Source organism: Clytia hemisphaerica, unplaced genomic scaffold (assembly GCF_902728285.1).
Source record: "Clytia hemisphaerica strain Z4C2 unplaced genomic scaffold, Clytia hemisphaerica genome assembly, whole genome shotgun sequence".
Classification (NCBI taxonomy): Eukaryota; Metazoa; Cnidaria; class Hydrozoa; order Leptothecata; family Clytiidae; genus Clytia; species Clytia hemisphaerica.
Genome location: NW_027103948.1, coordinates 177493 through 311111, shown reverse-complemented (window position 1 = coordinate 311111; position 133619 = coordinate 177493). Strand labels below are relative to the sequence as shown.

Here is a 133619-nt window from a genome sequence, read left to right as displayed (position 1 = left end):
AATTTAGAGGTTGTTCGTAATACGCGATTTGGCTTACCCGTAACACTTGTGGGACACAATAAGTCTGGTGTCAGTCCAGTGTTGCATACAGGGAATTTTGGACGCCGGACATTTATGAAACAAAAAATTAGAAACACCGAACGCACCGGACTGGTCATGTCCGGTGTTTTGATTGTCCGGTGGAAAAAATATCCTTCTCCGACACCGGACATTCGACTTCCTTAAGTCCGGTGTAGAGATTGTCTGGTGGTGAAAAAAATTCTCATTTTACACCGGACTTTCGCGTGTCTGGTGTTCGTTAAGTCCAGTGCGTCGGCAGAGGGTCCTCACGTTCTTATTTTCACTGTTTTTCGAGTATTTTTGTCCATCAATTCAATTCAATTCAATTCAATTCAATTCATTTTCCTAAGTAGCAACTCCAGAAGATTTTTCAAGTTTTAATTTTTTTTTCAAAATCTATCCTATCTTGTAGAGCTTTGAAAAAGAAAGAAAATGAGGGGTCATAGGCCTCCAGAGGATTAGTGGTTGTAAAGATATTCAAATTTTAGTGTCAAAAATTTGACTAAAAATGTCAAAAAAAAGGTTAGGAAAATAGCTTGGAAAAATTGTGTCCTGCCAAGCGATTTCCATAACACCCGATTTAAACCGGTTATCGAAAAACCGATCTTTGCACCGGTTCACACCGGTTCGCACCGGTGCCGATCGTTCGTGCAACCGGTTCAAACCGATCTAAACCGGTTTCCAAAAAACTAAAATCTCAGTCAATCAGAACCGGTTGCTACCGGTTTGGAAGAGAAGAACACCGGTTTTGCAATAGATTTCGGCTGCCGGCAGTTCCAAAATAATAAACTGCGCATGCGTTTATTAAAAAAAAAGTAAACAAAGCCCCTCCATACAAATCTATCTTTTGAAGAAACTCCCTTATTTGCTTGCCTTTTTGCTGAAGAGAAAATCTCTTCGTTAATTCATGATATTCATGATGTAATCTTATGTAATCTTTTCGTTGATTGACACTCCGAATCAAAACATTTGGCCGCCATTATTGGTGGCAAAACAAATGCGTTCCCCAATGTTTTCCAAGCAAGGACCCCCGGAAAAAATAAGAAAAGATTAATACAGAAGTCCAAATACTCCAAATCAAAGAAAAAACGCTTTTGTTGAAGTTCTTTAATTATCTGCAATAGATTTCCAAAAGATATTTAATTCTATTATATTACGTCACAAGATATTAAGCTTTCTTTTTCGTAAACCCCCGGTTTCAATACAAAATAGCTTAGCGGGACAATTTTTTTGCCACCAATAATGGCGGCAAAGTTGTTACGTCACATCTATTGTTTAGGCTCAAAGATTACATCATGAATATCATGAATTGTTGCTGAGTAATTTTTCTTTCTCTCTGATTATTACGTCATAACAAATGTTCGGTTCATTGCACTTATTATCTTTAGTAACGAGTAACGAGTGAGAAGCACATGCGAAAAAATTCCTTTTACATTTTACAAGTCTAGACATTTATCTTCTCTTTTGAATTTCAAAGAGAGAGGAATGTAGTTGTTTAATAAAGCGTTTTGATAAACAACTTTTGCATATTTAATTAATATTGTTCAATGTGCACTCACCACTCACTCTCCCCTGTATCACTATCGATCTTTTTAAAGACACCCCCTTCTCACAGACCCGGTGGGATTTTTTCAGCCAGTGGGGGTAAAAATAACGGACTAAAACTTGATGGGGATTAATAATCCCATACTCTTTATTGCTGGGGATTTCAATTCTTTTGTTTTCAAGTCAGAAGATTCAGTGGGGATGGGCCAAAATAAGTTTTAACCAAAATTAGAAAATCTTTGATTCGCCGAAATTTAAAAAAATTCCTGTTTGACCAAAATTAGTTCTCGCCGAAATTAAAAAATCTTAGATTCGTCCGTTCGTCAAAATTAGTGCTCACCAAAAAAGGTTCCCTTAAGTTATTATTTTGGGAGGAACTACTTTTGAAGAAGCTTCTTCATCTTAAATTCAACGATTGTAAATTGTAAAAAATCTTGTTCAAAATTTTATAATCTTCAAGATAGACCATCAGACCCACCTCCCTAAATTTAGGATTGGGTGACAGCAACCAAACACCGGCCATTTCTCAGGATTTAAGTCAGTAACTTGAAACAATTTACAGTTCTTGCTAATGATTAAATCTTAAATTTATTTTGTCGGCTCCGTAAACCGGGTTGACACGGTTCCAAAACCGGTAGAGATCGCTTTTCAAACCGTTTTGCACCGGTTTGTACCGGTTTGTATGTAAAAATCAACAAGCTCGAGATACTCAATTTTAGAAACTTTGACCCAGATTGCTCAACCGTTTTAAACCGGTTTAAGTCGGGAAAAACCGATCTCAACCGGTGTGTTGCGAGTCAAAACCGGTGTGTGTTTTTGCTGTATGGAAATCGCTTGGCAGGACACAAATTCGAAAAATGTGTCAAAAAAGAAAAAAAAGAAATTTTCCAGTCATGCTTCTTAAATTTTGCATATCTCTTTTTCTAGTGTAGCTAGAGACCTCAAATTTGGAGGAAGAATTCTTTGATGGTGTTATAATATTATCATATAAAAATATTTGTAAACTATTTAGTATATTTATCAAAATAACGAAAGATATATCTTTTTTTGAAAAAAGAAGACATTGCATTGTTTTATTTTTGTTTTGAAGGAAAATAGCTTGGAAAGGTTGAAATGAGTCAAAAAAGGGTAGGTGGTGGTTTTCACTGAGTTCCTCTGGGCTGGAGGGAGGAACAAAAACTTATGAGTAAAGAATAAGTTTTTCTGAAGGAGAAACCCCAAATGAAAAGAAAATCCATTTCGGCAGAAATAAAAACTTTTTTTTGGGACATTCCCATGCTAAAGAAGCAAAAAAGTTAAAAAAACTACATGAAAATGAAAGAACTAGAATTAGCGATTGTGATTTTTGAATTCCTCACCCTTTTTCTGATAAACATACGAAGTTTCAGCCACCAAATACATTTTCCTCCGTTTCCAGACACATTTGTTCTTTGAAAGTTGCAAATTTTTTTTCTCCCGTCGGCAAACAATTTTCAAAATGTTGCAAAACGTTCTGCATTTTACCAATTTGCTGTCTAGCCCGCGTCCACAGTGTTACCGTGAGAGGTCCTAAAGCCGACAGCCCAGCCTAATTCCGACCCCCCAAATAACTGTTATGAAAAAAAATTCTATGTTTACAAACATTCCCTCTCCAAGTTGAACGATAAACTATTGCTAGAACTCTCGAAACAAAACATCTAACAAGATAGCTGTAATGTTAAGATGTCAATTAATGTAATTAAAAAGTGCGAGTTGTAAAAATAATTACCTTTTAATTTATTCTAGATCAGTTGCTCATGTTAAAACGATAACAGTTTTGTAATAAAAGTGACTTGTGCGGGAAAAATACGAAACAACTTGGACTGGTTTCCATCAAGAAACAAACAGATTAAATTGTAAAAATGGCGCGAAGTTGAGAAAAGGGCGGATGCGGTAGCACTAATTTGAATAACAAACATCGAATCAATGAGGCGGCAACTATCAACGCCCTCTTTACCACCTATAAGTCCGGATGTTTATTTACGGAAGGCCCGCAATCGAACAGCTCTTCATTTAAGTGTACTCTTTGACGACATATATTATCTTTACTAGAATAGGAGCAAGGTGTCATGTAATACATAATAATTGTAATATACGTCGTCTATTTGTATTCTTATCATGTAATATATAATATAATGTAATATACGTCGTCTATATGTATCCTTACACAAAGTCCCAACTCCGCAATCAAGCCAAGTGCCAGTGTAAAGTAATGGAAACCAGGCTTGATTACGTAACTTTTCAAAATGAGCACGCTCGTACACAGACCTCTTATATTTTCGTGTGCTTTGGAAAATCAAAACATCTCGTTACTTTTTATGATGCTGTTACTACTGTTGTCATTTATGACGTTGTGCATATTGCAATAAAAAAATATGTTTTGTTATAAGAAGCAATTATTGTTATTTGGTTCAATTGGTTCAATGTATCAAATCTCTCAGTTTAGTTGACACTTTGGTATCTTCGTTGCGTCACAGCGAAAGGTTTGTTTTTATTTTAGTTTGTATCTTTGAAAGACCCCATCGGCTTTAGGCAGGACCCTCGAACACGCCCGGATTTCTCCGGGCGCGTCCGGGCGGATAAAATTAATAGATTTTCAAAAACCTAAAAAAGGCAATTTGCAGATTTGAAATATTTTGATGCTTTCATATATTGTATATAATAATAAAACTGCATTTTAGGTAAAATTCAACATGTTTTTAGTCATTCATAAGCAAATCCTTGCATTTGCACGGGTACAGAGTTCCAAATAATAATAACAATAAGTGTATTTACACCGGGTTTTCGCACTACTTTCGATTTCGACCCGATATGTAAATGCAACATAGCGGACCCTGTGCATTTGCACGGGGTGGAAAATCAGAAAATTTAAGATTTTGCAATGGTTTTACAATCAATTAACACCATTCTTTTTGTTTAGAATCAATATTAAGAAGATGAATCAAATTCAATAAGATGTACCCAGGTAATCATTTTTTATTGTCTTTGTATGTATTTTGCAAGGTATTTTGATTTGGAAAAAAAATCGTTCTATTTGCTGTGATGTAACAGCCGTAAGGTTGGGCGAAGGAATTTGTCCGCTCGGCCATACTTTATTTTCGGATGCTGAACATACAAAACTTAGAATACGGGCATCGTGAGATAGCGGTGTTTCAGAATCCTATTCTTGACACTCGGTGCTTATTTCTAGTTCTCCGGTGGTCTACAATCAGTGCCATAACATATTGGCACTTTTGGCTAATTTACCATTTTTTTTAAATTGAAGTTCGAGCGAGAATGTCAATTTCGGGCCTTCAACTTGATTTCAACGATTATTTCGATCTGGGAGGGATTTATTGGTTTCTAGGCTATATTTCAAGCCCTACTGGACCATTTTTGAACTTTTGGATGCTCAGATCCTAAGGTCCGAAGTCTTAAGTCTAGCATTAAAACTCAGAGTTAAAACTCTACCCTTCGAACCTACTTTAGAGCACTTGCAAATTGATTGTGGTTTCAAAACACCCCGGTGGATTTCCTTTTTGTGCCAAGTATTTTGTCACCGATTGTAGATTGGATGAATCACAACAATTCTTCTCTTGCTATTTCTTCTTTTTCTTTTTCATTTCAGTTTTCATTTTTTATGGGAATACAATTGCGATCATATCCAGGCGAGATTTTCTACATTTTCCACCGTCGTAATATCGTAATGATACACATTCATTATCACTGGCGAGGGCGAGAATCTGGAAGCCCTCTGGAGATTCGGTGGAGCCTCCCACCCCACAGGAAAATTTAGCAAAAAAATCGTCGTCGGTGGAAAAAATAATCTAAAATTTTAACCCACTTGAAAAGAACCAAATGACTTTACCCTCAGTATGGTGGAAAAATTGCACTGCAAAGCCATTCCCACTGTAAACTTCGAGCTGGAATATAGAGTTTCTATCTCAATCGGGACACTACGATTAGATAGAAATTTCCATCTACACTGAAGGAAAAAGCTCCACCGGGGTGGCATTGACAGTAGTATTTGTGCTTGAGAGAATGAAAACAACTCTTTAGGCTGGGCTGTCGGCTTTTAGGACCTCTCACGGTATATACCGCTGGAAAGCTAAGATCACGGGCTTTTATTTAGTAAAAACCGGAACGCTTTAGCATACATAGAAAAGAAGTTCCAAGGGTTCAAAGTTCACGGAAAAATGAAACATTTGGTTTGACGTCAACGAAAGTTGCATGACTTTTCTGGAGTCGCCATCCTAAGAAACCAGGTTTTTTAAGTCCGCAAAGCCTTGAAATGTTCTTAACTTGTTTTTAATATTGAAGCCTTATGTCCTTATATAGTTTGTATAAAAAAGTGTAGATCGAAAGTATAAACATATCGCGCCTGCCGCCTGGTCTGGTGGGCTGGTCTGGTGTACTGTGGTGGTGGCTGGGCTATCTATGCTATTACAGTGTAGACCTAAAGCTCTAAAACAGCATCTAATAACATGAAAACCAGAATATGATTCTTCAATGGGAATCAAAACTATAAAGTGCACTTACAAACATCAATTTGTCAGATCTAACAAAATTAATAACCGCACTGTCATCATTGACAATAAAACAAACGATTTTCTGTCAAGAGCCTTGTAAACATTCCAACAACTTCCATCGAAATGATCTATCAAAGCTCAGTCTACCATTTTTAGCGCGGTCCGATGATTGAGCAGAGCGCCCGAGCTCCCACGCGGCGCGCACCGCAGGGATGAAAAACTTCAATCTGTCAATCATTTTCTCAAGCGAAGAGTACGCGAAGCGATTCTAGCTTTACGATAGTGCCGCGGATCATCAATGGATAATATTCAATTATCATTATCCCTTTATTTTCATTCCTAGAACTTTTGCAAAAAAAAGGAAAAATAGAAAAGTTGTATTTTTTACTGCTCTATTCACATACTGAATTTGAAAGATCTTCTATGTGGCGTTTTTTTGCAAACTTCAAAAAACTGATTTTTGTCCCGCCTTTGCAGGACTTTGGCTTAAGTGCTTGAGTGCAGCATAGGGTACAAAGTCCAAACATGCGTTTCCCGTAATTTTTGTGTGAAGAGTTAGGTCTATACTGTATTATGGCTGCGCTGGAAATTATTTAGACTGTCAAAATTCAGACATTAGAGGGGGTTAACATAACATTCCTGGTAAGTGAAATCTTGTTGGAACCAAATATAGACAATAGATTTATATATACCTGTTTAGTAAGAGAGAGAACTTCTGGAAACCCTAGCTGGTTGTTGATTTTTTATTTGTAAGACAGAAATGGAAATCTCCAGCTAAAATCGAAAGTGAATAAGTCTACCATTATGAATGAGTTATGTATGTAATTTCTAGAATGGATTTTGCACGCTGCGTGAACAATCTATTATTTGTTCTGCAAATTAATCTAAACTAACATAAAATTCAACTCTTTTTTCTCGCTTGACGGTCTTGTGATTCAAAGTCATTCTTAGTACGTTTTTAATGAAAAACTTAGTGAAGTACGTATGCTAGAGACACGATGTAGAGGGTCGAGGTCAGCAGTCAGGTCCACTACCCAGGTCCAAAAACCAAAGATGACCGACAGGATGACAGACGACGATCTTTCTCTGGTATAACTAGCTTTTTTATTTTCCTGGGATGGAAATGCTTTTCTTCTAAAAGGTATGGGAAATCTTTTGTTTACGTTATACCGTATAAGTTGGTCTAATGTCGACATCCCTCTTCTAATTTTGGAATCGCTAATGGAAAGTTTTTTTTCTTTGCTCAGTAACAGTGATATCAGGTGATATCAGTATCAGAGAGGATCAGGTATGTAAACTTATGACAGTATGAAGTTAATTCGCCGCCATAATTCAACACTTAAAGTTTATAGCAACTCCAGAAGATTTTTCAAATTTTAAATTTTTTTTCAAAATACCCTGCCCAGTTGGCGAAGGACCCTGTCGACGCACCGGACTTAACGAACACCGGACACGCGAAAGTCCGGTGTAAAATGAAATTTTTTTTTACCACTGGACAATTTCTACACCGGACTTAAGGAAGTCGGATGTCCAGTGTCGGAGAAGGATATTTTATCCCACCGGACGACAATCAAAACACCGGACATGACCAGTCCGGTGCATCCGGTGTTTCTTAATTTTTTGTTTCATAAATGTCCGGCGTCCAAAATTCCCTGTATGCAACACCGGACTGACACCGGACTTATTGCATCCGGTGTAGCGAAAGGATACTTCTTGCCACCGGACAAATACACCGGACAGTCCGGTGCGTCGGCAGGGTCCTGTTGGCGACCGAAATTTTTGGATTCAAATTTTTCACTTACTTTTAACTTTTTTGAAAATCCTTTTCAACCAACGGTTAGACAACTTTCAACATGTTCTTCGTGTTTGTTTTGATTTTTTATTTGAGGCGATCTTCTTCAGTTAGTCACACTAGCGTCCCGCCAAAATGCGTATCAAAGATTAATGCTGCGAAAGCGCTATATCGTTTACTTGACTCTCAAGCAAAAAAATGCGCCGCAAAACTTCTAAAGGGATTCGTGAAAAAATAACCCGGCGCTTTTTAATGAAATTAACATTTTCAAAAACTTTGAGAAATTGCCTAAAATTTGAGCCATAGATGAAAGAATTTGAGCCAAGCCAACCTTGAAAACTAATTTGAAGATCAACTTCCCAAGAAAAAGATCTACGGGGGAGGCGGAACCCACCTAGATCCGCGCACCGCCGGATAGGCTATCTCCCGGAAATTTTGCCGGACCTCAAACAATGACCCATTTACATGTGCTTACATGTGTTTATACTTTAACGTATAAACAAGGCCTTAAAAATCAAAGCGCTGTCTCGGGAATAGAATGACAAATTTTGGTTGGTTGATTTTGGCTGTTGCACGTTTTATTTTGTTTCCAACTTTCAAGTTTTAATTAATATTGTCCTGCGAACTTGATTTAGGTAACTCTCATCCTTGTTGTTGAAATGTATCCTATAGATGACTGATGCTGTTTTTTCTGAAAGCTAAATTTCCTAGTGTGACTAACTGTTCTTAGAATAAAAAACTTTCAAAGCCAGCGGTACTAGTGCCCAGTTCCCGACCGACGTACCAGTCTGCGACCGATCGTTAAAAAGAGAAAATCAGTGCTCTACTTGCAGGTAAGGTCATATTAATTGATCAGGATGATAAAAAAACTCATAAGCTTTCCCGTATTAAATTTATTTACACTCGTTCTTTTGTTTTAAAATAGCTCACTTACATTTCCCTTCGGCATGTTTTTTCAGAATTTTTCTTCAAGTCGCCATTTTTTTCTAAAGTTTGTTTTTGTTTTGTTTTGAAAGTGGCGGTCTATGGAGAGTCTTCATTTGATAAAAACGCGGGAATTTTTTATGCCTGTTTTTTTCTCTTCGCGTCTGGAATGTTTTGGTCGCAATGTAGAGTCGTCTTTTTCATTTTTTGAGTTTGGTCAGTCGCAGACTGGACGTCAAATTTCGAAACTGATTGCATCAACTTTTTTATCAATATTTCACACGAAGGAAACTGTATCGAGCTGATTTTTACAGAAATGCTTTCTAACATGCTCATTGTTTTGGACAAGTTTTTTCTGGCGTGGGAGTTGAAGCGTTTTTTCTTATGAAGCTTTTTTGTCCACAGGTAGCCATTTTTTATTTTTTTTGAAAAATCCGGCTTTTTCGTGTGCTTAACCGTGCAAAGTTGAATCTTTCGGATTCTACTTGTTTTTTTTCTAAAACTTTTTTTACACAGTACGGGAAATAGGTCAAGGCAGATAACTACCAAAAGAAATTCTCCAGAGGTTTGTTTTTGTATGACTTTTCTGGGTTCAAAGACATTCGGTCGCCAACTAGACCGGTCGCCAACTGGGCAGGGGACTCTAGAGCTTTGAAATAGAAAGAAAATGAGGGGTCATAACATAGGCCTGCCTCCAGAGGATAAGGGGTTGTAAAGATATTCAAATTTTAGTGTCAAAAATTTGACTAAAAATGTCAAAAAAAAGTTTACTGTAGGAAAATAGCTTGGAAAAATTCGAAAAATGTGTCAAAAAAGAAAAAAAAGAAATTTTCCAGTCATGCTTCTTCAATTTTGCATATCTCTTTTTCTAGTGTAGCTAGAGACCTGAAATTTGGAGGGAGAATTCTTTGATGGTGTTAGAATATTATTATATAAAAATATTTGTAAAACATTTAAAGTCTGTCCGGATATAATTGGCAGTGGAAACAAGAATGCCTGTAATTTTTGATATAGTCCGATATAGTTGATATAGTTTTTTTTGCTTGTTTAGGGGTCACTCACATATCGATGTTTCCTGCAACTAACGTCATTGTGACGCGAGGGGGTGGGGGGGTCAGAGCCTATGACGCTAAGAAAACCTGTATTTTGTATTCCATCCTTCGCTACACCTGCCATCTTAATTCAAACACATAAAATATAACAGAGATGATATCCAATACCCTTCCGTTACATATGTAGGAATATGTAATTATCTCCCTAATCATAAAAACAGAGATACCGCAATAAAAAATAGATAGGCCGTATTTTGATATACAAGGGCTGCGCTGACAAAACGACGAGCCGTTTGTCTGGGGACAAAGAAATGTGAAAGTCATAAGTCAAAACCACTTGTTTTAAAACCGTGCGAAACGAAGCACATAAATCAATGTGGCTGGAGAATATCAATATCTGTAATAGAGAAGAAAAATACACCGTTTAGGAGTGTTGACTGCGCACGCGTCAATCCAATTTTCCATTGTTTTGATTTTAGCGACCACGGAAAATTCACTCTCCTCCGTAAAAAAATGGTAGGTAAACATCTGGTTCTCATAAGGAAACATAGCAGAAAAACGGTAGGTAAAGAACTCCTTTTAATCATAACTTCTTTTCCACTTGATGAATTTTTGTGAAATTTTCAGGAGAGACTTATAAAATTATCATTGATATCATGTTCAAATATCTAAATCATTCTCTTTAAAGGAGAGAAAAAAATTCACAATGTTTATTAAAATTAAATTCCTCTAACCTTTCACAGTACTAAAGTGCGCATTTTTACCTACCATTTTTACCGGCCTCTGCAATGGAGTACCGTGAAGATAGCGAGACTCCTAAACGGTGTATTACTTTCATCGATTTTTGGTATATTTATGTACATGACGCTAACAAAGGGGGGTGGGGGGGGGTTCTTCAGATAGCGTCACAATGACGTTAGTTGCAGGAAAAATCGATATGTGAGTAACCCCTTAACAGAATCAAAAGCGCTATATTTGAATGTATTTTTGGTTCAAAAATTAGCGATTTTTAGCGGTTAAATTTGCGATGATTATATACCGCTTGAGTAATCGATAAATAATCGATAAGTAATCGATGGATTAGATATCGATTAACCGATGTAATCGATACTCAAGATTTTTTCAAAGCTCGATTATTTATCGATCAATTTTGTCATAGATTGTTTATCGATTATAGATCGATTATACTTCGATTAAATTAAGTATCGATTAAAAATCGATCGGCTATCGATCACAGCTTTTGATTGATTACATATCGATCAAAAATTGATTAATCATCGATCAAATAGTTAATCGATTAACTATCGATTCATGATCAATTATTTATCAGATTTTAGGGAGTGGTACTTTAATTGGATTAACTTTCGCCTTCACGAGATTAAATTTCTCGAATTCTCGAATTTTCGCCATTTTCGCGAAATTAAAAGCAACATTTTTTGCTGATCTCGATTGGGATGTACTTTTGAATTGAATCCAATCCCCTGGTAGCATAGGGCCTAGAAATTTTCTTTACTTCATTAAATACCTTATCTTGGCCCTTTTTACGCCGGACCTTATTAGCGTTATTATTGGGCTCGTTGGTGGAATAAGATCCGGCGTAAAATGGGCCGGTAATGTAGTCAATAGTCGGTCACGATCGATATATAATCGATAACGATACGTGATCGAAGATAAGTAAGTAATTGATAAGTAATCGATGATTGTTAACAATCGATACATGATTGATAAGTAATCGATAGGTTGTATGTAGTCGATATGTGATCGATAAGTAATCGATTGCTTGGAAATAATCGATCGCTGATCGATACTCAAGATTTTTTGAAGGTCTGATTACCTATCGATTCTATTGGTTAATCGATATCTAATCCATCGATTAATTATCGATTATTTATCGATTACTCAAGATTATCGATTATATCGATTAACTACGCCTGGGTTATAAGATTAAAGGATAACCCCTATTCATGACGTAATGTTTTCTACGGAAACACCCCGGTTTTGATCTGCACCCTTCTCTTGTAAAAATTTGCCACTACTGTCAAAAACCGGGCTACTTCCGTAGAAAACAATACAATTCCGGCTTTTTCGGGTGTTTCCGTATAAAAAATGAATATAGATATTATTTTTTTTATCTCCTTAATGTCGATATCTAATACATCCTCAAATACAATTTTTGTCTAGACTGTTTACTCCTACCCTTAGCCTTTGAACCTTAAACAATGCGACGAGTCAACTTGAGTTGCGACGAGCCAAGTTGAAAATTGCAACGAGTCAACTTGAAATGCGACGAGTCAACTTGAATGCGACGAGTTAACTTGAGATGCGACGAGTCGACTTGAAGCGCGACGAGTCGACTTGAAGTGTCAAATTATAGCGGTGAATTAACTTCATATAAACTTGCATCAGTGGAGGCAAACATGCATAGCCCTCAAATTAATGACGATGGATGGCGGGAATTTGATGCGAGAGTTAGATTTTCAACAAAGTGCTGTAAAAAATCATTGAATAAAAGAAGAACTTTAAATCTTTAATATTTTCATTTTAAAGAATTGGTGCAAAAAAAATGAAACATGGAAAAGTTTCATTTTTTATTGGTTTTAATTGAAATAGGGGATTTGGAAAACTTCCTATGTTTGGTTTTTTGCACAATTCCCTGTAACTATAGGCAAGCACCCGGTTGCTAAGATGTTGGCTTGAAATCGAAAGTGAAACCACTGAAAACGAAAGTAAAATCGGCCCGTACTCAAAATCCCGTAATCTTGATATACGAGTTCAAGTCTATACTGCCTGGCTGGTTAGAGTAAGCCAGACCCGATCAATCGAACTTGTCGAACCAATCGAACAGTCGGACTAATCGAACTCCATCGAACGATTAAAGTTCGATTAAAAAAATTAATCGAACCTAATCGAACACTCACAATTTTTGAAGCAATAGCAGTAAAAACTTCGATTAGTTCGATGATATTAAATCATAGTGTGCAAGGGGGTTCCAGGTCCCACCTGAAAATCAGGTCCCACCTTATCCTAAAATTCCCACCTTCAGCCCAGACTCCCAGATCCCAGCTAAAAATAAAAAAAATATACTAATTCGAGGAACAAAACAAAATTTCTTTACCTTAATATGAAGATGCAATATATTGTTCGTCAATATACGATTATGATTGTTAAAAATAAGAGCAAGAATATTTCTTGCGTATTGTTCACATTATGTAAGTCTAGTTTTTATCATTATTTTACTGTGGTAATTATTCGTATATGTATAGTACCATTTCTTACATTTTGGTGCTTCTCAAAATACCTTATTACACTTATATAACTACTCATCATATTAATGCGAATTGCTTACCTCGCGTTAATTACAAATGTTTAAACAAAATTCGAGCCGTGGTTATTTTCGAAAACCCTGCCTTTTGCGTTAATAAATTCTCGCACTCATTTTAACCGCGTACTTTTACTTGACTAGTTATATAAGTGTAATAAGGTAAGCAAAAGTAAAAAAAAATCATTCTTAAAGATATTTATTCACACATCAAATGACCTGTAATAATAAAAAGAAAAGTTTAGCATGGTAAAAAATTATTTATGAAAATATATCATAGAATCTGAAAATAAGAAATTTTACTTTAACTTTTTCCAAAACACCCAAAGTCCCACCTAAAGAAATTAACTCCCACCTTAACTTGTTTCTCCCACCTAAAACCTGGAAAACCCCAAATCCCACCTGAAAATTTTCGACCCAAATCAACAAAACCCCCCCCACTATTCTGGGGGGGGGGTGCACACTATGTAAATCCTCATATCTTCCCTCGCTTGCAAAAACTTTATCCTACCACGCGATTGCCATTTCGACAGTTCCCGGACTTAACAGCTTAACGTTTATTGTACCCGGATATTTGTCTATCAGGAATACAGAAGTCGTAGCCCCTCTGTTGCGATTTCGCGCGCGATCGAGTTGCGGAATACTTCACCCCAACAAACCGCCTCTGGCGCTAAAAGGATACAGGAAAAGTGTGTAATCTGTTATCGGAATTAATTTCCCGATTTACATTCCGAATTTGGCTTTGAAAAGAAGCTAATACACGGTGGCAGAGCAGCACAAACTTGTTGAACAAAATTGGTTTATCGAACTGATCGAACCGAAACCAATTGATCGAACTTAATGGAACACTCACAATCTTTTAAAAATCTTAGAGTTTGATTAAATTTTTTAATCAAACTTTAATCGTTCGATGGAGTTCGATTAGTTCGATTGTTCGATTGGCTAGACAAGATCCGCGGCACTATCGTAAAGCTAGAATTGCTCCGCATCCTCTTCGCTTGAGAAAATGATTGACATATTAAAGTTTTTTTCCCGCGCAGGAGCTCGCGGGCGTTCTGCGATCGCTCTCGGCTCAATCCTCAGACCGCACTAATAATGGTAGACTAAACAGTGATAGATCATTTTGATGGAAGTTGTTGGAATGTTTACAAGGCTCTTGACAGAAAATCGTTTGTTTTATTGTCAATGATGACAGTGACATTATTAATTTTGTTAGATCTGACATATTGATGTTTGTAAGTGCACTTTATAGTTTTGATTCCCATTGAAGAATCATATTCTGGTTTTCATGTTATTAGATGCTGTTTTAGAGCCTTAGAGCTAGCCTGTTGAAGTAATTGATATTAATTGAAGCAATCGATAATAATCGAAGTAAGCGAAAACGACCACTTATCGATTAACATTCTAATTTCAAGTATCAAAATTTCAGAAAAATGCGAGTATTCGATCACTTTCTTAACAACCCTTCGAAGACTCGATAACCGTTTGATTACTTTGATTGTTATTTGATTACTTTCAATAACTTTGATAACCAATTACTATCATATATCTTTAAGAAATACCAAAAACATTGACCTAAAACCAAAGCACAAAAAGAAACGCCATCCATAAGAATGACCCCTTATTTCCCCGCCACTTGTGTGCCTCGCCCTAGGTTTCCTCAAGTAACTCATATCGCGCATTCTGATTGGTCATTACCTAACTCAAGATAATTCACGCAGAAGATGCTATTTATGGTCAATTTTGACCAAAGTGTGGCGAAAAGTGGAACTTGCGCATGAAATATCTCGAGTTAGGTAAGGAAATCAGCTATAACCGTTTAAAAGTCTTCTATATAGTTTTTCGAGAGCTTTCAAATGGTATACATGATATTGTCTGGAAATAAGTTTGAAATATTCAAAAAATTTCGCCCTTAGGATTTTGCCTGGGGAAAATAGAAATGTCCCAAAAAAGGGATGTTCCACCAGTGGGATTTTAGGGGAATTTTTCCTGAGGTATAAGCATCCTATAGAGAAGGTCTGGAGAAAGTTTCAGCTAGATCTTATTTTTTTCCTACAAACAGCCTGTATTTTTGTAACACGACCACACTAAATTTTGAGCTGTGAACCTGTGTGAACCTGTGTGAACCGCAAAATTAAATTTTGCAAAAATTTCTTCCCGCCAAAATTACTTCCCTGATAGGTACTCTGAGTGTTGAACCATAGTTGTGCCAAGTTTCAAAATTCTGAATGTGGGACAAGATGCGAGCAAATCGTTGCATCAAAATAAAAAAGCTTTAAGTTAATTTTTTGGAAAACTGAGTTAGAACCATATACCGATGCTTTACACCCCATAGATTTTTTGGTTTAAATCCATCAAAAACCAACCTAATTTTAAGCTTTTAGAAAAATATGAAATTTATTTCAGGGTAAAAAAGCCTTTAAGTCACATCAGTTTAGAACAAAAAAGCCTTTAAGTCACATCAGTTTAGAACAAAAAAGCCTTAAGTCCAGCGTAGAAACAATTTTGGATTTAAGGTTTTTTTAACTCAAAAATATTTCAAATGTTAATATTATATTTAATGGTTGTTAATGATTTTTCAGAATTTAGGGAAAATAATTTAAAGTCGATTTTCTCAAAACAACAAAGATGGACTTTTTTTATTTAGATGTGACAAAATGGAGTGCAAAGATAAGCTGGAATTTCCAATGAGGGAAACGCTCAGGGAGTTCTCTCAGGGGTTAAAGTTTTAGCCTTATTTTGGCTAAAAAATTATCCCAAGGCCCCAAAGCAAAAATCAAAATTTTCAAAAAATTGAAAAAATGCCCCAAAACATTCACCCAAGGAACAAGTGTGCTAAACTTCTGCCAAATCTGACCATTTTTGAAGTCTCCAGAGGGGTGCTCAAAAGTATTTCGGACAGACAGACAGACAGACATTCTCAGATTCTAGCTCAACTGAAGTCAGAATAGCCTGGAAGGAGTGCCACAAAGCAATCAGAAGAATAGACCAGAATAGATTGCAGATTTCGATTTATATTTAAGCCTTTACAGGGATTACTTGTATTACTTACTTGGAATACTTGGAAGTAGTTTGACGTTTATTCGCTCATCTCGTCGAGACTAGTGCCATGTGTAAAATACTGTTTGTCTCAGCTCTCCTCAAGTTTGTGTAGCCTGAAACAAGTATTGCTTTAAAGGGAAAGAGAAAAGAGGTAAGATTAGCCTAGTTTCTAATTCTGATATAGGAGTATTAGTTTATACTGTTAGGGGCGGGGACATGATAGCCATAACACATTTTAATCTCAATTTTTAGTAAGCTTCAGCTTCTCTCTCTCTCTATTTTCCAACAATAAGAGTATCTAAAAGTTGTTAAAAATGTAATTCTAAACCCAAATGCCTAGGTTTCACCAAATTTTGCCAATTCTTTATTCATGTAGACCCTAGTATTAAGTGATTAACATTTCAAAAGTTAAAAAAATACTTCAGATTATCATATAATTGACCTGAATTGACTTGAAAATTGAAACTATCCAATGACTATTATTGACAATTTTATTTTGGCTAAATAGGAGCATGACACTTCAAGAGTCACAATCAGTAAAAAGGACCATGGTCCTTTTACCCCACTCCATTGATGAGCTAATTCGGGCCAAAAAGGACCAATTTGTCCTGATTTGTCTTTTTCCATTAAAAATACAAACTTTACACCTGACATGGCATACTGGATTATTTAGGGGGAGAAAAAGGAACTACACTCTTACTCACTTTTACTTTGGACATGCCGTAACTCACTTGAGCAATGAACAATTCTATTAGTTCAAAGAAGTAGCTCTCATTTTCACTTTCATTATCAATAACCTCCTCGAACCATAGGTTGTAAAAATCCATGATATAGGTAACATCAAGCCAATCCATATGTTAGTGTTCCAATTACATTAAAAATCCAGTGTTAGTGTTCCAATTTTGACACAAGAAATGCATGTTTAGAAGCCAATGGCAACACTCAGATTTAATCAATTCCAAAATTTGTTCAAAATGGTCCTTTTTTACCTCAGTTTACCCCAACTACTGCCAACTGACTATATAACTTTGAAGTGTTGACTAAAGATGATTTGAAAATTTTGGCTTTACCACCCATCTTCTTAGGGAAACAACATTTTGTAGAGAAATCTGATGGTGTTATACCAGGTGTGCCACAAATAAGTTACCCTCTTTGATTTGATATTGTAGGCAGTAGCAGAAAGATTTTTCAAAGATTGTTTCGGAATCATTCAGAGGAAAGTCTAACTTAAAATTTGGTGTATTACTTTTTAATTCTACTTGGTAGAATAATTGGTTCAAAAGTTATGTTCAAAAACCTAAAATTTCAATTTTAAAAAATGTCAAAAAAGTCTAAAATAAAATTGTGGCACACCCGGTATAATGATTTTTGGAGGAAATAGTACAGTAGTAGGGATAAAATATCGTTACAGAACTTTTCAGTCAAATGCCTTTTTAAAGTTGACAAATATTAAAACAGCTTTTACCAAGAAGATTTTTGAAAGCTAGAAGCCAGTTCTCCAAATGTTTTTCACTTGAAGTTTAATTTAAGTTGAATACTGTAGATGGTTTAGAAGTTTTCCACCAAGATCTCTCACAAGTTTCCAAGCATCTTTGAGGAAATTCTATGAAAAGTGCTCAGACAGTGATTTTAAGCGATCTCTAAGGCTGGGCTTAAAAAATTGTTGGTTTGCTGTCACCCGACCCTAGATTTTGGAGGTGGGTCGGTCGGTTAGAATTTTTTTTTTGGCGATTTATGAAATTTTCGTCCATGGAAGGGTTAACAGTTTGTTTACATTTAGGTAATTTTGAATAAAAAACAGAAGTGCTAGCAGGGAATTTAAGATTCTTATGCTTGAGACAAACAAGATACAAGTTTTGATTTTTTATTGTTTGAAGTTTTTGAAGTAAAAAAAATCTTCTTTAAAATGGCATTAAAATTTTTTGGGTCGGCAGGTTTCGAGGTAGGGTCGGTCGGGTGACGGCAAACCATTAATTTTTTAAGTCCAGCCTAATGGATGTGAACTTCTAGCTTCTACCTTAAGGGGAAAAATTTTGGCGAATTTGGTAAATTGCCTAAAAATTTTGCCAAATTCACCAAAATTTCTTTCTGCCAAATTTAAATTCATAGGTCATTTGCCAAAATAAATTCTTGCCAAATTTAATTTTAATTTTCAAATTTAATTATCTCTAATTGCAAGTCCCATATTATGGCAATGATATTTTCTTGAGTTGGTAAATTTATTTCATTGGTTTCCTTTAGCTTACTATCAATTTTCCAATTGGGTCTACAAGTGACTTGAAAATAATGAACCAGTGCTGTCAGCCATTGTGAAAAGGAGCACTTAGCCCAAAGAAAATTGTAACAGGGGACCTAAATCATTGGTGCCACTTGATTTCATTGAAGACATTTTGTTTCATATTGGGAGCACTTATTAAAAACTTTTTTTAAATCAATAGTCAACCTTATTCGAAAAAGTTTAAATGGCCTAATGCTTTTGTTCAATAAAAACCGTTTTGTGATTGAGAACTGGCTCGAATGAAATAAGAGATGAAAACACATGACATTTACTTTGTTATTATACTTCTCTTATGGAAAATGGACTTTGATTTTTACAAAAATGTCTTGAGTTTATTCATAACAATTCATTTGATTATAGCTGTCTGTCGTATGGGTGATTACAACAGTTTTTCTCTTGGTAACACTTCCTTTTAACATCTATCATTTTCCTCTCTCTCCAGTTGCAATCTATCTACCTCATTTTAAAAGAGGTAGAGAAAGTAATTATTTGCTCAGTTAAGTAATTTTCTTGTTTCTATTATTTACTTTATTAAGTAATTAATGTTTTCATTTTGCTCTGTTTTGTTTTATGTGCCGTGATATCTGATGTATGTTTTTGCTGACTTCCTCAAGTATCTACTATTGGGTTATATGATATCTTACAAATAAAAACCATTGCCTTAGAACACCATAGAGAGGCTTGTTTTGGTTATTTTTGTTGTTTAACAGACAACTTGTTGATTTATCTGTTTCACACATGAAAAGATTTTATAAGACATCAGGATCATGAAATTCCATCTCTTATATCTATGTAACAGAAAAAAAGACATGACCGTGCTTACAGACTCGCAACTAAAAAGACTTAAAGATCATAAATATTGCTCAGAAGGCAAATCGGCATTGGAGGTTTTCTTCCAACCTTTTTGGAACTATGTTGTCAGTAAAATGCCACTGTGGGTGGCCCCAAATTTGATCACCATCTCTGGACTAATTATCAATGTTTTAACCAGTGCTTTGATATTGTTGTATTCACCAAAGGCAGATTCTGATGAGGTGGGTATTATTCACATTTTTTGCATATATAAATTTTGTGACATTTTCCTTGTGTGTTTTCATTATCCATTTTCCTATAAACTTTGTGCTAGGTTTGCAAAACACTCCCCTGTCAACCATCTGTTTTGTTTGAACAAATCTGTTTGCAATCAACAATCATTTCTTTTCTAGGTTCCTGGTTTGGTCTTTATCCTCTGTGCTATTGGTCTTTTCCTGTACCAGACCCTAGATGCAATCGATGGCAAACAAGCTAGAAGAACCAACACTTCAACTCCAATGGGTGAACTCTTTGATCACGGATGTGATGCAGTATCAACCCTATTCTTATCAACCTCAATAGCATGTGCATTGTCTTTAGGAACATATCCTAGATACTTGTTCTTCTTTTTCATCAATAATGTGGCTATTTTTTATCTGGCACATTGGCAGACGTACTGTTTTGGAAAGCTGATGTTTGGTTTGTAAGGATCCTCTTTAGTCTTTTAAATAGGAAAAGATACAAGATGAGAAGTTAATCAAGTCTTTAAATAACCCATCCCCTGCAGCAATAACTTTGGTTTCGGCTCTACCTTATTATCCTCTAATGCATTTACACATCTCTCAAAAATCTTCATCTGTTTGTTTTGTGTGTTTGCCTCTATCAATATTTTCCCATCCAACATAATCAAGCATATCACATACCTACTGTTAACTTCGAATTGAATTCTCCACCACAAGACAACAATTCAAACTGGAATCCTTGGATAATACCTCTTTTACTCATTCCATAGGATTGATGTTACAGAAGCGCAAGTCCAAGCAATGGCTATCTATGTTTTTGCTGGTATTTACGGACCACAGTTCTTCAGACAAGAAGTAAGAAATGCGTGATTTAAGACTAAGTTAGATTTTATTGGTGCAGAGCTAGAACCATTCCATCTGAAATTAGAAGAGTCCTTTAATTCAAACTTGCTATCCTTTAAAATGGTCTAAATGGCCCAAATCAATATTTGTATTTGTAGTGTTAAAAATACTTCCGTCTCAGATGGACTTTCGTCTCAGCATCTCACTTTCTTTCTTTGCAGGTTTCCTCTCCCTTTAATGAATTCTTTAAAATTATTTTTCACTATTTCTTAAACTCTGAAGACTCAATCCCAGCCAACCAATTGCAAATGCCAATTTTGTTACATTATGGAACCGCCACTTTTTTAAACCAGCAACAGTTTTTTATTGACCCACCAACATGGAGAAACTAAATTTCTAAAAATCCCAATAAAACATAATGTAATCACAAGTTAGTGGAAATGCCCTGTTGTTGGCTATATGCCCAAGGTTCTCACAATATCAAGCTATTAAAAGACTTAAAACATAAAACTGATGCTGAATAGACCTTTTCATAAATTACGTTACGAACATCACTTGCCTCGTTTTGAAATTATTGCCATAGTGATTAACTCACAGCGGATTTTATTAAAACGACTTTCTATTCATAAAAAAACTATTTAATAATGTTTCAAAGGACATGATCACCATGGTATTTGTTTAGATATGAGGCAAGTGATGTTCGTCACGTAATTTATGAAAAGGTCTATTCTTTTCATTGTTTTCTAAGTATACTTTCAATGTTTCAGGTGATGGTCCTACAGTTTCGAATGCCACTCGCAAAGCTTTTAGTATACGTCTGTGCATTCACTGCTGTCATATATACACTCACAGCGTTCCGAAAAATATTCAAAGGAGGTGCCGGTAAAAATGGTACCACAGTTGCGGTATGAACGTTTTTGTTTTGATAAATCTTCAATGCTCTGATAGCTGATTCATTTTTAGGTTTGATTATACGTAGTAATTTTTTAGCTGCAATTCTTATTATTAACGCAAGGTTTCAAATTTTGTTTTCATATTTCATATTTATAGACAACAAGTGTGTTGACACCAGTAGTACCTATTGGCATCGTCATCGCATGCGCATTCTATGTCTACAAACATAGCACAGACAACCTGTTTCATACATCACCAGTACTCATCATGATGATGTTTGGGTTTTCTACAGCTAAAATTACTTGCAATCTTGTGGTAAGTCTTTGGCTTGACTAATCAAGTATGAATGAGTACGACAATCTAAAGGCGAAAGGCAAATCTTTCAAAAATTACTATGGCTCAAGCATTAACGCAATACTTTGCGTTAAATAATTTAAGTAGTTATGTAAGTGTGATGAAGTACACCATTTTGAAAAAGTGAAATTATATCAATCCTCTGTAATGATATTTGCCAAATGGCCGTACTGCGGTGAAAGGTATTTAGCTATGGCAAAACCATCTGTTAATAAGTACTAGCATCCTTTCTTATCACCATCTTTAAATACACCTTTTCGACCGTTGCCACCAATTGACGCGCGGGCATTTTTTGTCCGATTTATCCCACTAAAACCGTCCCAGTCCTTTTCTCGCACCTATTGACAATAGAAAAATGTGTCAAAAAAGGATTGGATCGAGTTTAGTGGGATAAAGCGGACAAGAAAATGCCCGCGCGGCAATTGGCGGCTAAGGTCGAAAAGGTGTATTCCTTACATATCAACCAACTTTGCTAAATGCAGTGGAGTCTAACTTAAATATGCGCTTTGTTTGAGTTTTAAGGAAATGTCAAGTTTTTGAGTAAATTTTATGAGGTTTTGTCAACTGAAGGGATCAGAAAACGTTCGATTTAAGGAGACATTCGAGCTGTAAAGCTTCGAATAATGGAGACTTCATGGCTCCGCCCCCCCCCCACTTATTTGGGGGGGGGGTGTAAATCTCAAATTGGCTTAAAAGTGGGTGGGAGCTGTCTCATTTTTTAAACTCAGGGGGGACCTAAAAAAAGTGGGAGGAGCTGAAGGGCTACACTAAAGTTCTGGGGAGCTAATTAGGAAACTGTAAAATACCCCCTCACTATTGTTTTGGTTAATAAGTTAAGGATTTTTCTATTGAATTTATTATCTCTTACATTCTATCAAAATGTAGGCTAAAATGGCAGATTTCTACCCTTAAAATTCAAAATTTCTTCTCTTCCTCAGTTGGTTGACATCCCATGTTGATACGTAAAAAAACTAGTAATAATACTACCAGAAATGACAGTAGCTTTTTTTGCTGGGACCTGAACCTTGAAAGCAATTTTTGCAGGGACTTGAACCTTTATATTTCAACTGGGACCTGAACCTTACTGAAAAGTGGGGGGAGCTAAATCATAGGAAGGACCTAAATTTGTTTGGGGGACCTAGAACCCCATTCGGAGCCATGGACTTCACTGTATTTACAATTGTGTAGATATTGATATATTATGTAGACTTGTGAGAATTTTGATTAACATACTCATTCTTTTCGATTTCAGATCGCTTCAATGTCAAAATCACCATTAGATATGCTCGACTCTACAATGTTGGGGCCAATATCTTGGCTTGCTTCAATTATTTCAGTGTACAAAGTCTACTTTCTTATGTGGCACTTGATTCAGTAATCACAGAATACGTTTTTCTATTAGCTCTTTTTGTAAGTAATTACTTCTTCCTTTCTTCAATTTAATGGTCTGAAAACCGTCTTAAGGGCATCCTCCTTTACCTCCTGTCATCATTATCGGATGTTTATTCTTTGGGTGATATTTTTGCAGTTACAGTCCACTCTCTCTCTAATTCGAACCTCCATTATTCGAATATTTCTGTAATTCGAACTAAAATATTGGTCCTCTTCAGATGGGGGATGGTATAAGTTACTCTTCGTAATTCAAATCTTTCTCTAGTTCGAAGAAAACTTTTGGGCCCTTGAAGATCAAATCAGCGAGAGTCAATTATATACTTTTTGAAATATTTTCAAGCTTTTTGTAAACGTCATGCTGTGTTTATTATGTATTCATCAAAAAATATTTATAAGGTCTCCAAAAATTAAAGCCAGTCATACAATACATGCATAAACTCTTGTTATTATGTTAGAAAATTTACTTTAACTTCTTCTTCTACAGGTATACAGTGTTTTGAACTTTGTGGTGTTCAGTGTGCAAGTGTGCCAAGAAATCAGTGAAAATTTTGGTATTGCCGTTTTTACTATTCCTTATGAAAAGGAAAAAGATGATTAAGATATATAAATTATAATGATTATGAAAACATAATTCGAGATGAAAATAATTCGTAGCAAAAGCAATTTTTTTAATAGCTTTCCTTTAGTTTTTATACATATTTTACATAGCTTATTATCATTATATTGTTATTAATTATTATTATTGTTAATCGACGGGTTTAGATGAGTAGAATTATAGTGAATTTTTATTTAATCATAAATTGAGTATAGCTTTAAGAATTTTTCATTCTGTTTGATATTTTTTAAAGGCGTTTTCCCACTACATTTTGAAATGTTTTTTTTTAAGTTTTCTAAAACATGTCAAAATGCAATCTGCTATACCATATGTAGCCCGGATCTTTTAGTAATTGTAAATAACTCTTGGTCTATACATAATGCTTCAATCTAGGAGTCCAGTGGTAAATTTGAAAAAATATTGGATTAGCAGACAAAAGCATGCATCGTTATCACTAGTTTTTGTAGTACTTATTTTTCGTTTCTTTTGTATTTTATGGCATGCAAATAATTGTGTACAATCTTTATTGTGCCTTTTTACTCTTTTATCATTTCAAAAATTTTGTTCTGTTACTATAACATCATCATTATGAATTTCCTGAGGCTGCAGCAGCAGGCTAAGTGTTCTTAAATGGATGAATTCTATACAGGATAAGGTCAAAGTAGTAAAAAATGGATTAAAGCATACCTCAATTATTTCTTAAAATAAAGAATTAGGACAACTTTAGCCTTTTAATTGGAAAAATGAAAAAAAATTGAGCCTAAATAAAATTATTCTGGTTCTGAAAAAGAGTATCAGTTTATTAAACTCTTATAGATTCAACTCTTATAGGCTTTAGAACATTATAAAAGCGATAAAATTGTCAAACATAATTTTTGATTTGATTATATGCTTATACATATCTTTGGTGATCCTTTTGTTCTATCAATCTCATATTATATTGAACTTTGATACTTTATGATTTTTTATTTTATTACATGTATAGTCTATTAGTTAGTTTCTATTATATTACCTGGAGATATCAATAAGAATCAGACAGCTTGGATTTGAAGTCCTCTATCATCATTCACTGTAATTTTGTCTTTAAATTTCAACGAAGAAACAATTAGATAATTTGAGTAGTTATGTAAGTGTGATGAGGTACACCATTTTGAAAAATATTACATCAATCCTCTTTAATGCTGTTTGCCAAATGATCATACTGTGGGAAAGGTATTCAGCTATGGCAAAATTATCTATTAAGTACTTGGACCCTTTTTATCACCATTTTTAACTTCCTATAATACCAACCCACATTGCTAAATACAGTGGAGCCTAACTCGAATATGCACTGCACACAATATAAGCATCTTTCTGATCTTTTTGTAAAAAATCAAGAAAGAAACCAAGATGTTGTAATACATTATAATAATCAATTGCCGTTTCAGTCTGTAAGAAAAACAACCTGGTCCAAAAAAAGTACTTTCACAAACTGTTTGTTTACCTTTTTTTTTTCATTGCTCCCGAAGGGAGCCTATGTTGCTTCACGAGGCTGGGGATCGAGCTGGCGAAAAATTGTTCAAGAAAAAACGGGACGATGTAACCTAGTGACCGCATCAACTAAAAGATTGCTGTGTGATGAGCTTTTAAGCTAGCTCGACCGCGCGAACAGATATTTTGCGTTTTTGGCGCTTCAAAGTCATGGCTTGGAATACAACAACACCGCGTGAACAGAAATTTAGCGTCTTTAGCGCTCCAAAGTCATAGCTTGGAATACAACAAAAAGCAACGAAGCAACTTGGTACTTGGGACCAGGTGGTTTTAGAAAGTAGAAGGTATAATCCCATAGACTGTTCTGCAACTTTGATAGTAAGTATAATACTATTTTATCAAAAGTAATGTTTCAGATAGGAAAAGTAATGTTTCAGATAGGTTCTTTTTGCTTTGTATCCTTCTTGTATAATCAGGCATCATCAGTTACTTTATACTGTTACTTTTGGGTAATTATTATCAGAAATTGGAAAAAACTTTGCATATCACCATTAACGAACCTTCTGTTTATCTCCAGGCGATGTCAATTGAATTCAATTGATCCAAATTTTCGTAATTGAACTATCAAATTTTATCAAACAGAATCAAACTATATATAGGTGTTTGGTTACTGAACCTGATCGAAGACGACCCTGTCGAACGAAAGAAATATTTCTATCCCCAGACAAACAAATTGCGCTACCAGATAAGTGAACCACGCGGCTGGATAAGTGAACGTGTTGTCACGAGTTAACGCACGACGGTCGACCAAGTTTGCATGAAAGCGGGCAGAATAGGGATGATGAAATTGACGCCCATGTGTGATTGCCCAATTGTTTAAGTACGTCTCGCAGACCACGCGTTCAGTCCGGGGTAAGTCTCAAAAAGTAATGTTAAAATCCTCGGACACGCAACAAGAAAATCCCTGGAGTCCGGGGAATCGACAGGGTCGTTCGAACATAATTCAACTTTACCAGAATCTTTTAGTTTCGTGACTGTTCGATTTGGTTGCGGTAATCTAACACAGTCAGGCACATCCTGGCAAATGAACGGGGTATTTTTCACTTGCGACCATTGGCAAATGAACGGGGTCGAAAACGAAAGTGATGTAATAGCGCCGAATACCCAGTTTAATTGAACCAGGTTGGAAATATTTTGCTTCATTTCAAAGAACTGCATAGATGAAATTTTTTTTCCATGGGTCAATTTTGTCTTCGAAGATTGAAGAAACTTTTAACGAAAAAATAAAGTTCCCAGTTTTCTTCCTTTTTTCCCTTTTTCAGTTTGAAGTTCATTTTTATTCATTTTCACGCTTTTAGCCTGAGACGTCCTATCTCATTTACACTGGGTGACGAATACCCCATGCAAATGCTCACCCCGTTCATTTGCCAGGATGTGCCTGACTGTAACACCTATCGTTTGATAATGTTAGATTAGATTGGTACCCGTGAAAAAGGGTAATTTGCATCATTTGAGGGAAACTTTACATTGCCTCCAAACTGTAAAATGTAAATTAAATGTTTTTGACTTTTGAATTTTTACAATTTTATTACCAGAAAGCTCTACTATTTGGATGCGATACCAGTTTCCCTCCAGTGATTACCCTTTTTCACGGTAATCAAACAGTCTGATCTGATTGAGATCACCTGGATATTTATTACAAATTATCTATTGACAGTTTCTTCTTCTCTATTCCTATTTCAGCTTTATGGTTTTGCCTTCCAGCCTTCGTTCATTCACCATGACAAATACCATATTAACCATTAAAGTAGTTTTACACGTTGGATGTACCGTCAATCGCTGCTTCAAATACGCTGAGTTTGCACAAAGATAGCAGTTGTTCAACCAATCATCAAACTTCATTTTAACATAACATTTTAAAAATGACAAGAGTTTTGACTTCAAAATGTTGAACAAGAATTAGAATGAATTGTCTTCATTTTTAATGGAGCTGTGCAATGTTTGTGCAATGGGACACCAAAACAGCAACCATTTTAGCCGAACCTCCACAGAATCATCTTTTTTGTACTGTCCAAGAAACATGGATCTGTTTGTTGTTGAAGATGATGTGACGATAGAGAGAAAAAGCTGACCAGAAGGCAGTATGTCCCATGTTATCTCAAGTAATCCCATTTTAGAGCAGTTGACGGTACACAAACTTGACATTAACACTCCTTTTGTTGGAGAAATTCCTGAAGGATATTTCATGTTATGTTCCTGTTGTTTGGTTGTATTTTGAATCATTTTGGTTTTGGAATGCTTCTGTATCCACTGTATTCTTTACAAAACAATATTACATTACGATATAGACAACAACTTAGCTGAAAATTATATCATTGTCAAAATATAGTCTTGGAAATTATAAATTAATGTTTTGATATGTTTGTTATTTTTATTTTTGTTATTGTTGTTTCAAAGAAAATGCTTTTGAGAAGAAAGTCATTCAAATATTTCCTGAAGATTATTCCAAGAAATAAAACATGAAAAGCTTTGTAATTCAAGCTTCATCAGGTATCTATTAAAGGGGGCATGTTTAGTGCAAGCTATGGCTGAGAAAAATTGAATACTTTGCAATATCACTGTATTTCTGACAAAAATAAACACGGCATTTCGCCTTTTCTGAATTTCAATCAATCACTGTCAAATGCCTGTCATCGGGAGCATCATAGCGAAAGCTACTTGCTAGTTTTAGATATATAAAAGAAAAACTACTAAATAGAAAGGAAAAAAGAGAATGTCTTCAAATAAACGATATATGTTTTTACCACCAGAAGTTGGGAACAAAGATATTTCACCCATTGAATTGTGGGATGGATTTGATTTTGATTCTGTTGATCATGGTTTTGACAAATCTGATCAATATTATCTACTTCTCTCAAGACGATCAAAGTCAAAATAATTGTGTGCTTCAATTCATTTATTGAATTCATTGAAGGATAACTTAATAGAGATGAAGTTTCCAGATAAATTATTTTGACAAACGTAGTTCAAATTGTGCATGCTATCGAAAGATTTTTCTTGATCAATGACAAATGGTATTATAGTCTTTAATGATCTATTGAATACGAAGAACGATCATAATATCATTATGGGGGAGAATCGAAAACCTGATCTCTCTTTGGAATATCTTGACGTAGAAAATTATGAAGAAGGCAAATTTGATTATCAGTACCGTGATGAAGGCGTTACAACGTCGATGGTCCACACTTTTAATCTATTGTCAGACCCAATTGAGAATGAAAGTCTTTCGAAATTTAGAATCGATTTGTTTGGAAAGTTTGGCATTCAAAAAAATGCCTTTATAATAATGATGGATTTTATTTCAAAATTTCAAGAGTCATTGTTCGATTATCTTGGAATTGACAAATAATGTGCAGCATATCCTTATTTTTTAATGTTTTCAGGTCTTAAAAAGAATGTTTATTATTAAGTGATCATTATAGCACCTTCGATTTAGCTTTGTTTTTGATTGTCTAGCCAATGAAAAAATTAACTCCGGCGAATTCTAGATTCTAGGCCGGCGAATTCTTCCCAGTGTATTGATTAGCGTGGATTAAGTACTAGAGACGGCGAACCGATTTTTTAGACCGACGAATTGTAGTTTTTCTCGTGCCTTGGACCGACGAAATCCACCGTTCCCCAGGCCTAAAGACTGCACTATATTTGAACTATTTTCATATGTGAGTAAAACACCAGTATATGATAATTCATAAACTACAGATTCTTTAGACATAATACAAATACTGCGCTCGCAGAGTGGAAATCGGGCAGAAATCGTTTGATTTCTAAACATAACGTTGAAATATTACAATAATAATTATCGAAACTGCTTCTTTCTTTTCAGTAAAAATAAAAAAAAAAGTATCAACAATGGCACAATGTAATTTCTTACCATCAGAATTTACTAGAGACCAAAATATTCAACCCTTTGCATTATGGGATCAATTTGATTCAGATTCAGTCGAGCAAGGGTTTGAGGAAAGCGGCCAATACTATCTTATCTATCAAGATGATTATAAACAAAGATGTTTTCTTCAATTTGTATATTTTGATCGAGACTTAATGACATTAAAGAGTAATCTTATAAAAATGAAGTTTCCAAATATTCAAGATCGGAATTTTTCTAGGACATTCTCATTTGACAAGCATGGAGCTCAAGTTGTGCATGCTATCATAAAATATTCCAAAGATTCGGAAGGTCATCAACAGTTGAAATGTATTGATTTGTATTATTTTTGTTTTCATGATTTATTGGAAACGAAGAATGATCATGATATTTTTATTGAGGAGGATCGAAAACCTGACCTCTCTTTGGAATATCCTGACACAGAAAGTTATGAAGAAGTCAAATTTGATTATGAATCTCGCGATAGAGGAATGACTACTTTATTAGTTCACTCTTTCAATCGATTCCCAGATTCGATCGATCATGAGGATACACCAAAAAGACAAAAAATTTGTTCCGAATGTAGAGTTGATTTGGTACAATCATCAAAAGGAAAGATTTGGCATTCAAAAAAAATTTCTCTTGACTTGAGTCGTTCTAATACTAATTTATTTTTAACAAGAGATAAGATTTACGCGTACGGAGATGTCGAGGATATGGTTTTCAAGGCCTACGAGTTTGATTTGAATGGTGACTACGTAACATCTTACTCCGCAACAGCTCCTGATCATGATTCTCACATTTTAAAACAATATCGTAATACAATGCATTATATAACACAAACTGAAGTTATTCATCAGAATGAATCAAGACCATTCCAATGTTACCGCGTTCTAAAGTTTAAAAATGGCAAAGTTGAGGTTTTAGCTGAATGGAATGATAATACCAATGGCGATGGTTTACCCCGTGATTTCTCCGATGATGATGATTCAGATTGTGTTTTTTTCCGTTTTGTGGGTATCTTAACCCGCCTTGGTCATCTTTTAGCACAGTATCGAATTGACAGAGGCAATGGTCTTTGCGAGTTTCAGTTTATTAATCTGAAAACTAAAGATACTTTAATAAAATTCCAAATTTCAGAAAATCCTTATTTATTTGAAGGTAAACTCAATTTGTCTAGCAATGGCAGAGAGTTTTCATCGATGTACCATTATGACCAAAAGCTTTTCAAAGTATGGAAAATCGACTTTAAAACAGGTGAAATATTGTTGAAAAAGTTCGCCAGATTGGCTGTTTTGACTTCATTTAGTGAAGTATATTTAATACAACAAAATCTACCAAAATCATTGTTTGATTACCTTGGAATTGAGAAATAATGTGCTTGTTGTTTAGTAGCCAATGGTCATTTTCTATTATGTACACAGTTTTATTATTATTATATCGCGAACCACAAGTCTTAATTCGCAAATGAGAATTACGAAAAGGAGATAGAACTTTCCAAGGAAATTTGGAGGTTGAAACGCAAAAACAGACACCCAAAGATTACTTGGAAAACAATCCGTCGTTGTCCACCCTTCAACCGTGCCTCGGTAAAATGTTCACTTTGCCTCAGTGAAAAATTCGAAATCGCAACATTCGACCAGCTCGACAAGCTGTTGAACTTCAGAATTCGAACTGATTTCGAAATGCCGCCACATGAACAAGTTCACGCTAAAACAACACGACTCGAAAGACTGACGTCAATTGTTTTCAAAAGAAGCCAGTACGTTATTGTTATCGGAAAGTTTCGAGTACAATATGAGAAATATTTTACGAGTTCCAAAATTTTTCCGTACAATATTTTCCGAGCCTTTGGGCGAGGTCAATATACGGAAAATCAGGAACGAGTGAAATATTTCCATATTGTACGAGCAAATGTCTGATAACTGGTTTATCGGCGACCCAAAAAATACACTTTCTGTGTTGGAAAAAAGCGCAGGGCAGTTTTGTAGCAAAGTGACGTTAGATTGCTACTACCGCTACAATGCAACAACATTTTTTCGTCAATTTATATTTTTACATGTAAAATACAAAATGTATTGTATTTTAACCAATCAGATTGCAGATATTTTTTGGATCGCCGATAAATTCAGGTACATTAGGAAATTCAATATTATTATTTTTTTGTTTGCAGCAAATGCTGGGTCGGTAATTGATAGAATAAAATAATTGGTCTCGCTCAACTGAGAATATTGAAATATACATATGATGTAATATCATTTATGCTGTTATATTTATATTTTCAATTATTGATAATAATTTTTATTTTCTTTAAGTCTTATGTAACGATATCGATGATTTCGATATCCGAAACTTATTTTTGTGGTTGACACCCCTTTGCCTTTTTTTTCATTAATTTCCTATGGTTCTTTATGGATTTTGGGAAAAAAAATTTATTTAACTAGTTTTTGCAGTAGAAACGGCCGGATATTACTTAGTACAAGATTGCTGCAAGTATTACTACACATATCTTGATTGTACGATTCAAATCGGACTTAAAGATATTAGTTCAACAACCGTAGACTGTCACGTGATCGACTTCCGTGAATGCTTTCTACTGTAAGTTAAATTGTAAATTTTTGATGTTATATATCGAGTTATAATATCTTAATAAACAGTAACAGTCATTGTAATCCTTATGTGGCTTCATTATTTTCCTGTTCTTTATTTTGCTTCAAATCAATATAAAAATTCTTAGGTCTTATTTACCTTACTACTCCAGCCATGAGCTGCAAATTGGGGTTGCTTATAAAAAAATAAAATGTACATGGGTTAAGGATAATTTCAAGCCTGGAATCCTATGTATTAGTTTTGCGATAGGACTGGATCGTTTCTTTCATATGCATCGAACTCAAAATATTCTAAATATACATCAAGGTAGTTTTTAAGCAAAGAAATTAACTTGCGCGAATTGCTTTGGAATAGCGAAAAGTTTCTTTCCTTACAGTGAAAAATTAAAAATGAAATTCATTCTAGAGAAAGATATAAAAACTAATAAAACCAATAATGAAAGATAAATCAAATCAAAAATTTAGTCAATCGATCAATCAAATGGATCAATCAAATGGATCAATCAAATGGATCAATCAAATGGATCAATCAATCAATCAATCAATCAATCAATCAATCAATCAATCAATCAATCAATCAATCAATCAAACAATCAATCGATCAAATGTATGGATCAATCAATTATTGTATCCACTGTCCTAGATTGTAAGTAATAAATTGTCTTCCTTTAAACTATTTTAATTTCTGCGCCCTTTAATTTTCACGCATTTTCATTTGAAACATATACTTTAAAATCTCAACTCCACTGTGTGAAAACCGTTGAAATTTTTCTAACCCAAAATTAATTTCTTCATTTCCTGGTGTAAATATTCCATTTCCGGTTAAAAACTATTCTGTGGGCTCAAAAATATTATAAAGTGGCGATTTTGGTCGGATTAGATTGTTCGATAAAATTTCATTAAGCCCTGAAAATTAGATCATAGATTTAATGAATTTTTTTATTGAGCTATAGTAAATTTCCTTCCGGCGTTATGATTGACTGGTCTGGACCATAAAATTCTATAATAGGAACCCATAAAGTAGGAATCGTAAATAGCGGGAACCCGATAATAGAAACTCTTAGTGCGATTCCTATGCGTAAAATCTAACTCAAAATCTGGAAACATTAAGTGGAGACACATCGAAACGATCAATATCATCTCAATACCATATCATATAAACGACCGCAGTGCAGCGGTAAAGAAAATTCGGTGCGCAAGGTTCAACCCCAAGCCTGGTCATACCAAAGAATCCCCAAATGGTAATTGATGCCTCTCTGCTTGATGCTCAGCAATTAAGAGGAGGGTCAAGGGTAAGTGGAGCAATCCAGGTAGACAGAATGGCGTCCTCCCCTACCTTCGTGTACTCTTAGGAGCCAAATAACCCCCCCCCCTCCCCGCTTGTTAACTTTTCGAAATTTTCCAACTCCCCCCCCCCTGGACCTTATTAGGACCCCCCCCCCCTGGTTATTAATTTTTAAGAATATTTTCAGTTGGCAAAAAGAAGTCCCCTTATTTTGCTCCAAAAAGCCTGACTGTAGCCTATATTTATTCGAAAATTTTTTAACCCCCCTCCCCGTTTATTTGGCACCTAAGAGTAGATAGCTATCGAAAGAGGAGGAGGTCCAAACCCTGATTTATTCATAATTGGAATTTTATGTCGACCATTTCGTTAATAATAGAAATTACCTTAAAAAGCTATATATCATTTTCAAACTCTAACTTTTAAATAACGACTTCCTAACGACTGCCTAACCACTAGAATGCTCTAGAATGTTCTATAACTTTCGATGAATGACGATGCAATAATTAATTGATCTGAGAACAATTTCTTTGACACTGAATTAGTTTATTATATTGTAAAGTAATAGATTATTGTTTTTTTTCTCTATGTAAAGTAAGTAGGGCTGAGCATTATCGTCATTTAAAATTTCTTTGATTGTTATCTCTTAGAGGTCTTTGATTAGGATTTAGTTGCATCACTCAAGAGCGATTAAAACAGTCCTTCAACTGGAAAGAGCTTAAACCAGAGCTGAAGGTAAGACTATCTTTATATACATACACTTTTTGTTTTCGGGGTAGTCATGGCCAACTCACGTTTTTAAAAAATATGTTATTTCTAGAATATCACGGTTCGTCCTTTCAATAGCTTCGTCCTTTCAATAGCTTCGTTCTTCGGGGGCCTAGTCAGTCTGAAAAGCATATTGCAGAGTCAATTTTCAAATTTACAAATTTTCTCCCGTCATCGCAAACCATGATCTTATCAAGGAAAAATTGTTGTTTTCATCCAGAAATTTCAGCAAGCATAAAGCAATAGAACAACTGGTTTCGTTGCTTTTCGTCTTGATTTTTCCCTTGGAAATATATATTCAACTTACAAGGCGAGACCAATTTAATTTGTTGCTCTACGGGCCCGACCGACCCTATTTTTGCTAAAATCAAAAAAATAATAATATTGAATTTCCACTACAATATATTTTACACACTAGTTATTTCTAAGAATCAAATTTGAATAAAGCTGAAAATTAATTCAAGAAATTGAAAAATTTAGAAAGTCAAGCATTCCATACACTGAGATTCTATTATGATCTTCATCGAAGAAAAAAAAAGTGAATTTTTGATCCAGATATTTTTTGAAAAACATTTTCGGTACTTTACCAACCCTGATAAATGAAAAATTTATTCTTATTTTACCGACCGACCGACCCATATTTTGCTAACGATCTGCCCGTAGAACAACAAATTAAATTGGTCTCGCTCAATAGTCAAATTTATTGAAATTGGTCCAATTGGAGGATAGTTTCATCTTCATTTTCTCCTCGGATATATCTTTTCAACATACAATAGTTGAAATTATGCTAATGGGGAATAGTTTTCGTAGAGCTCTGACAATGTACAGACACCATCTAAGGAGGAAGAGAAAACACTAATGACATATCATTTAGCGAAAAACTTTTAGTAAGAATTGGGGAAAGTTCACTTTTTCCTCTATTAATGGTGTCGTTGCAGGGTCAAATGAAATTTGAAATAAACCTTTGAAAATTGATTCCATATTAGCCTGTTTTACTTTCTGGTCATTACATTATTTTTGTGGCGGTAACCAAAGCGATTAAAATGCGACATGCGACATTGCATTTATTTTTACTGAGTCATTAAAGACAGAAGTGTATATTTAAATCCTGGTAGCAATTTTATTCCGCTTTCTTTCTTCTTTTGTTTAGTTGATGTTTTCTTTAAGGGGTTTTGAGATAAATTCATATGCCGCTAAACGAAGATATACTTGTATATTTATGATGTGCACCATTGCAATGTCATCCACGGACCCAGCAGCTGATGAGTATTGACTTACAGCAAATCAACTGTTTGGTCTATGATGTAATGTCTGACCTGCAATGGTGCATATCATGAATAGGGTTTGAAAATCAAAGAATATTTTCAGAGAGCACTTCGATTTGATACCGTAAAAACTGCTCCTTATTATAACTTACCATATTTAAAAACCTGACTAAAATTTCGAGACAATTGGTACTAGGCATTCTGTGTAACATTTTTGACAAGATTTTCATAGGTTGACGAGAATACTTTTTCGCAGTCCGATTATTAAAAACATTTGACTCATTTTTACATTACAATACGTTTTCCTTGTTTGCTGATATTGCTTCTATGCTTAATCTTTCCATTATTTACTACTTGTATGTATCTACGTTACAGGAAATCCTTTAAGAAGGAAACCGCTACTCTTTAATGTTTTTGTGTCATCAAAATCTGCTGTGGTAGACATTATTAATTTGAAAAAAAAATCTTCGTCTTGTGTGTGATATCAAATCACAATACATGAAACTGTTCTTAAGGCCGGTCTCCACTTGCACGCGCTTCGTTCGCACTTTTTCGAGCAAAGCTTCTACGCTATCGGTCAAAAGAAAAATGAAGCAACTCCATTGGTGCGATCTGATGTAACGGTTGAAAAAAGTTGAAATGTGTGCAACTTTTTTTTCGAGCGCGCGCTACATTTTTATGATGTAATCATTTTTTCCAAGCAAAAAGGAATGAAGCCAAAAAGTGCAATCGCAGCGCGCGCAAGTGAATAAAGGCATGTGTCCACTTTCGTGTGAAGCGCGCGAAAGATTTTTTCTTAACCGTTTTTGCTTGAAGAAAGGATTACGTCATAAAAAAGTTTCGCGCGAACAAAAAAAAGTTGAAGGGAGTTTAACTTTTTTCAACCGTTACGTCAATTTTGACCAATGGAATTGCTTCTTTTTTCAATCAACCAATGACGTTACAAATAACGTGAAAAGTTTCGCGCGCTTCGATCGCGCTTTTTCGAGCAAAGCTTCCACGCTATCTACAAATAAAGATGGCGGCGGTAACGGTTATGCTGCAAAAGAAGATGCGAAGAAGATCTTAGAAATTCGACAACATCAAGTCGAGTGACATCAACCACGTTGCTTATGCTGACGATCTAACAGCAGCTGGTAAATTGAAATCCCTCCTGAAATGGTGGACAATGCTTCAAAACGTCGGTCCATACCTCGGATACTTCCCAAAAGGATCAAAATCCTGGCTCGTCGTAAAACCGGACAAATATGAACTAGCTAAAATCATATTTAAAGATACCAACATCAAAATCACAAAAGAGGGAAAGCGTCATCTTGGTGCAGTTGTTGGGACCGAAACATTCAAATCAGAGTACGTTAAGAAGTTCGTTCAACATTGGGTCAAGCAACTGAAAGTCCTTTCCGAGATCGCTAAAGCATACCCCCAATCAGCATACTGTGCTTTTACAGCAGTGTTCGCACATAAGTTCAACTATGTCAACCGAACCATCCCAAACATCAAAGAAGAGCTGCAACCTTTAGAGAATATCATCCGACACCATTTTATCCCCGCTCTATGTGAAGGAAGAACCTGTAATGATCATGAGAGACAGCTTCTTTCTCTGCCTGTCAAGATGGGTGGCTTGGGAATAATCAATGTCACCGAGATGTGTGATCTTGAATTTCAACAATCTATCAAAGTCACTCAAAATCTTGTTCGTAACATCGTAAACCAGAACGAAGTCATCATTCCATCAACCGAAACCAGTAGTCCAAATACCGAATCAAAACTGTCGTTCAACAAGAGAAAACTCGAACTCTTGAAATTAAATTCATCACCAATGGAACTGAGAGCAATCGAAATCGCCAGTGCACACGGTGCATCAGCATGGCTGTCGTCACTCCCCATCAAGTCAGAAGAGTTCTCACTAACAAAAAGAGAATTCTTCGATGCAATCTACCTTCGGTATGACTGGGAGATGAAAAATCTACCGAGCGACTGTGTCTGCGGCTCCAAATTCAGCGTCGATCATTCACTACAGTGCAAGGTTGGCGGTTTTATTCACATGCGGCACAATGAATTGGTTAACATAACGGCTAATCTATCTGCAATTGTTTGCAAAGATGTTGAGAAGGAACCAATTCTTCAAAAACGTTTCGATCATGACTCGGAACTCCGCGCTGATGTTACACTAAGAGGATTTTGGCAGAGGCAACAGAAGGCATTTCTTGACGTGAGGGTTTTTTCCCCTTCAGCCAGAAGTTACCAAAACCAAAATCTTGCTAGTGTGATGAAGCAAATGGAGAAAGAGAAGAAAAGAAAGTATGTAAATCGCATACTCGATCAAGAAAACGGTACTTTTACACCACTCGTTTTTTCTGCCAACGGTGGAATGAGTACAGAAACTAAGCGATTTTACGCCCGTTTAAGCGAGCTTCTATGTGAGAAAAATAAATCATCATTTTCGGAAACATATTTTTATGTAAAACGAAAAATTTCTTTTAGTCTGATTCGGTCAGCTGTGGTGTGTTTGAGAGGCTCGAGGTCCTGGAGGCACCGGAGACACTCGCCTTTCGTTAACACCACTGCTGACGCAGAAGTCACAAATTTCATTTGTAATATTTAATTAAAGTTTTCAATAAGTTTTCAGTTTTTTTTGTTTGTTTTTTATTACTATATTTTATTAGACACGTATTTTTCAATACGTATTGTTTGGACTTTTTTTTGAGTTTTTCACACTGGTCTTTGCAGGGTTTCAGTTTCTTAAAATATATTTGATTTCTATTGTATGTATATCCAAATAAATTTGTGATTTATCTTATGCGTTGAAAAAAAAAAAAAAGACTCTAAATATAAATAAAAAAAAAAAAAAAAAAAAAAAGCTTCCACGCTATTGGTCAAAAGAAAAATGAAGCAACTCCATTGGCGCGAACTGACGTAACGGTTGAAAAAAGTTGAAATGTGTTCAACTTTTTTTTCAAGCGCGCGCTACGTTTTTATGACGTAATCTTTTTTCCAAGCAAAAAGGATTGAAGCCCAAAAGTGCGATCGTAGCGCGCGCAAGTGGAAACCGGCCTTAAGGCCGGTCCCTTTATACGCAATTTCTATGTATTTTACTTTCCAAGGAGCGTATTCATGGTATGCACCATTGCAATGTCTTCCACGGGTTCAACAGGTGATTGGTTGAAAGTGACATATTGACTGATATAACGTCACTTAGAACCAATCAGCTGTTGGGTCTATGATGTAATGTCAGAAGACATTGCAATGGTGCATATCATGAATAGTAATGAAAAGAATCTGGACCTGGAAATGACTTGGATACGAAAATTATAAATACAGTGGAGTCTCCATATTCGAACACTCGCGGGGAGTTAAGGAAATTTCGAGTTATGGAGTAGACATTATTAACTGAAGGGACCATAAAACTTGTTCGAGTTAAAGGAGACATTCGAGTTATAGAGGTTCGAGTTAACCCTTTCCGGGCGCATGATTTCGCGGCTATATGACGCAAACAAAAATTTGATTTTTGACTGGCTTCACTAAAATTGCAATAGAAAGTGATTGATAAAAGATATCACGATAAGTAATACCTCGTTTTTTTCACATGTAATAGGGGTTTTGAAATACCAAAAAAAAATTTTAAATATGGCTGACACCTGGTCACGTGACCGAAAAATCGGCAGATTTTTTTTTGGAAAGGCAAAATTTTTGACTTTGAATAAAGAAATAGAGTTAAAGGCATTTGCTTTACGCCTTGAACTTTGAATATGATTTAGAGAATTGAATTACTGGCCGGGTAAAAAAAATTTCATGTCAAAAGCTTTCCAAGAATCTGAGTAAAGTGATTTTTTGTCCAAATTTTTGAGCAATTTTTCCCTTACAGATTTAGCCTGAGTAAATTTACAACAAACATTGAAAATCTATAATTCTAGTTGTAAACAAGATATCGAAAAGCGGTTTTTTGCAGGTTACGGGAAATTTATCTCAAAATCATTATTAAAAACCATGTTATTGTATTTTGGCGCAAAAACTGTTAAAATCTTTTACAAAGCTATGGGCCACCCCGTGGCCCGTGCGTCATATAGGAACACGATTCATGGGCCACCCAGTGGCCCGTGCGTCCGGAAAGGAAACTCCACTGTAATTTCCAGTGAAGTGACTCAGAATGATATAGATTGATAACCTTGTCCCACAAAACTGATGTAGACAGGATTATTATATAAGACAGGGGGTTGACCACCACTGCTGTTAAATTTGAATGACAAGTAACAGTCAGTCGGGAACACTATATGGAAAAGGTAACTATTGCCTTAACGGGAAATATTTCCCGAACGGGAAGGTGGAAAACTTCCCGAAATGGATAGACTTTCCAAATCGGAAAGTTCACCAGTTTCATGATCGGGAAAGTGGCCTCTGAGCACTCGGAAATGCCTGTGGAAAGTTAAAAACTTGTCCCTCTTGTAAAGAAGGAAAAATAAATAATATTTACCAGGTAGTTAAGAAATCCACCGGGTAATCGCTTCTTAATTCTACTTTCCCCATTCCCAATTAAAAACTTCCCTATTTGGAAACTTTTTCTCGATCTTGAAACAAAAATCAGTTTTGTTTACAAAAATTCTATTTCCCGTTCGGGAACGAACGTTCTTGACCAAAACGGGAAACAGAAAAGTGATGAAATTTGGAAACAGTCTCCTTTTCGGGTTATTTTCACCTTACCGTTCGGGAAATACTTCCCGTTAGGGCAAAAGTTGCCTTTTTCATGTAGTGGTACCGACTGATAGTGTCGCTTTTAATAAACTGTTTGCATTTTACTCATAACATCCAAAAAAAACCTTATTTCAAATAACGATGCTCTTTTATTCTGATAATGAAACTATTAATTGATTAATTACCAAGTATAAGTAGTGCTACATTTATGCAAGAGTGAGTTAAAGCAAGAGGAATAATGAATGAGATGTGTGGCAATGGGCAAAAGATACATTCTGATAATTTGATTAGCCGCTTTTATTAAAGGTTTTGTTTTTAAATAAGAGTGATATCGTTTGCTTACTCATCAATTTTAATTCACAAGCTTTTTCACATTGGATTGACATGGATGTGGAGCAAGATTGGTCAGAAAGAGGGAATAAAACATTTTTTTGCTTATATCAGCATAATATAACAATAGCAAGACGCGTGATGAAATATGTGTCTAATATGAAACGGGAACAATAAAAAGTTAAAATAAAACCTTTAAGCGAAACTTTTCTTCATTCTTTATTACAGTTTTGGAATGAATTGATGTTTGGCAAACCTATAAACAACATTATAATGAGGGCAAAAGACATTCTACTATCATCACTTTTAGTGGTATTCCTGCTGAATTCGGTGATTGCAAATGAGGTAACTTTCGTCGTTTGTGTTGTACTCCCGGGGGGGGGTACTAGGACAAAATGGGCTACGGGGATGCGCCGCTGGTCAGGGTACCTTTCTTGACCTCCATGAGTTCCAGCTAGGGTTGCAAAAACACCAAAATAGAAAAAACAGTTCCTCATGGCTGCCTTTTTGGGAAAATTAGAACATTTTAGAAAATTTTGGAATTTCAGTCCCATTCAGGGTCACTTTTTTCGCAAATTTCGGCAAAAATTTTGAAAAAACAAGTCCCACGTAGGGTCCATTTTTCGAACCTCAGTGGAGCACCCCCGTCGGTCAGCAAGGGTAGTACCCCCCGGGGTTGTACTGTTTACCTACAGTTGACTCTCGCTAATTTAAACTTGAACGGGAAATTTTATTTGTTTGGATCACAAAGAGATTCGAATTCTAGAAAGAATTTCGAGAGGTTTTCTCCTTGATAGGGAACTGGGAATTAATTCGTATTGAAGAAAGATTCGAGTCATAGAAGTTCGAATAAGCGAGAGTCCATTGTTTGTCCGAAGATTCATCTTGATAAAACGCATTTATAATCACCAATTCCTTTTATCTAAGCTCTTTGACATTTTTTTTTCAGTATTTAGAACCTGTTGAATTTCTTAGTTTTAACTAAAAAGGCGAATAAAATTGATACACCCTTATAATGGGCTGTTCTATTAAAAATTCATACAGGGAGTGGACGAACCTTTTCAAGTCAAAAAAGAAATATTGAAAATGCGTCATACCCCCTGGAAAATTTTGCAAAAATACCATTGAAAAAATTCTTTTCATACCTTAAAGTTAGGGTGGACGAACTAAAATCAGTCTTTTACCCCTGGAAATTTTAGAGTAACTTTTTACCCACTTGAAAAAATGAAAAGACATCCCCTGGGAGTTTTTCTCGGATTACCCTCTAGAAAGGTTCGTCCACCCCCTGTGGGTATAAAATGGCTACTGGTTTTTGCATCATTTACATTTACGTTCTCTCAAGTTTTAAACGTGTTACTGACCATAATAAACATACATGAGGAAAATTTTGCGTTTTTTAATAAATTCTTCTGTTTTCAGGAGGTTACAACAGCGGAGTGCGGCAAATCGTTGACTTGTTATAAGCAACCAAACGATGCAACGTGTACCTCAAGTGATACTTGTAATGTTCTAGTTATGTGGAAACATAATAAAAATGCAAATACCATTGATGTGATTTTGGCTACAAAAGCAGACAATGCTTACATCGGCTGGGCGCAAAACGAGAATTTAACTCTTTCAAATGCTATGGTAAAAATCCAAGTTATTTTTTCAGCTTTTAAATTAAGTCCATTTATGGCATCTTCATTTGGCAATGAAATATGTATATTCACAATATACCATACCATAAATCCAGTCAAAAAGTTTTAAAAAGTTTATTTGTACCTTTTGGTTGATACGTTTACACGTTGCTTTTTCTTTTCACGGTGTTAGGAACCTTCTTCAATTGTTTAACTTCTTGCGGGTTAGATTGCTTTAGTTATCAAATTTAAATGAACCATGAACCTAAAATTTAATTCTTATAAATTTTAAAGCTACTTTCAAACTAACGGACACAAGAAAAGGTTAATATTTCATTCTTTTTCTACTTTAGGCAGGAGGTAAAGGTGTTGTTTGTTACTTCATGGGATCAAAGGTCAAACTGGAAAGCTTTCATACAACCAACAACGAGCCCCCGAGCCTCAAACCCCTACCTACAGTGTACAATTTGAACAATGCTTATAAAACATCTAAAAACAGTGTAATTTGTAAATTCGATCGTAAAGTTACAGTCGAAACTACCAGCCAGTCTTTAATGTATGATCTTACTGATGGTTTACATCAAATGTATGCTTTTGGTAGCCTAAACGATGCTGGTATTGCCATACATTACCATGGTTTGAAAGGAGGAGATGCGTACATTACAAGTGAAAAAGTCGATTTGACACCACCAGAAATGGTAGAGGTATGTTACTCAAATTCTTAAAGGAAAACTTTATGTCTACCATAGTTGTAATGTAACCATAATTCTTTTAAAACAAAATAAACTCTTCTTCATTTCAAAATCTATCCCAAAAAAATAAAATCTCAAAAATATGTAACGTGCTATCAACTGATGAGTTAACTCATAGACTAACCGAGTTACACATTAATTGATTGTACATGTAACCTATAACGAGTTATGGAATTTTAACATTTTTTGAAATAATTTTCCAAATGTCTGTCATAGGACTTTTTAATATGACTAGACGCTATATATGCATTTCATCCGCTCTTAAATACGGTTCCTTTGCAGGAAGTTGGGACAGACGAGTGTGGCAAATCATTGACTTGTTATAAACAACCAAATGATGCAACGTGTACCTCAAGTGATACTTGTAATGTTCTAGTTACTTGGAAACATAATAAAAATGCAAATACCATTGATGTGACTTTGGCTACAAAAGCAGATAATGCTTACATTAGTTGGGCGCAAACTAATCCATTAAACCCTACAGCAAAAATGGTATTCTTATTTTTAATCTACTTGTTTTCATTCATTTTAAGATAATTTGATCAGCAAAAAGGGAAAATCAGTGTTAATACCAATTTATAGCAAGTATAATTTCATTTTTTTTATTTTTAAGGCCGGAGCGAAAGGAGTTGTTTGTTATTTCGACGGCTCTACTGTCAAACTTGAAAGTTTTCAAACTACCAAGAACACAAGACCTACGTTACAAGCAACACCCACTGGATACACTTTGAACGGAGCCCACAAAACGAATAAAAACAGTATCATTTGTAAATTCACGCGAATCGTAACAGTCCCAAGTGGAAGTGAGAATTTAATGTATGATGTTACAAACGGACTTTATCAATTATATGCCCATGGCGGTTTCAAAGATGATTTGATTGAATACCATGGTCTGAATGGTGCAGCTTTTTCCACAGATGAGAAGGTTGATTTGACTTCGCCAGAAAAAACAGTACAGGTAAGGACATTCTTACTCTACTTACTGAACGATAAAAACATTATTTCCAAACATTTTAACTTCCAATTTATCTTCCAAATTTTGACAGGCTGAAGTTACGACAGACGAATGTGGCAAATCGTTGACTTGTTATAAACAACCAAATGATGCAACGTGTACCTCAAGTGATACTTGTAATATTCTAGTTATGTGGAAACATAATAAAAATGCAAATACCATTGATGTGACTTTGGCTACAAAAGCAGATAATGCATACATTAGTTGGGCGCAAACTAATCCATTAAACCCTACAGCAAAAATGGTATTCTTATTTTTAATCTACTTTTTTTCATTAATTTTAAGATAATTTGATCAGCAAAAAGGGAAAATCAGTGTTAATACCAATTTATAGCAAGTATAATTTCATTTTTTTTATTTTTAAGGCCGGAGCGAAAGGAGTTGTTTGTTATTTCGACGGCTCTACTGTCAAACTTGAAAGTTTTCAAACTACCAAGAACACAAGACCTACGTTACAAGCAACACCCACTGGATATACTTTGAACGGAGCCCACAAAACGAGTAAAAACAGTATTATTTGTAAATTCACTCGAATTGTAACAGTACCAAGTGGAAGTGAGAATTTAATGTATGATATTACAGATGGACTTTATCAATTATATGCACATGGTGGTTTTAAAGATGATTTGATTGAATACCATGGTCTAAATGGTGCAGCTTTTTCCACAGATGAGAAGGTTGATTTGACTTCGCCGAAAAAATGAACTCAGAAAATCAGTACGGTAAGGACATTCTTACTCTACTTACTGAACGATAAAAACATTATTTCCAAACATTTTAACTTCCAATTTATCTTTCAAATTCGGACAGGCTGAAGTTACGACAGACGAATGTGGCAAATCGTTGACTTGTTATAAGCAACCAAATGATGCAACGTGTACCTCAAGTGATACTTGTAATGTTCTAGTTACTTGGAAACATAATAAAAATGCAAATACCATTGATGTGACTTTGGCTACAAAAGCAGACAATGCTTACATTAGTTGGGCGCAAACTAATCCATTAAACCCTACAACAAAAATGGTATTCTTATTTTTAGTCTACATGTTTTCATTCATTTTAAGATAATTTAATCAGCAAAAAGGGAAAATCAGTGTTAATACCAATTTATAGCAAGTATAATTTTTTTTTTTTTGAGGCCGGAGCGAAAGGAGTTGTTTGTTATTTCGACGGTTCCGCTGTCAAATTCGAAAGTTTTCAAACTACCAAGAACACAAGACCTACGTTACAAGCAACACCCACTGGATATACTTTGAACGGAGCCCACAAAACGAGTGAAAACAGTATTATTTGTAAATTCACTCGAATTGTAACAGTACCAAGTGGAAGTGAGAATTTAATGTATGATATTACAGATGGACTTTATCAATTATATGCACATGGTGGTTTTAAAGATGATTTGATTGAATACCATGGTCTGAATGGTGCAGCTTTTTCCACAGATGAGAAGGTTGATTTGACTTCGCCAGAAAAATCAGCAGAGGTAAGGACATTCTTACTCTACTTACTGAACGATAAAAACATTATTTCCAAACATTATAACTTCCAACTTATCTTCCAAATTCTGACAGGCTGAAGTTACGACAGACGAATGTGGCAAATCGTTGACTTGTTATAAACAACCAAATGATGCAACGTGTACCTCAAGTGATACTTGTAATGTTCTAGTTACTTGGAAACATAATAAAAATGCAAATACCATTGATGTGACTTTGGCTACAAAAGCAGACAATGCTTACATTAGTTGGGCGCAAACTAATCCATTAAACCCTACAGCAAAAATGGTATTCTTATTTTTAATCTACTTGTTTTCATTCATTTTAAGATAATTTGATCAGCAAAAAGGGAAAATTAGTGTTAATACCAATTTATAGCAAGTATAATTTCATTTTTTTTTATTTTTAAGGCCGGAGCGAAAGGGGTTGTTTGTTATTTCGACGGCTCTACTGTCAAACTCGAAAGTTTTCAAACTACCAAGAACACAAGACCTACGTTACAAGCAACACCCACTGGATACAATTTGAACGGAGCCCACAAAACGAATAAAAACAGTATCATTTGTAAATTCACTCGAATTGTAACAGTACCAAGTGGAAGTGAGAATTTAATGTATGATATTACAGATGAACTTTATCAATTATATGCCCATGGTGGTTTTAAAGATGATTTGATTGAATACCATGGTCTAAATGGTGCAGCTTTTTCCACAGATGAGAAGGTTGATTTGACTTCGCCAGAAAAATCAGCAGAGGTAAGGACATTCTTACTCTACTTACTGAACGATAAAAACATTATTTCCAAACATTTTAACTTCCAACTTATCTTCCAAATTCTGACAGGCTGAAGTTACGACAGACGAATGTGGCAAATCGTTGACTTGTTATAAGCAACCAAATGATGCAACGTGTACCTCAAGTGATACTTGTAATGTTCTAGTTATGTGGAAACATGATAAAAGTGCAAATACCATTGATGTGACTTTGGCTACAAAAGCAGACAATGCATACATTAGTTGGGCGCAAACAGATCCTTTAAATCCTACAGCAAAGATGGTATATATGATCATTTGTAGTTTTTTCTTTAGATGTTTAAGAGTTTCTTTGAAATGTAATGAGAAATGCAATTTCCCTTATTCTTAGGCTCATTTTTATTTCCGAAATTCTTTCAATGTTTTGTAGACTGGAGCAAAAGGAGTTGTGTGTTACTTTGATGGATCAACTGTCAAACTCGAAAGTTTCCAAACTACCAAGAACACGAGACCTACGTTACAAGCAACACCTACTGGATACACTTTGAACGGAGCCCACAAAACGAATAAAAACAGTATCATTTGTAAATTGACTCGAATTGTAACAGTGCCAAGTGGAAGTGAGAATTTAATGTATGATATTACAGATGGACTTTATCAATTATATGCCCATGGTGGTTTTAAAGATGATTTGATTGAATACCATGGTCTGAATGGTGCAGCTTTTTCCACAGATGAGAAGGTTGATTTGACTTCGCCAGAAAAATCAGTTGAGGTAAGGGTATTGCAAAATCTTACTTCACTTGCCGAAGGATAAAACATTTATTCCAAATCTTTTAGATCCTAAAATTTGAGCCTGGTTTGCAACCCTATAAATCACCTAGAAACCTTAAACTCCTCAGTTTCAATATTTTTATGGAAAATCTTTTTGACTCCTTCATGAAGTCTTTAATCTGCAATTTTATCTTCCAAATTCTGACAGGATGAAGTTACGACAACGGAGTGTGGCAAATCATTGACTTGTTATAAACAACCAAATGATGCAACGTGTACCTCAAGTGATACTTGTGATGTTCTAGTTATGTGGAAACATGATGAAAATGCAAATACCATTGATGTAACTTTGACTACAAAAGCAGACAATGCATACATTAGTTGGGCGCAAACTGATCCTTTAAATCCTACAGCAAAGATGGTATGTATGATCATTTGTATTTTTTTCTTTAGATGTTTAAGAGTTTCTTTGAAATGTAATGAGAAATGCAATTTCCCTTATTCTTAGGCTCATTTTTATTTCCGAAATTCTTTCAATGTTTTGTAGACTGGAGCAAAAGGAGTTGTGTGTTACTTTGATGGATCAACTGTCAAACTCGAAAGTTTCCAAACTACCAAGAACACGAGACCTACGTTGCAAGCAACACCTACTGGATACACTTTGAACGGAGCCCACAAAACGAATAAAAACAGTATCATTTGTAAATTGACTCGAATTGTAACAGTGCCAATTGGAAGTGAGAATTTAATGTATGATATTACAGATGGACTTTATCAATTATATGCCCATGGTGGTTTTAAAGATGATTTGATTGAATACCATGGTCTGAATGGTGCAGCTTTTTTCACAGATGAGAAGGTTGATTTGACTTCGCCAGAAAAATCAGTTGAGGTAAGAGTATTGCAAAATCTTACTTCACTTGCCGAAGGATAAAACATTTATTCCAAATCTTTTAGATCCTAAAATTTGAGCCTGGTTTGCAACCCTATAAATCACCTAGAAACCTTAAACTCCTCAGTTTCATTGTTTAATTATAGAAAATCTTTTTGACTCGTTCATGAAGTCTTTGATCTGCAATTTTATCTTTCAAATTCTGACAGGCTGAAGTTACGACAACGGAGTGTGGCAAATCGTTGACTTGTTATAAACAACCAAATGATGCAACGTGTACCTCAAGTGATACTTGTAATGTTCTAGTTACGTGGAAACATGATAAAAATGCAAATACCATTGATGTGACTTTGGCTACAAAAGCAGACAATGCTTACATTGGTTGGGCCCAAACTGATTCTTTGAATCATACTGCAAAGATGGTATGATAATTTATAGTTTTTTTCTTTAGATTTTTAAGAGTCATCACATTTTAAAAGTCTTTTCTTTGTAATGAGAAATGCAATTTCCCTCATTCTTAGCCTCATTTTTTTTCCGAAATTGTTTCAATGTTTTGTAGACTGGAGCAAAAGGAGTTGTTTGTTATTTCGACGGTTCCGCTGTCAAACTTGAAAGTTTTCAAACTACCAAGAACACAAGACCTACGTTACAAGTAACACCCACTGGATACACTTTGAACGGAGCCAACAAAACGAATAAAAACAGTATTATTTGTAAATTCACTCGAATTGTAACAGTGCCAAGTGGAAGTGAGAATTTAATGTATGATATTACAGATGGACTTTATCAATTATATGCCCATGGTGGATTCAAAGATAATTTGATTGAATATCATGGACTGAATGGTGCAGCTTTTACCACAGATGAGAAGGTTGATTTGACGTCTCCAGAAAAAACAGTAGATACGCCAAAGGTTAGAATCTTTTGTTTTTTTTTAGACTTTCATGTTAGAGTGTATTTTCTACCCTTTCTATTATGCTTTGAGGGTTGGTTTTGCCAGATATCATTGTTTGTTGCGTCAATATTACTATGTGTGCATTGTCTGTTTGATAAAAAAATTTTCTGTACAGAGACTTTTGTGATGAAGTATGATTTATAAATAGCAACACAACTCTCACCGTCTCCCCTCTCTCACCAACACTCCATCGCAGCATTCGGTTTGAAAAATCTCAAATGAGAAATGACAATGACAACAGACCCTCTACGGCAATAAATTTCGAAATTAGCTGTAGATACTGGGTCTGTTTACAGACAATGGCAACAGCCAATCGACCTTGAACCAGCCAATCAATTGACCACATGGCTCGCACCCCCCCCCCCCCCCGCCTGAGCGGGGGGAGCTACACCTAAAATTTGCCATATAAGAAGTGGGAGCTGCTTATTTTTCCCGACAGGCGGGGGGAGCTCTATCTTGGGGGGGGGACCTGCATTAGTTTATGTAACTCTGGGGGCTAAATAACACTTCCTAAATATTTTTCTTTACTGTTGGTTTTTAATTTCTCTAAACCTTCATGTTTTCATGCAAAGTGTGATCTGATCCTTAAAATGCAAAAATGAAGACATTCTATTGCATTCTCTAAAAGTGCACACACATGTAAATAGAGCTTTGTGAATGCCATAAAATTTTCCCTGGGACCTAAAATTTTATCAGGCTGGGGGGGGGGGCTTGTTCTCAGGGGGACCTAAATTTGGCGGGGGGACCTAGAACCCTAGTCGGAGCCATGGACCAAGCGAGTCAATCATCTGCAATCAATTGAAAATAAATCAAACTGAAGATTGTTGGAAATTTTGCCACACTTCACTTCACGGGTTGCATACATTTTTATCCATTTGTCAATCATCTTCATTATTTAAACTTATATATTCTTAGCCACGGATCACCATACCTGCAGACTGCACAGATTGCGATGCAGTGGTTGAATTCCAGTACGACGAGCCTCGTCAAATGATGGTGTTCACTTTACAAACAAAACACGCTTGGGTTGCCAGTGCTCAAAGACCTCAATCTGCTGGAGCTGGCATGGTATGGCGTATATTTGCGATCTAAACACTACTATTACATTGCTATTACTAGCCCTACAGTCTGATATTACGTTCCAGTGGATACCCCTTAAAGCCACACACCCCTTAAAACCTCTTAGCCACCAAACGTAATTTTAATTATTGCTGACGTGATTTTCGAAAAAAAAGTTTTTTCGACTAATTTGGGCTAAAAAACGGCTAAAAAACGGGTTTTTTGGACTTTGAAAAATTGGATTATTAATTTTTTCTGTTTTTTTTGCATGAAAGTAGGGTACCATCATAGGTAAAAGATGGCTCAAGCGTGTTTATCTATAAGAATCACTATTAATAAGCATACATGAATGTTCTTAGTCAAATTACTCCATTTTTTTATGAGATAGATGTTTCTTTTGCTCATGAGGGCATACTTTTGAAGAATATGTTTACTTAGACATGAAATTTTTGTTGCTTCGCGTGTTTTTATAGAAATACTGGCCAAATTGGATATTTCTTTATAAGCACATTATCAATTACTTAGGTATTAGCTTTTCTCGAGATTGGCTCTTTCATTCTTTATGATATTTTGCTCAAAGATGCATAACTATAAACCTTCGAATGTGACGGAGCCCGATTTTCAAAAAGAAATGTTTTTGGGAAAATTTGGGCCAAAAAACGCATGAAAGTAGGTAAAAGATGGCTCGAGCAGATTTTTTGTAAAAAAATAATTTTTCGGCTCAAAAAACACATCTTTATCTATAGTATAAGAATCACTATTAATAAGCAGACATTAATGTTCTTAGCCGAATTATTAAATTTTTTGACGAGGTAGATGTTTTTTTTTGCTCACGAAGCCTTGAATATGAAAGAATATTTCAAGAGCATGAAATTTTGTTTTCTAAACGTTTTTTTTATAAGAAACAAACGACTAATTTTAATAGATCGTCACTATTTGTGTTCTGAATGATTGTTTAATTGTCACGTCACGTAGATATTATAAGTGTGTTAAATGCATAACCAGGTAGGTCCATAAAAGTATCACTTGTTTTGTTATGAAAAGACAATTACAGTGTCATAAAAATCTGCTCTTCTATAACAAAATTTGTGCCTTTCTTGTCGAGATGAGCTGGAGTTTTTACAAGATACTTCACTAATTGGTCATTTAAAGTGATAGAGATGACGCGTTCTTTAGAAAAAGTAATAAGATTCTTTTATTACATCTTAACGACCAGCCAAATCAAATAAGAGCTTGTAAAAACTCCAGCTTATCCCTTCTTGTCTACGCTACTGGTACTGTATTGGAATTATAGCAAAGTGAGCTTGGTACAGAGTTTTTCAATCTTTCAACGTTCAGGTCAACATCAAAGGTCAATATTGTGTTAAAGATGGAGGCTTCGGTAGCTTTGATGGAAGCAAATTAATCAAGAATACAGCTCCTTCTTTCTCAACTGGTTCGGTAAGTGAAAAAACTGTATATAAGATACAGGGGATTAAGGCGGGGTCAAAAAGCTTGCAACGTTACAAATCATTTCTAGAAGCTCATTTTGGGCTCAAATGAAGGTAATCAGTAAGTAGTATAAGATTCAGTCTAGGCAGATGTTAAGAAATTTTGCGTAATTCGCAAAAAAACTCGATTTTACGTAGATTTTTGCTATTTTGATGATGTCATAAAAATTTAACTTCTAATAACTTTTGATTTAAGTATCGAAATTAGTTGAAATTTTGTCCAAAGATGCACATTATTAATGTTTTCAGAATAGAAAATTTTTTTTATGAAATTTGATGACTTCATCACTTTTCAGCCGAAAAAAACTGAAATCCTTAAAAAATGCTGACTTCAATATGATTTTAAAATTATATTGATTATTCTATCAAAAGTTATTGGAATTTTAATATTTTATGGCGTCATCAAAATAGCGCAAAATTGAGGATTTTTGAGAATTACGCAAAATTTCTAAATCAAAAAAACATCTGCCTAGAGTGAGATTTTTGCGAATTACGCAAAATTTCTAAATCAAAAAAACATCTGCCTAGAGTGAATCCTAATCTATTTAGTTATACACTTGGTTTGAGCCCAAAATGAGCTTATGAAGTTGATTTGTAACGTTGCAAGAATTTTGACCACCACAAACCCGCCTTTTATTCCCCTGGAGGGCGCTTATCACGCTCCATTTTCTGTTTTCTCATGTTCTGCTTTATCAATAATGTTTGAAGGGGCTCAGTTTCAATTATGAGGCTTGCAACCCCTCTACCGAGGGGAGCCTTCAATGGTAACGATTTTCTTTTTGGAAACTATTTTCTGTACAGCTGTAATTGAAATATTTAAACAAAGATAAAAACGGGCTTTTATCAAGAATTATTGTTGTACCAAGTAGGAAATTAGATGAAACTGACTGAGACTATGGCGTAATTTTAGGTAGATGGTGTTACGTTGAAATCAACAAAAACTGAGAATGGTGTCACGACTTGTATGTAAGTAACGGAAACTTTTAATTAATATTCTACGTAGATAATCTAGGACTTTTAGAAGTATTTCTAATGGTTTTTATTGGATCCACGATAAACCGATTTTACTACCTGGTGCGTCTGCAAAAAGTTTCTCTCTTTAAAGTTGATTTTCTTGAGGTCTAAAAATTCTAAAAGAACCATTCCTTTTTCATTGAATAGAAGAAAGATAAACTCAAATTTTGATGGATCATCTATCAAATTTGGTTCATTCGATCAAAAGTTGTGCTCAATAAAGTTCCTTGGCTCAATTGAATGAAAATGTTACTTTCAGAAAGTGCCCGAAAACGTTAAAAAAAAGTAATGGTTCTTTTAAGAATTTTTAGACCTCGAGAAAATTAACTATAAAGAGAGAAACCTTTCGTGGCGCAACCAGTCTACAGGAAAAGATCATTGGAAGGGACGGGATTCGCACCAGGTAGGGTTTGTTGTGACCAGACATCACTTCTTAAAGGGACATACAAGTACTGACAAAATTTGTAAACAAACCGCATGCAGCGGGATACAAAATCAAAACAAATGTCACATGTCAAAATAAAAAATAAAAACAAATATGGTGGATTTTGATTGTTTCAATTGTTTTACAAGTTTGTTTAAGACACGTGATTTTAATTGTTCTCTTTACTGACACGTGGTTCGCGCAATGTTTACATTTTACTACTTTTATGTCCCTTTAATATCACATAAACCATAACCTCATGGTGTGAATTGAACTTCCAATCTATTTTAGATATGAGCGTCCAATCAAACCATCAGATGGAAATGCTTATTTACATGATTTGAATGATCCTATGGTTATGGTCGTTGCTTTTGGAAAGTCTGCATCAGGTCTGTACGAATTACGCTCTCAAAATGGATAGCGAACTTGTTTCCATTAGTTTCCAACTAGATGCTCTCTAATCCGACGTTTTACTATTCGACAGGCTCCCTTATTCGATGAAATTTAAAGTTCCCGTCAACAAGAAACTCTCATAAACAACACACCCTTATTCGATAAGCTCCATTATTCGATGAAAATCCAATTCCCCCTGAAGATCGAATTAGAGAGCGTCAACTATATATCTATATATTAATAGCGGTGCTTTGTGTGCAATAAAGTAGAAGCCGAAGGCTAGAAGTCAATCTCTTTGGTAGGATTTGAAGCCAACAAATACTACCAAAGTTGCGCGGCCTTGAGCGGCTCGCCTGGTTTTTACACAAATGACAGATTGAAACTAAAATTTACCGCTAAATTTCGAGAAAAATATCAATCGTAAACAAAGTAGTTGCTAGATTCAATCTGTCGTCAAAATTACGGCGCATTTTTTACGGCTTCGCTTTTTCTTGCCTGAGAAAGGTTAGAGATTGTACTCTAGCCCTTCGGGCTTTAAACTCAATGTTTGTGAGTCTGTGAGTCACCACTTTCGTTTTCGCTTTGTCTTTGTTTTAGAATTATGACTTTTAGTCTCTTGCTTCACAAATTTGTTCTATTGGATTCGCGCCATTTGCAAAAGATTTCGCAAGCAATGTTTTGTTCTCGATAAGTTTGTTTTGATTGACAGATCGGATAGAGCCTGGTTTAGACTTTATTCAGCCTTTGTTTTGAAATTTAAGTCCCATCTTCATTTAGTAATTTTAATTTCTGCCCAGCTTTGCGCGATCCTGTTTTTCTCTTTTCTTTTGTTTGAAATGTTTTCGTATGTATTTAACGATCGTATTTATTAATGACATTCGAATTCTTTTCAAAACAAAACAAGTCTATTTTATAGAAAAGAGATGTAAATCAAAACATAAAAATCAAAAAGTTTGTCGAAAAATAACAGCATTCAAAGGGCGATAAAAAGCAAGGGAAGAAATTAGTCGATCTCTTTCTTCATATAAAAACATTCAAGTGGTTGATACTGTTAAAAACTGTGTACGTCATTTTACATGTTTAAATTCGAAAAGTTATGACAACGGTTTAAAAAAAGCAAATTAGAATTGACTTATTAGTTATCTTTTTAAATCTGATAAAAACAAAGTTGCACTATTCTTTGTGGCTTTCCCGCTTTTTCCTAAAGAATTGTCATTTCTACATTGCACTCCTCTTTACCATGATATTTTCTCAAATTGTCGAAAACTGGACGGCGTATTTAATGCGAGCGAAGCGAGAAAAAGATCTCCGGGGGAGGACTTTGAAGATATCTTTTCATTCATTTGATCGTTTTTTTAAGCCAGCTTCAACATCCAAAGGACTTTTTGTGCGTTCAGCTACAGCTTAACCGGCGTGCGACGCCGGGTAGCGTCTAGTATAATATAATGCAACATAGAAATATGCGAAACGATAAAACGACGCTTCCGGAACAAGTAAAATGCTTGCAACCATATTTTTGGACCTACCTCCGGGTACCCCGGTGGAGGTCCTTTAAATTAACCCATGTCCGTTCGTTCGTTCGTTCGTTCGTTCGTTCGTTCGTTCGTTCGTTCGTTCGTTCGTTCGTTCGTTCGTTCGTTCGTTCGTTCGTTCGTTCGTTCGTTCTCGTTCGTTCGTTCGTTCGTTCGTTCGTTCGTTCGTTCGTTCGTTCGTTCGTTCGTTCGTCTGTTGCCAGCTTTTCTCTGGATTGGCTCATTAGTTTTTTCTGATTTTTTGCACAATGATGCAAAATGGCAATGCCCAAAATGTGACGGAGCCCGATTTTTGAGAAAAAATTTTTTCGGCCGAAAATGCCGTTTTTCTGGATTTTCATTGGACTTTTTCCTTAAAATTGGTTGTTTTTTCATTCAAAAACATTATTAATAGCAATGCCCACCATCAAGCATGTTTCAATTTTCAATAAAATTGATTTTTGAAGCCGGAACTATTCAAAAATCGCCGGAACAACCTATTTTCGCCGGAAAGACAGTATTTCTTAAATTTCTCGAGCTGTACTTTATATTTTTTTATGAAATTTTGCACACTGATGCAAAATGACAATAACTAAAATGTAACGGAGCCCGATTTTCGAAAAACATTTTTTTCCGGCCGAAAATGCCGGAAATATGCCGGAAAAACCGTTGTTTTTTTTTAACATTTTCTCGCATTTTCATCCTTATTTTTCTCTGATTTTTTGCAGAATGATGCGTATTCGCAATGCACAAAACATGACCGAGTTCGATTTTTGAGAAAATGTTTTTTCCGGCATAAAAAGCCGGAAATTTCCGTTTTTGCAGATTTTCATTGGATTTTTTCGTTTCATGTCTTTGTTTTTTTCAAACAAAAACATCATTTATAAGAATGTCCACGATTAAGCATGGTTCAATTTTCAATGAAACTGATTTTGGTTCAAGATCTTTCTAAAAATCGCCAGAACAGCCGAGAATCGCCGGATTCCATGAATTTCTCGAGTTGTTCTCGTATTATTCTGCATTTTCATACTATTGTTCTTATTTTTCAATTGTCTTATTACATCAATCTTCAGGTAGGTCCATTCAGCATGTAGCTTGTTCTACATTAGTTTCTAAACAGATATGATGCCTGGTGCTCTCAAAGCATCATAACAAACTAAGCCAACATAGACTGGAGTCGTTTATATTACGTTGAATACAGTAATATTGGTGTTGTATTAGAATACGATAATTGTTCCTGGATAATATTAGTTTTAGTCCAACAATACTTTGTGTAATTTAAGAAAAGTATATTTTAAGAGCAGAAACTTTCGCGAGGTTACAAAATCATGAAATTTCGCGAATTTAACTTTTGGAACGAATTCAACCGATATAACGCGAATTTTAGAATGTTATTTCATTTTGCAGGCAAAAAAGCGATAAAATGCACAAAAACTGAAAACTGAGTAAAAAATAGCAAAAAAAGTGCACTTTTCGCGGGAGAAACTCGTGTAATTTCTTACTTAGCAGAAATTTTCACGAAAAAGGGCAAACATCACCAAAATCGCGAAAGTTTCTACCCTATTAAAGTATTCCATGATTGTATGTATAATTCTTTTACACAGGCAACAGTATAAGCTACCATGATCCTGGTAATTACGCTCAATCCAAAAGAGCATTCAAACTAACCGAAGCGTCAGCGATCGAAGCTACATCAGGAAGGACACTGGCAAAAAAGGAAATTGCACATGGTATGTTTAATAGATTTTCTATCTCTCTATCTGAGATACAGTTTATCATTCGAGCTTCTTCCTTGGTGAAAGGACAAACACTTATAAGTAAAGAAGGGCATTTCCGAGGTTTTGAGTATTATCATATTTAATTGCAGACACTCCGAAAGGTGGATACATACCAAAATGATGGACACACTTTTTCCAAAAATCTAACAAACCCATTTTATAACTACCTTGTAAAAAGCCGACATGACTGCTTAGTGGAAATCTATAATGCAATCTGGTTGTAATCGCTATTTTCTGAGAAAAATACGGCGAAATTGTACTTATTCATAATCAAAATTTTATTTTATTCCTCGATTCATTTTTCAATTTTTTCTATTCAGGTATTCTTATGATTGTTTCATGGGTTATTTTTGCAACCATTGGTATTTTCATGGCTCGCTACATGAAACAAGCAACCAAAGATCAAAAGATCAATGGAAAACAAGCGTGGTTCCCAGTAAGATTTCTGTTACTGTAGGCAATTTCACAGTCGAAATGAATCATGGGTAATCAGAACAGTTTCCCGTTGGTTAGATGCTAAAAAATATCCAAAAATTTAGACCAACAGAAGCGTATTGGTCCTGATTACGCATGATTCATTTTGACTGTGAAATGCCCTATTGCTCTAAAATAAAAAGTTTTTAAGCATTGCCCACTCTAAAGCATCAGCTGGCATCCTCTTGTGGCTTCGTTGTATTTATACAGTGCAGTTTCTTTAGCTCGAATGTCTCCTTAACTCAACAAGGTCCCTTTCAGTTAACAATTCCCTATAAACATTACTCCATAGTTGAACAAATTTGTATTCCCCGTGCTTGTTCGAGTTATGGAGACTCCACTTTATTACCTTCCGTTTTATGACCTACCAGAGTTCTACAATTCAGACTTCATCAGGATAGCATTATCTACTTCGGATGTAAAAGAACGAAATGATCATTAACTTTCGATTCTTTTCTTCTTTCTCAGATTCATCAAATGTTTATGTTATTGTGTGTCATCTGTTTTCTGATTGGTTTCATCTTGATCTTTGTGGAAAAAGCAGGCTGGGTCGTAAGTAGTAGTACTCTTTTTTCCCGGGAATTTTATTCTTGCCATAACCTAAGAACAAATTTAAGAACATCAAAAAATGTCAGAATATTATTAAAAAAACACTGATTTCAAGCCCATTTAAGTCAATAAATTAAGCTTAGTATTCAGAATATTTTATTACTAATTGATTTTAAAATTTTGTTTTGTGATTTTAGGAATCGGCAGGAACACACGGACAACTTGGGCTGGTTGTCGTTATTCTAGGATTAATACAGGTTTGAAAGTTTTTGAAATTTTATGAGCTCATCGAATTTAAGGTGTCTCTTCATGATCTTTGAGAGATGATGAGTTTTTAGAAATATAGATAGTTTTTTTTAGATCGGAGAGGAAAAAGAGAAAAAACTGCTAGTGTCAAGCAAGTACCCATTTTCCGGTTAGTGTTGGCCATCTCGTTCAGAATATGGCCCCAGTGTATTGTACACGAAGATCGGTTTGCTAACAATTTTACCTTTGATATTTCAGCCACTGATGGCAATGGTCAGATGTGCACCAGATAGTGAAAAGTATGTGATGTTAAGATTTTTAAATATTAGTTGGTCTCAAATTTAGATCTCAAAGAACGTATAAAACAATTGGATTGGTTTGTGTGGGATTATCTTGATTTCAGTTAAGTGCTCTCAGGCTCTGCGAAAAGGGCTTTCAAAAGGGCCTTTCTTTCTAAGAGCCATTTTTTAAGGCTTAGAGGTTTGGGACGCATATAGCTAAGCCTAGTACGCCTCCCTGGAATTTGACCTACTCATTGAATTCTTCTTTTTTCAGGCGTTTCATTTTCAACTGGTTCCATCGAACTTTTGGAATGTCAGCATGGATTATCGGAGGTTTGTTTTTCACCTCTAGTAGTTTAGTTAATTCTTCCTCTAGTAACATCTCGCACTTGATCGATGATGGTGAGGAAAATATCTTTATTTATATTTAAATCTGTCAAGTGCTAAGCATCTAAAAAGGCAATAATCATTCATGATCAATTGTTAAGGATGTATCAAATAAAATTCATTTATCTACAATCATCAACATAATATTTGAGACAAAGGGGATTTCCCTGCGAAATTTTAAACACCACAAATGATTTTTAAGCGCTATAAACTACAGTTTTAACTCTGAGTTTTAACTCTGAGTTTTAACTCTGAGTTTTAACTCTGAGTTTTAACTCTGAGTTTTAACTCTGAGTTTTAACTCTGAGTTTTAACTCTGAGTTTTAACTCTGAGTTTTAACTCTGAGTTTTAACTCTGAGTTTTAACTCTGAGTTTTAACTCTGAGTTTTAACTCTGAGTTTTAACTCTGAGTTTTAACTCTGAGTTTTAACTCTGAGTTTTAACTCTGAGTTTTAGCATTTGCTCGAATAAGGCTCGGAATATAGCCTAAAAGCCACCGAACCCCTCTAAAATCGAAATATTCAATGAAAGAAAGTGGAAGTGCTAAAATAGCAATTCTCGCCCGAACTTTAAATTCTGAAAAACGTTAAAGTACATTAAAATGTCAATATATTTCGACCATGATTGTAGCACTAAGAATTCACAATTTTCTTCAACTTTTTACCCCTAAAGATATTAAAGGCAAGTTTCGTAATGAAATATTTTAAAATTTATCATTAAACTATCCAAAATTTATCTTGTCCTTTCTCCAGGTGTATGTATCATATTTGCATTCGATAAGATTTTACAAGAAAGTTACACAGAGATGTTGGTATTCATGATAGTAGTCGTTGTTTTGTTCATTTTATTGGACATCGTTATTTGTGCTTCCTCGAAGAATTCCGCCTCAGCTGATGGTAAGGTGTCTTTTTACATTAATATAAAAGTTTTCAAAGACATTGCACCTCAACCTATCGCACTATCCTTTCATGATTGTATCCTTTTACTCTTGATTGATCAGCTCAGTTACCGAGTGTCCCAGAAAAAAGTCCCCTTCTTTGAAGTTAATTTTCTTGAGTTCTATGAACTTCTAAAGAGTCAATTTTTTTGCATTGGACAGAGGAAGGAGAAACTTAAATTTTGAGGGGTCATTTGTCAAATTTGGTCGACTAGATCAAAAGTTATGGTCTAATGGCTAAGATTACTTTTCAAAAAAGTCGAAAAAAGGAGAAAAATGAAGGTATTAAATATTTACCAAGATAAAGATAAATAATGATTGACATTCTGGTTTTGTATTATACCATTTGTTTGCCACGCTGATCACTTAGTTAACCGGTGAGAACTTTTCAGCCTGTAAGGATACTGTAAAATGAAGGAGCTAAATGCTAAGTGGTTGGCATTTCAAATCCTTTTGTTTACAGCCCTCGAATTCATCTGGGGTTCTCAGAATTACAATGTCTTTCACATAGGTACCGTACTTACCAATAACAATCCAAACGCTCTCTTAACAATCAAAAGCGCCAAAATCGTCAAAAAGGCGTTTTACCACAGAATAACCGAATTTTTGCGATTTTGGCGCTTTTGATTATTAAGGGATCGTTAAGAGATTTGGATTGTTATAGGTAAGTACGGTACTGAGTGTGTTCGGGGTATTTTCTTACTGGGCACGATAGCGGATATTTCACAGTGGGATGCGGTGTTTTTATAGAAATTATGAAAGTTAAATCTATACTTATTTCTTTTCAGTTGCCTATCGAGCCAAGAGTGATTCAGTTGATGTTCAAAATACGTCGTCTGCCAGTGTAAGTATTTTGTCCTAAAACCTTTTTTCTGTTTCTTGTTCATCATGTAAGAGTCCTAGTGTAAGAAACCGAACGGCCTCAGTTTTTTGGATTCAAAAAGAAAACTTGGAATGGATAACCTGATAACAGCTGTGGATCTTTCTTAACGCGATACACTGAAGCTCTAAAGATCGCTGAAACTAACTGTATATTTTCGCCCACGTCTTTAGAGCTTCAGCGTACTGGGTCAGAAAATGGGCCATTTCATTTTATATCTATGTTGACGAACATATCCAGGAGGTAATTGGAGAAGAATTTCAAGGGGGTATTTTTTCATATTTCTAGTAGGTCAAAGGTTATTCTAAAATTTCTAGGGGGTAATAGACTAATTTTTGTTCGTCCACCCTTACTTTTAAGGTATGAAAATAATTTTTCCGAGACTTCTTTCTCAAATTTTGCTATTTTCAAAGGGGTATTATTACATTTCTAAAAATCTTTTTTGCCTTAAGAAGGATCGTCCACCCCCCTGTATGGAAATTTAATGGAACAGCCCATACGCAATCTGTTATCAGGTTAGGAATGGTTTGCTCGATTATTTCGATGTTTAAAGAGGTGCATGTCCGATACGTGAATTATTTTCCTATATTTTTCTTCCGATCTCTATCTTTTAGAACACGACGATTCCAACCATCTTCTGTGTGGTGGTTGCATTATTTGCGGCAGCCATGGGTATTTATCATGTTTATATAATTGGTACTTACAATGATGGTAATTGATAACTACACTTAAAGAAAGGTAATAGGTATTGTTTAAAATACCTTAACCTAAAGAATGTTGCTTGCAGCTGAACAGGAGTTCGGAAATAAATACAATCTTTTAGAGGTTGGTTATTTTAGACCATGACTCTGTTTTAGTCCCACTGGAAACTGGTTAGTTCGAAGCATTCTTATTTTTTAGCAAAATAGACTTTTTCTCTTGATTTTCAAGTGAATTTGAACTCATTTTAGCCTTTAACGATTTTTTTTATATAAGACCAATATCATTTTTTGCTTACTCATCAATTTTTTAAAATCACATTGAATTCACACATTGAGTATTATTGGTCAGAAGGAAGAAAAGAAGAACAATTTTTTGCTTATTCAGCACGGACTCGAACATAATAGGTGACACCAGTTATAATATGAGATTTGTGTCCGATATGAAATGGGAACACTTATGTGAAACTCGCCTTTTTGTTTCATTATTCATTCCGCATACAGTATCTAGAAAATTGTTTAAGACATCCCCTACAAACTTGATTTTCATTTGATTTGACATTTTGGTTATTTTCTACAAACTCTTCCTCGCCTCTATCATAATGTTTGTTTGTGTCGAATCTCCAAAACATACCAAACAGAATAGACGAGCAAACTAGTCTGTTAATTAATCATGCCAGAGGGCGGGAACATAAAGGTGGCGGGCGTTTGCTAGAATAGAAGATGTGTAGGAGAACGATCAAAAGTTGGTGAGAGGCTGCTGATTAACAGCCCTTGCCGCCGACAAAATTTCTTCCTACGCTCACCTAACTCCTACGCTCACTTTTCCCGCGTGATACCGTTCCTGCCCGACTGGTGTGCCATAGATAGAAATTGAAAAGGTTAAAAGTTCATCCCACATCGGAGTAATAATAGTGATGTCATTATAGATCAAGAATAAACTTAAGCTTGCATTAGTGAAGTTTTTAGATCAAGCGTGTTTAGATGCTTATTAAAGAAAGGGAGTGCCCAAATTGGTTAATCCTATATTTTGATATTATCATCATATACATTCTGCATTTCATATACATTTTTCATATACATTTTCATATTCATTTTTTATATACATTTCATACACATTTTATACTACTTTTACAGTCTGTACTGTTTTGGTAATTATCTAAAAAGACAATAAATCCAGCCGGTGAAACTAATTTGTCTATGACCTTTGCTAATATAACATTTCTAATAACATTAAGACCATATTGGGCCATCCCATTAAATTCCAATACCGGGGCTGGACGAACCTTTTCAAGTTAAAAAATATTTCTTGGCTCTGGAAAATGGCAAAATTTGTAAAAGATCCATGAAAAATGAACTAAATTAGCTCTTTTACCCCCTGGAAATTTTAAGGGAATTTTTACCCCCTGGAAATTATACTCGAATAACCTTCTGGAATTGCTCACCCACTCCCTCCTTGTATGAATATAAAATGGAATGGCCCATTAGAATGATGTTTTCCCAACTGCAATAATTTTTAATTCATGCATAATTAGTACACTTTTTTTATAAGAACATCCAAAATTTTTGAAGCCTTAAAATGTTCTTAACGTGTTCTTAATTTCACCATTTTGTGAGTATCTTCGTCCATTTTCCTAAGAAATTGGGTGTTTTAGAGTCCACAAATCCTTTAAATGTTCTTAACTTGTCCATAAAATCTTTCTATCGAAGTCTTATGTTCTAATAGGAAAACGTGTAATCATTTTCAATCTTTAATACTGTATTGTATGTTCTTAATTTCTTATTACTATATTCTTTTCCAGAGTAATAACATCAATATTTCAATCGGGAAGGTTTTTCAACCTCAGAATTAAAAAAATATTTATTTTTTTATGATCAAATTCTGTAACAAACTGATGTATCACGCTTAACTACCCATCGATTCACGTGAGTAATTTTTCAGTTTTTGTTTATATAAGTCAAGCGATCTCTTAATTTCTTGTAGACACAAATCACAAAAGCTTTAAGCGATTCTTGATTTTATAGGAAAGGTTTCATTATCATAGCTCTTTGCTTGTTGAATTAGCCTTTAGACCAAAGTTGCGCCAAATTTTTTATCAAAGTCAAAGATATTAACTTGTTTGGAAAATACACAACAAAAATTCCTGATATTTCGTGATCTTACTTTAAAACTAAAAAACTTGCCTTCGTTATGCTTTTCTTGTCCTTTAATAATAGATCTTACAAAAAAGTTCATCACGGAGGTTTCCGTGTTTTCATTTGCATTCTACTATCAATGTTTGACTATTTCATTACACACACTACTGTTTTATATATTGTGTAGGAGTTTTATGATGTAACTTTTTTGGATCAAGATGGATCAATGTTAATATTAACTGATAAGTTGATTTTAGTTTCCTGGTATCTTTGCTAGCTTATCTGGTAAGTGTTTTTGTAACTGTTCTTATGAAACGGTATGTTTAGAAGGTATGTTTAATCCGATAGAGGCATTGGAGTATTGGTAGCAAAGGGTAGCAAATCTACACGTTCATGTTTTTTCGGGAACCTATTTCGAAAAATACATGATTCGGTTTCGGGAACTTGCCACACCCAAATGCAATTCTAATATTAAGTCTTGCGTTTGGAATGAACTTTGAATTCTATGATAATAATCTATCACACACACTTCAAGTTTCGGCTTGAAAGTCAATATAAGTCATACTTCGTTCGAGATAAATTACATTTTGTCACATCTTGACAAAACTAACAAATACACGCTTTATTTATAAGAATAGTTTACTTTGGATGAGGGTCAAGTATTTTTAAGAAATATTTTATTTTTACAAATAAGAGAAATGATCAATTTGAGAATTTTTTTTAAGTGAACAATTGGGTTAAAATTACATTTCTTCCTCAAATCTTCAATTTATCTCTAACAAAGGAAGCAAAATGACTGTATTCTTATCAAATTCTGTAAAATTCACCCTAGAGGGTATTCTTACGATTTGGCCAATTTTCACCCTGATATTCTTATAAAAAAAGCGTGTACATAGTTAAATCTAGTAAATCAAACAAAAAGGACATATTTTATTTATTTTCAACTTTAATCCTATTAATGATACCTTTGACATACAAATTCGTTTTTGAGATGCCATCTTGATAAGAAATGCTATCCCTCTTTTATTAAGGAACTACTTGCTAATTTTATGTAAGGTAACATGAAACTTTGTTGTCACTATCATAGCATTTGATGTTGTATATATCTTACAAGGGGTGTTTCAAATTTTCAAATTAAACTAAGAATCTTTGTAGATATAATATTTCTTTTTAGAATTCTAATCTTACATTTGACGTCTGCAGGAGATTTCCCATTCAGATTATGGAAGTTTTACTTTTATTGTGAGATTATGGATATAATCATTTTTAACTTGTAACATTTAAGTCTTTGGCAATTAATACAGGGTTAATATAGGGCTATATTTCATATTAGGTACGACCTTTAGGGTTTAATTTTTAGATATATGATGACCTTACTAAAGGTGATATAGCACAGCGGATGTAATATGTAATTTTATTGTTTATTAAAATAAAAAGGTCCACCCATCAAAAATCAGTTTCTTTTTCCCTTTCAGAATGATTTATGCATGTATACCTTATTGAAAAATCTTACGAGAGCTATTTGGATGCTTAACAGTTTTTGCTATAAATATTTTCTTCCAAAAAGCTTCTCCCCTTTCCTGCTAACTAATGCTTAAATAAATAGCACAAGATTTGAAAAATAAATATTAAAAGACATTAAAATGGTTCACTTGAAAGAAATTATTTGATAAAGAGCTTGTCTTGTCGAAGTACAAGTTTGCCAAGTTTCCGAAGGGAAAGTTTCAGATTTATATAATTTGAAGTTCATGGGGTTCATGGTCTGATTAAAGCTATTTTTCATACCTTTCGACAGATTTGATTTGACAGACATCATTAAAGCGTAATGCTATGGAGCTTTCAACCTTGTACAAGTTTGGTCTTCTATTTGTACTGACGGCATCAATTTGTAACTTGGTTTCTGCAAATGAGGTATTGTATGGATATTTTTACTTTTACAACTCACGCAAACTCATTTTGTTATCAAGGCTATCCTATCCGACACATGTCACTGTTTCGCTGTTACTTTCGTTTAAAAGTCGTTATTTTGACGATTTACTGACGTTCAATGTCAATTAGGAATGTAACTTGTGATACCCCTGTTCCATTAAACCGATGAGAAGTTTTCAGTTTTCCATTATTTACAGCTGAAAACCAAGTATCAATCCAATTCCTGATATTATGCACCATTGCAATGTCTTCCAAGGACCAAATAGCTGATTGATTGTAAGTGACGTATTGACAGATTTTACGTCACTTGCGACCAGTCAGTTGTTGGGCTATGATGTAATGTTAGAAGACATTGCAGTGGTGCATATCATGAATTGATAACAATTTTAACATCATTTTTTGATTGATGTTTATAGTGAATAGATTTCCACCAGGTCTGTGTCATTGGGGGCTGTCTCTTAGTTATTTTTTGCCTAAAAATGAGCGTAAATTAGTTAATTTTCAGCGAGAAATACTTCTGGCGAATAATGAGATAGAGGTGTTGATAGACTTAATAAACATTATCCAAAGCTTACTTAATTAATTTCCGATAATTTCTACAGGAGATCGCGACAGACGAATGTGGTAAATCATTAACATGTTATAAACAACCTGATGATTGTACTAATAGTTCAAATTGTGATATGTTGGTCTTGTGGAAGGAGATAAATGATGGAGCTTCTATTGAAGTGACATTGGCGTCTACAAGTGGCTACATCGGATGGGCGCAAAATCCAGAATTTAACAAAATGGTAATTGTAATTGATCATTTCTTTTGTATAGATTTATTAAGTCTTCGCATTGGATGCCGTAAGTTGGTCTAATGTCGACATCCCTCGTTTGATTCCGACATCCTTCTTTAGACCTGGGAATAATAAAAGGTCGGAATCACTAATTGCTAATAAACGGTCAGAGAAAAAACATCTTTTATTCAATCAGTGATTCTGACTGTTCTTTATAGGAAATAAATAGGGTGTCAGAATTACACGAGGGATGAGGGATAAATTAGACCAACTTACGGTACCAAAATCACTGTCACTATTAGTTTTTGCAAATTTCTAAATTAAATTATGAAATACATTATCATTAGAGCCTGTTAGAATTTGAAGTAATTTGGATTAATCGCTCAAAAGTTTTTGTGATTTTACGATTTTTGCTGGGTTTTGTGACCGATGTTGAAATAAAATCCGACCTAGTGGTTATTTTGACTCGAAATTTGTAGACGTATGTATTTTAAGATTGTATTGAAAGTCAGAGAGTTTCGCCCCCTTTGAGTTAATGGTTATAAATTCAATGTATCCAATCTTTTCTTTTTTGCAGGAGAATGCTAAAGGAGTTGTATGCTACAACAATGGTACACATGTTCAATTGAAGAGTTTTCATACCACCTCAAATTCAGGCCCAACCCTCAAACAACTCCCTAATGGATACATTTTGAACAGTACTTATATAAATAACCAAAACAGTATTATTTGTAAATTCACTCGAACTGCAACAGTGCCAAGTGGAAGTGAGAATTTAATGTATGAGATTACAAATGGACTTCATCAATTATACACTCATGGCATTGTGCAAGGTGGAATAATTCAATATCATAAATATGGTGATGCCAACCGTTTCATTAGTAAAACCAAAATTGATCTTACCCCTACAGTACAAGTATGATCAACTTCCTGTGATTTCATTTTTTTTGGTGTCAAGGAATTGCAAATTTTTCTTCATGTCAATGGATTTTAATGGAACCTTCAATTAATCTTCTTCATTCAATTTCCTAAAGCAATCGCTAGAACATTTTGAAATTCTGTTCAAATTTCTTCAAAGGAGCGATGGCCAAGCGGTCAAAGGCGTCAGCGTCTGAAACTAGGGATTCGCAGCTCGAATCCCCGCTCCTTCCAATGTTCTGTTCATAGATAGCCGGCTGGCCGTGGACCCCGTAAAAACAATCGAGAGACTGCCTAAAATTCCTAGATTACTGGGCTATCCACGTAAAATATTGACTCTATCCATCTATCTATCAATCTATCTATCTATAAATTTATCTAAATGTTTATCATTCCAGGAAGTTTCAACGGACGAGTGTGGCAAATCACTGACATGTTATAAACAACCAAAATCTTGTACTTCAAGTCTTGATTGTCATGTTCTTGTTCAACATAAATTTGATTCCGACAAAAAAACCATCCATGTGACATTGGCAACTAATTCCAGTAATGGTTGGGTAGGATGGGCACAAAATAACAAATTTGACAAAATGGTAATGTTTTAATCCCTTTAATGAAATGATATAATCTTTAAATTAATGGCTCTGGTTAGGGCTTTATTTCAAAACAAGAAGCCCGTTGGGCGTGAAGGCCCAGCGAAAAGTAACGTGTTGAAAACGAGCGTGCAAAACAGCAAATGTATGACCCTGTTGACATGGATCAAAGTAAAGACAGGAAAAATCTTTTCAAAATGTCTTATTGGTTAGACGCAAGAAATTTTATTGATGGTCTCCTAACCAACCGGGTCTACAGGCACAGGTTGGTTGAATACTCTTTGGTACCTAATAGCTGGGGGCTTTGGAATAGGCGGGGGGAGGTTGGAAAAAAATCTCAAAACTTAATAAGCGGGGGGGGGGGGTTGGAATAAAAATGTCCTAGGTGGAAAATGTCCAATAAATTATGCGCGCTCATAGAAAAATATAAAAAACCCGAGAATATATATATAGTGAGTGGGCGCTTTTTAACCAATTAGGTGCACTCACATATGCAGGGAGAAATATCCCTGCAGGCATGTTAGTTGGATCAGACCGTAAACTAAAAAAATAATCTTTAAAAAACTAGACGGTGAAATAGTTTATGGTCTGCATATCCAGGCTAATAAAATTCATGTGGTTAATGTGAGTTAACAGTTAATGTGACAGATCCAGAAATGACCATTTTCACTGTTTATGCGTTCCAACCATGAAAAATGTTTCAATCTAGTTCAAATTTTACCCATGAGCTGCATTTTAGTGTCCATTAACAGATTCCAGTATCAGTTTATACTTGAAATAATTCTGGCTCGAGTTTGAAAAATCAAGCCACCAATCGTCAAACGAGACAGATCCAGAAATAACCATTTTCACGCGTAGCATCATGGAAAAAGTTCCAATCTTATTCCAATTTACACATGAGCTCCATTTTAGTGTCCATTACCAAATTCCAGAATCAGTTTACTTGAAATAATTATGTGTTGAGTTTGAAAATCATACCGTGAAGTCGGGTAACTTGCATCAGTGGAGGCAAACATGCATAGCCCTCAAATGAATGACCAATAAAAGCAGCAAAATTTCAAAACAAATGAACTACGCAGATCCACTCGCAGCTCTATTCTACCATTTTTATTTTTATTTAACTTCATTTGAGGGCTATGCATGTTTGCCTCCACCGATGCAAGTTACCCGACTTCACGGTACCACGTACATGTTAACAGTGACAGATCCAGAAGTGACTATTTTCTTGTGTAGCATCAAGGAAAAAGTTCCAAACTTATTCAATTTTACACATCAGATGCATTTCAGTTTATTTATTTCTATATCAGAAGCCATTATTTCCTAAAAATAAAGTCTTTTTGAAAACAAGAAACTTAACCAGACGATCTCAATCGAACGGAATCGACGATCGAACCAGTCGAACCAAATTGAACGCAATCGAACGATTGAAATTCGATTGTCGAACGCAATCGAATCTCAATCGAATATTACCGCAATTTTCAGATTCGATTGATATTCGATTGCGTTCGATTGATGTTCGATTGCGTTCGATTGCATTTGATCGTCGATTCATTGACCCCCAGATTGTTCATCGCATAATTTCTACGGGAAATCGAAAGTAATTTCATTCGGCTTGTGATGTTTGAGAGCTTGGATGTTAGGAAGCTGCAAAAATAAAGCCAGACGATCTCAATCGAACGGAATCGACAATCGAACCAGTCGATCGAACCAGTCGAACAACAATCGAACCAATCGAATATAACCCAAAATTTTGACGTTCGATTGAGATTCGATTGCGTTCGACAATCGAATTTCAATCGGTCGATTGCGTTCGATTTGGTTCGATTGGTTCGATCGTCGATTCTGTTCGATTGAGATCGTCTGGACTTAAAATGAAAGTGATTTAAGGTAGAATTTTCACTCATAAAAGTTTATGAAAACTTGAGCAAAGACTATGAGATATGGCAGAATGTTGAAAAAGGTTTATAAAGAAAAATCATTACAAAATGTCTTTGGTTTGAAAGTCTCTTGACCACTAAAGCAAAGAAAATGTTCAAGAAAGTATAAATCAACCTCCTCACTTCGACCGCCATCTTGTTTTGTTTTGAAAATTGTTTTGAAGGACCGCGGAATCAGAAAATATATCTTTTATAGCCAGTATCCAACTTTAGCAAGCTTTTCCCTCTCCAGACGGCAAAATTAAAAAGTGTGTTACTGGTTTTAAGCGCCGTTTCTACCAAAACGGACGGACAGACAACGGAAGGACGGAAAGTTGCAAATGAAAGGCCCTATCGCTAGCGCTGGGCCAAAAATGTTTAATAGCTATAAATCCTTTCGTGTTTCAGGTAGGAGCAAAAGGAGTCGTTTGTGTGTACAATGGTTCCTTAGTTCAATTGCAAAGTTTCAAAACAGATTCTAACACACGTCCAACTTTTATTCCATTGGCAAAAGGATACACTTTACAAAGTGCTCACAAAACAAGTAAAAACAGTATTGTTTGTCAATTTACTCGACCGATAGCTGCTCCAAGTGGAAGTGAAAATTTAATGTACGATGCAAGTGAACCTTTATACATGCTTCATGCTCACGCAACTTATGCAAATAACAAATTGACTTATCATTTTGGTGACGCTTGGATTGACCAACAGGCTGTTGACTTAACTCCACAAGGGGTAAGTTATTCGATTAGTTTTGATCTAGATAGGATCTAGTAAAAAGAATAACAAAGACTTTTTCTTTAACGTAAAATTACTCAGACAAGACGATGTAAGGATTTTCCACAGTAAACAGGGTTGTAAAACGAAGTTTTCAGATGTACACACTATTTCTCTTGTAACTCTCATTTATTAATTGTTGCTTTATATCTGCTGACACATCAATTTCCATTCTTATCATTTCAGGAAGTTTCAATTGACGAGTGTGGCAAATCACTGACATGTTATAAACAACCAAAATCTTGTACTTCAAGTCTTGATTGTCATGTTCTTGTTCAACATAAATTTGATTCTGACACAAAAACTATTCATGTGACATTGGCAACTAATTCTAGTAATGGTTGGGTCGGATGGGCGCAAAATAACAAATTTGACAAAATGGTAATGGTTATAAACACTTTTATGGAATTGTATAATCTTTAAATTCTTGACTCTTGTTAGTTTCTCAAAATGTTTGGAAATGTCTAAATCCTTTCATCTTTCAGGTAGGAGCGAAAGGAGTCGTTTGTGTGTACAATGGTTCCTTAGTTCAATTGCAAAGTTTCAAAACAGATTCTAACACACGTCCAACTTTTATTCCAATGGCAAAAGGATACACTTTACAAAGTGCTCACAAAACAAGTAAAAACAGTATTGTTTGTCAATTTACTCGACCAGTAGCTGTTCCAAGTGGAAGTGAAAATTTAATGTATGATGCAAGTGAACCTTTATACACGCTTCATGCTCACGCAACTTATGCCAATAACAAATTGACTTATCATTTTGGTGACGCTTGGATTGACCAACAGGCTGTTGACTTAACTCCACAAGGGGTAAGTTATTCGATTAGTTTTTATCTAGATAAGATTTAGTAAAAAAAACAAAGGACTTTTTTAGGTAAAATTACTCAGGCATGACGATATAAGAGGATTTTCCGCTGTAAACAGGGTTGTAAAAAGAAGTTTTCAGATGTACACACTATTTCTATTTTAACTCTCATTTATTAATTTTTGCTTGGTAAATCTAATGCCACATTAATTTCCATTCTTATCATTCCAGGAAGTTTCAATTGACGACTGTGGCAAATCACTGACATGTTATAAACAACCAAAATCTTGTACTTCAAGTGTTGATTGTCATATTCTTGTTCAACATAAATTTGATTCCGACACAAAAACCATTCATGTGACATTGGCAACTAATTCCAGTAATGGTTGGGTCGGATGGGCACAAAATAACAAATTTGACAAAATGGTAATGTTTTAAACACTTTTATGGAATTGTATAATATTTAACTTGGGCACAAAATAACTAATTCACAAAATGGTATTGTTTTAATCCCTTTTATGAAATGATATAATCTTTAAATTAATGGCTCTGGTTAGGGCTTTGTTTTATAATATTTCAAAAAATGTTTAATAGCTATAAATCCTTTCATCTTTCAGGTAGGAGCAAAAGGAGTCGTTTGTGTGTACAATGGCTCCTTAGTTCAATTGCAAAGTTTCAAAACAGACTCTAACACACGTCCAACTTTTATTCCATTGGCAAAAGGATACACTTTACAAAGTGCTCACAAAACAAGTAAAAACAGTATTGTTTGTCAATTTACTCGACCAGTAGCTGTTCCAAGTGGAAGTGAAAATTTAATGTATGATGCAAGTGAACCTTTATACATGCTTCATGCTCACGCAACTTATGCCAATAACAAATTGACTTATCATTTTGGTGACGCTTGGATTGACCAACAGGCTGTTGACTTAACTCCACAAGGGGTAAGTTATTCGATTAGTTTTTATCTAAATGGGATTTAGTAAAAAAAAACAAAGGACTTTTTTAGGTAAAATTACTCAGACAAAACGATATAAGAGGATTTTCCGCACTAAACAGGGTTGTAAAAAGAAGTTTTCAAATGTACACATAATTTCTATTGTAACTCTCATTTATTAGTTTTTGCTTGGTTAATCTGTTGCCATATCAATTTCCATTCTTATCATTCCAGGAAGTTTCAACGGACGAGTGTGGCAAATCACTGACATGTTATAAACAACCAAAATCGTGTACTTCAAGTCTTGATTGTCATGTTCTTGTTCAACATAAATTTGATTCCGACACAAAAACCATTCATGTGACATTGGCAACTAATTCCAGTAATGGTTGGATCGGATGGGCGCAAAATAACAAGTTTGACAAAATGGTAATGTTTTAAAAAACACTTTTGTAGAATGGTATAACTTTTCACTTGGGCACAAAATAACCAATTTCACAAAATGGTATTGTTTTAATCCCTTTTCCTGTGAAATGATATAATCTTTAAATTATTGGCTCTGGTTAGGGCTTTGTTCTATAATTTCTCAAAAAGTTTTGAATAGCTAAACCTTTCATCTTTCAGGTAGGAGCGAAAGGAGTCGTTTGTGTGTACAATGGTTCCTTAGTTCAATTGCAAAGTTTCAAAACAGATTCTAACACACGTCCAACTTTTATTCCAATGGCAAAAGGATACACTTTACAAAGTGCTCACAAAACAAGTAAAAACAGTATTGTTTGTCAATTTACTCGACCAGTAGCTGTTCCAAGTGGAAGTGAAAATTTAATGTACGATGCAAGTGAACCTTTATACATGCTTCATGCTCACGCAACTTATGCCAATAACAAATTGACTTATCATTATGGTGACGCTTGGATTGATCAACAGGCTGTTGACTTAACTCCGACAAAAGCAAGTCAGGTGAGATTTATTTCATTGTAAGCTTCATGAATCAAATTCTTTCAAGCAAAACAAGTATGATATTACTGTTTAAAAATAATTTACGTGAAAGGTTTTGTTGTGATTCTACTCTTCAGCGTAAAATTAGTCCTTAGTATACTTTTACTCTCCTTCTCACTGACCCGTTGGGATTTTTTCAGCTAGTCGGGGTAAAAACAATGGACTGAAATAGGATGGGGATTATTATTCCCATATTTTTTATTGCCAGGGATTTAAATTCGATTGTTTTAGAGCCAAAAAAATCAGGAGGGTTTGGTTTCTTTGATTATTTTTAATGGGGACAAAAGACAATTTTCTACCGGGGACGATATTTAGGCCAATTTTTCCAGTGGGTCTGTGAGAAGGGGGTGTACTTGTTTGTTTTCAATTTTTAACTGAGCACTTAGGCGAGACCAATTTAATTTGTTGTTCTACGGGCCCGACCGACCCTATTTTTGCTAAAATCAAAAAAAATAATATTTTACACAATACTTATTTGTAAGAATCAAATTTGAATAAAGCTGAAATTAATTCAAGAAATTGGAAAATTTAGAAAATCAAGCATTCCATACACTAAGATTTTATCATGATCTTCATCGAAGATTAAAAAAAGCGAATTTTTGATCCAGATATTTTTTGGAAAACATTTTCGGTACTTTACCAACCCTGATAAATGAAAAATTTATTCTTATTTTACCGACCGACCGACCCATATTTTGCTAACGATCTGCCCGTAGAACAACAAATTAAATTGGTCTCGCCCTACTCTTATACCTGCGCGGAGAGAGGGTTTTAATAATTTCATACTTGCAATGAAAGTTAACTAATTGTTAGGAGAGTACTCACATTGCACTTTTGTAAACACTAAAATTACTTTATAAGCAGGCTATATAAGAAAAACGAAGTGCTCTCAAAATTTTATGAATTGAAGATGGTCTAAGGCACCTAAAAGTAGTAAATAGTACAGTGTTCTGCTTAATAGCTTAACCACTGAAATGTTTAACTCCATACTTTTAATAGACTAGCAAGCGTCTGTCTTTCCTTGGACATAGGAACGCGGGAATAGTGCTTAAGAGTTCTTGTAAAAAATAGAAATTGCTGCAGGAGAGTAGTTTGGAAAGACAGTGAGCATATAGACATAGTAATGAGCCCATTGCAAGCTTGAACTGCAGCGAAATACCGGGTGCGCCACAGAAAAGTTTCTCTCTTTGAAACTGATTTTCTCGAAATCTAAAAACTTTTAAAGAACCATTCCTATTCCATTTGAAAGAATAATAATAAACTTAAATTTTGATGGGCCATTTATTAATTTCGGTTCATTAGATCAAAAGTTATGCTCAATTGAATAAAAAAGTTCTGAAAGTGCCCGAAAACGTTAAAAATCGACCTATCAATTTTTTATTTTAAAATTGGTAGTTGCAATAGGCTTTACATGATTAAGAGCATTTTACAATAATTAAACACATAAATTTTGAAAATGATGGGTCGAAAGGATTTAAGATATCCATCAAAATCATTTTAATTTACTTTTACCAAGATTTTCCTCAGATTTTTGGTTCCAGACTGGATAAAGTCTATGTAAGCCTGGATATACCTCGAAACCCATTATTTGATGTATTTTTATGAATTTTACCATAATTTTTGGCTTTTTTCGACGGAGTTCTTTCTTTTATTGAAATTCAACCTTTTTTTATACAACAAAAGGTCATTTAGGCAGCTAATTATCATTTTTAATGACTGAAACGAAAATACTGATGCATCATGTAATTTTGCTTCTGTCTAATTTGATAGGTCGATTTTTAACGTTATTGAGCACTTTCAGAAAGTAACATTTTTATTCAATTGAGCATAACTTTCAATCTAATGAACCGAATTTAATAAATGACCCATCAAAATTTAAGTTTATCTTTCTTCTTTCCAATGGAATAGGATGGTTCTTTTAAACATTTTAGGTTTCGAAATAATTAGTTTTAAAGAGAGAAACTTTTTTGTGGCGCGCCCGGTACAACGATGGGTTTACTAGTCTATACTTTTAATTACACGGTACCGAAAATTTAACACTTTTGTATCATTTCTGTTTCTATTCTTTACCTCTTTAGTCTCGTATCGCTATTCCGTCTGATTGCAAAGACGATTCAAATTGCGACGCAGTGGTAGAATTCCAGTACGACGAGCCTCGTCAAATGATGGTCTTCACTTTACAAACAAGACACGCTTGGGTTGCCAGTGCTCAAAGACCTCAAGCTGGAGGTGCTAAAATGGTAAAGAAAATAGTATTAATAGCCTGATGTAATTGTCATCGATGTTTCATTCTATTGTTAAGTCAGCCTTTCAGGGCTAAATTTTAATGTTCGATTAAATCTAAGTTTAAGGTATTTAAGTCCAGATATAAAAGGTTCTGCAAATGTGGAAAACTTCTACAGTTTTTATTAATGCTGCTCTTTATGTTTTAGATTAACATCAAAGGTCAATATTGTGTGAAAGACGGAGGTTTTGGTAGTTTGGATGGAAGCAAACTGAATGGAAACGGTGCACCTGAGTTTTCTAGTGGTGCTGTAAGTAGATTTACAATTATATAATAACTGCTTATTCTATGAAAATGAAGATCTTCAGCCATTGTAGAGCACATTCTTTTATTATAACTGCGGAATATAACTGAAAAATTTTAAATTTCAGGTGGTGGATGTGACGTTGAAATCAACAAAAACTGAGAACGGTGTCACGACTTGTATGTAAGTAACGGAAATTATTCCCCCCAAACCTGTGACGGTTGCTTTTAAAGCAGGACTGGAAATGTAGCTATAAGCTCCTCTTGTGGAATCTTAGTTGTTTTGTTGGTAATAGACGATATCGGCTTTCTGAATTCTCCCCGAATGATTACCCATGATGCATTGTTAGGGTTTTGGGTTATCGTCCGTGAATTTTTTTGCGCAATGCATCATGGGTAATCATTCGGGGAGAATTCGGTAAAGCCGATATCGTCTATTAGAGTCAATCCATGGCCTGTTGGCTGGACGCGTTTTGACGTCAAAATCCCGTTGTCTTGAATTTAGAACGCCATGAGTCGATTACAATCTTTGGTCACTCCGTCCTATATGAGAGCTTCAGTGACGTTAGCCTATACTAGACGACACCCTCATCTTTTCTACGCAATCAACGTCTATTCCACTTTGTGACTTTTCGAATGTTTGAAGCCCATTAACTTTCGAAGTAGTAGCGAAAAAAAAGAATCTTGTCAGCACTTGAACAGTATAAACTTAAACTCCTATATCAAGATTACGGGATTTGGAGTGCGGGCCAATTTTACTTTCGTTTTCAGTGGTTTCACTTTCGATTTCAAGCCAACATCTTAGCAACGAGTTGCTCGCCCATAGTTACAGGGGTTTGTGCAAAAACCAAACATAGAAAGTTTTCCGAATCCCCTATTTTGATTGAACCAATAAAAAACTTTTCCATGTTTCAGTTTTTTGCACCAATTTTTAAAAATGAAAACATTTAAGATTTAAAGTTCTTCTGTTATTCAATGATTTTTTACCGTACTTTGTTGACAATCTACTAACTCTCGCATTAAATTCCCGCTTTCTTCAGTAAATTGAAGATGAGAAAAAACCTTAGGATCACGGGTTGAAACAAATACATGAAGGGTGGGATTTTACAGCCGCCCGTCATGCAAGGCACAATCAATCCTTAAGTACATGTTAAATACATGTCTTTCGCGTGGTTTAATTTTCGCGATTTTCGTTAAGACCTCGCGTAAAATTTAAAATGCCAAAACCCTTAAGAAAATGGAAGAGATTAGTTCAAGAAGAGGCTAAAATTTTGTTCGCGTGAAAATTATCGAGCTTCGATTTGCGAAAAAAGCTCCACGTGAAAGTTTATCTACTTAAGGTACCGTTTTTTGAACAGCCATCTCATTTCTCTTTAGCTATGAGCGAACGATCAAACCATCGCAAGGAAATGTATATTTACACGATTTGAGTAATCCCTTGATGATGGTTGTGGCTTTCGGAAAATCTGGATCAGGTAATGCTCACCGGAAGATCTTAAATGTCCAGCCAACGCCTATCCAACGTTCCAATCATTTTAGATAAACGTTGAAATAACGATGATACCGGGGATAGGTTGTTGTTCGAAGTAGAAATTCGAAAATATTTGCATTCTACTTTTACTCAGCTAATCGAATAGAAATTCGCCTATCTCAAATAGACCTATCTCATCATAACTTTCATATAGTATTCATTCGCCCCTGCATACTTATCTCACTTATTTATCGAAAGTTTTTGCACCAGTAAACCAAATGTTTTCTTCTCGACTAACAATGCTTTGTATTTTACAATTTACAGGCAATAGAATAAGTCGACATGGACTTGGTGATTATGCAACAACTGCTGCTTTTGACTTGCTGAAAGCTTCTGGTGAAATTATCACCACTACTGGACGAATGCTGCAAGACAAAGAAGTAGCTCACGGTATAGTGCGGGGAATATGATACAAAATATACACCAGTATTCAGTATTTATCTTTTGAAATCAGTAAAAAACAACTGCGCGAACTTACCGTCAGGGAAATTTTGAAAGTAACTTTTATCGTTCGTTGTACATTTTCCATCCGTAACTTTTGAGTGAGAGGGCAAGGTAGATCTTTCGCCTTAACTTTCGTTTGCTTCAGTTTGCTTTCAATTATCAATTTTTTTGATAAAAGTTCAGAGAGTAAAGAGTCCAGATATTTTATTGGATCGACAAAATTCGATGGACAAAAATTCGAAGGATTTCGTAACAGGGTCAAAATGACGTATACAGGTCTGGTTTTGGCAGTATTATGGTCGACCGTAACTGTAACAAATGTTTCTATTCTTTACAAGGTATCCTTATGGTAATTGCGTGGATAATTTGTTCAACTATCGGCATTTTCATGGCTCGTTACATGAAGCAAGCTACAAAAGAAAAGAAGATCACCGGCAAACCGGCTTGGTTCCCTGTGAGTGATTTTAAGCGTTTGAAACGGGGGGGGGGGTTAAGCTTAAAGCTGTAATTTCCACTAACCACATTGTTTACAGTTGTGTTCAGTAGTACTTACAATACACAGTGGGCTTCTGCTCACGCTCGAACAAAGAAGTTTTTTATATGAATTATGAAGCATACTTTCTTTTATAAGAACTAGTTAGTTCTTATTCATTGGGCACTTTGAGCCTCAGATTTTTTTGTTCTTATTTATAGGGTGAAATTGAAGTATTTTAGGATTTATACCCGCAATTTTTACTACTTTGACCCTAAATTGCTTGAATTTGAGTAAATCTAGGCTCAGGATTGTTCTTAAACTGCTCTTATCTTTTGGCGATTTTGAGTCTCATTGTTCTTATAAAATTGTTAAAAAAAAAAAAAAGTGTAGAGGTCTGAATGTCAAACTTATTGGAGCATAGGTTTCATTGTATTTTTATGGATAAATATTTTGTTTCAGCTTCATCAAGGTTTGATGATGTCATGTGTTGTTGTTTTCTTCATCGCTTTCATCGTCATCTTGGTGGAAAAACAAGGATGGGCTGTGAGTGTGTTTCCTTTCCTTTTTCATACATTCTATCAAAAATTGGGATGAAGTTATTTGGCGAAAGTGTAAATGATCCATGGTACCCTTAGGTCCTCCGGAAATCGGCAAGATTAATTTTGATTTTTGGACATCGATTGTCACCTTGCCGAAATAGCGAGTTGATGTATGTGTGTTTTTCTGTGACGGAGACGGTTAGCTTCTGATTTGTCTTGATCCTGACTGACTGAGGACGCTTGTAAATCAGCATTTTTCGTTTTGGCACAGGTCAAAACGGCGTGTTATTCAGTCACTCCACCGTCCTAAAAAGTGCAAATATACCTAAACTCGCTTTAAACTCGTCCCGATATTAGTAATATGATAAATTAAACTCTACCAAAGGGAAAAAGAGCAAAGGATTTGGAAGTTCTAGAATTAAAGAACATAAAAAAGTTTGAATCGCACCTTACGATGGGAAACCTCACCCATGAACAAGTTAACAATTTATTTTTCTTTGTTTATAGGAGAGTGCAGGAACTCATGGTATTCTGGGATTAATTGCTATCATTCTTGGCTTAATTCAGGTAACAACAGAGCTCTTTAATATCATGTACATTTTTTTCAAGTCTTAACAGAGTGTGTCACAGACCCACTGGGACGCCAGCCCTACTAGAAAATTTGACAAAAATTTCGTCCCCGGTGGGAAAAAGCCCTCGAATTTCAGGCCCACTGGGAAATTGACCTTGATATCCTCAATGTTTAAAAATTGTACTCTAAAACCACCCCCTCTGGATTTTTGGACCTCCTACCCCGGTGGGGTGGAGGTCCTATAAATTAACCTTTGTCCGTTCGTCCGTTCGTCCATTCGTTCGTTCGTTATTAGCTTTCCTCGTGATTGGCTCATTAGTTTTTTCTGAATTTTTGCACAAAGATGTGTAACTATAAACCCTCGAATGTGACGGAGCCTGATTTTCGAAAAAAATTTTGGGCAAATTTGGGCCAAAAAACGGCTAAAAAACGGGTTTTTTGGACTTGGTGAAAACTTGGTGATTTTTTGCATGAAAGTAGGGTACATCATAAGTAAAAGATGGCTCAAGTAGATTTTTTCAAAAAAAATTTGTTGGCTGAAAAAACGTATGTTTATCTATAAGAATCACTATTAATAAGCATACATCAATGTTCTTAGCCAAATTACTAAATTTTTTGATGAGATAGATCTTTTTTTGCTCACAAAGTCTTGAATATGAAAGAATATTTGAAGAGCATGAAATTTTGGTTTCTAAACGTTTTTTTATAAGAAACAAACGACTAGTCTTAATAGATCGTCACTATTTGTGTTCTGAATGATTGTTTAATGGTCACGCTCACTTAGATATCAATTATATATGTGTTAAATGCATAACCAGGTAGGTCCATAAAAGTATCACTTGTTTAACTTTGGAACAATAGAATTTCCATCCCCATCGGGAATTCAATAGGAAAGTTCCAGTGGGGCTGTGAGACAGGGGTGTTATAAAATTTAGAATTAATAACATTTTAAAAGACTGGCTTATTTCTTCTTACCTGGGACAAGACCAAAACAACGTCTAGTCTGTCCATATCTGACGACTGGACGAAATGAAGATTAAACAATATTATATCAATTTTAATATTATTTCGTTGAGGTCGATGGACCTGTGAAATATAGTTTTCTGATTGTAATAAATAAATTATTTTTATTTTGCAGCCGTTGATGGCCATGGTGCGACCAGCGCCGGATGCTGATAGGTAACAGAATAACTCCCTTTTTTCAATACAATGCAAATAGCTCTACCTGTGATTTGCGTCTCTGGTGTCGAGCACTAAGATAATCTGAAAGTAGTATGGGTTGATTGTAATGGTTTATTGACACAAAATTATTTACACCACATATCTTGTATAATTGGCGTTTCTCGATGAAAATAATTATTTTATTTTTGTATTTTTCCATGTCAGGCGTTTCATTTTCAATTGGTTTCATAGAAGTTTTGGAATGATTGCGTGGTTATTAGCCGGTATACTTTTCGTTTTCTTCTGCTACTATTCCTGTAGACTAGTAAACCCAGTAAACTAGTCGTTGAAAACAGACCCATATACAAAAAATCAAGCTCCAAATAAAAATAATCGAAGGGGTGAAGTTGCGTCTCTTTTCTGAATTTCAACGACTAGAAGCTACTTCCCTCAAAAAACGTTGTTTAATTTTACAACTTTTTTTAGGTTTTTGAGAATTCATTCAACTTTTATGACTAAATGATATTTCATAGTAACATTGAACATGGGAACATATAAATAAATGAGCATTTCTAAAAACGCAATAAACAGAAAGAAAAATAAATGCAATCCCGCACGGGTCAGACATACAGAAATCTGTATGTCTCTCCTTACGATTTTAGGTGAAGAAAAAAAGGCGTTGGAAGTAGCTTCTAGTCGGTTATTTTCCTTTTCTCTCACGGGCGCTGAATATTTAATTAGTGTTTACATTATTTGATTGACAGTTTTATTATAAGTAAGAACCGACTAGTTTACTAGTCTACTATACCTGGAGAGAGTTCAGAATTCAAGTGTTGTTGTGTCTACCAAGCCTCGCTTGTTACTGTGAAAAAAAGAAAACACTTCTTTAGGCGTACAAACTTTCGCTAACAGCAACTTTCGCGAGGTTGAAAAATCGCGAAATTTATGACATTCACTTTCGCGAATTTGACGAAAAAATCTTTTTAGCGAGCATAAACTTTTACGAATCAAGATATAAAAGATTAAAGTTTTCACACAAAAATATGACTTGAAGGGACAAATACTTCTTGAACAGGATTGAAACGTTTGTCTTTTTGACTAATGAGGCTTTAACAGGCTAAAAAGTGCCATAAATCTTACATTTTATTTTAGGCTAGAAGTTTTATTTTCTATTTTTGTTAAAAAGTTTTTGTGAACATAAACTTTCGCGAATGGCGCCTTCAACAATTTACTTCAAGCCATTTACTTTCGCGAAAAAAGGTAAAGTTCGCAAAGATTGCGAAAGTTTCAAATGGTGTATGATTTGAGAGCTTGGTAAAGTTTGAAAACTCACCAGGTTAAATCGTAGATAGATTTCACTGACTTCACACTGGAGCAGATTTTTGTTTTTACTTACAGTATATAATATTTTCAATTTGTCTATTATAGGTTTAAGCATCATTTATGCTTTCTATGAACATTTGCAAGAAAGTTACACAGAGATGTTGGTATTCATGATAGTGGTCGTTGTTTTGTTCATTTTATTGGACATCGTTCTTTGTGCTTCATCGAAAAATTCTGCATCAGCTGATGGTAAGATTTCCCTCTTTTCTTTTTCGTTTATTTGTTTTCTCTGGTTTCCATCAAAAGCTAACTCAATAGCAAATTTATTGCTCCAGTGTAGTTTTATTATGACTCCAGCATTTTGCGTAAATGCGTGAGTGGGCAAATGGGCGCGAATTTTTTTAAATGAAAATCCGATTTAGTGCAGTTTTCCCCGATTTTTAGAAGTTTCTTTGGTTTCCCCAATTTTTTAAGATTTTCTTAAAAATCGGGTTTGCCTGGCTTTTGATAAAGTGCGCAAAGCGTGAATCCTATCGTTGCGATGGAAAAGTAAGGCTGATTATACATGTGTAATTGAATCCTTATATTAACGCGTTTTTTATAGTGGCGTACAGCGGCACAAATAATATGGTAGATGTCAAACACACTTCGTCAAATAGCGTAAGTAAAGTTCTGAGGGGGGTTGTAGGGGTTCGAAATATCGTTTTCCCGTCAAAATTTTGGCTGAATCCCAGATTCCCGAAAATTGAAAAAAATGATAACACCGTCACACCGGTTTGTAGAAGTCAAAATACCGGAATATTGACAAGAAATAATGCTAATCACCGTCATCGTCTGATTTTAAAATACCGTCTTCCCGTCTCTTTTTTCGCCAAATCCCGTAATACCGTACTAAAAAAAAGGCCGATCCCGTCACACCGGCAAAACCCCCCCTTCCAAGACAAGTTTGATTTCTTTTCAACACTCTTCTCGAGATGCATAAATTTATTGTTGTCCTCGTTTTCAAACAGATTTCATTGCTATAAAATTATACATTTAAACGAATTTAAATTTCCAAAAGGCAAACATTAACTCTAAAACAAAAGTACTTGAAATTCAAAATGTCTCATGAGGTGTAAACAAGACAATTATAATTGTGAATATGTAATTTTATAGCAATGAAATCTGTTTGAAAACGAGGACAACAATAAATTTATGCATCTCGAGAAAAGTGTATTTCTTATAATTGGATGGTTTTGAGTGGAAATGTGGATGGCCCGTGCTACATTTTAGAACTGAATTAAGAATCAAATTATCAATATGTCTCCTGTCCCGTTCCTTAAATTTGCCGTCCCATGACAGCGCACCACGCTGAATTTGAAAATAGATTTTATTTTTGACATAATCATTACTATACTCTAGATGTGTTTGTACGAGTTCCAATCCCATCAATGGCTGCGTTTAGACCAGCCTGGCATTTGTAATTGCTTGCAGTATTCTTTTGAATTCTATTGTTCCGCGCAATTGTTCGGTTTGTCAAATGCCTAATGATGCCAGCGTGTTGGCATTTCGTTGGCTTATGAAATGCCATTTTGAGCAAAGGAATCCCCTTTTCTGGCATTTCAAATCAAACAAAGGAACCAAAACAAAGAGAAAAAATGACATTTTTGATTTTTTAAAGTATTTGCACGTTTTTTATTCAGTTCTTTCTATAGATTGTAAAATTTGCAAGATTTGCCATAGCCTAGCCCTGCGGCAAAAAGTTTCAGTCTTAATGACTGCAGTTTTTGAGAAATTTCATGCTTTTCATTGTTTGATCTGTCAAAGTTGAACTTGAGGGAATCACCTTTTCAGTAACGACTCTAAAAAGACGATTCCTTAAATGCCATGACAGAAAATACAATGGAAAAGCTATTACAATCGAATCCCTCATGAGCAAATGCCAAATTACAAATTCCAGTTGGTCTAAACGCAGCCATTCCCATCTCTCTTTTGCACGTTAATTGCATCGTTTGACAAAAGATATATAACAGCTTGCACGTATCTTTAATTGAGCCGCATTGAATTGTGGGATTGCAACTCGTACAAATTTCAAAAAAAGTGAAAAGTAATAATTATGACGTATGTGTTGCGGAGTGCTATTGGTCTGAATCACAGACCTCTACAAAACCGCAGATAGCATGCAATACGGAACACGAATACGTTGGCATGTATGCAAACATTCTTAATTTCAGTCTGATCTTTTGCCAGAGTCCATGTCATGACAAGGGAAGAATTATTCTATCAAACGTTTCATAAATGTTTATTTATAGAACACTTCTTTACCTACCATCTTTTGCATCATCGTTGTTTTGCTGTCCGTTGCCATGGGGATATTTCATATTTATGCCATCGCAAGCCATAATGACAGAGCTGGAGCAGGCCATACTCACTAGAGTAAACCGCAAAATGATGTATGATAGTTTTGTGGGGAACTTGTGGAATTGTAGAATGGAACAAGATCGAGACAAAACTGAAGAACTAATACTTAAAGGAAACATGATAAACAAGGAATAAATAAGGCTACAACAAATGATTTTTTTTGGTTTTAAAGGTTCACTTTTTTCCTTTTTCATATCAGGTTATATTATGCTGATATGAGCAAAAAAAGGTTTTTCTTTTCCTTTTTCTGACCAATCTTGCTCCACATCCGTGCCAATCCAAAAAATTATGTATTAATGTGTCATTGTTTTAATGATGAAGCTATTAATTACTTTAATGGGATAAACTTTCACGGGGATTAAATTTCGCGAATGGGCCTGTCTGCGAAATTATTTTTATATGGTAGTGTGCGAAAAATAACGAATAGAGATTTTCTTCAATCAAAGCGGGGTTTGAGTAGTCTGATTCGCAGTGCTTTAGTGGGTAAATATAAGATTACTTTTTTTGTTAGAGTATGAGAAGAAACCTAGCGAAAAGGGCAAATCAAAACTCATAATAGTATAATAGTATTTTAAAATTTTCGCGGATCGAAGAGAGATTTTTCGTGGGTACCTTATTTCGCAGATGAGGCCCTTCCAAATTTCCATTGGGACTTAATTTCGCGATCCGCGAAATCCGCGAAATTTTATCCCATTAAAGTATTCAACATGACATCTTATTTTATCCTAGTCTATTTTACTCTAATTTTAAATCGTGTAATATTTTTTGTGTAAAAACGTTAAATTTTTTATTGACTTTATTTTACCCAACATACACTGTAAGCGCATATTTTATTTACCATGATTAATACCATTCAATTATCAATAGAAAATATAATTCATGATATCCTGTCTCTGTGCCAAATTCACAAACCAATTCATTTGGTTGCAAAGAAAATATGGAGTGAGGCGAAAAAAGTCCCTTCGTGCTTGGTGCTTAGTTTTGGATTTAGGATACATAGTAATAGTATATGATACGTTGAAAGGGCTGTTTGGTGTTATTGCAGTACTCAAAATACCCTACCATTTGGTAGCATCAAATATTTCGTTTTAAAACTAAAAATCGATTCACTCAAAATCTGAAAATTCTACACCCTTATAAGGAGAATAACATAAAAAATTTCCCTGATCTAAGGAGTGCCCTACGACTTAGACATATGAAAGAGTTAGACTGGCTACCCGGCCGTCGTCCCTTTAAACCCGATAAAAAATAGACGGTCGTACAGGCCTACGAAGAGACACAATTCATTACCTCGGCCGCTGGTCTAAATTTTCAGCCCTTAACGGGACTCCGTATGAGAAAAATGGACCAATACTTTTTTCCTGCCTATTGTTGAATTATATTAATAATGCTCAAAACATGCCTTTAGCTGAAATACGCCAAAATTGGTACCCTGGGTACCAGAGAGGCTAAATTTTCAAAGAAAATCTGCCAAAAATTTTCTCCTAAGGTAGAACATTCTCGTTAGGTTGATCATTTGTGAACAAAATTGATTATCTATGAAAAGCATTTATTCAACTACAGGGATGTATTTTGAAAACTGTGGTAAATTTAAAGTTTTTGAGATATTGCAACTGAAAAAAGTAAACATTTGCAGCCTTCAACATTTTCAGAATTCAACAATGAGTTGCACCCAAATATACTTCATGCCCATCTGCAAAAATAAGTCATCAAGGAATCTGAAAATTGGACGTGTGTACTCGTCCTTAAAATTAAGGATTTACAGATAGTAAAAACAAAGTTTGTGTTTGATTTGATCAAAAAAATGATCATTTGTTTCTTACAGAATACAATGCTGGGTATATAATAAGGCATAAAATAATAATACCTAGAAATTTCTAAGAAGAAATAATATGAAACAATAAATCAAATGCTACTAGGGCTAAGCTAAGGCTAAAAAAAATGTCAATTTGATAATAGTCTCTTGCCAGTTTGGAAGGCAAAGGTAAACCTCGGTTTTAATATAAAACATCAAAGAAGTAATTGAAAGAACGCATCATGCAAAGCCTAATGGTCTAAAAGCCTGAAGATCTCCGGATAATTTTTGAAAAATCTGATCTGACAACATATTGCCATTGTGAGGTTATAAAGCACAGGCAAAGGACAGCTTCATGCATTGTAAAGAAAATAAAATTTAAAATAAAATATTGAAATGATAAAAAATGAAACTAAAATTAATGGAGAAAAAAACTTTCCTCTGTAAAAATAGAGGTACTGTAATATGACAGCCCCCCCCCGAGCAATTCACGTAAGTGAAAAAGGCCCATTCACGCAAACCACTGGGGGCATATAATAGTGCCTTGACAGAGGGCTAAACTTTATACGTGAAGTTAACAACAATGAAATTGCGATAATATTTCAAAAAAATCAAACAACGTTTTTACCAAACGCTCTGACATTCATTTTAACGTATTTTTTTTTCATTTAAACCGAACGCTTGAATACTGAATTTCGACAAAAACTAAAGGAAATCCAATGAATGCTTTGTTTGTTGTTGTTTTCCGTCGTTTTCACCGTTATTTGTAAAAATTCTTGGTCTCAAAATATCCGGTGGTAAAATGTGACGAATTCTTTACCGGTAATGTATATCAGTAAATTTTAATCGTTGTCTTTAACGATGGACATTTTATAAAAATCTTCAATCGAAAACTCTAAAACATCTTTAGGTTTTTCCATTCCTGCTTGTGGGTTAACAATGTTGGAAAATCAATTGTAAAAAAAAAAACAGGCCGAAATATAAAATGGAAAATAAAAAACGTAAAAAAACAGTTGTGGAAACAAAAAACTTCCTTAAAAAACACAAGAGATAAAAACTGCAAAAAATGTTTTCAAAATATAAAAAATGTTTAAAAAAAACAAAGCAAAGGTGAATAGATGATATAGCCTTAAATTTGACGACACATCTCTGACAAACAACCTCATGTCAAATCGACCGGAACGTACTCAAAATTTACCAAATCAGTAATGGTAATCCCGAGAATAAATAGTTCCATGTCACAATTTTAATGTCTTTAGTACAAATTCGTCGATTTAATTATAACTCTATTTTCAACGCGAACGATCTACCCATTACGCTGAGTTGCAATAATATATACACTATATACATATGAGATTAAGTAATCCTAAAAATATCACCGTTAAAAATCTCCTAGTAGAGAATGCGTGATAAAACTCTTAAAACAAAATACTATGTACAAAATATTAACAGTAACTGCATAATCCCACTTAAAATTTAGGACAGTTTATAAATCAAATTTTTCCAAACAAACTAAAATGGAAAAATAGTTCAAAGTTTCTAAAAATGCAACAATTTGAATAGAATAAATCAATCTTCACAGTACACTGAACATCATACGGAACATCATACGGAACAATCCAAACCGAAAAATCTCTACTTGGTTGGTAGAATTTGGTAGGCGATGTTAGTTAAGAGATTCCATTCCCAGATCGAACAAAAATCTAGCTTGCGTTATATCTCGAACCAAACATCGCAGTCGGAGCCCTACGGACAAACTGAGAAGTGACTCTCCTCGTTTAAATGCATTCAACTTGTCATTGGGCCCTTTTATCATACCTCATCACTCAAATAGGTTTTCTTCATGGGCGAACCAATAGACATGGGCGGAGTAGAAGGACGTTCTGGCGGTTCATTTTGTGTGCCACCAATGACGGTTTCTTGGCAACGGGCGGCAGTAAAGGATTGAGAACGGTCGACGGTGATACCATTTCGGACTTGGTAGGGTTCTTCCCACCCTTTAATAGTGAAGTAAATCTTCCGACAAAACAAATTTGCAAGAGCCATAAAACAAACGGCAAGTAGAAAAACAGCACACGTGACCTCGTGATAATATTCCATAGCCATGGTATAGTCGTATGCATAAAAGACAGCGACATATAATATTTGACAGACGAGAGAGAACAAACTGAAATAGAGTAGATCCCAGGGTTCATCATAAATATTCGGTATATTTCGACTGTTAAAATTGACAACCAAGGTAACGAGTGCGCAAATTCCTGTTATGGGGACGATTAACGGATTAACATTGGTGCAGCTAACAACTAAAAACTCTTCATCAGTGGTCAACTTATGGAAGACACGTTCCTTCATCAAATCCATCCCATTTAACAATAATTGTTGGCAAGCGATTAATCCACCAATTACAGGAAATGATAGACCGATGATAAGCTCAATTGCGGTGGTACTTATCACACCAGCGAAGCGAGGGAAACCTAGAAATGAAAAGAACAGTCGTACGGCTTTCATCAAAACAAAGCTATGCACATAGATCAAGGTAACTGGGATGGCGATAGTTTGAATAACACATAATGTATTGTTCGGTTCCACGATGAAGACGATGTTGGACGCCAGACAGCAAATGATTGAGAGGATGAGTCCAAACCAGTAACCAGTGGACGAGACGTTGAACATTTTTCCATTTCGCTTGTGAATGATCCAAATGACAAGAAACACAGAAATTCCAACGAGCAATGTGGTTAACACGAAAATCAATTTACTGAGAGTCGCATGAACATCTTGCATCGTTCGCAAAACCAACTTCTCACATGTTCCTAAAAATATATAGATGGAAGATACATAATAATTTGTATAAAAAAGTACCAACATTGGGCCGTTCCAATTAATTTCCATACATGGGTGGACAAACCTTTTGCAGTCAAAAAATATTTCTTGGAAATGTGTGGATACCCCCTGGAAAATGGAAAAATTTGCAAAGAAGCCCTTGGAAAAATTCTATTCATACCTTAAAGTGACGGTGGACGAGTGAATCAGTCTTTTACCCCCTGGAAATTTTGAAATAATTTTTTACCTCCTGGAAAAATGAAAAGAACACTCTTTTAGACCCCCTGGAAATTTCGCTCAAATTACCCCCTGGTAATGTTCGTCCATCCCTGTATGGATATAAAATGGAATGGCCCATCCCATTTGTGTTCTTTTCATCTATGTAATTTGACTACAATTAAAGTCTGTCCCAAAAAAATCGACTGTCCGAATATTTTTTGATACAGCGCTCTTGATGGAAAAAAAGATGACATACATACAAAGTAACATTCCCCAGTAGTCTGTACACAGACCCAGCATCTACGGCTAATTTCAAAATTCATTTTCTTTTCTTATTTGAGATTTTTCAAACCGACCACTGCGATGGAGTGTTTGGTGAGAGAGTTATCAAACAGACAATGCGCACATAGTGTACTACGAAGCGATAAACGTGAGATACACTCTGGTACAGAGTACCCCTCCGGACGATAACTTAAAAGTGGGCTAAAAAAGCCGGAAAACGAGCAAAATTAATCCCACTTTGAATGCTGCAAATTTTGATCCAAAGAGAACTTTTGTTAACCAAACAAAATGGCCTACCGGGTGCACCAAAAAAAAGTATACAGGTTTGTCGAGATATTGTGAGCTTCAGGATTTATATTTTTTGTTCATTCCTTTTTTATTGTATAGAGGATACTCTAACTTGAATTTTGAGCTATTATACATTAAATTTGAAAAAGTAATTCGAAAGTTATTTCCGAAAAATTGACTTTTTTTCCATGTCGAAATTTCAAAAAATCATTAAAAACAGCAATCACGCTATAAATAAGACAAAACAACAAAAAAAACAATTTCATTGTCTTTTTGATTCTTTTTTCTCCTATTTTATATTTTGCCAATGGTTTGTCCATCTTATTTACACGTCATGAATATTTCCAACACCAGCAAACTCAATGCAGACCCAAGTTCTTTGAGCAACTAGTTGGGGAATGGTGATTTATTTTTTCAAAGATTTTCTCACGTAGCACACCACACCTCTCTTGGAGATTTCCAAAAAAATTTCAGCTTTACCAAAAATATTTTTCCACATGGGAATAGCTTGTTTTACCACAGGGGGGGGGGTATCGAGTCAGTGTACTGGCCCATAGCTGGTGGGGTGGTGTATTTTTTAGGTTAAATTGAGTTAGTACAGTGTACTAAAAGGGTGGTCCTCTGAGAAAAATACAATGAAAAAGTTAGTACAGTGTACTAAAAGGGTGGTCCTCTGAGAAAAATACAATGAAAAAGTTAGTACAGTGTACTAAAAGGGTGGTCCTCTGAGAAAAATACAATGAAAAAGTTAGTATACTGTACTAGAAAGGTTGGTGTTCTGAATTGATACACACTGAGAAGTTAGTACATTGTACTAATTTCATGGTAAAAACACACAAACCCAGTGAACTCCCATGTATATTTGCCCTAATTTGCCAGGTCCCAGTCCGAGACCTTCAAGTCAAGGCTGGTTAAGCTATACAAATTGGTACACTGAATTTCTCCCAATGTTTCCTGTTTACTTGATTGGATTTGTTTCAGATTCGCAGCATGCGCAAGTGGAGACCGGCCTTAAGCTCAATCTTGTTTACGTTTTCTTTAAGGCCCTATCTACATTATGGCAACAACAAGAATTTGTGTAAACGTTCGAATCGAAGCTTTCAAGTTTTATTTAAAAAAATCCGCTCTATTGTTTTATGTTTTTAGTAACCTATGTTAATTGAAAAAAATCTGTATATAAGTGAAATCACCGGGGGGAGGGGGTGAAAACGACCGTACGTTCGGCCAAAAATCAGGTCTCTAAAATTGGTCCCTTACAGTGCAGGAAAAATTTGGCTGAAAAGCGAACCTTATAGTGTAATTTTTCGAATTTTTTTGCCCTTTCAGGGCAAAATCTTTAGAAATTTCTCAAATTTTACCTCAAAATTTGATATTTTATAAAATTTTACAGGGAAAGCACCTTTTTATATATTTTGTATAATATTACATTTGATAAAAGATTTTCCGTTTCAGTTTGTGTACAATGTTATTAAGTCTTTTATTTTTATTTTTCTAAAAAGAAAAACTGCTACAGCTTGCCAGACAATCAGAAATCAAGTCACAAGAAGGGAAATAACTCAAAGTTGGTTTTGAGTGTTTTGACGTGCTAATTTCAGCTAATTTCACTGTATTTGATTGACTTTGCTTTGTCTGTTTCATTGTTTCAGTGTTTGTACTATAAAAGGATTCAAGTATTTTAATATTCAAATCCTTCCTTTTTTATTTTGGTGCTTTTCTTAGCAAAATGCTTCATAACCTTTGTATATGCTTGCAATTAAACTTATCTGGCCAAGAAGAAATTAGAACAGTGCACTATAAGGGGTGGTTTCTAAACTAATCTGATCGAAAAAACAGCTAGTACAGTGTACTGAAAGGGTGGTAATAAAAATCTAGTTAAAGAAAAACCTCAGTACAGTGTACTAAAAGGGTGGTGTCAAAGCCCCGACCGTGAAAAAAAGTTAGTACAGTGTACTAAAAGGGTGGTGTCAAAGCCCCGACCGTGAAAAAAAGTTAGTACAGTGTACTGAAAGGGTGGTGTCAAAGCCCCGACCGTGAAAAAAAGTTAGTACAGTGTACTAAAAAGGGTGGTGGTCTAATTTTTTGGAAAAAAATCCAAAAATCAAGTTAGTACCCTATGGTCCAGTACACTGACTTGGTACCCCCCCCCCTGTTTACCATATTCTTAAATTCCGTAACGAGTTTTGATGAACACAGTTGCATTTTTCGGTATTTTTATGTGTAGAGAAAGTAAGTGCCAAGAGAAAAGTTTGCTCGCTGTTTTTGATGATTTTTTGAAATAATTTTCGAATTACTTTTTCAAACCTAATGTATAATAGCTCAAAATTCAAGTTAGAGCATCCTCTATGCGATAAAAAAGAATGAACAAAAAATTTAAATCCCGAAGCTCACAATATCTCGACAAAGTTGTATACTTTTTTTTGGTGCACCCGGTATTTTGCCCTAAAAAAGACCAATTTTAGATGTGTTTATTTTTTAATCCTAAGAATATCCGTGTTTCGCGGAATTGTCAAAAAATCGCGAGATTATATTCCGCGAAAATTTCTTCCCTTAAAGTATCCAGAAAATATTACATAAAAATCGGGTAACATTTTGTCCGGTGATTTACAGAATAGAATAGCATCTTTCCCAATTCCACTATAATTCTAGTCCCCGAGACTAGAAACGATGGAAATCCAAATCCGTGAGCATATCATCATAGCAAGAAGAGTAAAAATACCTGTAGTTATATTTGCTCTTTCATCAGGTGCACATTGAAAACATTGAGAACCATTCGAGATTTCGTTTTTTCCGCAAGGTACACAATCAAAGCAGCACATCGGCTGGCTGCCACTGTTTGGGAAGACTTTGCGGGCACCATAACCGCACTCATGGGAACAGTTTCCAAAGGGAACAGTATACCAGTGTTTATCGCCAAACCTCGGTATTTTATCATCTCCGTTACGCCCTGCTTCAATATTAGCCGTCTTCAAGACTTCGTGAGGAGTCAATCCACCTGAAAAAATCAACACTAATTTTAATCCCGTTGAACTGCGAATACCACCCAAATAATTATCTAATAATTTAACCAACAAGACTGTATAGTAGGTCTTGGAACAGTGGTAGAATTCTGACAGGCCAATGGATTTTAAAACTGAGATAAGGATAGCGGGAAGACGGTGAACCGCAACCTTCGGAAAGGAATGAAAAACGTTCCTTGAATGAAAGGACGTTGTCCGCTAAAAAGGGATAGCCACATAGTTCGGTCATGTTAGAAAATACGTTAAAAACAACCGAAAAATATTTTTCAAAAACACAAAAACGAAAAAGAAGATACCGCTGCTGGATATCGTTAAAAAGGTTTAAATGTAAATTTTATGAAAAGAGTTTAAATAACAGCGATGAAAATTAGTATGGCGTGAACTTTTTCGGGCCACTCGAAAAAAGTCCCGAACATGACCTGAAATGGCTCACACATGTTCGGGGCGAATTCGGGCCATGTTTTCGGAGGCGAAAATCCAAAATTTTATGACCCGAACTTGGCCCGAACACCAAATGTTAAAAATGTTTTGCTATTTCACCTCGAACACGACCCGAAAATATTCGGGGTATGTTTTGGCCATACCGTTGGTCATAAATTACACAACAATAAAGGTATTACCTGTTTGATTGTGTAAGAGCCAGTAGTAGACGACCTGTGGATGCAGCACATGTATCATATCCCCATACATGCTTCGACTTTCAACTTTAATCGGGTTGGATACAATATAACCAAAGAATTTACGATATTGATTACACGTCATGTCCTCTCCAAGGATGTCACGAATCTTCTGTGCGAAAAGTCTCTTGAAGTCTGGTCCAATGGTAGATCGAGTACACGGTGTTTTTCCATCACAATAGTCATTCAGAAAGGCTTCAAGTAACGCATAGATACATCTGAACATCAGCCGTAACATTGACGCCGATTCAGTGACCATGTTATAAGCCGCATCCCAACTTTCAACCGGCTGGAGCGTCTCCGGTTCTTGAAAGGTACATTTTCGATTAAACAGTGAAGGCTTAAAAAATCCAGAGCCACCATAACATTCGTTGCGTAACTCCCAATATGCTATTAAGTAATAGTCATTTGTGCCATTGAGCTTGAGATTTCTAAAAGCTGCATAGAAATCTGGATCAGCTTCAGGAAAAAAATCGTCAAACAATTCAGGGAAAACGCGGAGACTAAATGTTCCATCCACTAACTCTTCGTTTCCATGCACCACATTGTAGTCTGTGTTGTGACTGTAGAAGAAAACTAATTGGAACCGGTCTTTGTAGCCTAGCTCGCGCATACAATCTAAAACGTATCTGGAATCCTCGACAACAGTGAATAAGACCATGACACTTACTTCCTGCATTTCGCCCAGAGCCTGTATCATGTCACAATTTGAACGGTCAATGAAATTTACTCCGCCAAAACAAAAATCTCCTTCTTTATCAGACAAAAAGCGTTTGGAAATAGCTTCCATGTCGACGCTCGTGATCAACGTGATGAAGTTCCATTTCAAATGTTTCAAGAATGAAGTCAACGCTTCCAAACGATACAGGTCTGAAGGATGAGTACCAACGATGTTGAATTGCTTTGCGAAGCTGTCGATGGAAATCCCGGTAGGAACACTGGTGAACATGATGGATTCAGAGATGGTCTGATACGTAATGAAATGTCGTATATGTCGAGGGTATAGCATCCCAATTAGAATATCAGGGTAAACACCATTCCATCTTTGTCTATCATGTAAGAAAAAACCGATGTCAGTTTTCTTGAGAGATTTCGCCTGGCCATCAATAATCATGTTGAAGCCAAATCTTTCTTCGGATGATATATTTTTGAAAATGTGTCGTAAATAATGATAAAAATACGATTCACGAATTGTACCGATGTCCATAAATTCGATGCTCTTGTTCGTTTCTGTTTCAATGGGTGTGAGCTCAGTCAAGGCGTATGTCAGCAAGTTCTTCTCCAGATCTGAAAGAACAAAACAACACCATTTCAATTTGAGACAATAGGAATAAAAAATAGTCTTATCCCATTATTCTTTTTAAAGTAAAATCTTTGAAGGCAATGGTTTCAAAGAGATCCCAGATTTGATTGAAATCTAATGATCTCAATGTACAGCGGAGTCTATATTTCATACATCTACAACTCGTTCGTTAAACTCAAACGATCTTTCTGGTTCCTTCAAGTAAAAATGCCTCGTAAACCTTACTCCATAAGTCAAAAATTTCGGAGAGGATGAAAAAGGGCAAAATAGCCATAATTTAAAGTCTTTTACGGTCTGGGCGCGCCTCTCGTGCTGACAAAACATAATTAATAAAGAAATTGTTTGTAAATGTTTGCCCGCGCTGAGCCGGAGCACGGAACTTGGCCGGAGGGAGCGCGTCTTTTTTTGTCTTTTGTTTAAAGATGATATGTAAGCAAATGTTTGTAGATATGTACTGGAGCCTTATTCAGGTGCTGGCTCAATAAGCGAACTAGACCCAGTAGGTGAGTGCGGAGACCGGACTACGAAAGGACAGGCTTAGGGGAGCAGAACCTAATCTTATTAGCAGACAGTAATGTGAGACTTTGACTGAAGTTACATTCAGTTTATAACAACTCTAACTACAAATGTAAAGGATACTTAAAAACCTAGGTCCCGCAAAGAATTGAAATTTTTCGGAAAAATTTTCTAAATTGATGTATCAAAAATGTAACTGTTTTTCTACGAAAAATTGGTCAAAAACCGTTATATTCAAGATTTTGGGCAAAGAAGCTTCTACAAAAAATTTCCGTAAATCTTTTTTTAGTTTGGTTAATAAAGATTCACCTTCTAACGCAAAAAATTTATCAAAATCTTTTTTCTTCGCCGAAAATAAAGTCTTCAAAGTTGAGACTGTTCTTCACAAAAGTCTTCATTTTCTTCTTCATCAAATTTGTTCATTGTGATTTTTAAATTTTTAGATTCAGGAATAATTGGCCTAACAGAAAATGTATGTAACATGTCATAGTTTTGTTGGCTACATCATGCAGAAATCTATATTTTGTAAATGGCAAATATAAAAAATTCACTACGGTCAGAGCCCTTAACACATATATAACTAATATCTATGGGAGCACATATAGAATTGATATAATATGTGAGTGTGACCGTTAAAATCATTATTCACAAATAGTGACGATTTATTAAATTTCGTCGTTCGTTTATCATTGATTGTCTCTCGTGCCCATTGGGGGTGGTACCGAGTTTATGTATCGGAGGATATCGAAGGCGACGGTAAAAGAAATGATACAAAACAAAGTCGATAGTTGATGTACGGCTCTATATCGCCTTTGCTCACCTAAACAGACGACTGTATTTTGGTGTTTTTACCGTCGTCGAGCAAAGTGGACGGTGATTTTGGAGACATGTCAACTTTGCTTTATAGCGTCCCCCTCGATTTATCTCGAATACATAAACTAGCTGGTATTAAGGGAGGGGGTGAAAGGAAGAGAATATCTATCTCATCTAAAATTTGACAGCATTTTTTGGTGCATTGCTCTGATTACTCTAACGACAGACTTGTTATGTTTGACAGTCTTCTTCAACTTGACATAACTTTGTTTCCATTTAATCCCAGAACATTGTGTAGAATACTTCTTTATGGTGACCCCGAATTTAGCGTTGTCCAAACAGATATTGAGCATAACGATAAAATTCATCTGCGATACTGGACGTTTTGGGGGACCGTTATTCTAGTCTTATGCTCCAAGTGCTCTCCTAGCTCTTTCTGTTTATTTTTATTTTTGTTATCAATTACTTTCTGTAGTTAGTTTTTGTTGTTTTTTTCTTTTTATATATATTTTCTTTTTATATATATTTTCATTTCTTAGTCATTATTGCTCATTTTGTAAGCTCATTTGGGGTTCCTTCCTCCTGGCGGTATGATCTGGTGGTCCTTTTGCGGGAGGATAGGAACCTTTAGATTTGTACTATTTGTTCGTGGGACTATACTATAGATAAAAAAAAAAAAAAAAAAAAAAAAAAAAAAAAAAAAAAAAAAAATTTGACGAATTTGGTTAGGAACATTGATCTTACTAAGATTATAAATATTGATTCTTATGGATAAAGACTCAATTTTAAACGCGAATTTTTTTTTGTGAAAATCTGCTTCAGCCATCTTTTACCAATGAATGTACCCTACTTTCGTGTAGTTTTCAACAAAAGTCCAAAAAACCCTTTTTAGCCGTTTTTTGGCTGGAATTTGCCCCTTAAAATTTTCCTCGAAAATCGGGCTTTGTCACATTCGAGGGTTTATAGTTATGCACCTTTGTGCTAAAAATCAGAAAAATTGAATGAGCCAAACTCGAGAAAAGCTGCTAACTAACGAACACGGGTTAATTTATAGGACCTCAGGTAGGTCAATGAGCATTTTTATTAACAAGACAAAAAAACTTATAAGTAGAGAGTGGCCATTCCATTTTATATCCATACAGGGGGTGGTAATTGAAGAAGAATTTTTCAGGGGTCTACAAGAGTGTTTTTTAATTTTTCCAGGGGGTAAAATGTAATTATTAAATTTCCAGGGGGTGATAGGCTGATTTTAATTCGTCAACCCTCATTTTAAGGCACGAAAATTCCTTTTCCGTCATTTTCTAGCAAATTTAGCCATTTTTCAGGGGGTATTCACCCATTTTCAAGAAAAGGTTCGTCCAACCCCTTCTAAGAAAATTTTTGAGGAACAGCCCAATTACAGAAAAACATTGTTCGCATATGAGTGAAAACTATTTGTCTACACATCGTCTCTTTTGTGCTTGAACTGAATGAATAGACCGTTTCTTTATGACCTGAATTATAGGAATAATTAATTTCATGGACTAAATAAGAATAGAATAAGAACAAATTGAGACTCCTTGAGCTAAAGCTAAAAATGTAGAGGAGACTTGTACTTGCAAAATAGAGTGCTGAGTAAATCACTCGAAAAGAGGCTTTTTTATCGGCAGGTCCAAAATGCATAAAACATAATGCATATTGCATAATATTTGAAAAAATGTCAATTTTAGAGGCTATAATAAGGAGAATCTGAGAGATAATACTTTCAACAAAACAAATATACCATTTTCTACCTTCTATCAGAAAATAAAGGGTAGAAAGCTGAAAATTTGAATTTTGGATGATGAAGAAAATCCATGAACCACTGAAAATGATTATCGCCATTTTGATTTTCATAGTTGTATTTTACAGAGCGTAGTATAGTGTAGAAAAAACACGAAAATATCTCCTCGGTATATTACTTTTCTTAATCGAAAACGTAAATTTTACAGCAAGATCTTTATTATGGGTTTCCTCAGAGATCTTTTCGAACAATTGCTAATAAAGTTCAACGGGTTTTCCCTCTTACAAAGCATTAACCATGTGAATGCTTTTTGTTAGATAAGCCAATATCCGGCCAATATAAAGAGCTTCGTGTATGCAAGATCGAAAGCTAGATCAAAGAAAATAGACTTTGAATCTTTTTACATTCGAATGTTTATGTGTTTACCTGCTTTAATGAGAAAGAAGTCGAAGAAGAAGGGGGAAATCTTTCTGATCTGCTGCATCTTCTTATTATTTATGCTGACGGAAAACCCTTTGTAATTGTTGTTATGATTCGAATGTTTTCTCTTTCGTTCGGATTCGAAAAGTAAAATCATCTGGAATGTTTACTTAAGAAACTCTTCTAAAGAGGTTTTCGCGGTTTTAGCCTCTACAAAGCCAGACGTTACTGATCGATAAAATCGATAGCTAATCGATACTCACAATTTTTTAGCACTCGATTAAATTATCACCATAGATTTTTCATCGATAATATCGATTACAGTGTTAATAATTGATAATATCGATTAACATCGATATAGTCGATACCTCGACCCTATTGATTTTTAATCGATTATATCTAATTGATATAATCGATATCTTATATCTGATCGATATGATCGATAATCACAATTTTTTAGGCGCCGATTATTTATCGATTATCGTTTTTAATCGATATTTAATCAAGTGAGTATCGATAAGCTATCGATTTTATCGATTAATAACGTCTGGACAAAGGAGAGTTTTAGAATATATAAAATTGTTCTGTAAATCACACAATACTATTATGCATTATGCAATATGCATTATGCATTTTGTACCTGCCGCTTCTTTTATGGATTAAATAAGAACAGAATAAGGACAAATTGAGGCTCCTAAGCAAAGGACAAAATAAATAGACCGGTACTTATAAAAAGGAGCAATGCGATGGGTAAAATCACAGCCCCCAGAGTCTCTATCAGATCAGCTAGGCACAGTACCCCCAGCAAATTGGTAACCCCATCAAATTTTTAAATTTCTTCTCCCTTCTAATTACTGACCCCATCGTTCATTCGTTGATCCGAGATTTTTTCAAACTTTTATTTTTTTACTTTTTTGAAAATGTATACGAGAATTCTTTGATTTTACTTACTCCTCGAAAAAGAATGTATATTATGGCGACGAGCACTTCACCAAAAACCAAGATTTTTCATCCCGTTTCTTAGACCATGTTCAGACGCTACGGTTCCGTTCCGTTCCGAAACAAGTGTGAACGTCGAAATTCGAAGCGTCAAAAAAGGAGACGTTACAAAGCAAAACAGATCGAAAGGTTTCGCTCCACTTTTTTTATCGGAATGGAACTGCTCCGTTTGCTTGCTCCGAAACGTTCCGAAACCAATATGAACATACTCGATCCGTAACCAAAATCAAACCGGAACGAAACGGAAGAGTAACGTGTGAACATGGTCTTAGTGAGTTCCACTTTGATGATTTTCGAAAAATAGAAGCCTTTCAAATGCTTTGACGCAAATTCGAAACTTTTGCTACTGCAGGAGCTTCAAAAGTTTAAAGTGACGTCAAAAAATCGAATGTTTGGAGCCCGAAAACCTGGGCTCGAAAACATTCGAAATAGTCGCAAAGTGGAGTGGAATCTAGCAAGCACCTCACCAAAAACCGGGATTTTTCATCCCGTTTCTTAGCGAGTTCCACTTTGACGATTTTCGAAAAATAGAAGCCTTTCAAGTGTTTTGACGCAAGTTCGACTTTTTTATACTGTAGGAGCTTCAAATGTTTAAATTGACGTCAAAAAATCGAATGTTTAGAGCCCGAAAACCTGGGCTCAAAACATTCGAAAAAGTGGAATAGACGTTACAGCGTAGAAAAAAAACCATGGACGTCTAGTATACCTTATCGGGGAAAGAAATGTCAGAGTTTTATTTAGTTGGGTTTTTTTTTTTCGTCAGGGAAAAAATTCGTCACCTAGAGGCATTTTCGTCACTTTCCCCCGACCAAAATTTCAAATTCGTCACTTTCACCCAACTTTACTAAACTGTCCAAAAAAATGGCTTCCTTCACTAGCTCGAAAATTGGTCTTGTAATTCGACGTTTAAAGCACTAATTTCGGTAAATAAAGGTGTAAAGAAATTAGATTTTAATTTAGTTGCGGTATAAAATTTCGGGTAAATGTTTTGGTCGGGGATAAAAAAATCGGGTAAAAGGTTTGGTCGGGTGATAAAATGTCGGGCTAATAATAGCGCTCCGCAACGCATACGTCATAATTACTACTTTTCACTTTTTTTTTTGACATTTGTTCGAGTTGCAATCCCACCATTCAACGCGGCTCAATTAAAGATACGTGCAAGCTGTTATATATCTTTTGTCAAACGATGCAATTAACGTGCAAAAGAGATTAACGCAAAGGTTGATGGGATTGAAACTCGTACAAACACATCGAGAGTAATGATTATGTCAAAAATAAAATCTATTTTTAGATTCAGCTATTCGCCGGGGAAAAATTTCGTCATCCCCTTAAAATTTTCGTCACTTTCTCCCGATTGATAAGGTAATAAGGCTAATGTAGTGAAAGAGAAAAAGTAGTGAAGCTTACCATCCTCAGATTCGTACGTTCTGTAATAATCATTCTTCGTGCTGCTCAAGAAAACAAAGTTGGGTAGTATGACCAGTAGAAATACCACAACAAATTCTGTTCGCTTCATTCTTCAATCATTCGTAAATTAATGTTTCTTCTCTAAATATTGTTATGTTAATAGTTGCTGCAAAGTAGATTGAAACAAATAATTAATTTGATTTCTGTGACGGTATCATATAAATAAAGTACGGAAGCCTTAAAGATTGACAAAGCGAGCAAAGTTCCGTTACGTAAGTTCAATAACACCAGATTACACAGAAAGCCTTTATTCCCATCAAACGTTTAATTTCGACCGAGCGATTACAATGTTATGGTTCAGTTCTGTTTTTGCACAATCGACAAATAAATTTTAGTGAAAGAAAGACCATTTTTACCGCCGTGTAACTTCAGAAAAAATCTGCTGGTTCTTATAAAAAAAGTGTTGATGAATCCCCGAAAAAAATTTGTCCAAGGCTGGACGAAAAAAAGACTACATAATATATTCAAACCACCACAGAACAATTCTTATAAAAAATCAAATTATTATCATATGGGAAATTTCTTGGCAAAGGGACGTCTATTTTGTTTACTGTTTTCAAAGTTTTGAAGCTTTCTTTTCCAAAAAAAATGAAAAACGTGGTGGAGAAAAGATAAAAGCCTAATTTTTACAAAAACACAAAAGAAATAACATATTCTAATTTCATTGAAGTTTTACAAACAACATGAAAATTATTTTCCAGAAGAAGATAAATAATACATTACATTAAAATTTCATATTTGATATTATTGAAAAAGATAGGGGCTCAAATTAATTGACACTTTGCTAGAAACGATACGAAAAATGGCGCTATGTTTAACCAAATTATAATGAAAAGTAAATCAAATTTGCGCGAAATAACAAAACTTTTATCTCTGCAGGAATCTTCTTGAATTAACTTAATTTGAGGTCTGTGCATGAGGAAAGAGTTGAACGTGCTGCAAAAAAAAAAAGAAAAGAAAAAAGATGACGTACAATTTTCGGTTTCGTACTCGACGGTCTTCAAAAGGTTTCAGGTTAAACAGATTAAGTATACAGTGGAGCCTCTTAAACTCGAACCTCCATAACTCGAGTCCCTACTGCAGATATCTGTAAAGCCAGAAGGGCTAGATAGGCAACTTTAAGCTTTCTCCAGCAAAAAAAAATGAAGCAAAAATTTGACTTTTTAAATTTCGTGCCGATGGATAGGATCTAGCATTTTAATTGTTTTCGGAGCGCGAGATCAAAAAAAGGAGCCGGCAAACGCTATTTCACATCTCTCAAACCGGTGAAATTGCATATTTTAGTCACGTGACTTTGGTAGGAAATCCTTCCAAACCTAGGCTTCACTTTTCGATAAAAGCCGCAAATCTAGCCCTTCGGGCTTTACAGATCTGTGGTCCCTACTGCAGCAATGTCAATGCATTGCAATGCTATCTCCGTGCGTATTCGAGTTATGGATACCCCAAAGATTCACAACAACACATCTGCAGCGCAATTATAGAAAGAATTTCACAACAAGTTTCGAAAATTCGTTTATAAACACACAATCAGCAAAAATCTCAACAATGGCAATGTTTACTTCAAAATTCAACACATCTCAAAAAATAATACACAACAACTGTGTTTGTTCTCAATGCCTAACTTCAAGACAGATGGGACATGTTTGGACAACTTTTTGCAGCTTTTTTAAAGATTTTACGAGCATAATTTTTTGCAAACCTGTAAAAAAAACCTTTCGCGAAAAAGAAACAACTAATATTCGCAAGTTTTTGTTCGCAAATCAAAAATAAAATTTGACGGCAAGACATACAGCCAAAGCTGTTTGATAATTTTATATTTTCTAGCCGGTCATGTATGTTTTGACCGAATCGCACCACAAGTTTCTAGTCAGAAAATCTACCGTTTACTATCTTCGCTTTCGGATTTGAATGATAGCGCTGCTCTACTTTTCCCCCATCAAAATTAAAGGAAAAAAGTAGTTGAGCTCCACTGGACTAAGTCTGGATAGAAGGTACTTTAATGGGATAAACTTTCGCGGGGATTAAATTTCGAAGATTTCGCGGATTTGGGTGCCATCCGCGAAAATCCGCGAAATTAAATCCCAATGGAAATTTGGAAGGGCCTCATCCGCGAAATATTTCTAATCAAAACTCAAAATATGTCAAATAAATACTTTTTGAATGGTTACTTGCATCAAAAAAGCGCAAATGTGTACAGTATTTCAACAACCAATATGCATAATTTGACAGTATAAAGATACAAAATCGTGAAAATATTGCCACACAATAGTGCCAGCCGCGAAATTAAGCCCCCGCGAAATTTTTGAATTTCACGGATAGGCTCAACCGCGAAATTTAATCCCCGCGAAATTTTATCCCATTAAAGGTGACCTTGAATGCTTGAATAAAAAAAATCCAGACTGACAGACAATTCAGAATTTCTAAACTTGTCTAAACCTATCTAAGAAAGAAAACTCCTGAGACAAAGGCCCTTGAAATAATAACCAAAACAAATAAAGACAAGACCCAAAAAATTTGATCGATCAATTTCTATTGTCCTTCCTCTTTTTTGTTGTTCCGCAAAAAAAGAAAAAATCGAAGGAAAATAAACCAGACAATTTGACGCCTACTTTTACAGAAAAGTAAAAAAGCTAAATTTGGAAAAATGTCAGGCAACTTTGGGCGAGAAAAGTTGCTATAAAAATTAGATCGTGATTTTCATCAAAAGGTTGAAAAAGATCATGGCAAAGCTTTCTAAATTCAAATATCTAAATATACATATTTTCTGTCAAGCCTTTCATTTCAAAGTCTGTAAGGAAAATTCGAGATCACGGCTAAACGAAATTGGCAAAGAAATTTGTATTACATCCACGATGTAAAAACCTTAAATAAAAGGTCGGACTTGGACAACTATTGCACTTTGAGCTGAACGGGACAGAAAATCAATTTAAATTATTTTCAAAGAAATTGCAAAGTAGATAAGAAAAGCAGACCAGAAAAGCCCCATCTCCCAAAGATTTGCTCAAGTTTTCAGTTTTAAAGACGTTTTACAGAGGAAGAAAAAAACGCGGAGAATCTCTCTTTACTGTGCCTATCTAGACACAGACCATTGTTCCGAATTTCATTCAATAAAAATCAAGCCCCTGCAATCTTACCAGCTTTTACAAAATAAATAGTATATATAAAACTACAAGGTAAAGATTAAAAAAAAAAGACTGAAACTTTCTACGCGATTTATCGAACTTATGTAACCGGGGAGCATAAAATAGTAAACAGGGAAGCGTTTGAAAAAAGGGCAGAATCAAAAAAATATAACAAAAATTTTCCAACAACCAAATTTCCCACCAAAAACAAACCACCACACTCCACTCACATTCCATTTTCTGAATGGTGTGAGAGTTGAAAGTTTGTAGTCTCGCCGCGTGGAAATAGAATGTTGCAAAAAGAAAAACTCCACCGCAGAGATTCACATTCAAAGAGAAATCAAAACAAACATGGAAAGAAAGAAATAGCACCAACGGTGGAGAACTTGAGAAAAAATTGTTTATTGAAAATGAATCAAACATTTCGAAGCGATGGGTCTTTTGTTGTTTTGCTAATAGCATAATAAAACATTCACATTAATTTGACGTAAAAGACTTTTGAACTGGGGGAACAACAAAGCTAACCCACAGTGCCCTTTCCACAATAACCTTTTTTCTGACACCTGTGCTTATTTTTTATAAGAAACAAAGAATTTATCCTGGGGTTCTTTTCGTTTCCCCAGCGTTAAAAACAGTTAAAAGATGGACTGAATTAATGGTTTCCCTGCAGAAAGATATCTCCAGAATAAACCAGCTTTAAAATAATGTCAGGGCTATACAACCTCCAGTTAAGGATTTGCAGAGCTAAATTGGAGAATTATTTAATCCCCCAGCCGAAACCCATATCAGGGGGGATCGGGTTCAATAATCCGAAATGATAAGCCGTCGTCGAACATAGAGGTCGTCGTCGCCGCGCATAGAGGCCGTGGTCGGACATAGAGGTAGTCGCCGGACATAGAGGTCGTGGTCGGACATAGAAGTCGTCGTCGTTCATAGAGGTCTCAGCCCAATTTTTTTCGGTCTTTATTTTATAAGTTCTGGTCTGGAAATTTGACAACAGTCTTCAAAATAACACCTTATCGTATTTGTGTATAGCAAAGTCACGGCAGAACGTCGTCTTCTTCGATAACATAGAGGTCTTGGCCGGACATAGAGGTCGTCGTCGAAGATAGAGGTCTTGGCCGGACATAGAGGTCGTCGTCGAACATAGAGGTCTTGGCCGGACATAGAATTCGCCGGGGCGGTTCGCATCAACGAAGGCGGTTTATCTGGCGGGGTGGTTCTTGCTCAGGGTGGTTTTTGCGAAGCGAATATCTAGATAATTTATTTTTGGATCTAGTGAGGCTTTGGTTTTCACTCTCGTTGCTACATTTAACTATATCCCTAATATTCTGTATCAATTTGTTTACAACACCACAACACTACGTTATGATCTTTTACCAGAGATAGTAAAGAGAGGCGTTTAGGATATTTTATCTAATATTTGTTTCCGTCTTATTTTTTTTTTTTTTTTTTTTTTTTTAACATTTTGAATATGATAATTTCACTGTTTTTGGGTACTTTCTCCTTTTCAGAGTTTACACATTGCGTCACACTTTTCAGTATTAATATTCTCAGTCTCGACATACTGTATTAATAGACTTCACATACATGTATACTCTTAGTCTTGTTTACATTAATTTTAAGATAACCTTTTGAAGTATCTATCGATCACAGCGTGGTTTTTCTGCGGGTATAACCTTTCATATTTAGTTTAATATATTCTCTATTAGTTCTATTTTATGTTTGCCTCAGTTATTTTTCATACTGTGTTATGCCTCGTGTTTTTCCTTACTATCATTTACTCATGCCTTTCCAACATTGGAAAGTACGTACACCTCTCAATCAAAACGAGATCTAACATCGTAATTTCTACTTTCATAGCGAATTTAACTCCTCATTCAAATAATTAATTTTCAAGTGCTTTTTCATAGCCAAATTCAATACGTTCGTAAACTATGCCAGCATGCCTTTTATTTAACTTATAATTTATTTATTATTTTAGATTTATAACAGGACCAAAGGTAATATTAGATACTTGTAACTGTTTGCGTAATCCTGTATAAATATTCAATAAAAACTAAAAACTAAAAAACTAAAAAAACTAGTTTCCCGTGGCGCGGTCAGAGAAAAATTCAAAATGGTAGCTAAAATGTAAACAAATCGGTAGCGACAGCCAAATACAAAAGCGAAAGTAAATAAAAAATATAGGAAGGTAAAATGAGCGCGAAGAAGTTAGTTGAAAATGTATCTAAATTTACCAAAGAAGAAGCATTAGAGTGGTTAAAAGACATTGGTCTTTCTTCAACAGGTTCCAAAGATGAGCTGATCAATCGAATCAAACGTTTTATTCGCTACCCAAAACTTGTAAAAAAGCTGAAGAATAAAGCTAAGAGACATTACAAGTTTTCGTCCAGTTTGAACCCTTTGGAAATTCCTCCTTCTACTGCAAAGTGGTCCAGTAATCATGATTCATATCCAAACATCACCAGTGAACAATTCAAATCTTATGCTTCGCAAAAATCAGAAGGAAGTCAAGGGCAGCAGATGAAGGCAGTTAGAATGTTTCAAAGTAGGAAGATAGTTTCAGTAAGGACAATCCAAGGACTTGAAGAAGGTGATTTGTTTGTAAAAGCCATGATCTTGCTTCTTACTTCGCGCTCGATGGCAATTTCAAGACATCGAGTAAGAAGCATTAGCGAGCGTCGAGCTTGCTTGGCTAAAAACGAAGCGAAGAACCAACAGAAATGCCTCGATGACTTATATTGAAAAAAAAAATCATCACCCCATTCATTGATCATTGATTAATTTCCAAAACATCTGAAATCTTCCAGACGACTTTAGAGTCTGGCTGGGCAGAATAAAAATCAGAATGGCAACTTATCTGCGTCATCCAGTCTATCAAAAAGCTCTAAGTGACCTCCAGGCTAATGATCCCGTTGTTCGACGGCGACTTCTATGTCCGGCCAAGACCTCTATGTTCGGACGCGACCTCTATGTCCGGCCAAGACCTCTATGTTCGACGACGACCCCTCTATGTCCGGCCAAGACCTCTATGTCCGGCCAAGACCTCTAGTGCGACGACGACCTCTATGTCCGGCCAAGACCTCTATGTTCGACGACGACCTCTATGCCCGGCCAAGACCTCTATGTTATCGAAGAAGACGACGTTCTGCCGTGACTTTGCTATACACAAATACGATAAGGTGTTATTTTGAAGACTGTGTTGTCAAATTTCCAGACCAGAACTTATAAAATAAAGACCGAAAAAAATTGGGCTGAGACCTCTATGAACGACGACGACTTCTATCGACCACGACCTCTATGTGCGGCGACGACCTCTATGTCCGACCACGGCCTCTATGCGCGGCGACGACGACCTCTATGTTCGACGACGGCTTATCATTTCGGATTATTGAACCCGATCCCCCCTGATAAACCCACGACCCACGGACCAAGTCATCAAAAAGTCATGTCCATTCATTTATAAAGCTTCAAAGAATCGACAGGGAGGGGACTCATTTTTGATTCTCCCCTTGGGGGTGGGTACTACCCTTGCCGACCGACGGGGGTGTGCCGCTGAAGTTCAAAAAATGGACCCTTCGTGGGACTCGTTTTTTTCTTCGAAGTGACGCGAAGTTTCCAGCGATTGAAAAAAGCTGGAAAAGCAGATTCTCGTGCATTTTCGCACGCTAATTACTTTTGCATGCGCATCATTACGTCATAATGAGAAGCATGCGCTGTGAAAACGTTTTAAATAAGGCGTTTGAATTACAAACATCCTCGCTGCATTCACTCATCAAACTAAGCGTACTGTGTATGTGTGTGTGAGAAAGAAATTCTTTTTAAAAAATGTCTAAAAAACCAAGTGAAAAATCAAAATCTACTGATGGTGGAACTACTTCTGGAAATGAAACACTAACTGTTACTTACGAGCAGTTGAGAACTCTGGTTAACGATGTTGTTGAAAAAGACTTTGGCCCACAAATCATGAAAAGCACCAAAGACACAGTGAAAGCTGCTTCTGTGCAATCTGCTGAGAATCATTCGACCAATCTGGCTAAGCTCAAAAAGAAACTCGAAAGAAAGAGAGCCAACGACAACATCGTACTCAAGAAAACCGGCCATCAAGATCAATTTGCTCATAATACAGCAGTCTTGGAAACGATTGAGGATACCCTCGAATTCATGGAAGAGACGGATGTTGATGGGATGAAAGAAGCTTTAAATAAAGGTAAGAGATTACTAGAGACTCGTATTCAACATATTAGAATCGCCGACACACACGGGTGGCTTACTGTCAACGAATTTAAGACAAGCGATCTTACCTCCGGAGACGTGGAAGAAAAAAGGCTTAAGAGGGCTATTAAAAACGCAGAGCAAGTTAAACAACGTATTTATAAAAAGCCAAGAATAGAGGAACCTAATAGAGAATACTCCAAGGCAATCAAATCTAGAACTGAACAAAGGAGCCGTATGGATGAGGTGGTATGTTATTCATGCAAAAGAGTAGGACACTACGTCAGCCACTGTCCTTTTCCTGCATCTTCGTCACCTTTGGCCTACTCGACAAAATTAATGTCCTCATCAACAGCAACAAAAAGTTCATCGTCCAATTCAAATTCTAAATCGTCAAGGGATGGAAAATAACTTTAACAAAAAATATAAAATTTCAGAACATTCTTTTTCAACTTTTGAAATACAGTAGCTATTTTACATTGCGTTAGTTTTTAAAAATTGATTACAATTTTGTCTTGTTGTAATTAGATTAGTATTGATCTGAGCTCATAATATAAATGATCTAACTTCTCTCCTTCGTTTCGCTAAATTACCTCAATTATATATAAATTGTTTTGATTCCTCCACTTTGATTTATACAGAAAACGTTTCGTTTTACTTAATTAATTTTCTTTGAAAGACTGTTAAGCCATTTGTGCTTTCTTTTCATTGCATCACATTTTCGTTTGATACCACTACAGACCGATTTTGGGAATTCGAACAATCTGCTGAAAGTATCTCCGTCGCCGGAAAGATTCAAAAATTTTCAGAATTTTGGGAAAAAGACTTGAAAGCATCCAACTTCGCCTTGAATATCGTACACGAAGGATACAAAATACCTTTCGAGTCAGAACCACCAAAATTTTTCGCAAAAAACAACGCTTCCAGTCTAAAAAATCGAACTTTCGTTACGGATAGTATCACACAACTTTTAAAGGACGATTGCATCAAAAAAGTCGACGAACCGCCTCATTGTGTTAATCCTTTGACTGTTGCAGAAGGAAACTCAAAACTAAGACTCGTTCTGGACCTTAGACACGTCAACAGATATATCAAGCCAAAAAAGTTCAAGTACGAAAACTTAAAACAGGTTTCAGAACTCACGAACAAAAACGACTTTTTAATTACTTTCGATCTTAAGAGTGGGTATCATCACGTTCCAATCAATCCAGATTTTCAAACTTTTTTGGGATTCGCCTGGGACATCGACGGCAAAAGACAGTATTTCGTATTCAAAGTCTTACCATTTGGGCTCAATATAGCATGCCTAGTGTTTACAAAGCTTATGCGACAGCTTGTTAAAAGATGGCGCTCTATGGGAATCAAATGTGCAATGTATCTCGATGATGGTATAATTGGGAATAATTCTTATAATTCCCTGATTACAATGAGAGATCTAGTGCTAAACGACCTACAATCTGCAGGGCTGACCGTTAACTTTACAAAGTCGAGTCTAGTACCCGGGCGTACAAAAACTTGGTTGGGTTTTGAAATAAATACAGTCGATATGAACTTTGAAGTGCCAGCATCAAAAATTCAAAAACTTTTGAAATTAATTTCACAAGCATTAGAAAACGAATTTCTATCAGCAAGAGAAGTTTCCAGAATCGCAGGCAACCTTATTTCCATGGCAATCGCAATAGGCCCGCTTGTCTATTTGCTTACAAAACAAATGTACAAATTCATAGCTTCAAGTTTCTCTTGGGATAAAAGGCGATTAATAAATTTTGACGTTATTCAAGAACTTCAATTTTGGCAAACCAATTTAAAAAACGTAAAAGCTTTTAGAATTAAAACCAAACCAGAAATTACGAAGATCATCTTTTCGGATGCAAGTGGTACCGGCTATGGAGGTTACGTGGTAGAAAAGTTAGGAAACATCATAGCAAAAGGAAATTTTTGTAAACAAGAAATACAAACTAGCTCAACTTTTCGTGAACTTCTTGCAGTTAAATATATTTTGATGTCCTTTCCTAAACTTCTCGAAAACGAAATAATTGAGTGGTTCACGGACAACGATAATATTTGTAAAATAATCAGCCGCGGTAGTACAAGACAACACCTACAAAATCTTGCAATAGAAATTTTCAACCTCTGCTTATCCCACAACGTCGAAATTTACCCTACTTGGATACCAAGGGACATGAATAAAACAGCAGATTTAATTTCCAAATCTATGGACACAGATAATTGGTCTATCGATAATGAGACTTTTAATCACATAATCAAAAACTATGGACAAATTACCATAGATCGATTTTCCGATAACCAAAACGCTAAGTCAACTGTTTTTAATTCTCGTGAGTATTGTCCAGGAACATCCGCCGTCAACGCTTTTTCCTGTAATTGGGGAAACAATGAGTTCAACTGGCTTTGTCCTCCAATATCCCTCGTGGGTAAGACAATTCAGCATCTGAAAAATTGTAGAGGTAAAGGCATATTACTTGTTCCATTGTGGCCTTCTTCTTACTACTGGCCATTGCTGACATCGAACGGCAAAGAATTCGAAGTTTTTGTGAAAATGTTTTTAGTACTCGACCCTTATTATATCAATTATTCTAACACAAAATGTATATTTGACGGATTTGCAGGCTTCTATTCTGTAGCATTATATATCGATATGTCCCAATAAATATTCAGTATTATTAAATTCCTAGTTATATCTCACTATTACCCCATCTAACACACTCATTTTTCATTCTTTTTATGTTGACAAACTTGGTTACATTTGCAAGATTTATTACATCACGATCAACGTTACACGTGGTGTGTTTTATGTGCCAATGCCTCTGTGCAAACACGTCTTTCGCGTCAATGTCTCTGTACAAACGTATTTGAGGAGTTCGTTCTCCATCTTGAAGCCCATCGTCTTACAGATGGCAAAGTGCAAAGGTACGAAATTAACTATTTTTTTTATTTCATTTTTCGACAGATCATGCCCCCCCCAAGTTTGAAAGAAAAACTCGCAACAATTAGGAACGAAAGTTTGAAACAAAAAGCCGAAGGTCTTCCCGTTTTATTAGAATCAGCTTACGCCAAATCCACTTTGAGGAAGTACAAACCTGCTTGGGAAAAATGGGTGTCTTGGGCTGGTCCATTCGACGAGGTAAACTGTTGTCCTGCCGACCCTTTTTACGTAGCGGTATATCTAAACGATCTTACGAATTCACTTGCAACCGAAGGAACATTGACCGCAGCTATTCTAGGAATCAGATGGGGGCACTTAACCTCAGGATTTGAATCTCCGACCGATCATTCCCTTGTTAAATTAGCACTAGAAGGAGGTAAGAGAATAATAGCTGAGAAAAATTCTATTGGAGGGAAAAGACGCAGAAAAGAACCCTTATCATCAGATATTATCAAAAGTCTAGCGGAAACATACGCCACATCAAGTAATCTTTTGGATATTCGTTTTACCCTAATGGTTATATTAGGATTTGCAGGTTTTTTCAGAATCAGCGAAATGCTAAGGATTCAGACCAAAGATTTAACTTTCGATCAAACGGGCGCAACTATTTTTCTACCCATATCGAAAACCGATCAACAACGCCAAGGTAATCTCGTTTTTATCAGTAGAACAAAATCCAAATCCTGCCCAATCCACTGGCTCCGTAAATATTTATCACTTTCCGGGCTGAGATACAAATCAGAAGCTTACTTATTTTGTCGCCTTTACAAAACGAAATCTGGTCATAATGCACATGGTCATCTCCCCATATCGTACTCCACAGCCTTATCATCGTTCAAAACCAACCTCTCAAAAATTACGGATTCGGCAAAATACGGTTTACATTCCCTCCGATCAGGGGGTGCTACAGAAGCCGCAAATAACGGAGTTTCTGATAGGCTTATCTCCAAACATGGTCGATGGTCCTCAAACACAAGTCGAAATATTTATATTAAAGACAAAACTGAAATCCGATTCAAAATTTCTCAATCATTGGGAATTTAGCTTTAAAATTTTTATTTTTTTTTTTTTGCTACTATCATGTTCAACTCATAATTTTTTCTTTTTTATCTCTCGTGTTATTGCAGACAAATACCAAACAAAAAGTAGCTATTATTGTGATTTATTGTTTGTTTATTCGAAAAGGAGAAATAGCCGAGAAGCGAAGTTTCCAGCGATTGAAAAAAGCTGGAAAAGCAGATTCTCGTGCATTTTCGCACGCTAATTACTTTTGCATGCGCATCATTACGTCATAATGAGAAGCATGCGCTGTGAAAACGTTTTAAATAAGGCGTTTGAATTACAAACATCCTCGCTGCATTCACTCATCAAACTAAGCGTACTTAAACATAAAAAATTATTTTCCTTTCATGATCTTTCCACATTCCACCACGTACATTCGAACCTATTGCCACCGGACGAAAAGCCAGCAACTCAAATTGGTCAATCAATGGCTCCGACGATCAACCACCAAGGAATACGAAACGCCGGTCATTGGAGATTGACGATCTTATCAACATTCACCACCGAAAACTTATCAAACATGGAATCGTGGATGTGTTTTATCAAGTTGACGAATTTGGTATTCCTTAAACAAAAATTACAAATAGATTGATAACATTTTGAAGCTATGAAGCTCATACCTCGTAAAAATCCATTATTATAATTTAAATTTATGATCTCTTACATTTGACGGTCAAACACTTGCAGATGGAATAATTTCTTTAGTAAAAAATTTGTACATAAAGGGGGAAGACCTTTAACCTCCGAAGGTCGGGGTGACGGATGCCATTGGTTCGGAGATAATGTTTCCTCCAGAATAAACAGCCACTGGGGGTTTTACGCTACACGCTTCGTCACAAAAACTCAGTTGTATTTTATTTGAGTTTATCCAACTTGTAATTTTACTACTGATTTGTTAACAATTTTTTTTACCGCGAGTGTTATTGCAGACAAATACCAAACAAAAAGTAGCTATTATTGTGATTTATTGTTTGTTTATTCGAAAAGGAGAAATAGCCGAGAACCTGAATGGCCTCAAAATTTTACATATTTTTTTCCAAATTTCCCCAAAAAAGTACCCTACGGGGGACTGACTTTTCTATTTTGGTGTTTTTTGCGACCCTATACCTGAGACGCATGGAGATGAAAAAAGATACCCTGACAGGCGTAGCGGCACATCACCATTTTTGTCCAAGTACACATCGCTTCGAAAAAATAAAATATTTGACCCTTTTGAGAGACTGAATTTCAAAATTTTCCTTTCATTTCAGACGTTTTTGCGACCCTTTGAGAGACTACAGTCGACTCTCTAATTCGATCTTCAAGGGACCAAACATTTTTTTTGAATTAGAGAAAGATTCGAATTACAGAGTTTCGAATTTGAGAGAGTGTCTATTTCTCCCAATCTTCGACCAAGATTTTCAAACTTTGATCCAATCACTTTCTCATTTTACTGTCGGACGTAATATACAATCGTAAACGCTATGCGAATCGTCGAAAAAAAACGAGCTAAGGGACTGGATACGAGTCTGCGATTTTTGATATTCCGAATTTTGGGACCCAGTCAGAGACTCGATTGCTAATTTATGGTTCCCCTCTGAGAGACTTTGTAGGTGGAAAATGGCCCTTATGGCTCGCAAATACACAACACCCTTTTTACCTAAGGGTGGCTACCCGAGGGTCGGGATGAAAAATCGGCGAAGAAGTTTTCGGCTGATGAAAAAGTCAGGAACCCAGCCCCCACTGGAAAAGTTGGCCAAAAAAATTGACTTTGATTTCATTTCACCATTTGAAATTCAAGGGAAAAAATTGCACTCCAAAACGATCCTCGCTTGATTTTTCAACTTAGGAACAAATAATTTATTTCCCCGGTAGGATTTCGATATAAATTTCCAGCCCAACTGTGGGAAAAATTTCCACCGGGGCTGTGAGGCAGGGGTGGGGAAAATTATATTTCAATTCACTGAAATGATTAACTACAATTTGACTCGGGTGAGTTAGGGCGCGTAGATTTTATAAAATTACAAATTTGAAGTCAATAGCACGCAGTTACGTTGGTGGCTCGTCTAAAATTTGGACAAACTGGGGAGAAAGTTTTAGAAGATTTTGATTTTGGCGCACCCTATGAAAAGTCTAGGTCGGACTCGCAAAGATGAAAAAGGATACAATATAGAACGCGTTTTTTGCCTTCGTAAAATGATCATTTAACTTATATTTAAGGATTTTTATATGCTTTATAAGCAGATGTAAAATATGCCTGTATTGTGCCAAACAAAATGACATATAGAGTTGCCAAAATTAGCGATGGAATTGCTTCGATCGATGAAAATCCATCATTCATTCAAACAATCTACAGCCCAACTCCTATTCTAATTCGAATCACTCAAAACTTCTTTTTCCCTTGAAAATCCATGATTTATTCGAACAATCTATAATCAATCTATACCAATGAGGATTTCTCGAACTTGCAGAAAGTTATTTCCGCCATATTTATTTTTGCAATCCAGGTTTAACCTAGTTTGAGTGTGAATTGAATGGATGTTCGACAAAGAGGATCACATAAACAGTATTTCTACACCAATGTGACCATACTCATCAAGGAGCTGAGCTTCCACACCATATGTGTGTACATTGAAAATTGATTGGATACGTCAAACAAATTCTTGTCCAGCATCACAGCGTATTGATCTATGAGAAAAATTGAAGATTGAAAACAAATGTGTTCCAGTCGAATTGTTTCTTCTTAAGCCTAATTCTCACTTTTAGTCCGCTGGAAAATAGAAAAGTGTACCCTATTAAGACTGTCGAATGTGCTAACCGCACTGGCTCAACTTCAGTATCTTTTAAATTACTCGTAGGCCCAATTGTAAACATCAACAGAAAATTTTTGATTTGAGAAATGTTTTAGCTTCGTTTTGGGCTGAACCTTGTGACCACGCCCTTAAAATGAAAAATTTGAAAACAAATGAATAAACCACCCCCATATATTCACCAAAGGAACAAGTGTCCAAAATTTCAATTAAATCGGACCATTTCTGAGGTCTTCAACCTGCCCCAATGTTTTAGCCTCGCTTTGGCGCTAAAACTCGTCCCCAGGCCCCAAAAATCAAAATTTTCAAAAAATGAAAAAACACCCTAGATATTCACCAAAAGAACAAATATGCAAAATTTCAATCAAATCCGACCATTTTTGAAGTCAGACAGATAGACAGACACTGTCAGATTCTAGCTCAACTGAAGTTGAGAATACCGTATAAATGGCGAGCCTGGTTCAATGAGTTAATTCCTAATGGGATAAGACAGAAGATTGAAATTGCAGCCTCTATAAACTTCAGACTGGATCCCTCAAATGGCTGATACTGGATCCCTCTAAATGGCTAATAAATCATATTGGAAAGGAACAAAATTTGTAAAATGGAAATTTTTTGTTTGAAAATTCTATTTTACTTAGATTTCTATCATTTGACCAAAAACCAACTTTATTGGACCAATAATGAGCATTTTAGCTCCAACCAGTGGGAACCACCTTAAGATTCCCATTTATATTTTACACCCCTGTGTCACAGACCCGCTGGTACTCCAGCCCTATTGGAAAATTTGGCAAAAATTTCGCACTCGGTGGGGATTTTAACCTCACTGGGAAATCGACTTTTCATCCTACTCAAAATTCAATGTAAAAAAATTGAACTCCAATACCATCCCCACTGGATTTTGGAACAATAGAATATCGGGATTTCAAGAGGAATTTATATCCCCATTAAGGACAAGTTCCACCGGGGCTGTGAGACAGGGGTGTTATTTTCTTTATAATGGCTTTTTTACAAAACACCCAATACCCATTGCTTTGAATAGTAAAAATAAACGGGTTTGCACTTGAAAGTTGTCAACCATTATCTTAGATTATCTGAATGAAAATGATCGGACGATAGATTATTGCAACATCGATGAAAAACAAACCTACCAAAGAGGGACGCATTGATATGAGATGCAGCCTGTACAATGACGTCATGAAGGATATTGCAAATGTAGCAAATGTTTTGGTACTTGGAAACGTTCAAGTTGGTGAAGGATGACAGATCTGTGAAATTATAAAATGTGACATACTTCACAACTAATATTTACAGTGTTGGGAAGAACAGTTATAGTAATCGAAAAATGGGCCATTCCATTTTATGTCCATAGAGAGGGGTGGATGAACATTTCCAGGGGGTAATTCGAGCAGAATTCCCAGGAGTCTAAAAGAGTGTTTTAAAATTTCCAATGGGGGTAAAAAAGTGGTTTTAGTACATTCCAACGTCACTTTAACAGACAAGGAATTCCCTCTATAGCGGTAGTAATTTTCTACCGCAATTGCTGTATAAACATCGCTTTTACATTTTTCATAAACTGCAAATGCAGTATATGCAAGAAACAGAATTCAAGATTCAAGGAGAAGCTTTTTCCTCGTACTATTTTTTACAATCAATGTTTGTTTATCTTTGTCGACCAGCACTATATGTATTCGTATATACCGCAATTGAGGGAATTCCCTGACTGTTTAAGGTATGAAAAGAATTTTTCAAAGGGTTCTTTTGCCAACGGTCTGATTCTCCACAGTAAGCATGGAAATTTATCAGAGTGAAAATAAGAATCAATGAATCAAAACAGGTTTAGATCATCATAAACCAGGGGTTCAAATGAGCTTTATTCAGTTGAGATGGAACTAATCGAACCCAATCGAAGCACAAAATTCGGTTTAAATAAATCGATCATTAACATCCCATTTTCCATAGAAATGAAGAAAACAATACAACCAACTCTATTGGGTATTTTGTATCACGGTTCCGGTACATATAGAGTCAATTTTCTGAATTCAAGAAAGTATATTCGACTGGCACTCTATTAATTGGTATTTTCCAGCATTAATTCAGCTCTAAAATTCCGATGCCCTCTTTTACATCCGATAACATATTGAGATATTTCAGCACAATTTTCGCCATTAAGGTCTTCTTACTTTGCTTCATGATGATTTTGATAGATTTTGATGTCTAGTAAGAAGACTAGAGGATTCTGTCATCAATTTTTTAATTTCGTTTTCAAAAATCATATAAAACTCATGAAACTATAATAAAAGTCTCCAAATTTGATGAAAATGGTCAATTGATCATGGTTTTCCGTTTGTTTTTCTCCAAAAAGGGATCTGGTGGTATGGATTTGCTACGTGCTCAAAGCAAAGCCAAACAATGGAGTCTGCCAAATTACACCGGGCCACTTATCAGCACTATCCAGTCTATCAAAAAGATATTAGTGGTCCCGGGCTATTGTGAAATCAGCCACCTTGTCTTACCTTTCAAAAGATTGGTGAAACCAGCGATTACACGTACCATGATGGCGACAACATTTTCACATATCATTGGTGATGATTGACAGAAGAGTAATAACGATGCTGAAAGCGCACTGTTCAATCTCTTACCCTAAACGAAGAAAATTGAAATTCATCATTATGCTTTTTAGATGTCACTAAATCTAAACTATTAATAAGCTGGGCTAAAGAAGAAAATGTTTTGTCTCTTTTTCATGCATTTTCGTAGCTTCAAAGTGGTTCAAATCTCATTTTGGGGAACAGATACATTGTCATCATCGTGTTAGAATGGCGCTAGACTTAGATAGTAAAGTAGGTTAAAGCCCGGGGGGGTACTAGGTTTGCGAGGTGACGGGAATGTCCGAGCCGAAAATCGAAAATCAACCCTTTGAGAGACAAAATTTTGGTGATTTTGGGACCCTTTGAGAGACTTTTTCCTAAACTTTGGTCCATTTTTTCCAAATTTTGGTTTGATTTTCACCAAATTTTGGTCAAAATTCTTGGAAATCGTGACCCTTTGAGAGAGAAATTTTTGATTTTTGTGATTTTTGGGACCCTTTCAGAGACTAACTTTTGAATTTGTACCCCTTTGAGAGACTTTTGAGGAATGAGAAAAGGTACCCTTATGGATCGCACATACCCGGCACCCATTTTGCCTAAGTACCCCCCCCCCCCGGGGGTTAAAAGTCTCATAACATAACTCTTTCATAACACCCATAACACTCTCATAACAGATCATCCATTCTGCACATATCACGCTCAACTATAAAGACTAAAGGGTCTGACCTGATTGTCCAGCCAATACATTCAAAACCGCATTGTGTTTTGCTTGAAAATTAAAGCAAACTGGGTTCGCTCCATAGATATCATATTCTTTTACACACTAGATAGGCTAGTATCTGCTCACAGATTTCCCGTGGAAGTGTGTCCAGTTTTGAAGACGACTAGTCCGCCACATTGTTTTCTATTTTAACTTAGATTTGTGAATGGTCGAATTTCAAAACATTCGAATCGCGCTGTTAACGACCAGAATTGAAAACAAGATGACGGACTAGTTAGCTCTAAACCTGGACACCCTTCTATTGTAAGGGTAGCTCGATCCAGTCAAGTAGCATAGAATGCAACCCCCTGGCTCTTAGGGGGGGGGCTAGAACCTAAAGTTCTGGCTGGGGGCTCTTTTTCCCTAAGATCAGGGGGGGGGGCTACTTACTCAGGGGGGGGGGGGCTATTTGTTTAGGTCTGTTTACTGGGGGCTAACCTAACAATTTTTTCCAAGAACTAAGAAATTTTTCTTTGTACATTTTGGTATTTTGTTTGTGTAATAATGAAGTCGTACTATTGACGTTTGTTGATTAGAATTTCAAAAGAAGACATTATACATTTGGTATCTCTTTCTCTTGTGTGGACATGCAAAATGAAGACCTTGCATTGTTTGAAATTTTTAAGCATAAATTAAAAAAAATGTTTGTATTTTGGTAGGGGGGCTGTCTATTTCGAATTTAGGTGGGGGCTAAATCTCAGGGGGGGGGCTGAACCTTCAGGGGGGGGGGCTTCAACCCCTCTGCACTCTATGAGTAGTTAGAGATCAGCAGTTAGCTCTGCTGGGGGACTTCTTTTAATCCCTTCACTAGGCAGGTTGTTCTGACTTCATTATATTCATACCTGAACAGGGTGAGCGTTCATGATCTTGGTGACCATGGTACGAATGATACTGTTACAAATTTCCTTGATGTTTTTATCTTGGCAAAAGTCTTTCACTTTCATCATTCCTGAGATTAAGAAAATCATTTATCATTCTATTGTTCTATGTAGGATTTGATTGTTTGACCACAGAGAACTATGGTGAATAAAATCTGCATTTGTATCTACGGTATGAAAAAATTTCAATTTATAAACTTCTACTCATCCAGGCTGTAAAGAGGTCTAAAAATCAGAATATCTGGTGATGGATGTTATATAGAAAAACCTTTCACGTAAAAGAAAAAATTCTTTTTGTGAATTTAAATTCTTAACGTGTCAAACTTTTAATGCAAATTTACATTGCGTACTTTCTACCAGTCTTCTATAAAACACAATTGAAAAACTTTTTGTTACCTGATAAATACTTTGAAGAGTTTTCCACGAGTGAAATTTCATGGTCATTTAATGCAACTTCTTTTAATGCAGCCTCGAGATCTGGAATTTACAAGAAATACATTAGTATTAGCATCAACATTTTGAATCAAGGATGGCTACTGACTCATTCTTGTCAGTTTTGTTTCTTAAATTTTTGATCGGAATCAGGAATCACAGTATGTGAACATAATTGTCTGAATCTGAATTTCGCTCCTGAAGTTTCCCAGTTTTTGGAGTATCTGCTAATTAGTAATTTTACTAATACAATAATGACCGGTTAGTGAGGGCTGTACCGATATATTGCCCACGGTCAAGTAACGACCGAGCTTGCGAGGTTGTTGCGTTGAACGAGGGTATTATTTTTCGGCACAGCCCGAAAAAAAACGGTCATTATTGTATTTGTTAACCGTTTTTCTTTGATTTTTCGCGCCTTATCCAGAAAAAATAGCGAAAAACAAGCAAAAAGTGGCCAAAAGTTATTCTAATTTCTGACGTCGAAAATGAAAAATTAGACAAAGATGTCAACGCAGTGTTCATTTTCCTTTGAAAAAAAACTGACGTCACAATGAACTTTTCTAACGACGGGCAATTCTGTAAAGTGTAGGCCCGTCGTCATGCGAAAAGAACCAATTGCATTGCGCAAAAAGCTGTGTAGCCCGCTTCGAAAAAGTAACCGGTTAACAATGTTGAGCTCTGGTTTAGTCGGCCCACTTTTAGCCCTGCCTATTAATGAATAAACCATTTGACAAAATGAAAAAGTTTATAAACCTGGAAGGCTATAAAAAATTGTAATGCAGTAAACAGCGAACTCACCTGTTAATACATACTTAAAAGATGATTTAATAGTCGACAAACAACTCACGTCATCTTGCAGCCGATCATACCAATTCCCGATCGACAAAACTAGAAAAGAAAATGAAGGGACAGTGGAAGAGAAAAGCCTCTCGATCATTACACCCTGATCACACCATTTTTTCGGTCTCATCAGTCTCATAAGACATCACAACCACATTTGCTCTGAATTGAAGAATGGCACCTGTTTAGCCAGCGAAAAGAAGCATTTACCTCGTGAGTTATATTGAAAATTAATTTTAGTAAAACTTTGGTTCTGTTTTTTTGTCATTTTTTTCAAATATACATATTTTTAAAAGAAGTAAAAGTGTTACTAAAATTATATCGAGTTTGAATATCCAATCAAGTGCGAGATGTCTGTTTTTTCTGCCGTTGCTGCTACTTTCACTTTTGCACACTTGCAAAACATAAACAAAGATAGCGATTTTTGTCAAGGCAGGATCCTGCTGATTTTTTAAGCTAGAAGGCATCTTTTGCTTGTAAAATGACGTTGCTGCTGTTCACACTATTGGAAATTTTACTCGAGTATCATTGTTGAGGTTATTTACCACTTCCTCTGGGAGAGGTGAGAGCTGTCCAGCTTAATTCACGCCATCAAGCCAAATTTTCAATAACGTCACCAAGAAGATTCGGTTTAATTTTAATAAAAATATGGAGGATATTTGACATTATAGTATAATTTTAATACCGGGTGGTCCAAAAAAAGCTCTAGTTGTGCTATCAACTTCAAGTTTTGTCTGACTAAACTCAGAGAAACTTAGATTCCTACTTATGGATTCCAGCAAAGATTTTATTGACTCTCGTTACTCACTTCTGTTATTATCATGATTGATATTGCCATAATTTGTCCAGCACTGGAGATTTTGACCTTCTTTGGAGTAATTAGATTGGAAGTGATGGAATTCATGATATGCACCACTGCAATGACTCCACGAAATTATGCAGCTTTTCTGTTTTTGTTCCACCCAATACGTCACTTTTTCTATCGTTTAAGTGACGTATTGGGTGGAAAATTTTAGAATCTCAGAAGACTCTCCAGTGGTGCATATCATGCATAGCCTAATGTTTTAGGGTAATATACTACATTAGCGAGTTAACATGTATTTGCACTTTTGAGGACGGTAGACTGTCTGAAGCGATTTGGAATAACCCGCAATTCTGACCCGCAAAACCAAGAACGGTAAAAGTGCTGATTTACCGTCGTCTCAGCTGGTCTGGATCTAGTCAAGTTAGAACCTTACCGTCTCCGTTGCAGAAAAACACACATATATAAACTCGCTATTATGTCCTGTGATGCAGAGATTGATAACAAAATTATTTTAGAAAAGGGATGCATCTAGCTCTCTAACCTGTTCTAAGGAAGTCTCCATGGGTTTTGAATTCAACCACTGAGTTTTTGGTACCTAAACGAAATAGATGATTGCTATTGATCATTAAGAGTATTAAACATCGGTGATCAAAATGCGATCTGCCAGGCAAAACTCTGAAAGCATGAAGGGAAAATCTTTTCATGTAGGTATATCCCCTTCCACCTATCAAAAATATTAATTAATACCCTCTATAGATGTTGCTCAATTTTTCAAAATATGGACCACTTGCCAGGGATAGGTGAGGGGTAAAAACTTCAAACGGCCGTACCTCAAAAACTATGATACCATCAGTTCCATCAACAATCCAGTCAATGTAGTCATTGATAACCTGGATAAGGCTCTAGGGTGCAAAAATTGAAAAGTATACCCGGCTGGTTGAAATGGGCTATTCCGGAAAAAATTTGTACCCCCTATTTTGAGATTTTTTTTGGTAAAGGTGACCCCCTTGGATTTTTTTCTCATTTTTTGGACCAACTTGATTTTCGACCTGCTTTTACTGACTATTCTGGATTTTCCATCTCATTTACTGACCACCCTGGATTTTTCATCTCATTTACTGACCACCCTGGATTTTCCACCTCATTTTACTGACCACCCTGGATTTTACACAACACTTCAATATAGGGGGTACAGACTATTTCTCTAATAGCCCAATTTTCCATATTATTCTTATATTACATTTTCAGACTTACTGCTTTCTGCATCTGACTGCATTTGCTCGACTGTCAATCTTTGATCATCTGATTTAGACGGTACCTTTAATCTAAGCATGACGATTTCTTGTTGAGCTTTCTTCAACACTGTCTCCATGTCTTTATACTAAAATTTTAAGTTACAACATGGTCATAAAAGGTCTTTTTCAGAGGCCAATTTGAAAGAGTACGTCGGGTGACTCTTTGATGAAACTTTTGATGATTCGCTCAAGTCGAACGATATCTTGCTTGAGCTCAAATCTAAAATCGGCGCCGAAATATTTGGTAGAAAAGGGGAATCCCCTCAAAACTTTAAAACCGCAAGTGATTTTTAAGTGCTTTGAAGCACGGTTGGAAAGTAGAGTTTTAACTCTGACTTTTAACATTAGACTTAAGACTTAGACCTTGGGATCTCAGGATCTAAAAGCCCAAAAATATTCTAATAAGGCTGAGAATATAACCTGGAAGCCACTTAACCCCTCCCAAATAAAAAATTCAATGAAACAAAGTGGAAGTACTGAAACTGCAATTCTCGCCCGAGCTTTAAATTTTGAAAAAGGTTAAAATACCAAAAATTGACAATATATTCCAACGCCGATCGTAGTTTATAAGAAAGCGAATAGTCCAACTTAAATTTCGAGGTATAACCTTATGTCAGTGTATCTTTATACCTTTCGAAAACTGAAATTTCAACTTTGAAATAGCTCATATATATATATATATTATTGGCAACTACTTGGCAGCTAAGCTACGCATCCTCTTTCCAATGAATGTAATTCTTAGCTCAGTATAGACTTTGTTTGGCATCAGCTACCCTGCTAGACTGGAGTCTGGAGTCGTTTCTAATTAGTGTAATACAGTAATATGTGTATTATATGATAGTTTGATAATTTTTACGGGACAATATGAGTTTGTATTAACTACAATGTCCTTGCATTATTTTTATACTGATTTTCTATAAGTCGGAATTAGTCGTCTAGTATGTTATAATAAAGGATTTTCGTGTCACCCGGTACATATTTCATATTTGAACTATCAATATACCTTAGTTTTCCAGGATGAGTCCGTTTCTTTGAGTCTGATGGCGAGTTGTTGAGCATATTCTTTTGATGTCACACCCTCTGGCTTGCTTCTTATGATGGACATCGCCTATGGTGGAAAAGTTGACAATACACCTTTTTACGGTTTATAGCTGCCTCGTATAAAAAGTCACCAAAATTTCGACTAAACAAACCATCTCATTGGCTAAAATGGGATGGTTTGTTTACTCGAAATTTTGGTGACTTCTTATACAAAACGGCTAACCAGAAAAATGTGTATTTGATAGACTCAGAAATAAAATCAAGGCCCTGGTTGAAATTGTCAAGATACAGGAAAAAATTAGAACGATTGACCATGACTTTTTGCGTGAAATTTCAACTTCATCAAGAGACACACCGGAAGAATGTTCGAAAAGAAATCATCTTGACGTTTTCGATGAACTTATGGTTGAACTTTTCACTGTAAATTATTGAAAGGTTACAGCTTTTCAACATAAACTCACCATGGCATTCTAAATCTAAAAAAGGAGGTAAAAGGTAGGAGTAACAAACAAGCTCCCGAATTCCCAAACTTGTGCCATGGTTGATTTTCGTCTATCTTCGTGCTTCTTTTCTCACCCAAATATTCCTTCATTTTGAAATTTTGAAGAGACGTCGAAATGTTGAATTGAGCCCCAAAAAATCGAAGTTGTTGCACGCTTGCTAGGTAAATTAAAGAACGCCATGCATGATGTTTAAGATCTTTTTGTTACTTTTGTAATGCAGGGTAGAGTAACCAGACGTCGTCCGTTGGATGAATGATCAATAAGGGTCACTGTTAATAACATGCAAAATAAAATCAAAGTTCTCTCTTACCAATGCAACTTTGAGAGTTTCAGCGAAGGCTTTGCGTTGGGTTTCATTCTCCTCTTCCATGGATGGTTTTGTAGCTGATGTATCCATTGTGTTGTTATATGATGACTTATTCGTTTATATTATAATATCCATTAGTTTTTTTTCTGAAAAAAAAAATGATGGATTTTGATCTTTCTTCAAATATAATGAAATTTTTGCAGGATTTATTTTATTTTCGCGAGGATCAAGTTTCGCGAATTCCACGAATTCAAAGATTAAAAAAACTCGTCTTTGCTTGAGATTGCTTAGAAACGATTTTGGTTAACATAAAATAAACAAATTAATCCACTCAAGGTAACTAAAGATCCAAAACAGGAAGAGTTTATTTACTTTAATTAAATAAGAATTGGACTAACAAAACACAGGATTGGCAAGTGAAGAAAATTACCTAATTTTCTAATCTCCAATAATCGGACACCGTTGGGGAGAAAACTTTTTCGAGGATGCACACTTTTAGCAGTATCTAGTATCTCTATTTTTGAAGAATACGTCATATTACCTTTGTAAAAAATTCAGATACTTCTATTTAAAATTTCTATTTTTGGAAAAGTTTGAGCATACCTTCAACTCTCTCTATTTCGAACCTCTTTTATTCGAATCTTTCTGAAATTCTCTAATTCGAAAAAAAATTTGGACCTTGAAGATCGAATTATAGAGAGTTAACTGTATCAAGAGTTTGTTTCGTTTCGTTCATTCTAAAGAGTTGATATTTACAATCTGATATTAATATTACTTAAAGTAATTTGAATACGCTAAAATATCTACCTTATTGGAACTAATTTTCGCGGGTTTTAATTTTAGCGTTTTTCGCGGTTTTTTGTCAAAATCGCGAAAATTTGATCCCGCGAAAAATTTTGAGAGTTGAAAACCGCGAAAATTAATTCCCGCGAAATACAATTTTTTCCAATTTTATCGAAAAATTTGAAAAATCCCTAGGAAAATGAAAGAAATTTGTCCAAAAGAGGGCAAAACCGCGAAAATTAAAACCCGCGAAAATTCCAGAATGGAAAAAACCGCGAAAATTAAAACCCGCGAAATGCAATTTTTCGGATATTTTTTTTCGACCGCGAAAATTAGTTCCCGCGAAAATTAGTTCCAATAAGGTATCTTATAAAAACTTGAAATGAAAATAAAAATCATGAAAATAAAGATTTGACCTATATATCATCATAGTAGATAAAATCTTAAAATAAAATCAGAGAATTAAAATTTTTAATTCTTTTGGTTCTGAAAACGTTTTAATTATTCGAATTTTTCAAATAGGGAAGTCAGGTGAAAAAAAACCATCTAAAACCTAGTAATCACAAAAATATACGTTCGTTTTCTATAAAAATATTCTAAAAAATTTAAATATCATCTTAAATAATAACGTAGGTGTATCAATCTCGCATTTTATAAAAAAAATATAACCCTACCCAAAAAAAGCAGAATTCCATAAAACTAATTCCCCGAAAAAAAAAGCCTTGTAAAAGATATGACACTAGACAAAAATAAACTTAGCCCACTGCAAAGTAACACTCACATTCCAGCACTAGTTAACATGGTGTCTACGGAATTTTTGTTACCATTTTCAAGGTTTTCAAGGTTTTTTTTGGCAATATTCTAGCAATATTTCAAGGTTTTTTGGGCCATTTATTGTTTTAAATAGTACGTATCATCGTTCTTGACGAGGTGCGTGGAAGGCTATTACCACCATTTGGTCTATAGAAATAATTGCGAGCGAAGCAAGCAAGAAAATTTTTGGAGTTTCAGCATCGACCAAAATTTCAGAGAGGACCCAAGCCAAAACAAGACAACTATACTGTGACAATTATGCTTTTTCAAGGTTTTCAAGGAATTCTTACAGAATACATTCACTTTCAAGGTTTTCAAGGTTTTCAAGGTCCCGTAGACACCCTGAGTTATCCTTTCACTAAGAAAATCACCCTACTTTGACCTTTGAATGAAGCTAAAATTCAATGTGAAAATAAGAGGAGAGATAACATGTATAATAGCATTGTATAACAATTTACAATTTAAAATATGGGTCTCAATAGGAAGTCATACCATTTTGCGGTTGAAGAGGGCTGCCACCACCGGGCGTCGCTAAAACATCAAAACTTCCACCATTCGAGATGCGTTTCAAGAGTTGATTTTCCTTTAATATAAATTCAGATTTTTGTTTGGATAACTCTTTGGCAAGTAAATCTTCATAAGAAGTTTTAAGGATGCCAATATCATTCTGATGTTGAGCTACATCCTTAGATAGCGCTTTGTTTTCTTCTTGTAAAGTATCATTGACTTGTTCGAGTTTTTTATTGAGTTCAACAACAACATCTAATTCTTTTCTCATGCTTTGTAAATCAGTTTTCATTATTTCCAATTCACCACATTTGGCATGACTCTGCATTGCTCGTTTTCGACATTCAGCTTTTAGTTTATCGTTACGCACCTATTTAAATAAAAAACACAATGACAGTTTAAAAATAATAAGAGTTGAGAAGAAAAAAATCAAGATTGGACGATTCTAAGCTTAAAACTTTAAATCGTATAATACTGTATTGACTATCCGAAACAGGATAACATGAATATATAAGCACAACTGAAACAAAAAGAAGAAAATAAATCCACGTAAAGAACAGTAGCGAGTTTTATATTTCTGCGACGGAGAAGGTTAGCTTGTGATTAGTCTAGATCCTAACTGACTGAGGACGTTGGTAAATCAGGAATTTTACCGTCGTCGATTTGCGGGTTAGTATTATGGATTGTTCCGAATCATTTCAGCAACTACGCCGTCCTCGAGAGTGAAGATATAATAAACTCGCTGATATTTTTTTAATTTTAAGAAACAGAGAAGTTAAGGAATCTTATAGCTTCGGGAAACTAATTTTCACGGTAACTGTGTTCGCTTTTCCCGGTCGAATTACAAATTTGGCCATTTTCCATCAAAATATTTGAAAATTTCCTAAAAATTTAAAGAAATTTGTTCATAATAGGGCAAAGCCTTGATAATTATTTCCCGAGAAATGCGATTTTTTCAAATTATTTTACGACCGCGAAAATCAGTTCCCGCTTAGATTAATTTCCATGAGGTACCTGTAAATCATTTTGTTGTTTTGTCACCGTTTCAATCTTCACCAATAACTCGTTTTGATTCATGTCCCATTCCTGTTGCATAGTATTCTTACCAGCTTTCAAAACTTCATTCTCTTGTCTTAATACTGTCAAGCTCTCATCCAAACACGTTTTCTCTGTTTTGTTTTTCGATATAATACGTGCCATTTCTTCTTCACGTTTACGTAAACTTAATATGATTTCACGTAATTCACTAATCTCCTCATCTTTATCGAAATTATTTTGATTTTCAGATTGGTATGTTTCCAACTCTTTTGAAAGTAATGATAAATTTTGTTTCAGATCCGCATTGACCATAGAAACCTCCTCAAGTTCATTTTCCAGCGAATTAAATTTGATTTTGTATTCATTCAAATCTAAGTGAGCCGTCTGTAACGTGGTCGATAGTTCATCTCGCTCATGACTCATTCTATCAATTTCACCATCGCTTTGTAATTGTAATGTTTTAATCTGTTTTTTGTAAGTTTCGATGCAAACTGATTTTTCTTGTTCACAATTTCGTAAAGATGTTTTCAATAGCTCGTAATCCGCTTCTAGTACCGTCAATTTCTCATCATAAACCGACTTTTGAGCCGCTAATTCAGACTTTGATTGTTGATTCAGTTGATCAATTAACGACATATTATTTATCTGTTTTTCTTTCAGATCCATAGCCTCGTTTTCGTGCTGTTTGATCCTCGATTTGAGTTCCAAGATAACCTTTTCCCTTTCCTCGATTTCGATTTGGAGACTCTCGTTTTCCTTCCGACTACATTGTAAATCTTTCGAAAGATCGTCATAATTTTGACTTAAATTTTCTAGTTTTACATCACTTGAAGTTAATTTTTCATTAAGACTTATATTCTGCTTTTTCAGATTTTCAACTTCGACCTGATTAAAAGATAGACATGTTTCTTGTTCCCTTTTATACTCTCTAAAATGATGGCTAACAGCTTCCAGTTCGTTTTGCAAATGACTTAATTGGTCCTCCAAAGTTTTTTTAACGGCTTCACTCTCCGCAGTATAGCTTAGGTGATCAGTCTCCAATTGATCAATTTTACATTGTAGCTCCTCACGAACTTGTTTCGTTTCATGTGACAGGCGTTCGTTTTCAATAACTTTACTTGATAATTCCTCTTTCATTTGTGACTCCATCGATTTAACATTGTCACTCAATGAACTATTCTCTTGCTTTAAAGTTTTGATACGTTGCTTAAGAGAGTTAACCTCCTTCTCGAAATTCAGTATCTTGGAACGATCATCGTGCCCTTTCTTCTCAAGTTTCTCAACCGTTGCTTTTAAAGGCTTGTCGCGTTCTTCAGAATTCAATAGCTTCGATTTCAATTTCTCGACCTCCATCTCCAACGAATTGTTCGTCTGTCGCAATTTTTCTGTCTGGATTTCCTCTTCTGACACACATTTTTGACTCGCATCTAACTTCCCTTGTAGCTCTCTTAATTCCTCGTGAACCAAAAAACTCTCATGCTTCGATTGATTTGCAAAATCATTTTTCTCATCCATAACCATTTTTAACTGATCCTGAAGATAGACACCATTTTCCGTCACATCACGCAATTCTCGATCTTTAATCCTGATCTCTTGTCGCAAAATTGAATTGTCTTTAATCAAATCCTGTTCTTTTTCTTTCCGACATCTTAATTTCTCATCTTGGTTCTTCAATTTCCCAATCAAACGATCGACCTCAGAACCCAAAGTCTCTTTCTCGATTCGCAAAACAATACATTGGTTCTTCATTTCTTCTTCACTATTTCTAATCCGTTCTAAGGACGCTGTATCTTTTGTAGCCGCCAAATGGATCTCCTGATTGACCTTTTTGAGGGCCTCAACCTCATCCTTCAGGTTTGTATTATCACGCTTATATCTGTCAATCGAATGTAATTGCTCATTATATTTCTCTTGTAAATTTTCCTGCGTTTTTAATAATTTTCCAATTTCTTCCTCCATCAAATTTAACTTTTTTAACAAAGTATCTTTATAAATTTTTTCGTTCAACAATTTCGAATTCTCCTCAACAAGTTTATAATATCCGGCTTCAAATTGTTCTTTCTTTTCCTTCAAAAGGGTACGTTCGTTTTCAAAGAAAAACACTTTAGCTGATAAACTGTCAATCGTGTGCTGAGCCACTTTAATCCTTTCAATTAATATGCCTCGACCATCCAAAGTAGTTGTAGTATCTCTATTAATAAAAGACGAGTTTAAAGGAGGCAAAAACTCAGCTCCTGATGAAGGCATTGTATTGTTACCAAAATGGTGTGTTGGTGCAGTTGCTATGGGAGACCATGGAGAGCCTGGTAATGAATGGTAGCCATCTTCAAATGAATGTTGACGAAATGTTTTCTTGTTATCTTTGGATGAGGTGGTAGTGCTAGTGAAAGTTGTTGGCAACATTGTGTGGCAAGCTTTGCTTCATCATCATTCGTATAATTGTTGTGTCATTTTTTGTTTTACTGTATTCTAATGGGGATGAAATAATGATAAAAATAATCAAGGGGGTATTTCTGCAATTATGAACGTTGGTCACCCTATCTTTGTCAAACTTTTTCAAAAAAGTTCTTTAGCAGTGTAGTACCAGATGACTCGAAAAACTTAAAACGTTTGATACAAAGCCTCCCTGATACTGGATAAATTGTTAAAACTCAATCACTCTTTTCCAAGTTAAAAATGTTAATAAATCAAAATTGTCAAGCCTAATTTTATAAAGTAAAACTTTGGTTATAACTTTTAATCATTAGACAAAACTGCTTAAAAAGATCCAACAAGGAGAAAACAGCAGACTTTCGAGACAAATTTAACCTGATACTCTAACATACATAGTGAAATCATTGAGAGGTCAAAAAAGAAAAATCACAAAAATCCTGAAAACACCTTCTTTTGGAAGTGTTACATTAATCAATTAACATGTAACCTAAGATTTGTGAGTTTTTCGATCAATAACTAGAGAGAGTTTACACTTTTTTGAAAAGGTGATAAAATATCTTTCTACAATCAAACCTGACATGACATCAGTTTTTCTTTTCTATACTGTGATGGAAGGAATATTAAATGATACTTAGAGTATAATGTTAACAAATAATAGTGTGACAATAAAAAAAACGTTTTGATCAGTTTTGATAATAAATCAGTCATATAGAAAATCGAATTTGCCCAACTGGTTCCTATAAATTATGAGCTTTTTAAGATTTTGCCTTGGAAAGTTATGATAAAGTCAACAACAAACAAGCAACATGCTGAACGGACCTACCTGGTGATCAAAATCAGATAAAAATAGGACAAATAGCAAGAGAGTAAGAAAGTGTAATGAGCAGCTTGAATATAGGCACTTTTCTGCCCAAATTTGCTCAAAAAATTATTTTTTCGAAAATCAAGCTCCATCAGAAATTAAATATTACCATTTTATAGCACTATGCAAAAAATAAGAAAAAAACACCAAGCCAATCTCGAGAAATGCTCATTTTCCCTAAATATGACAAAAGGGAGTTTCCCCAAATAAGAAAATCCGATTAAAAAAAAATTATTTCCGGAAAAAACAGCTTGAGTTACGTTTTAGAGATACTTGCCTTTTATCTTTGTCCAAAAAAATTTGAAAAAACTAATGAAGCAATTTAACACAAAGTCCAGAAAACCCCATTTTTAGGCACATTTTGGCCCAAATTTGCGCAAAAAAATATCGACCCAATCAACAGAAACGCTCTTTTTCCCTAAAAATGACATAGGGGAATTTCCCCAAATAAGAAAAATCAATTTTTACGGCCAAAAAAATTTCCCGAAAAAAACTCCTTCAGTCACTTTTTAGAAAACCTTGCTCTCCATCTTTCTGCCAAAAATCAGGAAAAACTAATGAAGCAATTTTGTACCAAGTCAAAAAAAAACTTATTTTTAGGTACAGTTTTTGGGCCAAACTTGCGAAAATCTGTATTTTACGACGAAAAAAAATTTTCCGAGAAAAGTTACTTCAGCCACATTTTAGGGTACCTTGCACTCTATCTTTCTGCCAAAAATCAGGAAAACTTAATGAAGCAATTTTGCACAAAGTCCAAAAAACCTTATTTTTAGGTAGTTTTTGGCTCAAATTTGCCCCCAAAATTTTTTTTTTTTCAAAAATCGGCCTTCGTCACTTTTTAGGCATTGCTATTTTGTATCATTGTGCAAAAAATTAAAAAAAACTAATGAGCCAATCCCGAGAAAAGCTGCTAACAGGAAAATGGTAAAAGGGAATTTCCCCAAAAAACGAAAATCCGTATTTTACGACGAAAAAAAATTTTCCGAGAAAAATTACTTCAGCCACATTTTAGGGTACCTTGCACTCTATCTTTCTGCCAAAAATCAGGAAAAACTAATGAAGCAATTTTGCACAAAGTCCAAAAAACCTTATTTTTAGGTAGTTTTTGGCCTAGCCTAGTTAACTAAGCCCATATTCACAAGGCTAGGACACACGGCTTATGCAATATAGCGTTTTCGGCGCTTTAAGATTTTTTTATATTTACGGATTTTAAGTTTGCCTTGGAATACTGGCTTAGGGAAAGGGCGCGTTCATAATATGAACGCAGGATTCGGTGAGCTTCTGATTGGTCAGAGTGGGTCACGTGGTAAAAAATCGAGAGTTTTCGTGAGCGATAGAAGTTTATAATTATTTTATAACAAAACGAGTAGAAGAGGATGGGACTCATTGAATGCAAGATCTTTCTTCGATTATATTATGATGGATATTTGGAATACTGTATCAGAAAAAGTTTTCAAGACCTGATCCTGACCTGATAGTGTTCCTCTTGTTTTTGGGAAGAATTGAACTGATAAAGAAAAAAGAATGCTATTCGTCGTAAAGACAGCAAAAGTTACTTGTTTCCAGAATGGCAAATAATAAAGTAAAGATTTGTGATTGAACATTGACTATCGTATGTGGCAATATATAAGAGAGAGTACTTGTACAGATCCTATGCTGTAGTTCTGTATTCTGATTGGATTGCATGACATGATATTGTATCATACTGTAATGGATAGATGATAGACAGTTCTTGGTTTTTGACTGGTTGTGGTTTCTTGTTGTTTTATGAATTTGAGACTTTATGCTCGATTTTACAGACAATGACATCTTTCGTTTTCGAAGAACATAAAACTGTCGGTGCTTATTTTCAGTGACAGCTATACGAATTCAAGACTCAAGAAAATGTTTTTTTTGGGGGCGGATTGATTACATACATTGTTTTGTATACGGTATTTTAGCCTGCTAGTCTAAAGTAATTTTTATTTACAGTATTTTGTTGAAGGTTATTTTTAAGATGAGCTTTGTAAAAATCATACAAATTACTTTTATGTCAAATCACAAAATCATCACTCAAGGAACGAATTTGTCTCTTGTTGACTTTTCCATAAAACATAACTTTTTTGAAAAAATGAACAAATTTTTCCTTCGCTCTCCATCGGCACACTTTACAATAGAATTTCATTTTATATTTTACAAAAGAAGCGCATAAACTGTAAGACGGAGAGTTTGTTTATCTAATCTTACAATAAGAGCCAATCAGAAGATAGAAAAAAAGACAAAATAAAAAAATTCTAAATAATGTTTTGATATTATGTTCTGTGTGTGGTGTGATTTCGTATTTTTGATATGAAACGAATTAAGTCAACGACGAATAATTATGCAAATTATGTGAGTTTACGTTATCCCTCGCCGCGAAATTTGAATTGTCGTTGTTGTCAGTTGATAAGCTACCGAGTTTACTGTCCCTAAGCTAGTTATTCAGTCACAACTTAACCATCAGATTTATCCAAGTGACTGAATCAAACTAGCTTAGATTTCTAGGCTATTTTTGGCCCAAATTTGCCCCCCAAAATTTTTTTTCAAAAATCGGGCTCCGTCACTTTTCAGGCATTGCTATTTTGTACCATTGTGCAAAAAATTTAAAAAAACTAATGAGCCAATCCCGAGAAAAGCTTGTAACAGACGAACGGACAACGGTCAAATTAAAGGACCTCCCGGTAGGTCCAAAAATTAGACCTTCTTAACTTTTGATGGCAGAATTTTCAAGGCATGATTTATCGGGTGCACCGCAAATAAGTGCATAAAGATATTATGAATTGATTCGTTTTTGATTGTGCTGAAGAAAGAAACAGAAGAAGCTTAAGTATTGGTATATTCTATAAAACTTTTAATCGACTTGCTTATTTAAAAGTTAAAAAAACCCTGAAAATCTTTAAATACCCAAAATGTGAAATTTAATTAACAGTGAGCAGATTTTTTCTTCGTTAACTACCACATAAACAGTTCTAAAATGATTAGTTTGTGCAATACTGGTAAATTGTAAAATGGATAATTCAAGGTCCATGAAGCTGAAACTTTTCTTGGAATTAGAGTCAAAGTTTGAAAATATCAGTTAAATGACTGAAAATTCAGAGAAATATCCAATTCTACAACTGGATGCTCCAAAAAAATTATATACACTTTTTATACAAGGTTGTCAAGATATTGTGAGCGCACATTTAACGATTTTAGCTAATTCTTTTTCTACTATGTAAAAGTCTTACTTAAATTTGGTATATAAAACTTTAAATTCAGTTCAGTCAATCAAAAGTTGTGTTGTTTGAGAAAACTGAAAATTTTGAAAAATCAGAAAAAATTACAAATTTCATTAAACAAGTGAACAAAACTTTCTCTTTGTTTATTACTACCACTTAAACAGTCCAATAAACCTAAAATGATTAAATTTTTCAATTAGTATCTGTGAAAAATATTTGATGTGCAATATTTAAATTAATATAGTATAGAATGTGTTGCCTTCTGATTTCAAATTACTTTAGGAAAACATGCAGTTAAGCAGAAATATTGGTCTGGATATCCATATCCACATTCTTTTAAAAGAAATTTTTCAATATGTCACCATTACTAACAAACACGTTGACTGGTAAAAACGAGCAGCCAGGACCGGTAAAAGACTTCACAAGAAAGCAGGAATTTGATGCAATAGTCAGAAAGACTGTATGATTGGATGAAAGCGCTTTGATTGGAAATTTCATGACAGCTTTGACATAATAGTGTTTTGTATATAAATTAGCTCTCATTTTCTTTAAACATACCAACTTACAATTAGACTTATCTCATTTTTCTTTCCAATTCCAATAATGCTTTGTTTGAGACACATTGACAAAATATTGTCTTTGCGATGTTTATATTGAAATCTGCAATAAAAACGAAAGTGCTTTCTTCTACTGAATGCTTCTGTAAGTTGATTACAAGTGAGTCAAGGTAAAAAAATGAAATGCAGGGGAGTATGTCATTTACGAGGAAAAAACTGTTTGACAACAATTTTGCTTTGGCTTCTGTAAAACGTTTTACCTCCCTAATAAGATTGATTGCAATTAACT

General features: G+C 35.2%; 7 protein-coding genes and 2 long non-coding RNA genes across 9 annotated transcripts; 6 read left to right on the top strand and 3 right to left on the bottom strand.

The window, feature by feature from the left end:
* Positions 1–19235: 19235 nt before the first annotated feature.
* On the top strand, positions 19236–24715 carry LOC136810016 (choline/ethanolaminephosphotransferase 1-like). The gene is made up of 7 exons (XM_067066582.1): positions 19236–19572; positions 19744–20033; positions 20343–20427; positions 21183–21320; positions 21466–21624; positions 22916–23073; positions 23540–24715. The coding sequence occupies exons 1-6, from the start codon at positions 19306–19308 to the stop codon at positions 23039–23041; spliced, it is 1065 nt and encodes a 354-aa protein (XP_066922683.1). The 5' UTR covers positions 19236–19305; the 3' UTR covers positions 23042–23073; positions 23540–24715.
* Positions 24716–25140: 425 nt separating this feature from the next.
* Positions 25141–27597, top strand: LOC136810014 (uncharacterized). The gene is made up of 2 exons (XR_010847049.1): positions 25141–25498; positions 26864–27597. It is a non-coding gene; the product is annotated as an uncharacterized lncRNA (long non-coding RNA).
* Positions 27598–32064: 4467 nt separating this feature from the next.
* Positions 32065–43410, top strand: LOC136810019 (uncharacterized). Its single transcript, XM_067066586.1, has 7 exons — positions 32065–32300; positions 33587–33671; positions 40217–40333; positions 41408–41617; positions 41961–42311; positions 42642–42851; positions 42973–43410. Exons 3-7 carry the CDS (start codon positions 40232–40234, stop codon positions 43408–43410), a joined length of 1311 nt encoding a protein of 436 aa, XP_066922687.1. The 5' UTR covers positions 32065–32300; positions 33587–33671; positions 40217–40231.
* On the top strand, positions 43410–43801 carry LOC136810013 (uncharacterized). The gene is made up of 2 exons (XR_010847048.1): positions 43410–43618; positions 43740–43801. It is a non-coding gene; the product is annotated as an uncharacterized lncRNA (long non-coding RNA).
* Positions 43802–44188: 387 nt separating this feature from the next.
* On the top strand, positions 44189–61561 carry LOC136810011 (uncharacterized). The gene is made up of 23 exons (XM_067066580.1): positions 44189–44397; positions 44513–44857; positions 44946–45158; positions 45281–45625; positions 45714–45926; positions 46053–46397; positions 46605–46817; positions 46944–47288; positions 47498–47710; positions 47848–48201; positions 49159–49311; positions 50641–50742; positions 51703–51758; positions 52522–52619; positions 55739–55864; positions 56233–56348; positions 56855–56938; positions 57133–57192; positions 57440–57480; positions 57737–57795; positions 58603–58746; positions 59576–59631; positions 60282–61561. The coding sequence occupies exons 1-23, from the start codon at positions 44395–44397 to the stop codon at positions 60384–60386; spliced, it is 3789 nt and encodes a 1262-aa protein (XP_066922681.1). The 5' UTR covers positions 44189–44394; the 3' UTR covers positions 60387–61561.
* A 610-nt stretch (positions 61562–62171) lies between these two features.
* Positions 62172–84015, top strand: LOC136810012 (uncharacterized). Its single transcript, XM_067066581.1, has 24 exons — positions 62172–62291; positions 62689–62786; positions 64297–64412; positions 65033–65221; positions 65790–66128; positions 66529–66723; positions 69048–69374; positions 70455–70649; positions 70841–71167; positions 71395–71589; positions 71785–72120; positions 74238–74399; positions 74592–74693; positions 74815–74870; positions 76064–76161; positions 76482–76607; positions 77000–77115; positions 77596–77679; positions 78183–78242; positions 79385–79425; positions 79633–79691; positions 80836–80979; positions 81335–81390; positions 83022–84015. The coding sequence occupies exons 3-24, from the start codon at positions 64332–64334 to the stop codon at positions 83142–83144; spliced, it is 3411 nt and encodes a 1136-aa protein (XP_066922682.1). The 5' UTR covers positions 62172–62291; positions 62689–62786; positions 64297–64331; the 3' UTR covers positions 83145–84015.
* A 904-nt stretch (positions 84016–84919) lies between these two features.
* Positions 84920–99619, bottom strand: LOC136810010 (metabotropic glutamate receptor 4-like). The gene is made up of 4 exons (XM_067066579.1): positions 99452–99619; positions 92175–93518; positions 91254–91529; positions 84920–87738 (listed from the first exon to the last, which is right to left on the bottom strand). Exons 1-4 carry the CDS (start codon positions 99558–99560, stop codon positions 86738–86740), a joined length of 2730 nt encoding a protein of 909 aa, XP_066922680.1. The 5' UTR covers positions 99561–99619; the 3' UTR covers positions 84920–86737.
* A 13408-nt stretch (positions 99620–113027) lies between these two features.
* On the bottom strand, positions 113028–123243 carry LOC136810009 (meiosis-specific protein MEI4-like). Its single transcript, XM_067066578.1, has 10 exons — positions 123105–123243; positions 122254–122358; positions 121210–121336; positions 120497–120550; positions 119109–119198; positions 118275–118355; positions 117843–117949; positions 116166–116292; positions 114801–114917; positions 113028–113527 (listed from the first exon to the last, which is right to left on the bottom strand). Exons 1-10 carry the CDS (start codon positions 123189–123191, stop codon positions 113412–113414), a joined length of 1011 nt encoding a protein of 336 aa, XP_066922679.1. The 5' UTR covers positions 123192–123243; the 3' UTR covers positions 113028–113411.
* Positions 123244–124389: 1146 nt separating this feature from the next.
* Positions 124390–128710, bottom strand: LOC136810005 (putative leucine-rich repeat-containing protein DDB_G0290503). Its single transcript, XM_067066576.1, has 2 exons — positions 126219–128710; positions 124390–125574 (listed from the first exon to the last, which is right to left on the bottom strand). The coding sequence occupies exons 1-2, from the start codon at positions 128643–128645 to the stop codon at positions 125173–125175; spliced, it is 2829 nt and encodes a 942-aa protein (XP_066922677.1). The 5' UTR covers positions 128646–128710; the 3' UTR covers positions 124390–125172.
* Positions 128711–133619: the final 4909 nt, after the last annotated feature.

Bases quoted from the DNA above. Each gene is read 5' to 3' on its own strand.
- LOC136810016 (XM_067066582.1), top strand. From the start codon at position 19,306: ATGAAATTCCATCTCTTATATCTATGTAACAGAAAAAAAGACATGACC. The intron at 20,428-21,182 runs GTAAGAAATGCG...TCAATGTTTCAG, and splicing joins CACAGTTCTTCAGACAAGAA to GTGATGGTCCTACAGTTTCG. The intron at 21,321-21,465 runs GTATGAACGTTT...TCATATTTATAG, and splicing joins AAAATGGTACCACAGTTGCG to ACAACAAGTGTGTTGACACC.
- LOC136810019 (XM_067066586.1), top strand. From the start codon at position 40,232: ATGTTTGGCAAACCTATAAACAACATTATAATGAGGGCAAAAGACATT. The intron at 42,312-42,641 runs GTATGTTACTCA...GTTCCTTTGCAG, and splicing joins CACCACCAGAAATGGTAGAG to GAAGTTGGGACAGACGAGTG. The intron at 42,852-42,972 runs GTATTCTTATTT...TTTATTTTTAAG, and splicing joins TAAACCCTACAGCAAAAATG to GCCGGAGCGAAAGGAGTTGT.
- LOC136810011 (XM_067066580.1), top strand. The intron at 55,865-56,232 runs GTATGTTTAATA...TTTTCTATTCAG, and splicing joins AAAAAAGGAAATTGCACATG to GTATTCTTATGATTGTTTCA. The intron at 57,796-58,602 runs GTTTGTTTTTCA...TCCTTTCTCCAG, and splicing joins GTCAGCATGGATTATCGGAG to GTGTATGTATCATATTTGCA.
- LOC136810012 (XM_067066581.1), top strand. From the start codon at position 64,332: ATGGAGCTTTCAACCTTGTACAAGTTTGGTCTTCTATTTGTACTGACG. The intron at 74,400-74,591 runs GTAAAGAAAATA...TTTATGTTTTAG, and splicing joins AAGCTGGAGGTGCTAAAATG to ATTAACATCAAAGGTCAATA. The intron at 74,871-76,063 runs GTAAGTAACGGA...ATTTCTCTTTAG, and splicing joins AACGGTGTCACGACTTGTAT to CTATGAGCGAACGATCAAAC.
- LOC136810010 (XM_067066579.1), bottom strand. From the start codon at position 99,560: ATGAAGCGAACAGAATTTGTTGTGGTATTTCTACTGGTCATACTACCC. The intron at 93,519-99,451 runs GTAAGCTTCACT...TTGTTCTTTCAG, and splicing joins AACGTACGAATCTGAGGATG to ATCTGGAGAAGAACTTGCTG. The intron at 87,739-91,253 runs GTATTTTTACTC...ATATATTTTTAG, and splicing joins AAGAGCAAATATAACTACAG to GAACATGTGAGAAGTTGGTT.
- LOC136810009 (XM_067066578.1), bottom strand. From the start codon at position 123,191: ATGGATACATCAGCTACAAAACCATCCATGGAAGAGGAGAATGAAACC. The intron at 117,950-118,274 runs GTAACAAAAAGT...TCTTAATCTCAG, and splicing joins CTCTTCAAAGTATTTATCAG to GAATGATGAAAGTGAAAGAC. The intron at 114,918-116,165 runs GTAAGACAAGGT...ATAATTTCACAG, and splicing joins TTTCACCAATCTTTTGAAAG to ATCTGTCATCCTTCACCAAC.
- LOC136810005 (XM_067066576.1), bottom strand. From the start codon at position 128,645: ATGTTGCCAACAACTTTCACTAGCACTACCACCTCATCCAAAGATAAC. The intron at 125,575-126,218 runs GTACCTCATGGA...TTATTTAAATAG, and splicing joins AACAACAAAATGATTTACAG to GTGCGTAACGATAAACTAAA.